This window comes from Aedes aegypti, chromosome 2 (genome assembly GCF_002204515.2).
Source record: "Aedes aegypti strain LVP_AGWG chromosome 2, AaegL5.0 Primary Assembly, whole genome shotgun sequence".
NCBI classification, from domain to species: domain Eukaryota; kingdom Metazoa; phylum Arthropoda; class Insecta; order Diptera; family Culicidae; genus Aedes; species Aedes aegypti.
In genome coordinates this window covers 444,395,771-444,539,949 of record NC_035108.1, presented here as the reverse complement: position 1 = coordinate 444,539,949, position 144,179 = coordinate 444,395,771, and the positions used below count along the sequence as shown (strand labels likewise).

The following is a 144,179-nucleotide window of genomic DNA, read 5'->3' as shown; positions in this document are numbered from 1 at the left end:
TGTATTGTGCAATAATGGGTGAAAAATCTCAGAAATCTCTTGCCTAACGTAATTTTCTCAATGGCCTCTAAGGTTTACACATGAGTTTGAAACGTTAATTCACATATTCAGTTAAATATACCGTAAAACGGGGTAACTTTGATAGTTTTTTCGAAGAAAACTTGAATATTTTGCATGCTGTTTCAAAGATTTACAATTTATTTTTTTAAAACAAGTACTGGCATCCTAGCTATCGATTACAGTCGATAAAGTGCCAAAAGATTTATTTTGAATGGATATATAATTTTTTATATAATCGAAAGTTGGTTTTCTGTTATGGGGTAACTTTGATAATGGAGTATGATTCGAACAAAATTGAATGAATAACGAACATTTGTAGGGCATTGCATACCTGTAGGCGTTTAACGTTATATGGAAATTTCTGACTTAGATTACAAAAATGGTCCCAGTTTGTGAACATGCTAAGAGATTTGAGACCGTATTCAAGTTCTATGATAACTAGGCTATCAAAGATAAGTGGCCAACTATTCAAAACTACATCAAATAGTGATCGTAGAACAGATTGTTTGTAAGCGTTTTGAAAATGCTGAAATTGTGTAAATTTTTTAAATTCGTATAAAAAGCCTAAAATGTTTTTGATTAAAATGAAAACCGCTCTTACATGAAGTGTCATACTAATATTCTTTAGTGTTGCATTCGTTTTGCTTAACTGATTAACAGAAATTATGATATTTCATTTAGTATGCGGTGGGTTACGCACTATCAAAGTTACCCGCATTATCAAAGTTACCCCGTTTTACGGTACCAATTATTTTCACTTACCCCATTTACCCACTTGCCCCGCGGTACCTCATCTTAAGTTATAATCATCTCATTGAGCCAACGTTGGCTTATGAGTAGTATGGTAGAAACAAGGTAATAGTGTGACTCTCAAAATAAAATCTCCCTCTGTTCATAGGCACGCATAGGAGAGTTTAATTAGGTATGTAAGAGAGACGAATGAGATGTAGAGTTGTAAAGGAGAGTGTGGGGTAGGGCTGTTCAAAATTAAAAAATCTTTGAAAATCCAATCTCCCATATCTTCCTTACTGTGAGGTGTGTATTGGGCTTAACGTTGTTGAAGTTATATCCCTCTCGCAGTATGAAATTGGTAGCACTATCATTAGCAGTTAGCATCATGGTCGAGCGACATTGTTTGAGCGTCACACCGGACGTGTCCATCAGCTCAGTCAAGCTTCGTCTCAAGTGCACCAGCAACGCTCGGGAAAGGTAAGACATCTTGAACCTCTCTCAATTTCGTGTGATTTCCTAACTGTGAATATTGTGCTCTGCAAGATAAATCCACGTAATGCGATTATCTGAAAATGTCGATATACCGTCGCAGGGATAATGAAAATCACCAAATGTTGCAGATTGGGCAAATTTGAAACATTTGTGTCCTTGAAGGACGAAAAAATCCAAGCCTACTTGAATTTTGACGTTGCGTTTGAATTGCGCGCATATCTTCTGCGCGTTACCGCCGCCGCTGGATGTGGATTTAATATAAGCGCCGCAATAAATAATGGCGAATCTCCGCAAAGCAATTTTGGCTATCTAGATATTTACACTTACCATTCTTACCATAAAAATAGAATTCTGTGAAATTTTCAACTTTCTAGGTGGTGATTTAAAGGTGGCCCAAAGACGATGTAGGTTTATATGGAAATTACTATGGAGAAATTTTGAAAACTAGTCCAAGCCCGTTAGTACTGGAATGTAAGTACAAATTTATCATCCAGTAGTAAAAACTCATTCTTCCATTCATAATAAAGAAATTTGCTAAAGAGAGCAATTCAATCCGACGAATAGGAGAAGAGATATTCATGAGTTTGTTTGGCGCCGTCCACAAATTACGTAATGCTCTAGGGGGAGGGGGGGAATAAGCTCAAGCGTTGTGGGAAGGATTGACCACGCAGACCCACCAGGTACACAGTGGTACCGACAAAACCACCGGGGGAATTTCGGTACGCGAACGGGAAAGAACACGGAACACACAGAGTACGTTTGCTCGTCGTGGCGGTCGGTTTATTACTAATAATCAAAATATAACATAAACAACATACAATTCACAAATTCCAACAAGCGTTACGTTACGGCTCATACAAAAATTTAAAATTGTTCATACAAAAAGTGTAACGGAGGAGGGAGGGGGTCAAAAAATTCAATTTTAGTGTTACGTAATAAATGGATGCAAAGGTGCTATCATTTAGCTTCACATGGGTTTATAGTCCTGCAAACATCTACAAAAATCTTAAACAATATTAGCTCAAAAGGGATTTGTTTCTTTAGCAACATCCTTCATTAAGACTTGAGGAATAAGTTTTCACTATGGGATGATAAGTTTGTACTTACATTGCGGTTCTAACGTGTTTGAAACATTTTACAAAATTTCTCCATATTAATTTCCGTATAAACCACCTAGAAAGCTGAAAATTTCACAGAACACTATTTTTTATGGTAAAGATGGTAAGGAAAATATGGAAGATTGAATTTTCAAACATTTTCAAATTTTGAATCACCCGAATGTGGGGTCATGACGGACTTTGGTTTAAGGCTAAGTAGCCCGTCATTCGTTTTGGCAACAATGATGACTTTTCAGCATGCATTTCAAAGTGATAAAACTCAGTCTTGATAGTTTATATTGACTTGAAAAAGAATCACTGTACGCGCTAACATGCATAAAGTATGCTGATACTTTTTTAGCTATGTCAGTGCAAAACCAACTGATTTTCTTTGATTCGAAATCGTGAGATGAATTAGCAACAATCATTAACGACGCGTACAAATTTCAATGACGGCCTACTTCGCCTTAAGGTTGGCCGACGAAGCTGCAGAATCGTTACCCGTTCTGTGGCGTAGTTGATTAACGCGCCCAGTCTAGCGTATTTGGAATCGTGGGAACGAAGCCCACCAGAACGATTCCATTATTTTTCACAATTTCACTTCGCAATTCGTCCAAATTGACTTTTGTGTCTACGAACTTCAGGTTTTTTTTTTTCAAAACAACATCGGCTGGTTTAAGCCGTAATGGACAAGACAAACCTAGTTGCGTAAAATCTGGAATGTTTAAGTCAACTTATTTAAATTGATTCTTTGTTATGACATGGGCAATAGTCCCATTGTTTGGAGAAAACCTCTTCAACAGTTCATCTAAAGGGTGTCCAAGATGAAATTGCCACACACAAATTTGATTTGCAAAATTCGAGTTTTCATCCGATTGCCATCAAATTTTCAGGGATTGAAAAATAACTATTAAACTTCATTTTACCATTTTCCTCGTATTTTATTTACAGTCCACACGCAAATGCCCGCACCTTGGCCTTAACCCCGGCCATAAGATTCTGCACAAACTGTGAATCAACCGTTTTTTGCATGTAGACCCATACTTTCTTCAGTTCCTCGACTGTCTTCACTACCTTAGGTCGTTTAAGAAGGTGCTGCTTCTTAATCGCCTAGTACTTCTCGATGGGGCGGAGCTTCGAAATGTTGGGAGGGTTGAACATTTTCGGCACGAAATTGACCTTAGGGGCCGTCCATTAATTACGTAAGGGTTTATGGGGGGAGGGGGGTTTGAGATTTCTTACGTGCCATACAATAGGGTCCTAAAGCCCTGTCTCAATTTTAGTACCAAACGCTTCAGTTTAGGGCAGAAACACAAGTTTACTCAATTTTTAAATGATTTTCATTGGTTTAAGTACAAAAAACATTTTTGTATGATTTTTGAGATTTTGTCACACCCTTTGGTTTAATCTCAAATGTTGGGTATATTTTGTTTTCCGTGTCCCTTCCGAAATGTCAGATAGGAACAACCCCAGTGTTAAAACTATATGCCCTGTGGCATGTTTGTCGAAAAAGTGAATGTCAAACAAGATCACAAGTGTCAAGGTTCATATTTGGAACCATTTTGAAAATTGAAATTTAAAAATGTTATAGCCGTTATTTGAGCTGGAAAACTTGCTTAAGTAGTTGCAATAACATGCTCTTTCGTATTATTAAATAAAAACAAGAATTCATTAAACATTTTAGGACCCAATTTATTATTTATTTTCATACAAAAAGTCTTACCATGAGGGGAGGGGGGGTTGAAAAATCCCAAAAATTGTCTTACGTAATAAATGGACCGCCCCTTAATGTTCGCAAACCACTTCAGCACGTCCTTGGAGTAGTGGCATGAGGCCAAATCCGGCCAGAAGATTGTTGGGACGTTGTGGGCCTTCAGGAGAGGAAGCAGCCGCTTCTGGAGGCACTCTTTCATGTACACCTGTCCGTTCATCGTGTCCTGGGTCACGAAAGGTGCACTCCGCTTCCCGCACGTGCAGATGGCTGCAGCATGTTGAGGTACAACTTCCTGACACGAGTTTTGGCGGACTTGTTCTGCTTCTCGTCGCGATTAGGGGCCATTTGTACCTTGAACTTTCGAAGCTCAGCCTTAATTTTGGCCTTCTGGACAAAACTTCGGCTTAGGTGCAGGTTCTTAGCCACATCCCGAACGGAGGTGTTCGGGTTTCGGTTGAAGGCCCCAACTACGCGGTTGGGATTTTTGGTGTTGTACGGAGTACTTTTTCCTTCACTTCTGGGCTTCCGATCGGTGGTCAATCATTCCTGGAATTCGCGATTCCCAACGTTTTAGCGATGGAACGATGCGAGAGATCCTTGTTCTCGTGATGAATGCGCATGATTTTATCATGCACGAGCTGTTCTTTCGACTCAATTTCCACGAGTTTCGATCACAGAACTTTAAAGCTTGCACGATGTAAATAATGCACTATGAACTAAATCCACCCAAATTTTCATTAAATTTTACCCAATGGTTAGAGCAATTTCATAGTGTGGCAATTTCATCGGGGACACCCTTTACATTTCCAAAAAATCTTTTATCCCATAGTAAAATTATTTTAAACGTCGAACCAAATTAAGAAAATTTGACGATAACTATCAGATGAACAATACAGAAATTTTGATAATTGAAATCGAATTAAAGCTCTCTTGGCGGACTAAACATGTAGGTTTGAGAATGATCAACTGCTCGCAACTGATTAACAACACTACGAAATACGATACTATGTACTTAATGGTTCTCCTCTTACAAACTTTTGCAAACCTTTCAAATATTGTATAATATTGTATTGCATCGTACAACGATATTAAAATAAAGTTCATATGATGGACATAAATGTGAGAATAAAGGGAAATCCACTTAAAAGTGAGATTTTCTATGAAACCTAAAGACATTAAAAAAAACTTATTTTCAAGCTTATTTTAATAATCTATTAAATAAAAACAAACAACTATACTTAAAAAAGGTGGCTTAGATATTTCAGATTATGCTTTGACCCACCACAGTAACAGTATAATATGCTGAGATTCAAAAAAGATGTTGTATTAGTGTATCAGTTGGAGTTGGACTTATGTATTTCGTCTTCCAAATGATTCAATTGTTTCCTCTAGTAGCAATGATTAATTTTCGCAAATTTCAATAATTATTTCGCACTGATCATTGTCTGAATCTGAGCTAGATCATGACCATTAGCTACTGGTATGCAGTTTAAAACAGAACCGCTACCGGTCATCATCTTTCCGCGGAACATTCTGTATAATAAGCATACCGAGCTCACTTTTCCCTCCCACGCCTCGTTTTGGGAACTGCGCTAAAACGAGGCGTGGGAGGGAAAAGTGAGCTCGATAATGATGTAGCTTTTTTTTCGCAAATACTTGCTATCTATAAATAGCTGCGGCACCAGCTGAACCTAAAAACTCAGTATGTTGAAGTTTGTTATGGACTTTCTTTGCTCTCTTTCAGACGGCTACAATCAACCTTGCAATATGCGAGCGGAATTCGCCTTAAAATTGCTAGAATGAACGGCTAATTGTATGGGGGGCGATTTCTGAGCTTCGTAGAGGTTTAATTCACAGATCGATGGATTTGATGGAGCTTCAATGATGAACGACATGTGATCTTGCCCTTCTGTACGCAACTTTAATGCGGTATCTCGCTTCAAGCGGAAAAGTCATTTTGCTTTTGTTTGCTCTTCATGTGGCGAAACGTTTTTGGCTTTCTTCTTTGCCATAATTGGGTATGTGAATGATATGCATGGATTTCCGTTATGTTTTTTGTGTTTATTTTTTATTATCTTTTTTTGCGGTTTGTTCTGGTCTGGACACCGCCTGGTATGGTTGATATAATGACTTTTGTGTCTTAGATATTTGTTTTTCAACTTTGCATTTTTACGTACTGGTCTCACTACAGGATTTGCGGAAAAATCAAACAGCCTATTCCCGAGTAATCGAGCATGAGCAACGGAGTATATTTCATAGATTGAACACTGGAAGCTATCATGGTTTTTACTTTAAAGCATTCCAATCGATGCATTAGACACATTTCACTAACAGCCTCTGTCCCAGGCTCTTCGATTCAAGTCAACTGCATCGAAATAAGATTATCGATTTTGTTCTCTTTTATCGATAGTATCGGAAATAATTCCACCAGTCGAACCATGTTTAGACCGTGTTCTTTACCGCGCCCTTCCTTGAGGTAGCACTACTGCCGTGCCTCCAAATGGGCGTTTTGCTCTCATTTCTCTGGATCGCATCCATATATGTACGAAAAGGTTCGATCGAACATCGCAGATAGCATGCCCCCCATATAAATTATTCTTTTAAACGGACGGAAACTGTACCATATGCAAACTGTTTCCTGCTTTCGATTCACTCCGCTCTGGCTCGGCCACTCTGGAATGACCCTTGCAATCGCTGCACGGTTGATCATCATCGCGCTTTCGTCGTCACGGTGCTCTCTAGACAGTTATTATCAGAAAAAAAAATCATGAAATCTGTGCTCACCAGTCGATTTTTTTGAGTAAATTGCATGCCTGGACATAAATTTAAAAAAAATACGCTCTTTTGATGGAATTAGCGAAATAAATCTAACCTGAAATTCAAACTAAATCATTGGCTTTTAGGCTTTTGGCTAGTACGAACTATGTTAATTTTGCTTCTACGGATCGTGGATTCCATGGGGCAATAGCAGATATTCTTTACTTCCTATAATAATCTTTCGGCTATTGCTGTTTCTATCCTCTTAAGTTTCCCTTATTCACACGCCACTTACCACAAATAACAATGCTAATAAAAATCAAATTTTATGTTAACCCCTCTACCGACAGCTTTATTTTTTACCGCTAAAAAATATTCAAATCGCGATAACTTTTTTGTTTCTTGATATTTTTGCACAAGTTTTTCACAAGTCCTCAAAAAACTCTTCTAGTTTAAGAATCCGTGTCGATATCAATCATTGGTGATCTAGTTTTGAAGATATTCCGTTGCTCCTTGGGGTACCGACGTATAAAATGTCTTTGGTGGCCATTTTGTTTATGGTCAATTTATCAAAAAATAAAATGTGTACTATACAATGCCAGGTAATAAGGAGCTACTCTAAAAAATATCATACAAATCGGTTCAGTATTCTTGGAGAAGTCTAAAAATTACGATATGACCAGAAACATAAATGCCCATTACTCAAAGACGGCTGCACCAAATTGCTTGAGTTTTTCACAATATACTCCCATTAATGTATCATTCCAAGGAGTGAATGTCCGTATACGATAAAAATGCTGTAGCCTGAGATATTTAGATGGGTTATGGCTACGCGTCGGTCCCCCAAGGAATTTTGGAATATCTTCCAATCCAGATGCCCAATTATCAATATCTACAAAGATTGTGAAAAAATGGTGCAAAAATATAGATAAACAAAAAAGTTATCGCGATTTAAATTCTTTTTTAGTGGTAAAAAATGAAGCTGCCGGTAGAGGGGTTAACCACGCTAAAACTCAATTGAGACAATCGAAATTTTGCTTTAAAAAAAAAGTCATATGAAAAGAACGGATTACAGCACAGAATTATAAGTTGAAGGTTCGATTTAGAGTGTCCATTTCCCGGCCATTTTGCTCGTCCCGGGATTCTGAACAAAAATCTAAACTTGTCCCTAGTATTATTGTTGAAATGGAAGTACAAATTCAACAATAGCACGTTTTTTCAATGAAATAAAAATATAATGTAACTTTTCAAGATATTCATATTTTTTACAAATCACATTTATATAATTCATTATACATACAAAAAAACAAGTCTCAGACGTTTGAAAAAATGATCAAACCTTAAGAACAAAAATAGGTCTTTGAAGGCATTGTATAATGCTAAAAGTTAATAACTGAAAATTATCGATTAAAGTTAAGATGTACTTTCATATTGGCTTTCTCGACCTAAGCTTGAAGAAACGGCAAATGTTGAAAAGAACAGCAATAAAGCTTTGCAATTATACAAAAAATATGTGTTTCTTACTTGGTAAATTAATCTTTTCATGAAAATAACTACTCGTTTATTTTCTTGTTCATGATGCTTTTCTATTTTATAAAAAAGTATCGATAGCGAGGAAAAATGTTTGTTTTTCATTTAAATTTAGTGACTTTCATCAAATTTTACGTACATTTAGGGAATCCCGGTATTTCTGGGATGTCAGAACTAATATCCCGGGAAACGAGAAATCCCGAAATTAGTCAGATCCCGGGATGGACACTCTAGTCCAAATGTATTATTTCCAGAAAAGAAAATTCATACGGAAGTGAGTGCAATGACATGATGCAACTGGTGAAAACTGTGATAAGAAGCGGCTGTCTAACAGCACAACGAACAATTTCGAAGAAATCTTAACAAGGTTCCCGGAGAAATGACTCACAGAAAGATTTACAAAAGATTTATTTACAAAATTTAAAAAAAAACATCGGAAAATCTCTTAACTAGGTACATTTCATGAAGAACTTCATTAGGAGAACTAACTTACGGAGAAATTATTAAGCAAACTCTAGAATGACATGACATATAGATAAAATGAGATAATTTCCTGAAGTCTAATATCTTTACTTTTGGGATTTCACTGATAACCATTGTCAACCATTGATCAGCGGGAAAGCTGTTCCGCAATGATGACACCAGATGCACCTAAAACAAATGGGAACAATATGCTGCTGCAATTTTCGGAAGTTAGATAACCATTGGAGCTGTTCAAAATTCCAAAAGTATGAAAATCTAATCTCTCATACCATCCATACCATCCTTGCGATAACATAGAGTTCTGTGAAATTTTCAGCATATTCGGTGAATTTAAATTATCAAAGATGATGTAGGTTTATACGGAAGTTACAATGCAGAAATTTAGAACTATATTCCAAACTCTTTAGTACTGAAATCTATGTGGAAACAAATGCCTTATCTTACAGTGAAAACTCATTCTTCAAACCAAATTTATAGATGTTGCTTCAATCCGACAAAACGAAGAAGAGATATTGCTATTATTATCTCTAGTTCCAATAGAGAAACTTTAAAGTAGATGGAGTACCGTGTACCTTTTAATTCCGCTCCTAAATGCTTATCTTTGACAGATACGCGTATTTCGACTACCACTTGCAGTCTTCTTCAGTGTCAGTTACTCGTATCCACTGAAGAAATCGTCGCATCTCTCTACCTTAAATACTAACACCGGATAAGTACCTACACAATCAAACTACCTAGGAAAAGTTTTCGACAGGAGTATACCTGTCATGTCTTGGTCAAAAATTGAAAAGGGGGATAATAATAATTATACAAATCCCTAACTATCTACCTATATATTCAAGCTCGTTTATATTTCTTAGGTACAAACTTAAACAGCCTTGATTGTCCGTTTCCTTGATCCCTATTAAGAAGTAGTGAAGGTTTTTGTTTGTAAATTTCTAAACTTTCAGCGACGTCTAGTTTCCAAGATGAAGATACGCTTCGTACGATGTCTATGTTATCGCTTGTCATTTGGTGTCCATCCTGGAAAACATGTTCAGCCACTTTTGATTTAAAATCATACGCTAATCCCTTTTCTAATTCCTTGTCCGCTTTTTTTACCTCAGCAATATGTTCTTTGAATCTTATTTCTAGAGTTCGTTTTGTTTGTCCTATATAAATTTTATTACAATGGGGGCATGAAATTTTATATACTCCTGCTCTATTCAGTTTATTAATTTTATCCTTTGTTGATCCTAATCTAGATTTAAGCTGACTACTCCTACTGCTGAAAACCAAATCTACTCCATATTTTCGAAATTTCTTAGCCAAAGGCTGTGTAATCTTGGTATCAAAATTCACCGCTACTCTTTTTAAATCCTCTTTTTCGGCAGTAAGTGTTGTCATACTTTTCCTATATATATCCCTTGCCCTCTTATCTACTACTGCTTGTATTGTACTATTCCTATATCCGTTAAGCCTCGCCGTCTCAAAAATATAATTCAGTTCTTTTGATTTTCCAGTTTCACTTAAAGGAAGGGTTTGCATTCTATGTATCATATGATGAAAAGCCGCCATTTTATGCTGATAAGTGTGGTTGGAAGTACTCGGAATAACTCGCATAGTATTAGTTGGTTTCCGGTAAATTTCAAATTCAAAGTGAGACGATTCCCTAATAATTAGCAAATCCAAAAAAGGTAGTTTATTATCCTTTTCCTCTTCATGAGTAAATTTAATATCTTTGTGGATACTATTAATTGCTTCTAAAATTTTTGGCAAATAATCCTTTTTGATAATGCTAAACACATCATCTACATATCTCCACCACCGCTGTGGTAACAAATCTTTCTTTTTCAAAATGCTTTCAAAATTGGCCATAAACAACTCGCTCAAAAACGGAGACAATGGATTACCCATAGGTGCACCTTTTGTCTGCTTATAAAAATTACCACGGAAGCTAAAATAGTTCTCTTCCATACAAAGTCGGGTTAATTTGATGTAATACCGAACTTTGTTTTTCCAATTTGACTCATTGTGTTGATTAAGTAGCCATTCTTCCAAAAGGTTTATGGCTTCTTTAACTGGCACACTAGGAAATAATGCTTTAACATCAAAAGAAACCATAATTTCATCATCTTGAATATACCCAGAAGCTTGAAGTTGGCTTGCAAACTCCTGAGTATTGTTAACTGAACGGCTTTCAAAAGGTTTGGGCATGGATTGGAATTCCTTAACCAGCCACTTTGCAAGTTTGTGTGTAGGAGACCCTTCTGCTGATATAATTTCTCTCATTTCATTGCCAGGTTTGTGAATTTTTGGCAATCCTTTAATTCTTTAGGAGCGGAATTAAAAGGTACACGGTACTCCATCTACTTTAAAGTTTCTCTATTTGAGATTCTGCTCAGAGGATTCGAACATTCATTAAAGAGTTGTAATGGCTTCCACGCTTTCCGAATCAAATACTTTTATCAAGCTGAAGAAGTCGATCGCAGGGTTAAAAAAGGACATAGCATTTTTAAGTGAGTGTCGTAAGCTTAATCTCACACCAAAGAGTCATAAAATTAAGGTTAGAGGTCAGGTCCCCCATGACATTATTAAGAAAATGGAATCAGAATATTTACGATCCAGTATCAAGAAGTTGCACTCAAAACTGAACTCACAAACATTGAAGTGCTATAGTTTACATTTGAAATTGGCCAAACAATACCCTTGGGAATTTCCACTTTTCCTTACCAAGGTGATACAAGCAGAGGAGTGCGAAGCACGTAGAAAGAAAGATATTCACTCAAAAAAATTAGCAAATTTAAAGAATGAGCAGCACACCAAAGTGGTAACAGCATTGCCGAAGGTCCATTCTATTGAAGGTTTTGTGGTCAATCGCTCGACGCAGCAGTTCTCAGAAGAACAATTGACACTTCTCAATAAGGGATTAGCATATGCGGTTGCCACAAAACCAGATATTGAACAGACAATAATCGATGTTGAAACCGCCATTACACACACAATACCAATAGAGTTTCAAGAATCTGCTAGAAATGACACTGAAGAGTCATTAAAAGGTAACAAATTTCAATTAAGAGGTCAAAATAGTGTTGAGGATAAAGTTTTGAGTGAACTTCGGGATAAGTCGGTATACTATGTAAAAGCGGACAAGGGCAATGCAGTGGTTATTTTGGATAAAGATGATTATGATAATCAAATGAACGAAAAAATAACCACTGGTCCCTATAGGCATTTTAGAGTCGATCCACTTCCCACAATGGTGAGACATGTAGAAAAAACTTTAAAAGAATGTAAGCCACTTCTTGGAGATAACACTAGCCGCCTCAAAGTGTCTAATCCAGTTCTACCAAGAATTAAAGGATTGCCAAAAATTCACAAACCTGGCAATGAAATGAGAGAAATTATATCAGCAGAAGGGTCTCCTACACACAAACTTGCAAAGTGGCTGGTTAAGGAATTCCAATCCATGCCCAAACCTTTTGAAAGACGTTCAGTTAACAATACTCAGGAGTTTGCAAGCCAACTTCAAGCTTCTGGGTATATTCAAGATGATGAAATTATGGTTTCTTTTGATGTTAAAGCATTATTTCCTAGTGTGCCAGTTAAAGAAGCCATAAACCTTTTGGAAGAATGGCTACTTAATCAACACAATGAGTCAAATTGGAAAAACAAAGTTCGGTATTACATCAAATTAACCCGACTTTGTATGGAAGAGAACTATTTTAGCTTCCGTGGTAATTTTTATAAGCAGACAAAAGGTGCACCTATGGGTAATCCATTGTCTCCGTTTTTGAGCGAGTTGTTTATGGCCAATTTTGAAAGCATTTTGAAAAAGAAAGATTTGTTACCACAGCGGTGGTGGAGATATGTAGATGATGTGTTTAGCATTATCAAAAAGGATTATTTGCCAAAAATTTTAGAAGCAATTAATAGTATCCACAAAGATATTAAATTTACTCATGAAGAGGAAAAGGATAATAAACTACCTTTTTTGGATTTGCTAATTATTAGGGAATCGTCTCACTTTGAATTTGAAATTTACCGGAAACCAACTAATACTATGCGAGTTATTCCGAGTACTTCCAACCACACTTATCAGCATAAAATGGCGGCTTTTCATCATATGATACATAGAATGCAAACCCTTCCTTTAAGTGAAACTGGAAAATCAAAAGAACTGAATTATATTTTTGAGACGGCGAGGCTTAACGGATATAGGAATAGTACAATACAAGCAGTAGTAGATAAGAGGGCAAGGGATATATATAGGAAAAGTATGACAACACTTACTGCCGAAAAAGAGGATTTAAAAAGAGTAGCGGTGAATTTTGATACCAAGATTACACAGCCTTTGGCTAAGAAATTTCGAAAATATGGAGTAGATTTGGTTTTCAGCAGTAGGAGTAGTCAGCTTAAATCTAGATTAGGATCAACAAAGGATAAAATTAATAAACTGAATAGAGCAGGAGTATATAAAATTTCATGCCCCCATTGTAATAAAATTTATATAGGACAAACAAAACGAACTCTAGAAATAAGATTCAAAGAACATATTGCTGAGGTAAAAAAAGCGGACAAGGAATTAGAAAAGGGATTAGCGTATGATTTTAAATCAAAAGTGGCTGAACATGTTTTCCAGGATGGACACCAAATGACAAGCGATAACATAGACATCGTACGAAGCGTATCTTCATCTTGGAAACTAGACGTCGCTGAAAGTTTAGAAATTTACAAACAAAAACCTTCACTACTTCTTAATAGGGATCAAGGAAACGGACAATCAAGGCTGTTTAAGTTTGTACCTAAGAAATATAAACGAGCTTGAATATATAGGTAGATAGTTAGGGATTTGTATAATTATTATTATCCCCCTTTTCAATTTTTGACCAAGACATGACAGGTATACTCCTGTCGAAAACTTTTCCTAGGTAGTTTGATTGTGTAGGTACTTATCCGGTGTTAGTATTTAAGGTAGAGAGATGCGACGATTTCTTCAGTGGATACGAGTAACTGACACTGAAGAAGACTGCAAGTGGTAGTCGAAATACGCGTATCTGTCAAAGATAAGCATTTAGGAGCGGAATTAAAAGGTACACGGTACTCCATCTACTTTAAAGTTTCTCTATTTGAGATTCTGCTCAGAGGATTCGAACATTCATTAAAGGGTCTAGTTCCAAGTTTTGCAAACTTCTGCGAAAATTTCAAACAAAATTGTTCAGAAAAGGATTACTTACTGTAGCAACTTTGAGTATGGGTTGGGGAATTAGAATTCCATTACAGTACTTACGTGGGTTCTATCCCGTTAGGCTGAAAAGGTGTTAGGCCGAAAGGGTCATTAAGGCCGAAAACGGTTAATACATAGTTCTGATGGGTTTTAAGGCAGAATGATTTTTTATGCCAAATGAGTTGTTAGGAATTTGGTCAAAGTTGTCTGTTTTACCTTGAAGCCCACAATATCTGCTGTGGATTATACTTAGAAAGAAAAGCCATTGTTTATGAGAAGGAAAAACACTGATCAATGCATGCCATTTGAAACAGTAGTTTGTATTTTTCACCTTAAATGGTCAAATGTTATTTCGGCCTATCGACCCTTTCGGCCTAATGAATGACCTGTTTGGCCTAATGAATGACCTGCTCCCGTTTGTATCAAGGACGTTTGTACCATTTTCCAATAATTTCCACAAACGCCTACACCTTCTTTGGGCCACTTTTAAATCACCACCGAAAAAGTTGAATAATAAGAAAGGCATGGAAGGTTTGATTTTCAAATTTCTTTGAATGTTGAATCCCCTCAATATCAATATTGCTGATATCTTATCGTAGCATCATCACATATATGAACTGAAAAGCAATGATAGCCTGTTGAATAGAATGGCTAAGAAATGTGTTATTGATGAGGTGTAAAAATCTTAGAGAGGCATTGAGAGATGATTTCTAGGAAATTTTAGAATAAATTCATCTTCTCGCAGTAAAATGCGTATGGGAACTCTAATAACTTGGAGGATTTGAGAGAGTATCGACGAGGATGGGATTCCTGAATACGATAGGCTGAGCTTTAGTGTGAACGACGAAAGCAAAACGTATTTACAATAGTATACAAATTTCAAGAGTATTCAAGAAAGTTACCAAAAATGAATCTATTTTGTTACCAAAATCGGCTGTTGCTAAAAGTGGAGCATGCCAAAAACGGAATCCAACTGTAATATTGTTGATCTATCATTTCAAAAATCCACTCAGACGTAAAGAATATTTACAGAAAATTACTGTACCCAATTTTGATGATAGGTATGTTTCTAATTATTATAACGTTAAATGCAAAATCTTCTTAAAAATAGGTGATCTACACTACGGAAAAGATGTAACTTCAAAACGGGCAAACAAAAAAAAGTTGATACCCACGCTAAGCAATTTCTACTTATCGTGTCTTGTAGTATGATACAGTATAATCCTTGTTTTTTTTCATAAAGTTACCGATAAATGTTATTTGAAGTATTGATCTTAGTTGATCTGCTTAAATAAAACATTTATTGAAGCCTCAAGGGTCTTGCGATTTGAACAAAGAAGTTCCATATATGATCGTTGAAATTTATCCGCGTGGATTTCAACCGTTCCCCGTTTGTCTGCTTTGTGCCATTATTTGAACCTAAGTTTGAACCGAAGTACACATGTACCGGGTTCGGTTTGAAACATTGGTACAGAGACGAAGCGCGTTTGCGGTGCAACACAAGTTGCAAGCTCCAAACCAAAGTTGCACATTGGTTCTGTTCATGGGAATACTGATTTTAGTCCATATCTCTGTGATTACACGTAGAATTGCAACTATCAATGGCTCATTCAAAAGCCAATGAGTTAACCCCATTTCGTAGGTATTTTGACAAAGCCGGTTTTTGAATTATATTTACTGAATTTCTACTAGAAATAATGACATTTCTGACAAATTTCAATAAAATTTTAAACCGCTACGGCATTAGAACCATAATTTCATAACTTTTGAAGAGCACTTGTAAAATTATGACGAAAATATCTGTAAACTATTCAAATCATCAAAACAGTTTTCCCTCAGTATGATGTGCAGAAGTTTGTAGTGCTGCTGAGAAAATTAACCATTTTTTTTCAACAAATCAATCAGATTCTATCTTTCTTATCTTATCTCAGCTGTTCAACTGATTGTTCATTTGTTTCAATGGTTTAGACCAAATAAATGAAAGAAATAATACTATTTTACAACTTGAAGATATGCAGAAGAATCATTCAGGTAGCAAATAAGCGTTAAAAAATCCTATTTGATAATTTGTTTTTAAAACTAGTTAAGCTGACGGGCTGGCTCTGTTCCAGTACGTGAGGAAAAAGAAGAACAAGAAGAAGAATAAGTGTAACGGTAGCATTGAAATTCAACATGTTGAGTGCTAACAAGGTGAAAACACATTCTACTACTTAAAACCAAGATGGCATCAAAATCCAAGATGGCCGCCAGATTTTTCACTCAAATTAATACTCCTATTCTTCATCTGTCTCAAATAATACACCAACGATTGAAAACTTGTTTCTTTGTTGTACAAAAAATTATGTTTGCATTGATTGCACTCGCCATATACCGTAAAACGGGGTAACTTTGATAATGCGGGTAACTTTGATAATGGGTAACCCACCGCATACTAAATGAAATATCATAATTTCTGTTAATCAGTTAAGCAAAACGAATGCAACACTAAAGAATAGTAGTATGACACTTCATGTAAGAGCGGTTTTCATTTTAATCAAAAACGTTTTAGGCTTTTTATACGAATTTAAAAAATTTACACAATTTCAGCATTTTCAAAACGCTTACAAACAATCTGTTCTACGATCACTATTTGATGTAGTTTTGAATAGTTGGCCACTTATCTTTGATAGTCTAGTTATCATAGAAGTTGAATACGATCTCAAATCTCTTAGCGAAAAGCATATTCACAAACTGGGACCATTTTTGTAATCTAAGTCAGAAATTTCCATATAACGTTAAACGCCTACAGGTATGCAATGCCCTACAAATGTTCGTTATTCATTCAATTTTGTTCGAATCATACTCCATTATCAAAGTTACCCCAAAACAGAAAACCAACTTTCGATTATATAAAAAATTATATATCCATTCAAAATAAATCTTTTGGCAATTTATCGACTGTAATCGATAGCTAGGATGCCAGTACTTGTTTAAAAAAATAAAATAAATTGTAAATCTTTGAAACAGCATGCAAAAATATTCAAGTTTTCTTCCAAAAAACTATCAAAGTTACCCCGTTTTACGGTACGTCAAAATAGTAGAACATGATTTAGAAAATCGTTCATATCATAGGGTAAATACCTTTGCTCACCTAGTTTCTGTAGCCTATCTTACGCAATTTTTCCTCAGCTTTCTGTTGGTGATCTCAGAATTCAAAACTAGCGGTGCGCTAATGGTGAAAAATCGATTTTTCTAACAAAATTCAAGATGGCGGCCAAATTCAAAATAGCCGCCAAAATTTTTTCAAGTTTAAATGAAAGCTATATCCTTTCTCTATACGATGCCACTAAGTTTGCTATGTGTTCCAAGTGAAATATGAGACATATTCCATGAAGAAATACCCAAGATTTATAAAAAAATGGGCGTTTTCGCAAACTGTTCAGCTAGCTGGCGTACGAGGGGTCCACCAATTTGAGAAAACAGAAAGGACCACCCTTAAGTTTTATCGAAAACTAGCGATCAGTGACATAAAACTGGAATTCTAACGATGGATGCCGATGGCGGCCTGGTTTCAGCGAGAATTGCTCAGTGAAATATTAGGAAAATGCCACAACTTCAACAACTAAAAAATTAGTGAACAATTTTTTTTTTTGTCAAAGCTCCTACAAAGTAAGAGAAACTCATTGCCTTCCGAATGAGCCATACAGATTTCAAATTAAACATGTAATCCCAGAGATAACAATGTTTGGGTAAGTTAAAGCCGGGGTCCGGAATTCTAAGCGTTCGGGGAATTAGATCAGCACTGTACATATGTACAAAAAACTTTTGTATCTTTTTAAGGGGTGACCCCTAACTTTTACAGTGTATGTTATATGGAAAATGATTTATATGAATATGATTTACTCGTGGTGTTCGGAATTTGAATTAAGGTGTTTGTAATATGAGCCAGCATTAATGTGTTAATTCGACGTTTAAAGCAAAATTTTGTTCCATACATTTTTGCGAAAATTAATAGTAAAAGATTATAAATCATTGTTTTTATAATTTATAGTTATAGGTTATAGGTTTATAGTTAAACTTTGCGAATAAATTTAATGTTTCAAAAATATCAACTGATTTATGCCTATCAGATATATTTGAAATGGTTGTAAACCTTGAGTCTTCAGAATGTGAGTCAAAACGGGTTATATCATTGTTTTTCTCATAAAATTGATGACCTACACCATCAATGAGGCGCAATTTAGAAACAGGCTCTACATGCATTTTTGTCATAGAAGTCGATTGGTGAGCGTACATTTGATGGACATTTTTTTCTTATAATAACAGTCTGGGGAGCACCGTGATCGTCTTTCAAATCGGCCGACCCGGACCCGTTCTCGCCGCCTCGCAGCCTCAACCGATCGCGAATATATCGCGTGGAAAAGTCTTTCTCCTGCCCATTCTCAACCCAGACCTTGACCGAGCAGCAGTAGCAGCAACAGAACGTCTTTGCAATAATCTCCGGCTTGAGAGCAAAATCCAGGAAAAACTTCGCGCCGACTTGACGAGCGTTCGTTCTGTGCAGCGCGAGTTCGTCGCTTACTTCGAGTGCGTTGAAGTCTCTCGTCAGTGAATCGCTTAGAGTGGAGGCACGTGGCTTTTCGACCGTTGCCGGTGCGAAATCGTGTACCATTTGTGACTGGTAGAACAAGGTACATTACCCGAGCTTAGAACAAAAGTAAATCAAGTGCAAAGTGAGCGTATCGGATCAAGTTGATGGCAAGTGAAAAGAATGTGCGGTGAAGAGAGCTACCTGTTTATTCCGCTTAATTTTGCGTGACTAGCATAAACTCTGCGGTGAAGACTCTATTTGGTGAGATCCAGTAAAGGAAGAACAGTACAGTAACTTTACCTAGGTGCAACAGTTGAGGCTACAAAAAAAAAGTAATCCATTCAGTGTTGAACTCAATCGCCGTAGCGGATTGACCGCATCGTAGAACTAGCAGAAGCAGAAGCAGCAGCACAAATCGAAGAAGGAAATTAGATTAGAGCTGGCTTATTGGCCTGTTGTGCGCGTGGGCAAACAGTTGAGTTGTAGAAGCAACAATAAGAGAGTTCGATCGTAAAAAAATAGCATCCCACATAAAAAAGAAGGTGTAATACATTATAGTTGCAGCAGTGCGGAAAACAGGATAAACACCTGCGATCAGATCAGTAAACGGCGTGCTGGAACTGGTGGACAGTTGTGCGGAACGAAGACAATTACGATTTGTGGTTTTTTTTTATCGAGGTATGTTTTAGACGTAGAGAAAACTGTGAATTAACTGTGCAAATATGCTGACAGCTTAATTGTTCAAATATTAACTGGCTATTTTGGGCATATACAATCTCAACTGAAACTAAGTACTAAGTACTGCCAAGTTTTGTAGTGATTGTAATTTTACAATTTTTGTGTTGTTTTGTGACTAACCGTGAGAAACCTTCATTGGTAATATTTATAATTTTCGATTGCTCAATGTTGATTATTTCAGAAAAATAATGTATGGGCAATGATTGTAGCAGATAACTTGAGCCAATCCGCAATTGAAGAAGTAGGTAATCGAATCACGAGATCTTCCTCACAATTTATGCTTCAACGCAAACTGAATAGCTTTTATGCATCAATATGTAAAGTAAATGAAGTTTTGGCTACATAAAAATACATGTTGCCTAACTTTATTTCAATTTAAACGACTAAAACGCGGATGTCCGGATATTTATTCAAAAGTGTCCGGCTTTTTTATACAGTCGTCCGGATTTAAGAACAAGACATGCCTTGTTAAATTTCACGGATCCGGGTATTGGTGCACCACGGTATTTGGAGCATCAAAATAAACTTAAATGTCAACGATTCCGATAGAGGTGCGCTTTGGGAAAGAGGACCACGTGATTATTGAGTTGAAATCGAATACAGGTTAACTTCTGCGTCCATGAGTTCTCTCGTGGTGGATGGGTAACGCACCCTATCTTGTAAACCGAGAGTCGTAAGTTCGATTCTCACTGAGAAGACGTGTAACTTTTTTTGCAAATTTCACATCAATTTGTCCATTTAATTCAATTGTAATGTTTAGTGTTTCGATAGTTTTTAAAACTTCCACTCGGCTGGTTAACGGTTAACGGCGAAAACCACGAATCATAATAAAAAATAAGGATCACTTAAGTGCTTTCCATAGCAAAACTTTCACTAGTTTTCAGTAAATATTTCAAGATATTCATACTCGTATTTTACGTTGAATTATCTTGAAATGTTTCAGTAATTCCTGCAAACAGTTTCAGTGAATGAAAGATTATTTAATTAATTGATACTCAAATTTATTTTGTGATTTTGATATCAATATCCAAATAAAGTTATATGGAGCTTTTTTCGGCTCTTCAGTGTGAAAGTTGAGAAATTATATTCCCTTAAATAATCAATTTTCATAAAGAGCAATTCTCGTTGAAACCAGGCCGCCATCGGCACCCATCGTTAGAATTCCGATTTGATGTCACTGATCGCTAGTTGTCGATAAAACTTAAGGGTCGTCCTTTCGGTTTTCTCAAATTGGTGGACCTCTCGTACGCCAGCTAGCTAAACAGTTTGTGAAAAAGCCCATTTTTTGATAAATCTTGGGTATTTCTTCACGTGATATGTCCCATATTTCCCTTGGAACACATAGCAAACTTAGTGGCATCGTATAGAGAAAGGATATAGCTTTAATTTGAAGTTAAAAAAAATTTGGCGGCCATTTTTAATTTGGCCGCCATCTTGGATTTTGTTAGAAAAATCGTTTTTTTCACCATTAGCGCACCGCTAGTTTTCAATTCTGAGATCACCATCAGAAAGCTGAGGAAAAATTACGTGAGATAGGCTACAGCAACTAGGTGAGCAATGGTATTTACACTATGAAATGAACGATTTTCTAAGTCATGTTCTACGATTTTGACGTATACGGCGAGTGAAATCAATGCAAACATAATTTTTTGTATAACAAAGAAACATTTTTTCTTCAATCGTTGGTTTTTTATTCGAGTCGAGAGAAGAATAAGAACATTATTTTGAGTGATAAAATCTGGCGGCCATCTTGGATTTTGACGCCATCTTGATTTTAAGTAGTAGAATGTATTTTTCACCTTGATAGCACTCAGCATGTCGAATGTAGAGGCTACCAAGGTTACGTAAACTCTTCTTCTTATTCTTCTTCTTATTATTCATATCCTGTCGTTACGTCCCTACCGGAACCGAGACTGATACTCAGCTTTGTTAGTTGTGTTATAAATACAGGTTATTGAATAGGAATTTTCTTATATAATGCGATTTTTCATACCAGAATAATTCTTCGACATATCTTTGAATTCAGGAATTATGTATAAATAAATTCAATGAATGAAAACTGTCAAAAACATTGATTGAAATAAATAAACATTTTTTTACCATATGCATTTTTGTCATTGAATGAAGTTCATAAATTGCGCGTTGGGACATTAGTAAGTCTTGTAGAAATATCTGTAGTTTTACCATAAAACATTGCCAAACGTGCATTTACTTATAATGGAAATCTTAAATTTTCAAGAAAAAAAATTCTTACCATAACCATAAAGTATCGTTTTTATTACCGCCCAACATGCATGTGAAAATAGCGAAATTGAAAAACGAGAAGCAGGCTTTGTTCTAATGTGGACGTAATGTCGAAACGCAGGTGTATCATTTTGAGATTGGAAAATCTCGCGGCCATCTGGGATTTCGACACTATCTTAGATTTTAACAGTTGAATGATTTTTTGCCATCTCAACGCTCATCATGCTGAATTTTGAGGCCTCCTTAAAAAAAACAATCAGATTCTTTCTTTCTTACCTTATCTCAGCTGTTTAACCGATTGTTAATTTCAATCAATGGTTTAGACCAAATAAGTGAAAGAAGTAATGCTATTTTTTTAATTCGAAGATATGCAGAACAATCATTCCGGTAACAAATAAGCGTTAAAAATCCTATTTGATCATTCGTTTTTGAAGCTAGTTAAGCTGAGGGGCTGGCTCTGTTCCAGTAGGGACGTAACGACAGGAAAAAGAAGAACATGAAGAAAAGTAAGTGTAATGGTAGCATATTCAACATGTTGAGTGCTATCAAGGTGAAAACTCATTCTACTACTTAAAACCAAGATGGCGTCAAAATCCAAGATGGCCGCCAATTTTTTCACTCAAAATAATACTCCTATCCTTCATCTCACTCGAGTAATAAACCAACTATTGAAAACTTGTTTCTTTGTTGTACAAAAAATGATGTTTGCGTTGATTGCAATCGCCATATACGTCAAAATCGTAGAACATGACTTAGAAAATCGTTCATTTCATAGGGTAAATACCATTGCTCACCTAGTTTATGTAGCCTATCTTACGTAATTTTTCCTCAGCTTTCTGATGGTGATCTCAGAATTGAAAACTAGCGGTGCGCTAATGGTAAAAAAACGATTTTTCTAATAAAATCCAAGATGGCGGCCAAATTTTTTTTAACTTCAAATGAAAGCTATATCCTTTCTCTATATGATTCCACTAAGTTTGCTATGTGTTCCAAGGGAAATATGAGGCATATCACGTGAAGAAATACCCAAGATTTATCAAAAAATGGGTTTTTTCGCAAACTGTTTAGCTAGCTGACGTGCGAGGGGTCCACCAATTTGAGAAAACCGAAAGGACCACCCTTAAGTTTTATCGAAAACTAGCGATCAGTGACATAAAATTGGAATTCTAACGATGGGTGCCGATGGCGGCCTGGTTTCAGCGAGTATTGCTCAATGTCTACATTGATAAAAAAACATTTTAGAGGCATTTTTTCAGCGCTTGTCTTAGAAATTTTCCAAGCAATGGGCTGCATACATCGTCTGATTCGCTACTCACCACATGAAGCTAGAACACACTAGGGGATCATCCATAAACCACGTGATCATTTATGGGGGGAGAGGAGATCTGGCTAAATATCACGGTCCATGTACAATTATACAAATTTTGAAATTTGTGTATGAACAGATGACCTCAAAGGGGAAGGGGATCTAAAATTCCGGAAAAAAAACACGTGATTTATGAACGGCCTCTAGCGTCTCTGCACAAAAAATCGTTACAACGTTAATTATAAAATATTAGTATGGCGATTAGATGAATGATGAGTTATATCTTAGTTTTAAACTTTTTTCATACAAATATTTGGCACTGGTACTCCTAACAGATATTTTTTTCGAAAAAAGGGTTCACTTTCGAGAAACTTTTTTCCATACAAAATAAATTTATTAAACTCTTGCTGATCATTTGTGAACATAATTGTAGCAGTCCTTTGCCCCGGAGATTCTTCCAAATTTTTGACATAGGAGCTTGCAAAGGGGCAAATTTTGCGTGAAACATTTTATGGCTAATCCACGATGGCTCTTCCCTATTTGGCATAATTCCGTTTGGTATAACGCAATTTTTCATAATTTAAACAGTCTTCTAAGAGCATCCTTCTGCTCCCAGATTTAAAAAAAGCATGCTTTGAAATAATCTCAAAGCGCGGGATAGTTTTGAATCCTGATTTTTCCAATCTCAGCGTGCGTGACTCATGCAAGGTTTCAATCTCATGATTGAATCTCATCATTACGCTCATAGGCAATCGAGTCAAGGTAAAATGCTCTTCATCTGGAATATTAGACGTTTCATTGGGAATTGGATCGTATGACGAATAGAACCTGTCTACCGAACATGAGAGGAAGTGATATGGAAGGCAATGAAGCTCAGCAAGTGAGGATAGAGGAGAAATGGTATCATATACCACACCAAAATGTCACTAGGTACTTTTGGTCATTTTCACTCAAGGAGAAATCAACCAAGACAAAGATTTAAAAGCAAATTCAAGCATTTAAAAGCAAGCATTTAAAAGCAAATAAAAGCAAAATTCAACGAAACTCTATTTCGTTGAATTTTGACATGTTTCAACGGAAACTCAATCTAAATTGTCCTGATTCATATTCTCTGTTAAGGAGCTCGAAGTCCCATCTACATGTGAATTCATTACGTCGGGCCATAATGTTACTAAAAATTGTCGCTAGTTTCCAGAAGCCGTTCACTGGAAACAGCTATGATAATAAATTCCTGTCAGACAAAAATTTTCAATTGATATGGAATAAAATATCAATGCTTACTCGATTCATTTACCCGGCTAACAATCGATTAATTATTATATTTATCGATATTTATCGATTAATAAATTAATCCTGGGATTCAATCCTCTCATACACGTGGCATAATTCATTGCATGTCTGGATTTGAGCAAAAGATGCGCGCGGCAAAAATCTTATTCTGATGGCTTTTGATCTCAGCAGCTCTTGAAGTGGGATTTTTAGAAGACTGAATTTAAAGAATGCATTTTCCAAGTCACACTTGTAGCTATGAGTTCTTATTCGTATGGTTGCATAAAGGATTGATATGAGGAGTTTATACTCCTATTATTATTATTATTATTATTATTATAGAGTTTTGGCACTTCTCAGCAAAAAATGCTGGAAACTTTCACCTACCCCGGGCAATCTGTATGCCAAAGGGGATTAGGCTCTGTGGATCTCATTGGTCGGTTTAACTTATCCTAATGAGTCTGCTGGATGAGCTTCTCAGTTGTGGTGGTTCAGGAACCGTCTAACTATGCTGCAGGTTCCAAGAATCACCGCCTTTTGGATGCTGTGTAGGTCCTTCTTCAATTCCAGCTCGTCTAGGGACCTTAGGAGAGATTTCGGGACAATTCCGGTCGCTGAGAGGACTACCGGAACTATACGGACGTCCTCTAGGTGCCACATCTGCTTCAACTCCTCCGCCAAGTCGTGGTACTTCGCTATCTTGTTAGAGAACGTTGATTGGACATTGTGGTCCAGCGGTACAGCGATGTCGATGAGTGTAACTCGTCTCATCCTTTTGTCGTAGACTACAATGTCGGGGCGGTTGGCACGGATGAGGACGTCCGTTATGATCTCGCGATCCCAGTACAGCTTTATGCAACTATTTTCCAGAACCGGGTCAGGCAGGTACTTGTAGTAGGGCACAAATCGATCCACCAAGTTGTGCTTAAGGGCAAGCTGTTGATGCACAATCTTGGCAACTTCGTTGTGACGATCGAGGTAGGCTGATCCAGCTAGTACTGAACAGCCGGCAACGACATGCTCGATAGTCTCCCCTACTGAATTGCACTTCCTACAGCGGTCCTCCACGTCTTCGTGCAATATGTAGTGCCGATAGTTCTTCGTCGCAATTACCCGGTCCTGGATGGCTACCATGAAACCTTCTGTTTCTGAGAAGAGGTCACCCCGCACCAGCCACGTGTTTGACGCCACCTTATCGATGTGCTCGAGCTCCAGTTGATGGGGGTGCGTTCCATGCAACTCCTTCTGCTTCCACATTGCGATCATCTCATCGACGGTTTTGATGTCGCAGTTCAGCTGGTAATCCTCCTGCGCCAGATGCAGGGCGCTGAAGCCGTGGTCAGCTTCGCATACAGTGCGGTAAATTTCGTGGCGGTTCTGGCTTTCTACGAAATATGCCCGCAGCTGCTGGATCTGGGAGACACATAGTGCCTGGATATCGGTGACGCCTCTTCCTCCTGCTGCACGTGGCAGGGTGACTCTCTCAATGGACGATTTTGGGTGGCGCATTCGGTGCTTGGTGAACGCCACTCGTACTGCTCGTTCTATCGCCTCCAAGTCAGTCTTGGTCCACTTTACCACCCCGAAACTATACGTCAACAGGGGCACAGCAAACGTGTTGATCGCCTTCACCTTGTTGCCGGCAGACAGAAAGCTTTTCAGAATACAGTTGACACGTGACAAAAACTTTTCCTGCAGCTCCTTCTTGATCATCGTGTGGCGAATACCTTTAAGTTGCAGGAATCCAAGGTATTTATACGTTTCGCCTTCAACCATATTCCGAATCTCCTCCTGCTCGTTGACGCGGAAACAGCTGGCATCCATAACTTGACCCCGACGTAGATGAATTGACATGCATTTGTCAATACCAAACTCCATCCGGATGTCGTTACTGAATGTCGTAACTAGCTGCAACACGATAGCATTCAACCGTACTACCTCTACAGTATATATAAGCCACACTTGACACAGCATCATCACTTGTAAATTTGTCTTGCTTGTACATTATCGTTCGTTCCCCACCGAGCGGGCACGCTGCCCCTCGGTGGTAATAAATTAGAAGTATTGAAAGTAGTGCGTTTGATTCGTTGTCCGTTCATCATCAAAAATAACACAACGTAGGGAAAGACATCCTGGCCGCAACATTGGTTATTATTATTATTATTATTATTATTATTATTATTATTATTATTATTATTATTATTATTATTATTATTATTATTATTATTATTAATATTATTATTTAGCGCCATAGAGTGAGCTCGCCTCAATCAATCTTATAAGGCTTTCCGAACGTCTGCCGTCATATTTTTTTCTATTTGAATGCCTTAGCTCGATTTTTTACCGTAACTTGGGTGTCACAATTTTGTCTTAGCTGCAAACGCAGTTTTGAAACTGTCCAGCCTAACCTCAAAATAGAATTGATTTTTTTATTTAGGGGGGCGCAAAAATTAAGTATAAAAAACCCCATTACCCCGAATGCTATTCCCCCCAATTTAATTTCCCCGAATGCCATTACCCCGAATTCCATCACCCCGAAAGCTATTTCCTTGAATGCTGTTCCCCCGAATGCACAGTTATCTTGACATCATAACATTGCACATTGGTCCCAGAGCCATGTCTAGGAAGAAAAAAGCAGGAACCGTCAATTTTAGATATATGGTGTCTTCGGCAAAGTTTCTCTTATTTTTCAGTCATTTCTACAGTTATGTGAAATTAGGGAGGCCCGCATGGTTTACGAGATCAGAATACAAACATTTTCGTTGACGCATTCAGGCCTGTACAATGTTCTACAATGTTTTAGAGCATTTGGATTTGGAGCAACTTTGCCGAAGAACTCAAATTCCTATCTCTTATCGTTCGCGAGTTATGGTTTTTTTAAACAAATAATTTAGGGTGGTCCTGAAAAATCATTTTTTTTCTTGTCAACTTTTTATACGATAATTTCTCGCAAAAACGTTGTTCCGAGACATTAAAAACTTTTGATTGCGCAACTTTTTGCCTGAGAAACTACTGTTCTATCTCTTCTGGTTGCAGGGTTATCAGAGATTTTCTTCGAAAAAATAATTGTTTTCAAATGGAGATATATCTGAAGGCGCAAACAGATCCTCAATCTTTTAAAAATTGTGAGGACGGTTTTTGTTTGCAATGAGACTAACAACATATGAAAATAATATATTTTTGAACGAAAATCATCTATAGCTTCTAATCGAGATAGGTCTTTGGTGATTTCAACAAAAATGTACAGAATTGAAAGTTCTGAAAGTGTTTGCTACAAAGTATTCATAAAAAAATCAACGCTTTGAGATATAAACTGAGGAAAGCCCCATGCTCAACCTCAGATGTAACAGTTAATGACATTGCGTTGCTGATGGTTTAATCTTCTAGGTTATGGCCTTCAATCTATTATGCTCAAAAACGGATTTTAAATGTTCATCCGACGTTTCGAACACATTTATATTGCCAGTATTTGTCATGCCAGTGAAATAAAGCACTACACCAACGGTAAATGAACGAGAAAAGTGAGTTTTATCATCATTCTCTCTTTGGGGTTTTATATCTGCAAATAGAGAATAAAACAATATGTTTTTACGTCAACAGTCCGGGAAGTCTTGAGAAAGGTAGACATAACATGGGGCTCTCGTTTTCAGTTGTTATTTATCAAGCTTGTATATTGTCGATCATAGACCGATACAGATGGGATGTTTTTCTTCGCTTGCTTTGGTCGTATGATTCGAACCCACGACTCTTGTATGCTGGACGAAAGCTTTACCAACTAAACTATTGAGCCACTTAAATCGTGGGTTCGAATCCCACATAAGCACGTGGATTTTTTTATAACTTTGATAATATATATCCGAGCTGTAAGTAAATGAAAACCGAATTTAATACTATCCAGCTTTTTACGCTAGCAATTTTTTAATCACCCCCTTCAGACATTTCTTGCAAACACTATAATAAGTTTTATAGCTTGATCAAAGCAAGCTTTGTGGTGGTAAAAAATATTTATGTTGACATAGAGAAGTCAAGTCTGGTGTTTTTGGAAATGAAAATCGATCATTTTTTAAATTCCCTCTTTTATTCTAATAGGTTTAGTATTTTAGATTGACAGGCAGGAAGCTTATGGTTATGATACTAATCTATTTTGAAGAAGATCTAAGGAGGAAGGATCTAACAACTTAAAATAAGCGGGTATCTACTGCGAGAACTTCAAATGGTTTGTAAAAATTGTTTTTAGTAGATAGTTCCGCTGACCAGTCCAGAGACCACTGGGTTGTGTTTTGTGATGACTCTATTACAAATTCGTTTCGTGGGACGAAACATTCCCATACCACTAGAGATCTTACAGGATCCACAACTTCGCCCAGTGTGTGGCCTGAGTATTTGGTAGGGATATAGCTAACAATTAATGATGTCCATAAACGATAGAGTTTTGCAATAGGGTAACGACTGTTTATTTTCTTAATCGCTAACAGTTGGCGCCAGTGGCAAAAAGTACAGACAACAACCCTTCGAACATTCAGTTTATCTGTGCTGGCCGCCTAGCGGCGACACTGATGTGTGTATTCCTTTCACTGATCGCGCTACGCTGGATTCTCAAATTTCTCAAATTTCAAACACAAGCGCATGGAAGAATGGTAGTCGATGAACTGTCAAAACGTATGGTAAATAATGAAAAACGTAAATTACTTGCAATTAGGAAACTGGATCGAAAAAGTAGTGATTAGAAATCAAGCGTAATATGAATACATAACTTTTGGTGTTTAGTTCATCTTCATTATGCTCTATTTGCTTCAGGATTTCGTTTTTACTACCACTGAAAAAGAGTCATCTATTGCCTTTTCAGTTTTGAATATCGCCCTATTCGATTCATGTCAGTATTGTCGTATTGGTTTCTGGTTCCTAAAAGAAATAAATTAAATTAATAAATTCGATTAATAACTATGAGGAACAGCTGTTCTAGCCAATATTAGCTGCAAGCAGACGTAGTGAAACTTTTTGACATTTCAATCAACAATCTTAAATTTCAGTCTACAAAAATTTAACTATAAAATCAGTCGGCAAGAAATGTCAAAATCAAAACACCCCTCATCGTTTTATGGTAAGCGTAAAAAGCTGGATAAAATTTAATTCAACTTAAGTTTGTATCCTTTGACCGTCATGCACTAGACTCGTCTTTCGTCCTACACTTGAGGTCAAAACACGCGTATATTTCAAAGAATACAAACAGCTGTGGAATTAAATGGTGTAGTAAAGATTTCGGTTTTTATTTACTAATCATTATTTTGTTGTTTGATGTTTTAGAACTTAGGTGTTTTCGAAAACTAGTTGTATTTTTCCTCATTGCATAACTTTGTCAAAGACAAGAAAGGTATAGAACGTGAAATAAAAAAGTTTGTATCGCAGCGCTTCTTGTGCGGCAAAATTTCCAATCAACTTATCAAACCAAATAAATCAATGAGAAGTCTCCGAAGACACCAACTTTAAAAAATGAACTCCTAAAGCGTTAGAGGTTTTATCGGGCTCAATTTTGATTTTGGCTCAGTGTGCAGTAAATATATAGAAAGCCTCAGAGCAGCATACATTCTTGATTTAGCGAAGCGTACCTATAATTTCAGCATTAAATTGATTAGGTGTAATTTCATATAAATTTAATCACTTTGACACCTCATAATGAGCACTTACGCTGAACGCAAGATTATAATGCGTTGCCCCATTCTAGCGAGCACCAAGATGGATCATTGAATCCATATTTTTGCTGGAGGCATGGCTTTCTGGGCGCGGATCCGACCTCTGTTCATTCATTAGTCTGCCGATCTTTCTTATCTGTAATAATAATGATATCATTGGAGTTAAGAGCAACTCTACTGGAACAGTTCTGGGATCATTAAGTTAGGGCAGGTTTAGCTCTAAGTGGGATGTGATACCATTAAGGAGAAGAGTCTGATGGAATGAAAGGGTAGATAGCATACTGTCGATAGCTCGAGGAGAGCTTAGGATCGCAGGGTCAATAAGATCAGCCACGACTTATGTTCCAGATGCAAAGTCACCTCCACAAAACGAGAAGAGCACACGGTTGGCATACCAACCAGCAGTGGTCTGAATACTGTGCACAGCAATTGAGCACGCGCCAGCGGCCTATTATTTGTTACGCCTCACCCAATATCCATTTTCGCCTCCAGGATGAGGCCCCGGTGGGAGGGTACATATATCGCATGGCATGGCAGTGCGCGCATAGAAATGATTGTGTTCTATATATTTATTATTGATTATCCATTGGAAGAGAGAGCGCAAATGGCGGTAGCCAAGAGTGACGGCAATATCGTTAGCAACGCTAACAATCCCCCAGCGCAAATATGGGCTATTTCGATGTTATGAGAAGAGAAGCGTAGGGGAGACTGGGTGGATTTGATCCCTGGGGATACTTGATCCCATCCTAATTTGTCGAAATCTATATAGTTTTAATCTAAGTAATTTTATGCAATACTACTTCCATGTGAAATACAGTATCAAAGCAGGTAACCCATCAGATGGTGTGAAAATAATCTTTTAGGATAAACTGGTTTGCATTGACTCCGATAAAATTCAACAAAGATCTCAAAACGTTTGTGTATATTTTAACAATTCATCTCAACTTTTCAGTATTTGGAGATTTAAAAAGTAAAATCAAACGCACATCTTAAAATTCTCGTGTTTAGATTCACAAGACATGTAATTGGAAACACGAAATTTTGTGTACTTTTAACAAAATTTCGCATCACTCTGTAATGTATAATCTGGCAAAACATGTTTACTTGTGAGCCTATGCAGAAATCTCGTCAGAATGATGATATCCCTGCAGAGTTACAACAGCCTTAAGAACGAAAAGACTCCCCAGTCTCCCCTAATGGTCATGCTTAGAAGCAAGCCAGGGTGCGCGAATCGCCCTTTGCCTACATGTAGGTATACTCCCTCTTTTGATTTTCATCCTCTATTTGTGCGACGACGACGGCCAATTCAATTTGGAACGAAACCAGCTCTGTTCTGCCTCTCGGAAAAGAGTTCATTGGATTGCCCGGGGGTTTGTTGACCTTCAGTTGCACCGAAGAAGAGCGCGACTTATAATGCAGGCAATTTTGTTGCAGACTTAAGAAGTCTAAGTTGGTTTTTTTATGCGGTTCGAGTTTTCACAAATAATTTTACATGTTTATGACTTATTGATCAAATTAATCACTAAACGTTGGCAGTACGTCGTCTGCTGAGACGGTATATTAGCATTTTTTTATCAGATTCTTTATAGAGATGGTCGGGTTTCAAATTTTTCAAACCCGAATCCGACCCGTACCCGACTTATTTTAATCCTTCAAACCCGGACCTGACCCGAACCCTAGACAAAAATTTAAAAGCGAACCTGGACCCGACCCTAACCCGAAAAATTTTCGCTGTTCAAACCCGAACGCGACCCAAAACCCGAAAAAGTTTTCTAAGAAAAACTCGAATAGAACCCGAATTCAAAAAGATGATAAATACATCGTTTCTGATTCATAGGGATGCTTTCCGGTTGTTACTTTGTGAACAACTATCTCCAAACCCGACCCAAACCCAGCTAAACCCGACTTTTTTCAAGCCCGAACCCGACCCGTACCCGATATTTTTTTTACCCAAACACGAATCCGAAAAAATAAAAATTTTCATACCCGAACCCGACCCGAACCCGACGGGTTGTTTGAAGAAAGCAGGATGGAAGGTATTTTGATCATGGATTTATTAATATACAATCAAAGTAAGGTAGGGCAAAAGTTCGACCTTAGTGGTATAATCAAAATTTTCATAAAAACAATAGCAGTTGAGAAGAAAAAAAAACCATACAGTCAACCTTCAACATATTTTCTATAATTTCGCTGATTGTCTTAAACGAACTGTTTGCTGGCCGAAACACAAAATACCGACACTTTAACGACAGACATACTTGATACCAGCCATAAACTTAACTTACAGATAAATACACACTAATTCTTCATTTAAAAAAATGTCCAAAGCCCAAAAAAGCAAAACTAAGTGAAATGTAAAAGGTTGGTGACTTTTTTCGCACGATCAGGCAAATTAACCTAAACATGAAGATAATATGTGAATTTGGGGTAATTTGTAAATTTATCTGCGAGCTTATATGGGTCGAACTTTTACCCCGCTGATTCGAACTTTTGCCACACTATCGGACAAAAAATGATTCCAAGCAATTATGTAGTAACTTATACACCTCAAAGCATCCTAATGATATCTAAAAACGTACATCATCAATATCTCGTCATTAATCTAGAAACAAGTTTTATCTATTTCTCTTACAAATAGCGCAACGTCTTCTAATTACAGAAATTTTACATGAATGCATATATATTTAATACGAAAAAACATCTTTGAACCAAATTGATACGGGGACGGACCTGGTGTAGCGGTTAGAACACACGCCGAGGACCTGGGATCCAATCTCATCTCGGAGATAATCACGTATAACATAAAAAGTTATAGTGGTGACTTCATTTGGAAGTGAAGTAAAGCTGTCGGTCTCGAGATAAACTAGCCCAGGGTTAAAAATCTCGTTAACACAGACAAAAAAAAAGAATTGATGTAATGTCCATATAACCTACGTGAGACGCCAAAAATGTTGCGTAAGAAAAATTAATAAAAAAAAAAAATCATATTACACTTATAAAAGAATTAAAAGCGTATCTAAAAACAATCTTCAGTATGAAAAATTTTTTACGTTTGATCTTCACAAACAAATAGAACAGGGTCTTATTTTCATTCTAAAAACTTCAGAAAATTTGTGCCAATATAACATTGCAAAAAATTGTTACGACATCTACGACTCTACACGGTTAGATGTTGTTTTTTGTCCGAATCTGGTACAAATCACTGAGCAGTGCAGTAAATGTGACCATGTACATAGTAGAATCAACTACAAAGCATTGTATTTCAATCCGTGACACCCACCGTTCAACACGGTGTGGTCAAAAGTACAATGCGAAACTTGTCAAATCACGAATGTTTCTAGTCAGAAATACTGCAACTGTAGTTAAATAAACCGAATATATTTTCTTGTGTAGTGATGTTGACTATGTTTTGGTAAAGTTGACAGGATAATGTAGTCGGTTGAAAATCGTTGGTGCAGTTCTTAATTTTACCATGGATTCAGTAATTTCAACAATAAAATTCATTTCAGTGTGCTCCCGACGTCTCAAGACAAATTTTTCGAACGACTCACAAATTTGAATATGAAACATTAAAAATTCCGGGAAAAATGTATACAAACTAAAGTTCACCTGCTGCACCATTGTTTATTTTGAGAAATATTTTTTTATAAAACTTTACCATAACTCTCATACACAAACATTTCCCAGTAACAACGATTCGTTCTAGAAAATTGATCACAAAATATCGCAGCTTGTTTTAAAATTTTAAAAGATTTTGGTTTTCTGATTAGTAACACCACTACAAATGGATCAAGCCAGTTCTGCTAATTCTAAAACATGTTTCAATGAATTTCAATATCGGAGAAGGGCAAAAAAGAAACAGTATGGCAGTATGTGACGTTTTAAAATTGCATATTGCTATTGCCTGTCAAACAATCACTATCCGGAAATTTATATTCAAAATTAATTTAACGCTTTTAGTATCATACTAAAAACTAGTTTTAACTATATTGTCATTTCTTCACCAATTTCTTTTCGGGGGGGGCAAACCCATTATTTGGGGGGCCAGGCCCCCCCCCCCTGGCCCCTCCCTATTAACGCCAATGTATTTTGTAGCATCATTCAAATATTTAGAGCAGATTGATGACGAATTTATAAACGATTTTTTTTTGCAGCATTGTTGAAAAAATTCCAGCGAAAAATTGAATGGAGTTTCAAGCATTATCAGTTTCTCCCGAATAGCTGGATACACAAATTCACAGAAATTTTGCTGCTAATGCATTTGTTATCTAGGAATACATGAGCAAATTAGAATCACCTCATTGGTTAAAAAGGCAAGTTTGGTCTATTTTTGTCAAATTTATTTAAGGTACAGTGGGGGAAGTGTAGCAGTGGGGTAAGTGGATCATTCGTCAATATTAAGCATAAATACTTGAATATGTTGAATGTTTTCGCACCATTGCTTTGTTTTAGGTTATATACTTACGCCCACACTGATACTATTGCAAAACTGGTACTACACGTACACCAACACAAGCAAACTTGTTTGCTGCAAAAATTAATTTATTTGAAAATTGTTTTCCATCAATCAAAAATCCACTGTATCTCTGTCTAAAGTCGAATACTATTAGTTTTTTCGACACGTGGTGAGCATTTCAGTTCTAATTGAATGAATCACAATGAAAAATATGTGATTTTTATAAATAAATACCGTTTTGATTCATATTACGGACACTTAAGGACTCAGTGAAGTATAACCCAGCATAGAGCATACAAAATAAATTATTCTGTATGATTCCTTAGCACTATCGAGCGTAGGAAGCCCTTATCTTTTGAATGGTGGGTAAAGAATACGCTTCCGCAACTTGAATAATTTTAAATAAATCAAAATGTGTGGCCTTTTCATGATTCTTATTCCGGATGCTTCCTCACTTTTGCCTCATATTCCGGACACTTTGAATCGAATTCCGGACAGCTCATGATAATCATTAATGGAACAGTCAAATCATCAATTGAAATCGTCAAACCACTAAAGAGACATCTAAGGTAGTTGGGCATTATAAATTTTCGAAGATATTTATGGAAAAAGCTTACTAAAACGAGCCTCGAAAATGAGAACTTTTGAACGACAAAAATTGAAACATTTCGTGTGAAATGTTTCCCATACAAAGTAGAGTGTCCGGAATTTGAAGCTGTCCGTAATATGAATCAAAACGGTACAAATATATTGGACATGGTACACTTACCCCTACTTTTAAATGGGGTGGGGTAAGTGGATCAAGTATTATTATTATTTATTAGCAGACTGCTTACGATAATTTTAACAAGTTTCTGTATCCGCAGATGTTGTTTTCCCTTAACTTTATTCATTCCTAGCTTAAATTTGTCAAATTGAACAAAGAAAATTTGAATTAATCCACCTAAAAGTTTATTTTAACCTTTCTGGTATAGAAGAGTAATAATTTTCAAATTGATACGAAATTTTTCGTGGTTTATCTAAGCTTAGTTGTAGAAGAGCAAAATATACAAATTTTCCACTTGATAGCATATAATCGTACCTTATTTGAGCATATAAATTGTTCTATACAGATGATACAAATATATTCATAAATAGAATAAAAGGATTTCAGTTTGTTATTGAAAAGTAAATGTAGCTAATATTTTTAAACTTAGAGTGTTTTTATAAAACATCGTTAGGAATAATCTTACAATACTTCTATATAACTTATGTGTATAAATGGATGAATTTTCTTCAAATTATTCTAGCTCCAATATTTTTTTTTGTACGAATTAGTGTTTAGTTCACACATAAAATATGTATGAATATTTTGGTTAAATAAAGATACTTTTTAATTTCAAAGTATTAAAATGCAAATTGCCAGCACTATTAACAAGAACGAGAGTAATAGCATTCATACTATACATAATTACATCACATTTGTTTTGAGAACAGATGTTTGTTATTGGTGATCCACTTACCCCACCATGATGGGGCAAGTGGATCATTTGGCGCAAATTTTCAAGTCCCTCATACTCAATACATAACAATCAGAAAAATCTAAATAAATGACGATTTGAAGAATATTAGTCCCTCATTTGTAATCCACAGAAAAAAGTTTGAATTACATTATTCACGTTAGCTGTACATAACAATGAAGTTGACTATTGATTTTTCTGTATCCACTTACCCCACGGTACCTTAATGTTTTTTTAAGAACGGTATCAATATAATGGATCTTCATGTTTGTTAATATGAATCATAACAAAAGTTGATCCCATGAATGATTATAAGGACAGGGCGGGTTGCTGGTTTATTTTTAGAGACTTGGTATGTATTTTAATGCTCTATAAAAAGTAGAAGGTCTCTAAAGTATTTTTCAATGGATGCTCAGAAGAATTTATCCAGAAAATACTTGAGAACTCCAAAGCTATTATCTCCAACAATTTCCTCTGGTATTACTAGAATTTCCTCTAGATTTTTTTCATCGATCCTTCAAACGAATTCTCCAGTTGTTATTCTAGAAGATCTTCCAAAGTTTTCTACAGAATTTCTTCCGAGGAAATCCACAAAGGTTTTTTCCAGAGTATTTGAAAAAATAGCTTGAGGTTTTTTTTTCAAGAAACCCTGCAAGAATTCTTCCGCTTATTCACGTGGATACCTTCAAGAATTCATCCCTGTTTCCCTTCAGTAATCCAAAATTCTTTGAGGGGTTCTTTGAACAGATCTTTTTTTTTCTAGGAATTATTCCACCATATCATCCAAGTATTTCTCCTGCAGTTTAACCATGCATTTCTTAAAAAGCTTCTCAAAAAATTCCCATGCAATATTTAAAAGTTTATTTGAGCTTTCACACCAGATTATACCAGTATTTTTTCCAATAACTCTTCCGATCATTCCTACAAAAATAGAGATTCTGTCCAATGTTTTTCGAGGAATTTCTTTTCAAAATCCTGCGGAATATTATCCCAAGATGCGATCTATTTTTTTATTATTATCTTAGCAAATTATCTAGAAAATCTTCATAAACTTCCTCAAGAGTCCAGGAGTTATATCAGAGATCCTTTTTCATTATGGGTGACTTCAAAACTTACATACCTCAAGGATTTTTTTTTGTCAGAAAAATTTGACCGGAGACATTCCTTGAAGAATCCCTGAAACTTTCAAGACTTACATGAGAAAATCTCAAAGTATTACTGGAGGAATTTCTGCAGAAATCTGAATGCTAAGGGATAATTTAGAAGGAAATCCCAAGAAATTTCTGGAGAAGTTATTGATTGAACTTTAGAATATGATTGGAGGATGTTTCAGGGAAATGATGGACGACTCACTGTTGAAATGCTAGTCTGCCAAGACCACGCAGATCCTAGCAAGACCACATCCGATTTCAAATCATAAAGATATAAAATACAGTAGATGTATCCATCAACTAAACCAGTGATGCATTTGAACGCGTTCAGTTCGCGTTCCAGTTCAATTTTTGGAACGGAGTGATCAAGTAGGCTTGCTCATTGTTCAGTTCAAAAATTTGAACCCTAATGAGCAAAAATTTTAACGCAGATTGTTCTGACAGATTTTACGACATCTTACCATGCCAAAGTTGTTTATTAGGTGATCAAAGCAAGACATAATATATTCATTTATGATTGAACTGATTTTATTATTCATTCAAGAAATATTTTCCGAGGGAATACCTAAATCTATGCTTTAATTATTATTGTAGTGCATTGCGATCTGAACGGGGCGTTAGAGAGCAGCGGCAGGCTCCGGCTCGCGAGTTCACTGTCTACTACGTTCTCGTGCAAAATTTGAACTTGCTCCGTTCAGTTTTGGCTCGCGTTCAGTTCAAAATTCATCACTGAACTAAACAGCTACTGACTGATCCCTCTATCAGCAGCTGCAACTCTCTTTATTCAAACCAGGTATATAGGTATTTACAATTCAATCACACTTATCCAAATAGCATACCTCTCGATAAATCTTCCACACGATTCTTCTACCTGATGTGCGACACTATCTCTATTCCAACAATCACTTCATAGAATCTTGGAGAAGTTTTCGTTTGAGCCCCTCAAATATAGTAACTTTCAATTTCCAGTACAGGGTTAATTTTTTTAGCTTCCCTGTATATAAAATATTGGCCAACGTTTGTCCTAAAGTGGGTACATTTCGGAATGTTTCCGTTGTTGATGAAACATAATTGAAATTATTTATATCCGCAATAGCATTAATGAAGAAATTATTTAGAGCTGACAAAATTCTGAAGTTTAATTTGTAACTTCTTCGTCAAGTCAAGTTCTCAGTAATTGCACGACTCCCACACTTAAAGCAACGGTACCTCAAAGCATCATAAATGGATAAATTAAAAATATAATGCAATCACGACCAGTCTGTACCAATTTGCATCTCAAACTTCACACGTTCTGCCCCAGTCAAGCACGCAACTCCGAAAGATCTTGTCACAACGGAACAAGTTTTGCAATCTGAAATTCGGTAACGGTTTTTCTTTCTTTTATCGTCTCGTTTCGGTGCCAGAACAAACCCCAACCAGCTGTCTGTCAGCCGAGAAGAGAGGTCACCGAATGCATAATCGCAGCCTGCACTAACCGTAATTAGGTCTCGATTTGGGGAAATTATGACGGTACCACGGAACGGAAGTGTATCTTTGAAGTCAAAAAGTGATGAAAATTAACAGTCGTTAGTCACGACACCTAGCGGTAGAAGGCACACATTTTACACAGTAAATTGATATGGAATTATACAACATATTATGTCAACCTAGTATGAACAAGAATGTATCAATCGAAAGGTGCAAAGAGTTATTTGAAGAAGTCGTTGGTTGCAATTTTACAAATTGTGTATTGCTTTAAAAATCTCTACTTGTTACACGTTACACGGACTACCAAAACAAAACATAAACTGGCATATAGCTCTCAGTAGGTAGTTTTTGCTTGGCAATGGACCAATGCACGAGCTCACTATTTGATGTTTGAGTGGTGGTGTGCTGTGGCTATGATAACAGGTGAAGTTAATAAACTCGTGCATTGGTCCATATCAAAAATGGCCAACGCAGTGTTTTCTACCCAACGTTAGCGTTTGAAGTCTCCGTAGTGTGTTAAAACAAATTAAAATTAGATAAACTTTTAAAACCAAAATGTGTCTTATTTGACGGACATTCATCGCTGAGTCGACGTGTCTCCGTTTTTTTGAGAACATTGAGGTTGAGAGAGAGGCAAAACAGCCCAACTGGGGGTAAAAACTAAACGCGTTGTACTCAAATTTAAATTTCAAGAACTTATTTTTGGGGTTTCATTATTTCCGTGATTATGATTATGTAAGAGGGGGAAAAGTGTGAGATTACTTACGTGCGTCATAATTTATTTCAGATTTTCACACAAAACATCTTACCATTGGAGAAGATGGTGGTTCAAAAATAATCAATAAAAGTGTGTTCAATGGACCTACTTAAAAGGAAATTCTGTTGAATTGAGTCAGCATTTTACTTCGGATATACTAGTGAGCCCAAATATTCAATGAGTAATGACGTCACGGGTCAACATATTATTATTTCTGAATACCGCACTATTTCGTCTCCTTGATGTTACTAGATGACTCGAAATTTTAATTTTTTGACATCAATATGTCAAAACATTATTCTCAATTAGATCTGCCAAATATCCACAAACAAAAAAAAGAATTGTGCTTTGATTTATGTTTTCAGCATTAAGCAAATAATCACAAACGGAATAGTATGTGCATAAACAAGTATCACAATATTTCATTAATTAAACATGACGTCATCAGCTCCTACTTGATAAAGGATCGAACGGTACACAACCATATATCGTGCGGATGCTTGTCCAAGGGGCAGGTGACCAACACAGCCTCTTCGCTTGTTGGCAATACTTACAAATCCGTTGTACAAGCGAGCCAAGCGATATATATTAAAATAAATCTCATATGTGAACGCAAATCTCATTCCAGAATAAGACGCTGCTTGAAGACAATCATGACGTCACCATCTCGTTCATAACAAGCTAACCTATTATTTCGTTTCATCCGTGGTTATTGTTGGATCAGATTCGGTTCGATTCCGTAGTGGTTTTTGCACTCGTGTAAATACACGTTACATGTCACGAATACTACTCAAAAGCTGTAATGGAAAACATAAACAAAGATCAGCTGTCCCCGGCAAATTCAAAAGGGGATATTTTCCACTATCAACTCTGCGTTTGTGTTCGTGACGCCACTCGGAGAGAGTTCAATTGTTGACGTTGTTGAGCTGGTATAAGTATACCAAAAACAGGGAACAGTTCGATTCCAATAATCCGTACCATTGAAATTAAAATGAAAGTTTGGGCTTCGGAGCCGAGGTTGAAGATCGTGTAAATATATTGTTCTTTGCATCTTCCTACTGCATTGGGAATGAAAGTTATAAAAGTATATATACCAAGCTATGTTTTAACAGAAATACCCAAAGTTTCAAAAACTTTGGTTTCAAATGACGAAAAAGTAGATGCTATGATTGCAAATTCACATGCTCCATCTAGTCTATCATAACGATATACAAAAATGTTTGGATCTCTTTTTTGTAATCAGGTTTCAAATAGGTTTTAGTAATAACTTCTCTATGTGTGTTATTAGCCGTTGGATAATTAAACAGCTCGTCATATTTACCATTTTATAACGAGCATTTTAATTCAAAATATTAAAAAAAAAATTGGATCCATTAGAAAAACGTAATCTAATAACAATGTTTTTAGTTAATTTGAACCAACTTGGACTTCTTCAGCCATTGTGGGGGTTTTGAACATTGCATCAATCATTTGATTCAATTGTTCAGTAAAAAAATCAAATTCAGAGGGAGACATTTTACTAGAAGTATTTGCATTTTCCAATATTTTTTTTCCATATGGTTTGAAACAATTAGGACGGTTACAGGTAGGAATACAATTTGAAGGAAAGGGGCTGAAACTGCCTGCTACAATTTTGGAATAGGCGTTTCTTGGGGTAAATCCATTCGAAATTAGAAGATTCTAACGGCTACCCAGAAGAAAATTAGTTTGTTAATGAGCATGATTATAATTTACTTGATTTGTATGATTCTCAAGTAAGTGATCGTTAACTGAAAAATAAGTATTGCTGGAGATTCTTCCTGGGGAATACCGGCTGCAAAAAATGTTGCCGTTCATCTGCCTGGAAAGAGCCTCAACGATTCGTTTGCACGACCTGCAATCTCAAAAGTTAGACTTATGGTTGCCCTCGCAATTGGCGAACAAACTTTTTGGTATCTTCATTCACAGGACAGACGTCTTTAGCGTGAGAATAACCTCCACAAATCATGCATTTAGCATCCATGCGGCAATGTTTTGTACCATGACCCCGCTGTTGGCATTGACGGCAATTAGTGGGGTTCTGAAAATTCCTCCAGGTTTTTGGAATTATTCCCATGTCACACGGACATCGAACATGAGTCTTGCTTTTTCTAAAGCTTTAATGTTATTTGGGTAGGCTCAAGTGTTACGGGTCATACACAAATTAACCATTAACCATTTCATCCTTGGAAGAAAGCACGCATTTCTGAGAAACGTCCTTTCTTCCCTGATTTTTGCCACGTTTAGTGCATGTTTAATATCCCGCTGTTCTTAAGATGTTTTTTTTTCCCAAGACAGTGTCCAAGAAGGATTGATACCGCTAGCTTTCACTAATGAGTCCAACGATAAATCGAAGGCACGGGTCCTAACAAGGATTCGTAAAGGTATCACTAGTAGAAAAATAGTACTGAAAAGTATACATCTAAGGTTTAAGAATAAATTTACCGTAAAAATTATTCAACATCCAGGTTGACAATTATTTTTGGAATACCCGAACACTATCGGACAAATTTGAAACAAAGTTCTATTTCAATTTCACATCGATTCAAGTTTTAAACAAACGTGTCGTACAATTTTAAATTTGTTTCAAACATGGGCTTTGAAAATTGAACTGCACCTGAGCATTGCCAATGCGTTGTTTTAGTCGAACTGGCCATATAATATAGAACAGCATTGCGATCAGCCTTAGTAACGCTTAAATGAAAAATATAGTCTGATGTAATAAACCGTAAGACACGGAATCTACTGTGACTATAATGGCGCAACATTTATACCAGATGATTTGACGTTTTATCACACGATTGAAATGAAATAGGTGAAAGCCAAAATAAAATTATTTGAATTTTCGAACACGAATGTCATCACATTTCATAAGGTTCATTTGCTCGAAGTTACCCTTCCGTTCTGTGACGGTACTCTAGCCGAATTGTGTACAGTTGATTGCCATAAAAAATTCACAAGAACCTCTCCAGTATGTCTAGCCTCTTAGATAGAACATCGTTGAATATATTAAAAGATGTGCTCATCTTGCGTGGAAAGCATTCTGCCACTAACAAAGTCATCAGGAAGCACCAAATTAAACGGTCATTACGAGTTGAACTGTAAGTGACCTTTGACTACCAAAATATGTTTCGAATTGGGATTGTTTCGGGTGGGCGGCATGACTTTGTCTTACGGTTACGGATTTTTACTTTTTCGTTGGAAAGCTATGCAATCACTTCAAAAACCTTTCTCTCTATTTAAAACACAAAACCAAACAATCATTCCCAAGAATGCTGGCATTATCTCTAGGTGAATTATTCAAGGTTTTCGTTCTTTCAATTATTTTTTATGAGTCTCCCAATCACGCAATTCCGGTCCAAAAGATAAAAACTTTAATGTTTTACTTCTTATTACTTCTAAGTTCAAACGATGGAGTTTTCGGTTCAATGTATGTACATACACTTTATTCGCTATTTTGGAGAGGATTTATTGTTCGCCCGAGCATTTAAGCAGAAAAACGCGAAGAAAAAAGGTGAACATTCCTGCTGATAATTACCCTTTTTAGGAGTAGCTAAAGTGAGGAAATTATCCACTCCAGGGGGAAAAAAGCACGTAAGCTGTTTCAAAGCGCGAGCAGCCGCGATGAACTGTGCGAATGCGCGGTCGGGAGAACTCTTTTTTTAATGCGATTTATATTGGGCTTTCTCGTTGGGCTATTCAGCCTTGATTTGGAAATTAATTTGACCTACTGTTCCTGGCATTCTTAGTTTGCCCATTTTGGTTTGCAAAATGGTTTGCTCCCGTTTGCGTCATAATCTTTTTAGTGCACTGACTTCGAAATGCCAGACCATTGACGTACCTGCGTCATGTGGTTTTGGTTTTGCTGGATAAAAAGGAGAATCGGAATTACCTTTCAACAATAACACATTTAAATCGAACGAATTTGCAATGGCAAAATTGTTATTGATTTTTCTCTGTGATATCTCTCACATGTTTTCGAAGAAAAGAAAAAAACTTGGACTTGAAAGGTCGGATTTTTTTTCATATGACATTTTGACCGACAAGTTAAGTTCTAAATCGTTTGCCTAACGAACAAAATGGTTTAATCTTGTAATATAAAAATATTACAAAATTTCCTCTACATTATAATTTAAACAACAATATAACTGATTGTTGTTCATAAAACAATGTGGTGCAATACTAAATTGTTACAAGTTATGTTACTTTTCATAACTATTTTATAACTTTTTTTTGTTTGTCTATGTATACAAATGGCTCCATCCCATTACCCCGAATGCCACTACCTACCTCGAATGGGTCACTACCCCGAACGCCATATCCCGAATGAGCCATTACCTCGAATAGTACGAGATACAGTGCAGTATCTTGTTTTGCGGGCAAATATGCGTTTCTAATGAAAACTGGTAATTAATGGCGCGTAAAATTCGTCGGTAAAATGTTCATTATTTATTTTCCCTTCTTTTATATGTCTGCGATTCTTTCGAAATGAGAAATATCTACTTCTCATTATTTATGAGATAGCTGCGTGATCACCGATATTTGTACTTCTTGATGGTGTCCATATTTCAATTTTGTTTTTAAACACATATTATCCTTTCTTATGAATTTAGGATGTGCCATAGCATCACGTTGTTACAGTGATCATTCACGTCATAGCTGCAAACATTTCACCAGAAATTTGCCCTTCTTTCTTATATAGGCTGTTCTTTCAAGTTTTAGTTGGATAAGCTAGTCATTACCATATAGAACACCTTTTGTAAGGAATATATCCTGAAGGCATTAACTCAAGTGAATCCAGCTATAATTCTAATAAGAAATTTTACCCTTCTTCTATCTTCTTGTATTAAAACCGACAGGTCTCATATGGATTTGCTCACCACTTTTCTGCCATCATCATTACATCATTGTCTTGAATAAAAAAAAACGTTATCTCATGGAAATTCAAATTTATGATCCCACAAACCAACGAAAGATTTTACTGTAGCGGCAATCAGAGACCGCCGTTTTTCTAACATGTAAAAGTGTAATAATGTTTACTTGCTAAAGCTGAACGGTTGTCTATCAGGTTTGTTCTTCAAGCGGGTTCCATAGAACAACACTTGCAGCGACTATCTCAGGGTGATGTTCCATTACCATCGTTTACGAAACAAATTCTTAAACAAGGTCTTTATGCTAGTAGCCCGACACTCACAAAAATATAAAGGAAGTGGGTACCGACTTCGAATAAGAGACTTTACTACATCCTAATTTTATGCATATTATAGCTATCCTATTCATAATTAATTCACCCTTCATTTCAAAAATGGCTATTCTTCAGAGCATTGCAATGTAGCTGTGTGAATCTCACCAAAATTAGAGGACAAATCCAAACAAAACTAAGTATGTAAAAAATATTTCCTGAAAAACTAGCTGCTTTTTTATCTACTAATATTTGAAAAAATACATTGTTGAGCTTAACTCGTTAAATATTCATAAGGAATCGTACAATTATTTCCCCACTCTCTAAGTAGAATAAGTCTCAAAATATTATGCATTCGGGGTAATGGCGTTCGGGGTAGTGGCGTTCGGGGTAGTGTCATAGAGTCACCCGGGAGTTGAAAAAAAAAAATGTTTGCTTAACTGATTCCATATGATATTCCGTAAAAAGTCTAGAGGTAAGGTATGTTATAGACAGCCTATAACGATCATCCGCTCAGTGTGAGTTTTCTTAACAAAGGCCTTTTCAACAATTTGAACAGCTTTTGTGATTATTATACATTGTGAAATTATGTCATGCTTCCGGGGTGCGTCCAGCAAAAGTGAAACAAAATTTGTTATCTATAATATTTTTTATGAACAATTGTAATCCATAGATCGAGCACATAGAGTGTCGATCCCTCTGCCTTTGAAGGGAACGTAACATTTACGGAATGACAAGATTAATGTCGAGTATGATTTGTTTGTACTAGAATTATAAAAAAAGTTGATTTTTAAAAAATCCCAATATGGTCGATGTACTAATAGCCGCACAGTTGAGAACAAATATTCGTATAAAATCGAATAATAAAGCCAGCGGCATCATTTTTACAACATCTGAAAGTTTTTAATTTAGTTTTGTGGAAAAAATATGAAAACTACGAAAACTCATATTTATGTATTTGATATCCCTTGTGCCACCTTAGGAACGCAATAATAAGTTTATGTAGGGCAGTTTTTCCTCAATGTTTTTTTAATCAAGGGGAGAGGAGAGAGAATCGTACAAATAGGCAGAGCATTAGTGTGACATCTTTGCCCATCCTTTACATTAGATTTATTTATTATTTTTTAATTCTTACTGTATATTCTTAATGTAAGAAATAGATATTTGGGATATAACATGATTGAGAATTTTTTTAATAAACTATTTCTTTTAAAAACTATTAATGGACTTCCTAAATTTTGTTTTTTTTTTTTTTTTTGTTAAAATAAATACGTTTTGATGATCAAATAAAAATCTTGAAATTATTCTGAAACATGATGAATATCATTATCGCTAATCGAGAACTAACTTTTTCAAGTTATTTAAATTTAATGCAAAAATCAATTAATTAAATATTTGCAATTCTCCTTCAAGAACAATAGGTTTTCGAGTTTTTTACGTTGGGTATAAAATAACAAGGGGTGATTCGATTTTGACGTTACTTGTCTACATATTTTATAGCAAGGTCTTAGTAGGCGGTGCTTTGGTTGCTGATCGAAATGTCAAGAATTTTCAATATGTCGTTAGCGGATTTCCATTTGCATTTTTTCACCGTATGGATTTTAGTAATTAAATTTCCTTTAACATATTTTAGCTTTCAAAATGATAGATAAATCTCCATTGCTGCATCGAACATTTCTGAATATCGAAGATTGTTGCATAAGTCGTGCTTGTTGATTTTTTTTTTATGGAACCATATGATTGTCATGAATCTTTCCAAGGCAGATAATACATACCCGACCAGTGGATTACAACAAAATTGTAGCACAATCATATCAAGATCTTTTACAAATAACAATTTTTGTTACAAATAACAATTTTTGTTTAGCACTTTGAGTTGATAGTGGAAATTATGACATAATTAAAACAAAATCAGTTATAATAACATAAGGACTGTTCATTTTATAAAGTGGACACTTTGGACATGCAATATCTTTTTAATTTATCAATGAAAACGAAATCGGTTTTTTGTACATCGTTCGACTAATATTGTACAATGCTGTGGTAATAAAAAAGTTACCAATATAACATGATTTCACACTATTAAGGCACAACGTTTAGAACGGTCGATTTTTGGAGGTTATCCAAATCAAGGATTATTAAAAATTGGCAGGAAAATTCGACAATTTATATTTTTTATTTTCAAAAAATGGTTGTACTTAGAAAGCATCATCAATTAGAAGCTTGCTAAAAAATATCAAGTTATTTTTGGAGAAGCAATTTTGCAGATATCATAAAATCATTTTTTATCATTTTTTTTTAAAGAAAAATATCTTAAATTTAAATGGAACTGATATGAGTAGAATTTTAAGGTTTAAAGTACGTCCAGACGGAAGTTATAATATAGTATTTATAATAAAAATAACTTACGCCTTCATAGAGTTGCTGATTTAGTCCCCACGTCATATTTTAAGCACAATAGAAAAACAAATAATTTATTTTCAGAAGACCACTCAAAGCACAATGACAATCATCAAGATTGGGAACACTGCTTGAATTAAATCAAATTTATTTTGCATGTATTATTTTCAGAATGTGTTATTCTGAGACTACCTATCAAAATATTTTGAGAAAAACGCTTACAGTTTGCTCAAGATCGATAAACATGCGTATATAATTTTAAAAGTATGGGATTTTTCAATAAAACGACCATAAAGAGTAAATTTGGTACACAAGAATGCGGTTAAAACTCAAGATTTTGCTTTTTTTATACTTATATAGTTTCTTTAGTAATCTAAACCAGTTTTGAACACGCTTATTACTTTACTTTTTTGCTGGTAGTAAAAAGATGGTGTATCAGCAAATTTGACCATAAGGAATAGATCACTAAAGTGACTCAGCGTCAGGAACTGATGGAATATTATTGATGTTTTTAAAAGCTCTACCTTAAGTTGAATAGTAAAGGATACCAACATACAATTTGTTCATTAAATTTAGGATTTTTTTCATGCGAAAAGTAATGCTTAAACTTGACGAACAGTTTTTCTTAGGAGTTTTTGCAAAAACTATTTAGTTCTTCAACCGAAAGCATTTTGTAAGTTTCTGTATTTTCATAACATTGTAGAATAATAGTTGAACGATACACAGAAAACCGTTTACGATTTCATCAATAAATAAAAAAGATATAGCATAAACAAGGTGTCCACTTTATAAAATGAACAGTCCTTAGGCTGTTTCAAATTTGCTTCAATTCAAAACATAACTATAACATAATTAGTTATAAAAAAATGAGAGAGCAATTATTTATAACAAATTTTGTTATAATTCAGTTATGGAACATAACAGAAAGAGTTTTATTTTTGTTTGATTTGAAACATAATGAGCTGCATTTTTGTTTAAATTTTATTCAGTGCAGAGGAAATTGTGTTATAATTTTTGTTGTTTTAACCACTGAACAGCCAAAATTATAAATATTTTGTTAGAAAAAAAAGCGCTAACTGGGTAACAAAATCTGTTACAACTCTGAATCCACTGGTCGGGTACGCTTTCCAATCTGTTTGTCACAGATCTTTTTCAATACATACACAGAACGAAATTTTTTTGTAAATTTCAGCGTAAAATCATGCACATGAGGGGAATGCCAGATTTGTCGCAAATTTACATGTCACATCGTGTAAAATTACAATAACATCATGTAAGTTTCCGCTACACATCGTGTAATCTAGCATGGACTCTAACCGATTACGCGACAATTCGCATAAATTTACATGACTTTGATGTAATTTTACACGATGTGTCATGTAAATTTGCGATAAATCTGGCATTCCCCTCATGTGCATGATTTTACGCTGAAATTTACATGGATTTTTCTTTCTGTGTAGATCTGACTATTGACCAGATCGTCAAACAAAATTTTAGTACGAATTTGCTATCGTATTCGCAAAACCAGATCTTGTACAGTTTCTTTCTACACTTCGCAACATTAGATTCCGTGGAATTAAAAGGACTTCAAAACAGGTTATGCCAGGAGCTATGGAAAATTCTACACATAAAGAAGTAGAATAAATCACAACAAAAATAACCTTTAATAAAATATTTTTCATACACTAACGCTCTCCGCCGTATTGAAGGTGAAGATAAATCGAAGCCAAAGTTCAAAGTTTCAAGAGCTCGGATCTGGAGAACCAAGCATCCGTTTGAGCTGAAAACCTAATCGGTTGGTCACCACCAACTAGTGACCAATCGATTAGGTTTTCAGCTTAAACGGATGCTTGGTTCTCCAGATCCGTGCTCCTGAAACTTTGAGCTTTGGCTTCGATTCATCTTCACCTTAAATATTCAAACGGTAATTCGTGGTGTATCTTCAAGTAAAAGAAACCGATTGATTACTAAGAAATTGCTTCAAAATAAATATAACTATATTTTTTCTCTGGCTGCAATCAGTTTCATCTTCTCGTGCATTCTCCTCAAATAGAAGAGCAAATATTATGAAAATGGGTATAATGAATAATGAAAATAATTTGAATTTCCTGAACACCAGAGTAAAATCTTTTGGCATTAAATCACCAACAATTGAAATTTTCATTACTACAAAGCTTGTTTCGACTAAGCTATAAAAATTATAGTGTAGGCAAGAAATGTCAAAAGGGGGCCATTCACAATTTATAGCATGCTAGTTTAAAAAGCTGAATAGACAATTTTCCCTTTAATGCAATAAGTCGATTCTTAATGGAAAATCGCGAATAACTGATTAAAATAAAAAAAATGAAAATCGACCATATGTTGTTCTTAGAAAAACATTTTTGTTGAAAATTTCTCCATCGCGAAGCTTTGTCCCAAACATTTGTTTCCTATCGTAACTCTATGGTCTAATCTGTATTTTTTTAAATCATAGCTTTTTTGTCCATAATTCTTCCATTTTGAAACATTGTGCAATAAATCACATAAGTTGTCCCCTAAACCATATCCAAAAATAAAAAAAAAATCAAAACTGCGTTTCTGGAGAAAATCGATTTTAAAATTTTGTTTTTGAAATAAAAAATAATCTGTAACTTTTTTTACCGTGCATATTTTTCTCCATATAGTCCCAAGCAATACCTACAACTTTGTAGAAGATCTCAAATCGATCGGACAAACCGTTTTCGAGTTACAGTTTTTTAAAGATTTGCCATGCATTTTCCGATACGCCCTTCTCAAAAATAAGGCGAGGTTCAAAATGGCGGTCTGAAGGTGCAAAATGGCAATGCTCTAAGTAGTTCAATTAGTTTTGTTCGAAATATATGTTTTTGTATTCAGATATACAGATATGTTCCGTTTTTATCAACACGATCGGCAATTTTCAGTTGTCAACAACGAAACCGTTACAAAAACGGAATAATTTTCTTATACAAATATTTTACAAATTCAAAAAGAATACTTCAGTTTTTATAGGATAAAACACATTTTCACCATATATATGCACAGTTTTGATGTTTACGACCTGTGACGAGTATTTTGATTGTTCATTTGTATGAATTAGTAATTAAAATTGATTGCAGTATAACTCTACGATAAATGATTACTAATTGTCGACGAATGCAATAAAGAATTTCAAAATGATAATCATATGAATGTACTTTGCATTATAAGATCAGAGCTTATATTTGTAAAAATAGCCACAATTATGTTGGTCAAGCTGATAATTGTTTTTTTTTTCAAGAAATATTATTTTCTTATGAAATTATATCCCAACTGAGAAAAAGCTTTCTTCTCATAATTATCATTTTTTGCATTTGTTGTCACACTTCTTTTTCTTCTTGGCATTACGTCCTGGGACAGAGCCTGCTTCTCAGGTTCTTAGGAGCACTTCCACAGTTAAGTAGATGAAAAAAACCGAATTTAGTACTATACCATTTAATTCCACTAGAGTTTGTATCTTTTGACAGATACGCGTATTTACGACACTGAAGACGGCCTTACAGTTGAGGTCGAAATACGCGTATCTGTCAAAGGATACAAACTCTAGTGGAATTAAATGGTATAGTACTAAATTCGGTTTTATCATCTACTTATAGGTACTCTACTAAACAGCTCGAAGATTTATTATCACTTCCACAGTTATTAACTGATAGCTTTCTTTGACAAAGATGCCATTTTCGCATTCATATATCGTGTGGCAGGTACGATTAGACTCTATGCCCAAGAAAATCTAGGAAATTTCTATTACGAAAAGTTCCTGGACCGACCGGGACTCTAACCTCTCGCCTAAGGAAGGCCCCGGTGGGCGATTAAATGGGAGGTTATCTTGCGAGGAGTTTCCTGTGGCTTGAAATGCCAAATTCTTATCTGTGGTGATTATAACCACCATCTTCGACTTGGATGCATCAATCATCAGTGAAAGAAAGTAGTGAACATGAACAAATTTTTTTTTTTTCTATCTTTATTAACGAGATTTTTAGCCTTGGGCTAGTTCATCTCGGGACCAACGGCTATACTTCCCTTCCGAAGGAAGTCATCACTGAATTTTTAGTGACTATCTCGGAGATGGGATTCGATCCCAGGTCCTCGGCGTGAGAAGCGTGTGTTCTATCCACTACACCAGGTCCGTCCCCAACATGAACAAAAACAAGACAAAATACTTGCGAGCATCAGAGTGCTGATTTAGTCGTATCTGTCGCACTCGCGAGTAAACAGAACTAAAGTGATTCGTGAACGTTTCCGGAGCTGTTCAGTCCAGAGTCAATTGCACTTTTGGGGAAAAAAGCTATTTCCCCACCGAGATTTTTGGTTTTCGAGGATTTTTGATTACAAACTGGCAATTTACTCTAGATTTAATGGATATACTATTGATTAATCTTTTGAATCTATAACAAATCATACCTTGTTCGGTTACTCGCGAGTAAACGTTCGCAAACTTTTTACTATTTCATTTGGTATGTTCTCCCGAGCAGGTGGGTGCGAACTTACTCACATCAAGCCTGTTCGTGACTGTGTCATGTTTGATTCGGTTTGGTTTACACTCGTGAGGTGCTTCGTGATGAGAACATTTCCACCTTTGCTATTCATCATTCCAGAATAACACTAAGGGGCTGTCCATTAATTACGTAAGACAATTTTAGCGGTTTTTTATTCTTGCTAATCTTTCTGCTGGATATTGTGAGGGTTTCTTTCAAAACTATTTAATAATCTCTTGCAGAATATTTTGAAGAATCTACCCCAAAAAAATATAGTCTGTGCGAATAATGCCCAGGATTTTATAAAAATCATACACCGGATTCTGACAGAATTCGTCGCGAAATGTGCTAAAACTCTGATCAAGCTTCCACGAAAAGAAAATCTTGGTCAGAATGTCCAGGATTTAACAAGAATCGTGCCTAGGATACCTTCGGAATCTAACTGAAAAATCATTTCGAAATATTTGAGAATGCTAAAAAGTATTTCAAAACATACTCAAAATAGTATTAAAAATTCGCTTAAGGTTCTAGCAAAATGTTATATAGTGATATATTGTAATCTTGCTTAGAGTCTCAGAAAATTATGTATTGAATTCGTTGAAAAGCCGGGCTAGAAGTCTATGGAATTCTGGTAAAAATTCTGTAAGAATCTTGCCAATGTTATCCGTGAAAGTCGTATACAGAATTCTAAAAAAATCCTGTTCAAGATTTTCTAACAATCCTGCCTTTTTATAATCCTGTCAAGGAATCTGCCTGAATAACGCCCAGGTGTTGTTAAAATTTATTTCCAGGATTCTGTGAGAACAGCCTCTTGTCCATGAGTTTTGTTCAGGCTGCATTTTTTAAAGTCATGGTAGACACATTGTTGTAACACACAAAATTTGAATCATTCATAAAATTAAGTACCTAAGTAAATTTGAAGGAAATAAAACATTTTAAATAAAAAATAGGTTGAAATTGAATTTAAAATTAAATAGTTTCTAACTTTGGATTGGTAGGATAATCAACGGGCCAAATATGAGAAGAATCTTGGAACCCTCCGCGGGCCGCACAAAATAAGGTCGCGGGCCGGATGCGGCCCGCGGGCCGTACGTTGGGCAGCCCTGCTCTAGAACAAGCATTCCCTAATTATAACTTTTTGGTTTGAAAAGTTTTTGTTAATCGTCTTATGACTAAGCGCATGGCATATTGGTCTCCATGTAGAGAAGGGGTGCGTGCCTACTCTAAGATCAAGATCCCAGCAAATTTGGAAGCATATACTTTACAGTTCAAACAATTTCTGAGTTCAAAAAAAGTTCACCAACATACACTATCATCACTTCGAAAAAGTTGCATTTCGTCTTGCCCCACCCGTTTTAATTTGCTTCGGTGTACCTGCTTAGAATGTTAGTGGAATGTTCATAGTCGTAATTCGACATTACATCATTTATTGGACATCGTATTTTTTTCCCAAATCGTTATTGAGTCATTCAAAATATAAGACTCGTTTCTGTTTTTTACTTTGAATTTATGTTATACAAATATCGCCAATAGATTCAACAATAGACAATAGTTCGTATATCGATTTTGGAATAATCTAGAATCTCAAATCTTTTGATGTGATTAAAAAACAAATGATACCACCATTGGCGTAAATAGGGAGGGGCCAGGGGGGGCCTGGCCCCCCCGAACCATGGGCTGGGTCCCCCCGAAAAAAAAATGGAGAATAAATGACAATACAGTTAAAACTAGTTTTTAGTATCAAACACTTATGATACTAGACGCATTAAATGCATTTTGAATATAAATTCATGGATGATCTTTGTTTGACAAGCAATAGCAATATGTAATTTTAAAACTGTTTCTTTTTTGCCTTTCCCGATATTGAAATTCATTGAAGCATGTTTTAGAATTATAAGAACTGGCTTGATCCATTTGTAGTGGTATTATTAATTATAAAACCAAAGTCTTTTCACATTTTAAAACAAGCTGCGATATTTTGTGATCAGTTATCTAGAACGAGTCGTTGTTACTGGGAAATATTTGTGTATGAGAGTTAAGGTAAAGTTTTACGAAAAAAATCTCGAAACAGATATAAACTGCTAGAAAGGAGACGACAGTGAAGCAGTTGCATTCAAATGTGACAGCTGTGAAAATTGAAATTCCTTTACATATAGTAAGATAGTGGCGGATTCGTACAAAAAAAACACATCGAAGCGTGTAAAATCGTAGATGTCGCAACATTTTTTTTTTCAATGTTATGTTGACACAAATTTTCTGAAGTTTTTAGATTGAAAAGATAATAAGACCATGTTACTATTTGTTTCTGTAGAATAAACGTATTACCTTATTCATACTGAAGATTGTTTTAAGACACGCGTTGAATTTTTTTATAAGTGTTTAAAATATGTATTTTAAATTTATATTTTATTTCATTTTTTATTTTTTTTTTCTTGTGACAATTTTTAGGCGTCTTACGTAGTTTATATGGACATTACATCAATTCTTTTTGTTTGTCTTTGTTAACGAGACCAACAGCATCACTTCCCTTCCAAATGAAGTCGCCACTATTACTTTTTGAGTCATAAAAGACTACCTTCAGAATAGGATGCGATTCCAGGTTGTCGACGTGTGTTCTACACCAGGTCCGTTACCACATCAATTCGGTTCAGAGATGTTTTTTTCGTTATAAATATATATGCATTCATGTAAAATTTCTGTAATTAGAAGACGTTGCGTTATGTGTAAGAAAAATAGATAAAACTTGTTTCTAGATTAATGATAAGATATCAAATGTTTAGGATTTCTTTCTCAAATCAAATCAAAGCTTATAAATGACATAGAGACTTTCACTTCAAATATCATAAGAATCGATTGAGATTTGGATAAATAATGGATATTTGTTGTTTTTTGACGTAAACATTATAGTTTTTGATCAAACTTTCATTGCAAGGATATAAATAAGGATAAAATTTTCTTTGATTTTTTATGTAAGGGTGTTTTTATGCATCATAAGGATGCTTTGAGGTGTATTAGTTAATGGAATAAATTTTTGGCCCATAGTGTGGCAAAATTTCAAATCAGCGGACCAAAAGTTGGACCCATATAATCTAGCAGATAAATTTACAAATTACCCCAAATTCACATATTATCTTCAAGTTTAGCAAAATTTGCCTGAACGTGCAAAAAAAGTCACCAACATTTCACATTTTCACCTAGTTTTGCGAAAAACGGTTTTTTGGGTTTTGGGCAACTTTTTGATGAAAAATTAGAGTGTATTTATCTGTGAACATACGTTTATATAAAGTATGTCTGTCGCAAAAGTGTCGAGCCCCACCGATGGGGCAAAAGTTTGTTTAAGATAATCAGCGAAATTATAGCAAATATGTTGAAGGTTCACTGTATGGTATTTATTTTCAACTGCTATTGTTTTTATAAAATTTTTGATTATACCACTAAGGTCGAAATTTTGCTCTGCCTTACTATGATTGGATATTAATAAATCCATGAGCAAAATACCTTCCATCTCAAACAACTGTTATCGTACGAATTTGCTGACGACAGCTTTATTTGAATACAAAAAAAACTTCAATCCTTCAATATGATGGTAGCCGAGCAGCTTAAGGATTTAAAGTTTCTAACAAAAAAGGTACTATTCAATCCTATGTACAAATTTTGGTTTCGAGATGTTTAGAGAAATGAATCGTTTGCTACAGAAATACTGAGCAACAATAATCCATATTTTCAAACTAGCAAGCATTTTTTTCTTCAAAGGCTTGGGTGAGACATTTATATCTTTATTTTGTTTTATAACTTTGCAAACATCTGGTTCAAATCGAATTGGAAAGGTAAATCCTGATTATAATCTGCTTATAAATCCTTGTATTCTATTCGAGATCTATAAGATTGGGTTGAATACGTCATCTTAGCAATATAAAACGAAAACATAGATTTTTAAATGATTTTTTACTATTTTTCCATAAAAGTGACATTTGGTATATAAGAAAATTGATCAGTCGTTTTTAGACGATTTTTAGGTTTTGATCTACCTCTGTATGGAAGTGCGCCACTATAATCGGTTCACAAATATTATCGAAACAAGCATTGTTAAGTTATCTAAATCCTTTACGACTTTTATCTCTCATGAGAAGGGGCCGTGGCCCCCCTCAAGTCTGATGGCTATTTACGCCCATGGATACCACTTCATCAATTTCCTAACTTATGAATATTTCAGTAATGGGTATTTATTGAAACTTTGCGCATGTATAATGGCATTTCCCAATAACATTTTTCTGATTTTCCTAGAACAGGGCCAATCAAACAAAAAGAGTTTTGTTTTGGATTTTTGAAAAAATTATAATAAAAAAAAACTATGCAATTTATTAAAATGATATACTTTAAAAATGTTTAGTAAATTGCAATGACTATCCGAAAAATAAAATACACAAAAAGAAGAAAAATCATAGAGCACCCACGTTAGATTTTATACATTCATTACTTTGAAATACTGGAGGCATAAATTCCATGCCTTTGAGAATTTGTAGTTGTATTTTTGAAATTCATTTTTTTTTTTTTTGTTGGGAAAAATCTTTTTTGTCCCAATGAACACCGACGCACTTATTTTCTTAAACTTTGTTGAAATTGATAATATAGTCGACTCTCCCGTATTTAGATATCGAGTTAAAGCTAAGTAGCCTGTCATTCGTTTTGGAAGCCTTGATGACTTTACAGCTTGCTAAGTGATATAACTTAGTCCTGATAGTTTATAATGACTTGAAAAAGTATCACTCTACGCGCTAACATGCCTAAAATATATGCTGACACTTTTTCAGCTGTGTCAGTGCAAAACCAACTGATAATCTATGATTCGAAATCGTGAGATGAATTAGCAATAATCATCAACAACGCGTACAAACTTCAATAACGGCCTACTTCGCCTTAAAGAACCATGGTGAAAGTTGGTTTTCATGGCTACCTCGATGGTCCCCTGGATCGCATTTGCACTGGTTATTGTGTTCTATAACTCGACACCTTCTTAACTCGATGATCCCTTCAAAATCAAGTTGACTGTATCATCAAATCGGCAAAACTATAAAAAATTATCAATTTCAACCTAACTTACGGTATATTTATATTTCTTTAGAGATGGATTGGGATAGGTTTGAAAATTGCGTCCTTTGTTTATCTATGAAAAAGTGATAGAATGCATGACCCGTTCGATTCAGAAAAATAGCTGATTGTCATATTTGATCGTTCTCATGAGCGGGCACTGTAAGTGTTAACAAACGTGACGGGCTTCACAGCACGAATGGAAACAGCTGCATATTGAGCATTAAATACGGGCATGACGTGCGATGCTTTTCGCGGTGATATTGTAATGAATTTGAACCATGTCCATTCCCACGGAGTACATAACCATGTAACTCTCTTGTAAGCAACAAATTTAAATATGCATCAATATGAGTCGTCACCCCTACAATGGCGAATCATAGATTTGTACAATTTGTTCTCATTCCCGTAAATAGATTATTTCTATCAGGGCACAAATCTTGTTGCCTTTAGTTGCTGTTCTGGTCATTCTTTAATAATATAATAATATTATTAAAGAATGAATGATAATGCCATATCTTTGTACCATTCCTGTATCATTTGATTCTAATTCATTTGAATAATGGTTCAAAGTGTTTTATGGAGATTAAAGCTATTTGATGTCTCAATTTTTTTGTAAAATCACAAAAAAATAATAATACGACAGTTCCTCTCTTGTTCGAAGCTGAAAATAGGATCGCAAATTGATTAAATTTGGTTGAATTGTCGTTTTTGGAGGTAGCATGAAGATACTTATGATGATGAGATATATCAAAGCATGCTTTCTTCAATGTTACGCATCTCGTTTCATCATTCTTGCAGAACCCTCGCATTTCAATCTTAACCTTTCGCGCCTATGTTCAGATGTTTGTCATAGTGCTTCTTCCAACTTTCAATGTGATACAACTTTGCTATTGGAAATTAATCAAACTATAACATCATGTAGTCTGTTTTGCTATTTTTGTCCAATATTAAGCTATGAATCAGTCCATTATCACTCCTATTGTCATTATCCAAGTGGACTATGAATTTATGTATGCTACAGAAATCGTGTTGTGAAAAAACAATAACAGTTGAAAACAATTTTCAAAATATTAGTGTTGAAAAGTAAAATCGCACTAATCAAGCCATTCTTTCAAAAGTAGATGTTGGCATTTATATCCCTTTGCTTTTTTCCATAAATATCTATGGCTGTATGTTAAAATAACTGCAGAAATTTATTTTTCCAATAATTTCAAAATATGTTCCAGCGAAAATCCACTACAGAACATTGATGTCAGATCCATGTTTCGCAATTATGTAGCTCGGTAATTGAATAGCGGATTTCGTTGTTCACTTATCATATACGGTTGATTGAATTCACTGGGGAACAGAATTCCCTAGCAATTATTACAATTAGTAATCTTAATCAAGTAAGTGAAAGGCATACACCCAGAAGCAATCATTATTTCTCATTATTTCTATCCAGATCTGCAGAACACGGTAAAGTGTGATGGAACGATTGGATTCGAGCAGCAGAAGCGTAGGGAAAATGGTAATTTTCCTGGTGCCGACTTTAATCTTGGTGCTGCTGGATGCTGGGAGCATAGCGCAAGCCGCTTCGACGAAATTGAATAAATTGGACAAAAAAGATGCCGGCGGTGGTGGGAGGCCCTCTCTGACCACCTACGATCAGCGGCAAACCGGCAAGTACAACATCCATGTCAACATCAAAGATGTGAAAATCATCTCCGTCGATGGCGAGAAGTTCGAGGGAGAATTTGGGGTAAGTACCTAGCAAAGCTAACGATGAACGGTAACGAAGAGAAAGGCTGGGTTTTATTGGTTAGAAGGCAAGTTAAATCAATGTATGGTCAGAAAACTTTGAAAATTTTTTCGATGTTTTTTTTTCTAGTAACGAAGTGAAAAAAAAACTGCCAATAAATGTATGCTTTTCAAGTAGAAGTTTTTGTATGGAATACTTTATTCTTCCAAGTACTATATTTGTACTTATGAGTTTCATCAGACTCCAAAGGCGATCCAGCATTATGCTCATAAGATGCCATCAAAAAACGCTAAAACAAACGAGAGAAGCGTGTGTGGGACATGTGCACGCTAGGTGTCATTACTGTTGGTATTTATTAAAGATCTCTTCTTTCGTGTTCTCTCTCTCTCTCTACCATATACTTTTAGGATGACACAATTTACGACTACGGAGACTACGATTACGATCCAGCCCATTTGACCGTTAGCCCACTTCCGATTTTCGGCGGTCCCACGACCTCGAAACCTCCAAAGTCCACTACCAAAACGCCGGTCTCGATAACCTCCACGAGGCGAACGACAACTACTACTACAGGAGCCCCCGCGGAAGAGCCCCCGAAGAGACCGGTCAGCAGTAATGACCCAATTAAAATCGATGCCAGCCCCATTAAAGATGATAACCCCTCTCATATCATGTCGGCACCGGGAACCACCACGCCACCGTCCAGCAATATCTACATCTTCAAACCCACCCCCAATTACCACCCGAGCCCGGTCCATTACGATTACCAGGAAATTCCAGTCGAGGTCATCGTCGAACCAGTTCTCAAGCCGAAGTACCGAAATTCCAACTCCCGCATCATGGCCAATAGGCGCAATCGCAACCGTAAAAATCCCGTGGGAGGCGCCGGCATGGATATGGCTCGTCACGGCCACTCGGACATCGAGGCGCTTCCAAGCGAACCTGTGAGCAATGCGCAACCCCTTGCGGCTACGCCCTGCGCCAGGGGAGAATTCCGAGACAAGTCCGGTAAATGTCGCGTGCGGAGATCTGGAATGTAAGTATAGCACAAACCGAAATAACGAAATCCAATGCTTTATGATGCAGCTCATATCAGCGATACCTTCAATTAATCAATTACACTTCTCCTTCATTTCTTCCCGATTTCAAGACAGATACAGGCTACTTAGGCTTCTCGCAGCGTTCAAAGAGAAGAATGACTGATCGTGCTGACGACAATGGACTGCTATACCGTAATGGCGATTGTAGATTGATTGATTAATTGAATCTACATGAAAATCCCTGCCCCCTTTAATCATCGACTACTAGTAATAACGAATTGCATTTTCTTAAGGTTAGCTATACAGCGGATAAGTGTAAGGCGAACGAGAGAAACAGTTGATAATATTTATTAAAAGAGCTCATTAGCTGCGTCAATTGATTGATGAAAGAAATGCCATGCTGTACCTATTTGATTCATACTTTCTTCGATTTTTTTAATGTTCGGGAATGTTTTACAATTAGAGATAAGATTTGCTCATAAAAACCATGCTGCAAAAAAATCAATTTACAGCCTCAAAAATTACACTTTTTTATTAAACTTATGGAAGGGATTATTAGAGTATGTTTAAGAGAAAAAACTTACAATTAAACTTTAACACTTTACTTCACTTTTGCAAAAGAAAAAATAAAATACTAAAACCACTAGTAAGGCGAGCAAATACCTTTAAACTTTAATATGTTGCTAATGGGGATTTTTTTTTATTATCGTACAAATTGGGCCGAAGGGTCTCAGATTTTCATGAAACTTTTTCCACAGGCAGGGCTCATGGATATATGAATACAAAAAAATTGAGAAAAATTCAGGGTCGCCTATTTTTCCGGAAAACTCAGGTGGATTTTTTTTGTTTTCCCTTGACACTACTTACTTTGAAAAATCATAACTCAAGAACGAAGCAGAGTAGAAGCAAATTTTCTCAAAAATCCAAAAAAAAATGAACTGGAAAAAGTTTTCCACAAAATTTTCCACCGTTGGGAAAATTCGTAAAGAAAAGCCGGAAAAACTATGCCCGAACTTGTGGAAAATTTTCAAAAAAATATTTTCGAGAAGGTAATTTTATAAGCTTTAATCACTGAAATTTTTGGAATGCACTTTTTTTCGTTTTTGAGTTATGGCCAATTTTGTGAAAAATGTCCAGATGTGCCATATGAGACTTTTCTTTGAAAAATCATAACTCAAGAACGAAACATTGTAGAAACAAAGTTTTTATATGAAAATTTAAGCAAATTTTCTCAGAAATCCAAAAAAAAAATATGAACTGGAAAAAGTTTTCCACAAAATTTTCCACCGTTAGGGAAATTCATAAAGAAAAGCTGGAAAATCTATGCCCGAACTCGCGGAAAATTTTTATTAAAATATTTTTGAGAAGGAAACTTTATAAACTTCAATTCTAGTAACTTTTAGGATGTACTTTTTTTTGTTCCTGAGTTATGGTAAATTTTGTGAAAAATGACCATATTAGCCTTTTCTTTTAAAAACCCATATTTCAATCGAAGCATCAGAAAAACAAGGTTTTTTTTATCAAAGCAATTGAAAATTTTCTAAAAGATCTGAAAGAAACGATATGGGATTGGTTTTAATGAAGTATAAGTCGGATTGGATTATATTTTTCATGAAACATTACACCGTTAAGCAAAGCTGAAAAAACTGTTTCTTTTCCATTGCAAGGGATTCTTTCTTTTCTATGGAACAAATAAGATTCTTTTTATATTTTTCTTTAATTTTATTTATTCAATTATTCAGTACATAACTTACATTTTATCTTAAAACTATCTATTTTTTCAACCGGGAAGATTGCCTTTGGTTGCTACCACCAGAAGATTTTCGTTTCTTTGTAGTATTAAGAACAAAGCATGCTGTATTTTCTTGGTTTTCATGTGCATCTGAGAATTCACTCGCAAAAATGCTTCGTTCGTCTTTTGGAATAAATGAATGATATTTTTTTGTTCCAGGAATTGGAACAAGGTTAGAAAATCTCTCCTGAAGTAATTTTTCAGCCTCTGAATAGTCATTTTCAGTTGCATAGATGAATTCCCAATCTTTTTTAAATTGGTCTTTCACCTTTTGCGACACAGCCCAGTCAAAAAATTGTTTGGCGTTATCAATTTCCGCTGACTTTCTAATACTAGCATCTCTAGTCATTCGCTTAATATTGCCACCGATACCATCACATGGACCTTTTCCATGTGAGGTTGGGAAAAAGTGCCATTCTGCTCTAATTTTAAAATCATTTTCATGGTTGCATACATTTTTGAAATTTGATTTATTTTTGTACTGCTCTCCGCAACCATCAGAAAGATAAATGATTTTTTCAAGCTCAGGAAATTTATTTTTCAATCTTGAAATTAGTTTTGTTTGAAAAGCATAAACTGAAGATTTGTCTTTGTAATAAATTACAAATGGATGTATTGTTACTTGAGGTCGTACAAAGTAATGGCTTTGAATGGAATCTTGTATCACGCACGAATAATTTTCCGCGAAATACATCTGGCACATTATTTCTTTGTTGTCAACTAGTGATTCCTTTTTAGCTCTTATAAATTTATTTGTTTATCTACTTTGAATTGATACACAAGAAACTTCTCTGTGAGATTTTTCAAGTTTTCTATAAAATCATTTACATTTTCCTCTTTGTTGATAATTTCACAACGAGGAGAAATAATCCAAAAACAATACTTAACTTCTTCAACGTTGTTTTCATCTAAGCGATTGGCAACAAAATCTAATTTCTTTAATTTACAATCCTCACAGGACCTCAAGTAACAAACATCTGTACTATCTGGACATATTTGACTAGTCAAAAAGGTGTTAAGTTTTTTTTTCTGTATTATGAACTTCAAAGCAATTAGTTTTTTTCAATGCATCAACCATGAATTTCATATTCTCATGTATCATGCAAACACAAACATTCATGGCCGATGAATTTTTTGTATAAACACATTGTTTTGGTTTAAGTTTCCAGAACGATGTGAATGAGACAGATTCCTGTTCACTCTTGCAGGTTTCCAAATATTGTTTATATAAAGTATCCAAAGGGTCAAGCAAAAGGCGTTTTTGAACATTTTGGCGCACTCCATTGGGTAACTTAATAGATATGGTATCTTTCAAGCCAGGAAATGGCCGACTGATATCATCCCTTAGGTAAAAATTTGAAACTATGTCTTGGACATCTGATCCATGCGAGGGTCGTCCTATTTTTGAAAGTGGTTGAATCCCTAAATTGTATTTTTTTTTGATTCAGTTATAACGTGTTGAGACACGTCAAAATGAGCTTTAACTTTGGCATATGACCAATTCCTAGGAAGTAATTTTAGAAGTTCAATTTGCTTGTCAGGTTCGGCTTTTGTAACAACTGAGTTCAAATTTAATAAAACGGAATCAAAATCCTCTGTAACATCGACAATATTAGGCGGAAACCAAGTTTTAATTTTACTCAAAATTTGATTGAACATTTCGTCCATAGAAGCATTGCGATAGTTACTACTAGAAGCATCCAAACGTGAAGATTTTACTTGAAAAGAAATTTCCAAGAATTTAGCCAGCTCTTGTATTTTTTGTACATTATTTATAGAACCAACTGACACACCCGAGGAAGGAGTTTCCTTTGGCGACGCCAACGAAGATAGTGGTGAAACTTGTTCCTCAAACGCCATTGCTTCTGGAAGATCCGTTACGAGAGCCTTCTGGTCACCGGTAATGGAGCACTTCACGCAAATTTTCATCTTTTCCGTAATCCACCGAACTCCATTCGAATGAAGCTTACTGATGAGGCCTTGGCTGATCGATCGTAGATTTGTCCTTACTGATTTGTGGCCGTCCAGTCCGAAGGGGTTACAGCATAAAGAATTGTATTCGTAATATTGAACTTTGTCCATTTCAACAGCTTCGGGAAAACTTTTTTCACTTTACAAAAAATAATAACGAGGAATATACAGCTGATAGACAACACTTGCACTTTCTCACTGCTCTTTGTTAGTTTTTGGTAAACTTACACTGAAACGAATTTTATTGTTGAAATTACTGAATCCATGGTAAAATAAAGAACTGCACCAACGATTTTCAACCGACTACAAAAATCTGTTAAGTTTTTTATAATCTGGTACAAAGATTATACTATAAAATTTGTTTGCGTGTATGATTCTCAAGCCATTTCAACGCTTTAAACTTGAATTGGTAAATACCTATTTGTCATATTGTCTACCCATTTACTTAACTGTCAATTTTGTAGTTACCTAACAGGAAAAAATTGCCTACATTCTGATTGAAGAAAACTTTGTTTCTATGTAGTTTCGTTCTTAAGAAATTTTGTTTATGAACTTATAAATTTGTAAATATATGGTTCAAACAGCTCATCCTAGCAATATTTGATCATGTTTTAGGAACGAAAAATGAGCGTATTGAAAAATATTGTAGGATTGGATCTTATTGATCGCTTTTTTCAAATATACTTTGTTTGAAAGCTGGAATAGCTAATCGGGTTATCATTATTTGTTTTCATAAACAATGAAAAATGTCCTGGGGAACTGATTCCATTTTAAAAATTTCATATTTTTGAGATAATTTGAATCCGGTTCGAATAGTCATGATGAGTCTAGAGTCATGATTTTTAAACGAAAAGGCATGTATGGCAAATCTTTGCATTTTTTACAAAATTGACCATAGATCAGGAACTAAAGAAAAGTACATCCTAAAAGTTACCAGAATTGAAGTTTATAAATATTTTATTAAAAAATTTCCGCGAGTTCGGGCATAGATTTTCCAGCTTTTCTTTATGAATTTCCCTAACGGTGGAAAATTTTGTGGAAAACTTTTTCCAGTTCATATTTTTTGTTTGAATTTCTAAGAAAATTTGCTTAAATTTTCATATAAAAACTTTGTTTCTACAATGTTTCGTTCTTGAGTTATGATTTTTCAAAGAAAAGTCTTATATGGCACATCTGGACATTTTTCTCAAAATTGGCCATAACTCAAAAACGAAAAAAAAAGGGGATTCCAAAAATTTCAGTGATTAAAGCTTATAAAATTACCTTCTCGAAAATATTTTTTTGAAAATTTTCCACGAGTTCGAGCATAGTTTTTCCGGCTTTTCTTTACGAATTTTCCCAACGGTGGAAAATTTTGTGGAAAATTTTTTCCAGTTCATATTTTTTTTGGATTTTTGAGAAAATTTGCTTAAATTTTCATATAAAAACTTTGTTTCTACGATGCTTCGTTCTTAAGTTATGATTTTTCAAAGTAAGTAGTGTCAAGGGAAAACAAAAAATTTCCACCTGAGTTTTCCGGAAAAATAGGCGACCCTGAATTTTTCTCAATTTTTTTTTTATTCATATATCCATGAGCCCTGCCTGTGGAAAAATTTTCATGAAAATCTGAGACCCTTCGGCCCAAACCCGTACGGTAATAAAAAAAAATCCCCTTATATTGACAGATACGCCTATTTCGTCTGCGACTTACAGACTTCTCCAGTGTCTTCAAGTCGAGCACTCGACACTGAAGAAGTCTTTAAGTCGCAGACGAAATAGGCCTATCTGTCAATATAAGCAACATATTAGAGTTTAAAAGTATTTGCTCGCCTTACGAGTGATTTTATTTTTATTTTTATTTTTGCAAAAGTGAAGTGAAGTGTTAAAGTTCTATTAGTAGTTTTTAGCCCCAAACATGTCAATTCAAATCTCTAGAATCTACAGTAAAAACTTGAATGGAATACATAGTCTAAGAGGGGATTAACAAACATGAAGTTTATAGGAGACAAATATGAAAATGTATACACAAATGTAACACATGTATATACAAATGTACAAATTATACATATATGTCACAATTACCATGGTCGTTGAATTTCTGTTGTTAGGGACTTGCAAATTCTCTTATCAATAAAGGAAAGTCTGCAATGAACAAAACGTTTGAAACAACTTGTTCTGAAGAGTTACCCTGGGGAAACCAGCATTTTAGTTGCCCATTTTTGTTTCCTAATTAAAAAGAAAGAAATTCTTTTAATGCAGTGCTATTTGTGGCCAAAAATTGAAACAGTCTTTGGAATACAATCAACCGATTTTCTCCATACATACTTCGAGATTATTGAGACTTTCGGACAACCTTTCAATTTTGTTAATCTAAATGAACAATTTAGGGGGTGTACAGTATCGGACATATAAAATGCACCAAAGTCGTTTTCCCATACAAGATGGTCAACTTCAGAGAGCTATATCTCCGCCGTTTCTCAACCGATTTTTCTCATTTTTTCTGCGACGAACTACAAATTACCTCAGTTTTTTAAACTATTGAAAAAGTTGTGTGGAAACAATTGATTGAAAAGTTACAGATAGGTTGAATTTTGACATAAAAAATGCACCAAGTCACAAAGTCATGTAACATAACAACTACGCGTCGTAGCATCTTGGTGTCTTCAGCGCATTTGTTCGTTGCGTGATTAGGACCAAATGCGCTGAAGACACCGAAACGATACGACGCATAATTTGTCTGATACATTACTTTTCGTCTTGGTGCATTTTTTATGTCAAAATTCAACCTATCTGTAACTTTTAAACCAATAGTTTTCACACAACTTTTTCAATAGTTATCAAAAATTGAGGTAATTTGTAGTTCGTCACAGGAAAAATGAGAAAAATCGGTTGAGAAACGGCGGAGATATAGCTCTCTGAAGTTGACCATTTTGTATGGGGAAACGGCTTTGGTGCATTTTATATGTCCGATACTGTAACAACTAAGGATCTTAGATTTTTTTTTTCATTTAAAAATGTGACAGCTTACTATAGATATTCAATATATCTCGAAAACTTATTCAAATAGTCTCAAGTCAGGAAAGTAAACAATCTTACCGGGGGGACGGACCTGGTGTAGTGGTTAGAACACACGCCTCTCACGCCGAGGACCTGGGATAAAATACCATCCCCGAGATAATCACTAAAAATTTTCAGTGACGACTTCCTTCGGAAGGGAAGTGAAGCCGTTGGTCCCAAGATGAACTAGCCCGCTCCAACTCGATTTATCACTTTTAGAAAGTTTAATTTCCGAATTTACAAAACGACGTATAACTAAGATTTTCAACTTATGCAACCTAACCGCTACTTTCGCCGCTCCGTTGTATGGAGAGACAAAATTACCCAAGTAACCACTAGTCCGCTAATTCGCCTTTTTGGACTTATAGGGCTGTTGTTCAGCTAATATAAGGCTTTTCGGCTCTGTTGTAGCCCTATATTAGCACGGAGGGCGAATTAAAGTGCTATCTGGTTACTTGGGTACTTATCCACGAACCAAAATAAAACACTGTTTGAGTTGATTTTACACTGTTACAAAAACGTTGTAGGTAATTGAACAAAACGGCTTAACACTTTGTCACAAATTTTTTGTGGGAGATAATAGAAACTACCTAGTTTCTGAACGCGAGCTGATTGTATGCAAAATTTTAGCGGCACGGTAAAAATATGTTGAAATAGTTTGGTTCTAGAAGACAGGTTGTGATTCTTCTTAATTGATTTTCTCAAAACTGTATGAAAGTTACGACGATTTGAAAGAGAAATGAAAATTACAGATGGTTATTTTGAATTTAGATATCTCAAATATATCAAAATATACATTCGGTAAACATTGATAAGCTTTTGCAGAAACTTGCAACTTTTTGAGTAAAGTTATGTTACAAATCATGATATTTTTACAATTTTTTTTTTCGTACAGTACATGTATGCAGGGTTGGGAAAAAATCTGAAATTCACTCTACAGTAGTCAAACAAAGCCAATCACAGTCAGCGGCAAAACACCCGTTGCTAAGGGCAACCCAAAATTACTGTAGAAAAATGTTCTATTTCCCGCTGCATTTCCCGCATTTAGAGCCTTCGATGACACTACTGATTCAGAGAAATTCATGTACCCAATATAGGCTACTTGATGAGATTCACGATTTTAAACTACTGTAGTGAGAGAGCCACGTGATTTTCGCGAAATTCAAGCCTACTACTATTACCATTCCCAGCACTGCATGTATGTTTTCGAATTTAAGCGACGCATGTTGTTTAAAATGAAATATTCTACGATTTTGATGAAAAAAGTATAAAAAAACGTATCATTTAAGTGATTTACACATTTTTACTTTAATTTTTATCACAGACAAACAGACGTCACACTCTCATCATTCTCCATCGACCACCTTTTTAACTGTCGATCCAAAAATATGGTATGTGGCCAATCCGCCACCCGCAGCGCTCGCATCGTTTTTGTTCGTGTTTGACGTTTACACACTACCTCCATCTGTTGGCCCGTCGGCCAAACACACCCGTTTTAGCCTTGGGTGTATATGTCCTCGTGACTATGATTTTAATCAAGATTTGTTCTAAGTGTTACGTCTGTTTGTCTGTGTTTTTATTTTTTTATTTGAAGTCCTTGAAAACTTGTCGTATTTTTACACGTTCTAAAACTTTGCCAAAGACACGAAAGCTCTAGGACGTGAAATAAAAAAGTTTGCATCGTAGCGTCACCTATGCGGTGAAATTTTCAACTAACTTTTATCATCAAATTAAAGAACATACAAATCCAAAATAAGTCTCCTTTGACACCAACCTAAAAAAATGCTCTCCTAAAGCGCTAGAGGTTTTGTCTAGTTAAATTCTTCTCCTAGCCCAGTGCTAGCAATTTAGCAAAAGTGAAACTCCAGTGGAAATTTGTCGGCGAAGTGAACGTTAAACATAATCAAATAAACCTTGACACTGCTTCAAATTTGGACTATTTTTTCAATTCAAAGCCGTTATTTGAGCGGGAAAATTTGCAAAAGTTGTAACAAGGACATTTATTTGAATTTGAATTATATGATAAAAACAAGATTTTATCAAAAATTTTAGAACCCTATTACAATACCGTAATCTACACGCAAACAAATTTTGTTGTATAATCTACCGAATCCATGGTAGAATTAAGAACTGCACCAACGATTTTCAACCGACTACAAAAATCTGTTAAGTTTACTATAATCTGGTGAAAATCACTGAGCAGTGCAGTAAATTTGACTATGTCCATAGTAGCATCCACTACAAAGCATTGTATTTCAATCCGTGACACCCACCGTACAACACAGTGTGGCCAAAAGTATGATGCTAAACTTCTCAAATCAAGAATGTTTCTAGTCAAAAATACTACAACTCTGGTTAAATCAACAGAAAAAATTGTCTTGTGTAGTGATGTTGTCTATGTTTTGGTAGAGTTAACAGATTAATGTAGTTGGTTGAAAATCGTTGGTGCAGTTCTTAATTTTACCATGGATTCAGTAGTTTCTACAATAAAATTCATTTCAGTGTAGTACCATGGTAATGTTGATCAGTTTTTTCTCACATTATTCATTTGGCGAATACAAAAATTTCAAGTTTGTGTTTCATTATTTGAATGTCTTTAACAATTAAAATCAAATTCTATTGAGCGTGTCAAAAAAAAATTTTTTTCAAAACTTGAGCATAAAAATTATGCAACGGATGAAACTGCTCCAAATGGTAATAGTTTTAATAATTAAGGCTTCTGGAGCATAGTGATTTTTTTTTATATTCATTGGTAGAACAATTTTAACGCAGGATACAAATAGGGTAGTTGTACCAGATATGGACATAATGGTTCCCTATTTCGTCATACGTGAAAATTTGATTATATTTAAATTGTTGATAAATCTGTGTGTTGGAGCAGTTAGCATAGCATAGCATTAACGACTGTATCGACAAATCGTGGGTGGCTGTACAATGCTCTATTGGTTTTGAGAAATCTATTTGTAGTGTCGCAAAAAGACGTTTGGGATGAACGTCTTTTTCTACATAATAGAAATATCGCAAAACAAGCATCACATTGCACTCCTGGCCACGTCCTCACAATCGCAAGGGGAAAAGAAGGAATTTTATTTCAACGTCTACTTAAGAAGATACAGGGAACCCAAACTATCTATCTATAGCATTTTTGGTAATGGAAATAATAATATGTGTTGATTTTGGATTTACCTGATTTTTTATCTGATCACTCCTGAAAGAGAACTTGTTATTAGTACAATATAAATAAAACACTAAAATCAGTGATGCTCGTCTCTTCAAGACTAAGCTTGTCCAAACAAAGACGCGTAACGCGATTGATCCTGCTCCTTCTGCCCACCCCCGCAGGGGCAAGCGTCACTACCAAAGGATCATTCACTACTGATGCGATTTTCACTGCGCGAATAGGGACACGTAACACGATTGATCCTACTTCTTCTGCCCACCTCCGCAGGGGCAAGCGACACTATCGAAGGATCATTCACTACTCAAATCTGTGTGTTTAAGCAGTTTGACATCAAATATATCTTGATGCTGAAACATTCAAAAACGTTCAAAATGTGAAAATGGCCATAACTCGTATATTTGAAATGAAATCACTATGGCCATAACTCGTGCATTTTCCATAAACCAACAAACTTTTTTCGTTAAGGTGAAATATCTCTGAATCCAAAGATGGCCGGCAAAATGACCGACTTGTACTCCTACTCACGTTTTCAAGGGCACAAAACTGGAAAAATAAATGGCGAATGTTCCTGATCTTTTTATTTTAAGCTTTCTGCTAGTGCACAAAGCCAAAATAAAAAGTACATTGTTGGTGGGTGCTTTGTTCGCGATTTGTGCCTTAAATTGATGCTGAACTAAAAAATTCGAAAAATACAATTATTTTGAGCGTTCTTATCTGGAGCTTGAATTCATTTTGTGTAAATAAATTTCATTCAAATAGGTGAAAGTAAAATTGAGCATTTTAGTAAATTTCTGCATTGATTGATTTGATTTGCTTTATTACAAAGATTTTCAGATTTTCGTCTCGTAGGAAGTTGCCGACAAAGTAATTGTTACATAATATAAAAGATTAACAGAGTTAATATGAATAACAAAACATATAAAAATAAAGTCGTTCGAACGCCAGTTTCTATTCCAAGAGGTATTACCCTAGTAACATTGGTAGCTGAATAACAGGTTATTCAACTGAAATGCTGTTTATACAGCTCACTTCAACTGAATAATCTGCTATTCAGCTATCAATGTTACATGGGTCGTTGATTCTATATATGCCGTAACCTTAAAAAAATAAATCAAAAATGTAAAAAAGCAGCCAGTTTACAAAATGATCTGTTAGAATTAATAATTAAGTAATATTTTACATAAATTTGTAGTACAAAATAATTTTGTGAAACCGTCGCCAATATCGTCTCCGGCCAACCAGCCGCTGCAAATTTGACGTTTCACCAGTCGTACCAACACAACGGCAATAACCTCCTTTGATTTGTTTGCTGGCGACAATTTTGTTAGTCTGTTTGAAAGTTGGCGGCACGTTTTGTAGTCCGTGATACAGACAATAAAAATAAAATAATTCTCAACTGTTGAACTGATAAAAATAGAATAAAGATCTCAAAACTATTACGAACAAAATAACATGTTACAAATGAAAATATACTTCATAGACTGTACTTGAAATGGAAATTACTTTTTATTTACAAGATTTTATGTTCAGCAGACTGATCGCATATCGGTCAATTTGAACGGTACCCCATGCAAACCATCGGGGTTCATTTTTAATTTGAACTTCTAGTTACCCTAGAAACGTGTTTCTGGTTAACTCTTTCACTGTTTTGTTTTGATTCTGCGATCCGTTTCGACAGCATTCCATCTCACTTCACTACGTTCCATGAGCTAAATGACGTTTGAACCATTTTTAATCTGAACGATGTGCAAATTAGCGGGGTACAGATTAAAAAGTGTTCAAATATGGTCAAACAAACGGGGGTACCCGGTATATTGATATTTTCATTTTTTACTATAAGGGGTCATGCACAAATTACGTCACGCTCCAAGGGGGGGGGGTGGTCGATCCAAGCGTGACAAGTCTTACAAAATTTTTGGAGGACTCATACAAAAAACGTGACAAAGGGGGGGGGGGGGGGGGTAAGGGTGTCAAAAAAGTTGAAATTTAGTGTGACATAATTTGTGTACCATCCCTAAAAAGATGGGCCGCTTGATGGTAATAAAATTTCAACTCTATTTCTGCTGAGATGGAATATCTAATCAAATGGTGAAAGAATCGTAAAACAGATTATCAATTTTATCCGTTACCCTGTTGCAGCCCTTAAGACTGCAACGTGCGCTTGTATGTGAAATATTTACATCTTTCAAATTTTCTAATTTGAGTGCCGCAAAAGCGAGGATTCATCCTCACCGATTTGAGTCCCATAGGCCAGGAGAAGTGGATGAACTTGTCATTCATTTTTCTGTCAAATCTCATACAAAATCTACTTTTTCTTTGACAGAAATTCACTCTAGGTGAACCACTTCCCCTGGCCTATTGACAGTTGTTTTACTTGAAATGTCAGACAAATTTGAAATTCATTCAAAATCACATTAGTATAAGTTGGTTCATTTGGTACATGCGTGATATACATATACAAGTGCGGAGAGTGCCGAAGGAAGCATAAGTACCGCATGTGTTTGGCCTCTGCGCTGAAAAGGTAGTATTGTTGTACTGGTGGACGGTGTAGGGTGGTTGGTTGATATACAGCTGCAAACTATAACACGAAACTTTATTTTCTGCCAGTTTTGATAAAAACTTCACATATTCGAAGTGTCGCGACGACACAAACCTTAAGACAACCCGACTGAAGGAAAGCTTGGCTCCACCAGGATACCATATGTCTGAGCCGAATTCATAGTTGGGTTCCATTCATCACCGCAGCCAAGGCCTGCTTTTCGGAGGTGATTTGGTATCAAATTCCACTGCTCGCGATGAAAAGATAATAAATCAATAAGCATGCCACGTAATGTTCCCGACAGTGGGATACTGTGATTTGACGTGAACGCAATTGCTGGATAAGAATTTTGAGTTCGAAGGGAATCACAGCTTTAGGGCACCATCGCCAGGAACAAGCTCCTCGACGGGCGTAGGGATTTTAAGTCAGAAAAATCACTGCAAGCTGCAGGTAGGTCCCTTCCACTTATGAATGCATTATTTTTCGTGTGTTGAAAGTGTGGTGGTGCGCTTAGCATACGCTTAGCGGAATGAGAGAAATTTTGGACGGTAGTTAGTTACAGTAATGGGCAACATGTAGTATAGGACCAGAATGCGAAAATACTATTGATTTTCGTTTAGGCAACCAGAAAAATGTGTTTTTCTAATGCAAAGAATATGGAACGTGTGACACTTATCGCGTCGTCAACGGATGACAACAGTTTAGGCAACCTGTATGTGTATGCATTGGTATCGTAGCTTAAAGTTTATTAGCTTTTAATGAGCGACGGAAACCGGTTTATAAACCGGCATTATAGATGTTATCCCTGTCCAATAGTCATGCACAGGTGAAATGCACGCACCGGCTTACATTTCGTGTGCTATACATTGTATAATTACAATGGGGGATGTCCGCTAAGCAGAAAATCGGAACCTAATATTGCTTGTTCATGGTCAGAATTGGAACAAAATGTATAGTAATTGTGTCAATGAACTAATCTACGATGACGTCACACTGCAACTTCCAGCGAGAAGAAAACCTTTACTGCGGGCCGTGTTTACAAAAAATGAACGATTTCGTTGTACATTCATCCACTTCGTGTTCATTCGCTGAACATTCGTTGTCCGGATGTTGGTCTGGATGTCATTTAATGTAAACATTGCCCGCATTTAGAGCAGAAAAGAAAAAGAAAGTCGAGGATAAAAGAAGACCGTGGATAAGTCCATTGTGTATCTTAAATAGAAACAAACTGTCAGAGTTGATTAGAAATTGATTAATCCAATACATTGCCACTATACATCCGTGAATAGGAAGTCAGCACCATCTGTAAAAGTAGGCTTTGAGAAAATTATTTCATAATATTGGGTTTATTCGTTAAGTCTCTGCTTAAACGCTTAAAGAGTGTGATTAAGTCCCTCAAATAAAAAAAATAATACGGGATATTTTTGGTCATCTTACTTTTTTAAGCAGATGAATTTCATTGGGTTTGAATGATATTAAAAATTTCATACTACAGTAAAACCTCCATGCGTCGAGGTTCCATGTCTCGATATCGACTCATGAGACCACATTAGAAACAAAATTTCATGGTTACTTGTGATGATCAACTTCACAAAGCAATTCTGTTCCATGAGTCGATATTTCCATGAGTCGATGGTCCCTTCAGATATCAACTCATGTCACCAAACTTTCTAAATGCCCTTCGTAAGACATCGCATTTGATAATCAAACGTTTGAATACTTGAACAACATTTGTTAACCATCCCATGATGTATGATCATGCAAAACTTTTTTACTGGAAGCCTATGCAGAAATCTCGTAGAATTTCTTTCCAAAAAATATAATTGTGGAGTTTCCCACAATTCTACCGAAGGATCAACTGAACTACAGTCCAACCACCATGAGTCGATATTTGAATTGATCATCGACTTATGGAAATATCGAGTCCCCAGAATTACACTTGCAATTGTTTCTGATTTTTTCCAGGAAATATTTCGGATTTCTCATCCAGGTAGTGTAAAAGATTCCTAAATTCAACTTTTTTTGCTTTGGGAATACTAACAGAGTCTTTAGATATTACGCCAAAAAGGGGGCGACGTGTTTGTGTCGCAGGTTGGCTTGAGAACAGATCTACGGATTTGTATAATGCAGTCACTATCGTATTCGCCCAGGACTCCGACGTTTTCGTGCGGGAAAAAAGTTTAGTAAAGTTTCCGGAATAGTCGGAAAACTAATCTGCAAATTAGTAGAGGATTTCATGGTGGTTTTCAACAGCCTACTTGATGACAAGACAAAGTTTGCTAGTATATTAATAGTGTCAATCCTATTCTTACAGCAGTTCTTAACACATTTTGCCAACCAAAAATTGCACAAAAATCATATAAACATTAATAATCGTTCTACATTTATTCTACAAAAAACGACAATGAATATTGTAGAAGTGACCCTGATCAGCCGTACAACGTAACTTAGTCGTGGTGCTCTCACAAGAGCGCTGAATGCTCTTCTTCTTATTGGCATTACGTCCTCACTGGTACAGAGCCTGCTTCTCAGCTTAGTGTTCTTATGAGCACTTCCACAGTTATAACCTGAGAGCTTTCATTGCCAAAGTTGCCATTTTCGCATTCGTACACACTTAGAAAATATCACCGACTCCGGTAATTTTTTTACCGAAATATAAACCGCTGAGCGCTCGGTTATGCTTTCGGTAAAGTTAAGAATTACTGAACAATCTGTAATTTCAATCGACACACAGCTGACAAAAAATTACAGTATGTTCGTTAACTATTACCGAACAAAATGTTAAATAAATTACCGAACGCATTGTTCGTAACAGCAGGCATAATCGGATCACCGAAAAAATAAAAACAATGAAGTCCATATTGAAATCAAATGCAACAAATCGATTTATTTTACTAATTCTGCTGCTTTGTGTAAATGGAGGCAGGAAATTAAACATCACCAGCAGGCTCAGGTGGGACATTGAACGCCAATTTTGGCTGTTTACCAGGCATTGCATTTCATCCCATCTTTCGATCTTCTGAGCATGATATGGATCAAATTGTGACAGATCATCTTAGAGCTCTGTGATCGATTTTTTGTCAATATCTTTTGCTCAGATGAGTCATCTTGAACTCAGCAATCCACGAATTTGATTTACTTGACAAAAGTCCATACATTTGACAATCAATTGGTAGTGAATGACAAACCGGCAAATGTTCAACTAAAATGGAACTCATCAATCACAACTAAGGTTAGTGAACAATACTTTTCAAAATTCGTTCTCGTTCTTATTTTTATTAATCTTTTTAGGGTCTCTCTTTCACCTCCCACTCGGAAACAAAAATTAAATGATAATTATAGAAAGTGATACAATTGTTGGAATCAATAAAAATAGTTTCAGTTGATAATAAGAGACTTATGAGATTTATTCGATTAATCATGTACCTACATCTATCTCCATGTCGGTTTGGGCACTTCCTCAGCTTTTTGGTATAAGTTGTTCCGGGAAGGAAGGGTTTGAGGACAAGGACATTATGTGTATTTTGAACGCCACTTGAGCAATTCAGCAAGAATTGCTCACCTACAGTACATGGGCTGGTTTAGTTAGTCGTTGGTGGTGCGGCATCCCCCTCTGAGTTACCTTCTCAAGTGTCTGATTGCAGATTTCCCCTTTGTACAAAGAATTCATTGAATAAACGTGGTAAATGGGATTTCAGTCAATTATTTCGACCATGTTCGGCAACAATAATTATGCGTTCATTCCAAATATCAATGTAACGAAAATTATGATTAAAAGCCATTTAGCTCAAATGACGCGTCACTGTATGCCAAATTATTATGAGTTTTATTCTTGAAAATACACTGTACACATATTAGACTGATGCAAATTTTGAAGTTTTTGCTCCCCTATGCTTAAACGATGCCAATTATCATGAAAATGATCCTCCCAAAATTTGAAGTGATTCGGAAGAAATTTGGTTGTGCACATGCTATTTATAATTTATATGGAAATTACTATGGAAAAGGCAAACTTTTTGTGTTCAGTCCTCTAACTGCTCGTCATTATAATCTATGGAAAAGTGAACACCCTCATCTCATGTGAAAACTTCACAGCTACAACTTTGCCGAAGACCACATTTTGATTGGATGTCTGTATAATTTGTTATTCTTGATTCCAAAGTTCAAACCACGCTTAGATGATCATTCAATTACTTTCAGAGCAACACTGTTTTTTTGCTGTAGAACATAGTAGCCTGGATTACTTTGATCTATTCTTCCCGACAGGAGCACCACTGTTGCCTGCCGAGCAGTTGGTTAAGCATGTAAAATGCAAACCCACTTTATGATGATGAATAACAATTTATTCTGACGTCCAATCAAAAAGCGTTCTTCGGCAAAGTTGTAGCTAGGAGGATTTCACATTAGAAGAATTTGTTCACTTTTCCATAAAATATTATGACGAAGAGATAGAGGGCTGAACACAAAATATTGGCGTTTTCCATAGTAATCTCCATATAAACTTCAAATGGCGTGTGCACAGTCAATTTTTTTCCGAATCTCTTCAAACTTTTGGAGGATGCTATTTACCATAATTGAAATCGTTTAAGCATAGGGGAGCTAAAATTTCAAAATTTGCATCACTCTAATACATATACTATTATTTTGCTAGAAAAAAAAAAATGAACCATAGAAATTACAGATTTCATTGCTTGTAAATTCAAAGGCAGACCACATTCAGTATTTCATTTTTTTTTTTTTTGCCATTCTCGACTTCCGAGTTGCTCTTCAATTGTCGTTGTTAATTCTATAAAGGAAGGTAATATAAAAAATAAAATCTTATAGGGATAATTAGTAAAAAAGTTCACCCCTTATGAAGAAAACCACCACCGTTTCCGTCATGGGTGGTCATGCTCGTTAATGCGATGCTGCAATCCGGAACGTACATTTTCAGTTGTATACTACAAAGAAAACATGTTATACCATCTTAAAAATAAGTCTTACGGTAGAAACCCTCAGGTCATACTTACAGAAAAGACGTACTAGTAATTCATCCCGTTGCTGTAGTTTTTGGAAAAAAAGATGTAATATAATCTTGATGATTAGCACTTAGAAACAAATATGGCGGCCTCAGAAATTTCAGATTCGTTCGGTAAAGCATTGAGCACTATGAACTGAAGTACGATAAAAAATTACAGTCTTCGGCGAATCAAAACGATTTACAGTTTTTTCGGTGAAAAAACGACTGTATCGGTAAAAGCGGAGTAGTATTGTTTTGATTTTTTTTATTTCTTCAAGGTTGTTCGGTAAATCTCGTTGGTAATACCGAAACCTCAGTTAAATATTTATTTACAGTACGTTTCCGGTAAGAAAATTTACCAAACAACGAGAAAAAAATCTAAATATGTATACCGTGTGGCAGGTACGATTATACTCTATGCCCAGGGAAGTCAAGGAAATTTCCATTACAAAAAGATCGTGGACCAACCGGGAATCGAACCCAGACACCTTCAGCATGGCTGTGCTTTGTAGCCGCGGACTCTAACCACACGGCTAAGACAGGCCCTGCTTCGTATCCTTGGCCCACTAATTATTTGTGTACACTAGGGCACTTTCTTTCGGCACGTACGGTATATTTTTCTACTCAAGATACTCAAGTGTCTTCTTGGTGTAATTCGAAAACGCGTTCGACCAAAATAATAGAAATATTAGAAGTATTCTATTACGCTAGTGGTGCTGTTCTCACAAAATTGATTAATATTTCTATTATTTTGGTCGAACCCATAATATGGGTTTTCACTGTTTGTTCAATGCCATGTCGTAGAGGATGATCTATTTTTGTTTTCAAAATTTATTTGACACTTTTAGGCCCGGTACACTGAACAAAATCCCCCGCCTTGAATTGAATGATTTTTGCCTCATCCGAGCCCCATACCTATTTTCAGACACTTTTAGGATGATTTTCATCTTTGTTGAAATCATCTGTTTACAAATATCAATGGATGAAAATCATACAATCTTGGAAGGATTTTTAGCCCTTTAGAAGATACGTTAAATTGAATGATTATCATACGCGAATGTAAACAAACCCTTCTGTATGATTATTAATATTAAAGAACACAAATCTGAAATAAATAATTACTAATTGTGGTGGTTCCCTGTACGATTGTTTAGTTTTATTTATATTTTCAGATCCAGATCAAATCAGATACTTCAATAATTTTTTTTTAGTATTATGTAGTCAAATAGAACTTCCTGCTTGAACATATGCCACTCCCAAACTCCATAAAACCGATGATCCACATAAACATGTCTGGATAAATTCGATCCTTACGAAAGCTGGAAGCAAATAAGCAAATATAATTCTAGATAATTTTATCATAACAAGCAATTACCTGTAATATTCACGCAGAGGTGTCGAACCAGCCACGCTGATACCGCCATGTTTTTACTACGTTTGACAAGGATGATTTGCTATCATGCATCATTTGCTTACCGTATGATGTTTTGAACAATAATTGAATGATTTTCGAATTGGGACATACAAGAAAATAAAATCATCCATAAGTTGGATGTTATTCATTTCAGCTATAACAATTCATTAACCTACTTATTATCATAGGGATGTATACTGAAAGTCTTCAAAGAACAGGATGATTTTCGTTGAAAAGACGGTGGATGCATCATACACCATCAGAATCATTCAAAATGATGAATATGGAGATTTGCAACCAAGTGAATTATGAATCATTCAAAATAAGTCTGGAACTTTCGTTCAGTGTACTCAGGCTGTCAGCGCGTAGCAAACTAGATGTTGGTAACACGAACAGTAGCGACATTAGCATTCTTAGGTTAATGCTTCTACTGCCAAAATACGTACACGCAAAAAAAAATGTGCGGTAAAAACTACCATTTTAGGGGGTTAACTTATGCGCTCTCTCCGGCAATTTCCAGCAAACCAGAAATGCGATTGATTTTACCATGTCTGTAGTAGGAATCAGATTGTTGTAAATTATTTCTGTCAAATGTATCAGTTATGCGGTGGGGTGTACCGTAAACATAGTAAATTGGTCTGAATTTCCATGGTAGTTTTAAGAATGGGCGTAGTCAGCTAAAATAGTAATTTTTACCACAGAATTTTTTTCCGTGTACTTTCCATCCGACGTCACTCCAATGCGTTCCATCCTTGTTGTCGCACGGCTTGTTCAATGCTTTCTTCCCGAGATGAACTAGCCCAGGGCTAAAAATCTCGTTAATAAAGATAGAAAAAAAAATGCTTTCTTCTTCTTCTTCGTCATTTTCTTTGCCGGACGTCCGCTACCGGCCTTCTGCACTACGCTCATTGATGCCAGGATCCGGTAAACTGTACTCACGAGCACGTTTTCGTCTCGAAAGTGATTTACCGTAAACTTTTTTTCCACGATGACCATGCGTTTGTAAAACCGTGCAACACGCTCGCGGAGTGCTTGCTGTTTCGACGCCATCTTCGATTGAGCTGCCAGCACTCGAGCGAATAAAAAACATGCCACCCTTTCTTGGGAAGTCCAGAGAGCAATTCATTTGGAGAGAAAACAATTTACACTCTTTACTTTATCTACAGAAAGGTATTGAAATCATTCTCATTTTTTACTGAACACCTTTTATTTATATGTATTTTCAAATAAATAATTTCTTTCTATTAATATCCGTCTATTTCCATATTACAGGATCATATTCCAACATCACGGTAAAGGCCAAACCCCGTAAATCGTAGAACAGTCGAGAAGATGCCACTCCCATATCACCTGGTATCCCTGCTGCTGGGAATCGTCCTGCTCATCCAATCATTTACGAACGCCGTTCAACACAATGTAATCTACGCTATCAACGCGGGGGGCGAAGCACACGTTGACTCCAACGGAATCAAATACGCTCGAGATCCTCTGATGGGAAAGACTGGAACGGAATCGGACTACGGAAAGCAGTTGCTCATGATCAATCGCGTCAAGCCAAACGATGAGTTACTATATCAAACCGAGAGGTACCATCACGATTCGTTCGGGTATGAGTTACCAATTGCCGGAGATGGGGAGTATGTGTTGATACTGAAGTTCTGTGAAGTGTACTTCAACGCACCCAATATGAAGGTGTTCGACGTGCTACTCAACAGTCGACACATGGTCATCACAGATTTGGACATATTCTCGCTGGTTGGAAAGGGAACGGCCCACGATGAGTATGTGTATTTCACTGTTTCTCGTGGTCGGTTATACTTCAAAGAAGAAGACTCCGAAATCCGGGGAGGAAAAGTGAAATTGGAGTTCCTCAAAGGCTACAAGGACAACCCGAAGATCAACGCCATCGTCCTGATCAAGGGTTACGACGAGGCAACGTTGCCTCGTTTGGCTTCGTTGGTTAGTGAGCAACAAGCCTCACAAGAGCTCCATGCAGATACGATCCTGAACGAAGCAACCACCACAGGGGATGGGGATGTGCAAACAGAAGCTAAGGCCAAACAGCGGAAGACCAGCGGACCGAAACAACCCAATCCTTACTCACTTGACGAATCGTCCATGATGTTGCCGGTGTTTATAGCAATTGGCGCTTTTATTCCATTGCTGTTCTGTTTATGTCGACTGTGATTTTGTTGCAAGCAAGCTCATCTTGGTTTTATAAGTAGACGTTCAGGTATTCGGGGTTGTCGAATACTAGAACTGGTAGGTTTGTTGAAATATTTTTAATTAGCAAGCACAGAGGTTTTAAAATTCAGAACATAATGAGTGCTGACTCAGCTGTATTAGCTCAACAAGGAAAAGTAAGGACAGTGTGCTAACGTACAATATTACTGACTAAGAATGTTTTGAATGTCTTTTCGAGGCTTGAAAATTATTCAGGAAACATATTCAAACTCACGAAATGACACCGAACTATGTGTTTGTTCTAACTATAGATATATTGAATTGTACATAGCTCAGAGCGGAAAAGCGATTACCTATAAGTAACAACTATACAATTGTTTCGAAATTGTGTTCTGAACACAATTCAAACCCGTTTTGAATAAAGCCAAGCGCGGCTATTATTTTTCCGTTAGCTCAAAACCACTAGAGATTATAATAAAATCGTTTATGTAATCCGAGAGCTCAAAGTTGAGTATAGATGCTTGGCGAAACAAGCGCAAATAAATCCGGTACTCATGGTGCAGCTCCGTATCGTACTTATTTAATTTTAACCTTCTAGGGATTGAAGTTATCACGGGCATTGATACTACATGCAATGAAAAGACTTACAATAAATAGCACATGCACTTTACCAACCATAAGGGATATTAGTTTAGTTTCAGTCATTTGTTTGCGTTAAATGCAGGTTCCATTTTGTGTTAAACTCGAAATGGGTTTGTCAACGTACAGAAGCGATGTATCGATAAATGGATAAGAATAATAAAGTTTTGACGGTTGAAAATGTGAAAAGATGTCAACGTGGATACAGACGTGCTCAAAAATTATGTTTTGCTTCTCTAAGATGACTACTCCAATCCTTTCAACACGCTTTTGAGTGTTGATTAAGAATGGACCAATGCAAGACCGATGCCAAATTCATTTCAATGGTCACATAAATAACACAGCAGTGCCGTCAAATATCAAATAGTGAACGCGTGCATTGGTTTATACGAGCAGAAAATTCGATAAACATGAGATGATTGAAAGGTAGGAGCCGCACTACGATGCACATATGAATGGCATGGATCAGTGGACACGATATTCGCATCGCATCATTCTCAATCTCCTTCGCCACTCAAAAGCAATCGGTAGGTAGTTGCTTTTCGTTTAGTGCGATAGCATGCTGGGCAAGGTGGCCTCTTGATTTCTATCTTATTTTACTTAACTTTTGATGGCAATACGTTCTTCAAGAAATGATCTGCGCTACAATGTTAAACAAACCCCGTCCATGGCTGCTTGACTCCAGTTTCTTAATCGTCCTACACTTCCGAGATCCTGCTCCACTTGGCCAAACCACCTAGCTCGTTGCGCTCCTCTTCGTATTGTACCGGCCGGATTCGAGGTGAACATCATATTTGCGAGATTGTTGTCCGGCATTCTCACAACGTGCCCCGCCCATCGTATCCTTCCAGCATTGGTGACTTTCTGGATACGGGGTTCACCGTAGAGTAGCGCAAGCTCGTGGTTCATTCTTCTCCTCCATACGGCGTTCTAACATACTCCGCCTAAGATCGTCATAAGCACACGTTGTTCAAAACCTCTTAGCGCTTGCTTGCAAGTGCTCTCCGAGCATTTCTACCTGAAAATTCCCGATGTTTTTCCAGGTAAAATAATCTTTTATTTTCCTAGTATTTAGGGGTCTATTTTATAAGTCGAGTCGATCAAAATGACTCGACTGGAGTCACTGTCGACCGAAAAATTCGCTCGACTCAGCTCTTTCACTCGAGTTTTTCGACAGTTGTCACTCTATGTGACTGGATTACTATGGGAGTCGACGGGTGACATCTGAAATATGCATGCTTGCTTTGATCGACAATGAATACAGACGAGTCACATGAATCTGCTCGCTTTACAAAATAGGCCCCTTAATTAAGCTACTTTTCACAACCATTCTGATTCTATCATTACACGGAGATTTCATTAAATCTATACAGCGTCGCAATCATATTCTGTCCGCAGGTAATAAAATGTCAATCATATTCCTAGAAGCGTTGATTCATAATTGTGGGGCATTGAAAACCAAGTGCAATTCAAGCATTTCAGGAAAACGTATTTCAAGCATTCGGAATAGCAACATTTTTAACTTTATTTGTCGTTAGATTGGAACTTATATATTTGGTGAAACATCTGTATCAAAATTGCATAGGGTAGATCAGAATTGTTGGATTCCTTAACTAATCTATACAGGGTCAAAAAATCATCTAGTCCGGTGTGTCTGAACACCGATCAGTTATAAATCAAAGGAATTAAAGATTTGGCGTTTCATGCTTTTACTAACATACCGTTCGATAACCCCGTAGATTAACTGTTGTAATAGTGTTCTTACCGGTTAATAATTAAAATTACTTGAGGTAATTATGAACATGGAAATGTAGTTGGAACGACAAGAAACAAGTTGTAAGACAATTAACTTTACCAAGAATTTCAAAATGTTGCGATATTGCATAGATACTTTTTATCAAATATTCTTCGTCTTGGTATTACGTCCTCACTGGAACATAGCTTGCTTATCAGCTTAGTGTTCAATTAGCACTTCCACAGTTATTAACTGAGAGCTATCTCTACCAAAGTTGCCATACCCAAGTAACCATAAGCACTAATAATAAGCCCTTAATCAGCATCATAGATGCGTACATGCATTATAATAGCACCACAAATGCTTACACACCTTATAACAGCACTTCCGCTGCATAGAAACCCTATTACAGCATCATTAATGCTTCTAAGCCTGATGCATACAGGCATTAAATAAGCACTATATTGGCTTTATATTCGAATACAGGGCATGTTTAAATGCCATCCAGTGTTTTGACAGATATACCACGTGCTTTGTGTTTGCATATAGTGGTAAGAGGGAGTCAAACATAAATCTTCTCACTACTACAATTGCAGATTTTATGACGGGGAAAAGTGATGCTTTAAATTGGTCACTTTTCTTTTCAATACTATTCATCTTATGTGGCCGTAGGAGCAAAGGAGCAGGACAACAACTCAACAATACGGGTGTCGCAGGTTCGAGACGCAAAATGAGGAATTTCATCATCATAAAACGAGGATCAAAATGTGGCAATTGCAAGTCCTCAAAAGGATGAAAACTACCTAAACGAATATGTCTGATACTGAGAAGTACTATCTGTATCATTTTATTACATTTTTTGCATACTATTAGAGGTTTCCGTTTCCATTCATTCATTTATTTACCTCGTGTACCAGTTGCTTGGCCGCATACGCGAAAGCTCTCTGGCTGCGTACTGCGAAAGCACAAAATATTCGCCCTAAAAACCTGGCGAAAACAACTGACGTTTCTCACGTGGTCTTATATCAGCATTAGTGGTGCAGAGAAGCACGGTTATATCTTGGCACTATAATGGCACGCTATTTCGCCTTTTCTGGCATTATAATAGCATTATATGCGTATATAAAACTGACATGCATCAAATGATTACCCTATATGCGCATATAATGCTGTTACCGTGCCGCTTTATCGTGCTTACTGGTTACATGGGTAGTCAAGGATGTTACCACAAGGCTAAGGAATACCTCCTTAAAAATCATTTATAATGAACAAGTAGTATGTATTGAGAACATTGAAAATTGGATATCTTACATCAGAAAACACATCCACACGTACATTTTTCTTCCATTTGGAAAGACACTTGTTGATTCAAGTTTGGCTCGTTCATTGATGAACGCATGCTGCTGGCAGTTGAAATCAGAACCAGAGTAAAAATTAAAAATTTATAACTCATTTGCATGGAGAACAATTTCCTGCAACACGTTGTCTGCATTCGAAATGCTCTTATCAGTTTATCCTTACGTTCGGCGATGCACACATCTACCAGAGGATGGATGGTCAGGTTTTTCCTGATAAGCAGTTTCTTGTCAACGCTGGTTGAATCCAAACCAGCGACTAATCGTTCCAATTTTGACGACGATAATGACCTCGCCGATTTCGGGCACCTTTTGATCGATCTGGTTGCCAAGATGAAGGCTGGCCATTGCTATGCCTTCATCACGGATAATATCTACCAGGTTGTGTTAACGGGTCGTCTCTTCCGCGAGATTGAAACCTTTCCACGTTACGTAGTTCAAATTCCGGACTATGAAGACACGCTAGATCCCGGAACACGTGTCCGGTGCATGCTCGAGGAAGTTCGGAAAATCGGTTGCGGGGCCTATGTTATATTGCTGACCAATGGGATCCAGATGGAGCGGTTGTTACGCTTTGGGGATAGGTGAGAGTAAATAGGTTCAAAAATTTCTTGAACTAGGTCCTATTTATTCCTTCTCGTTGAATTTAGGACAAGGATAATCAATACTCGCGCAAAGTTCATCATTCTCCACGACTATCGCCTGTTCGTGCCTGACCTGCATTTTCTGTGGAAACGGATAGTAAATGTTGTTTTCGTCAGACAGCTGGTGATTGACAAAGCCAAGAAAAGGCATGAAAGCCACCACTACGAACTAAGCACCGTTCCGTTTCCGTTCCCCTTGAGAGGAGTGTTTATTTCGCGAAGGCTCGATTTTTGGTTCAACGGAAAATTTCGAAAAGGCCGAAAACTGTTCTCGGATAAGACCACTAACTTGGACGGACAATCGATGAAGGTCGTAGTGCTGGAGCATACACCGGCGATATTCAGAACCACCCACAATGAGACGGACGAGCATTTGAAGTACTACGGGTTGGAAGTGGAGCTGCTCAAAGCGATTTCCGAAGCAATGAAATTTGAAATGGATTTCTACGAAAGCGATGATGCAGCCGTTGCCATGTGGGGTACCGTAACAGACGGCGAAAATGCTACAGGATTACTCGGAGAAATGGTATGGATTGAATTGAATCACTACCATTGAAATGAGTAGAATCTACCGAATCATAACTTTTCAAAGCTTATGGGCAGAAAATTGCATTTTAGAATATTTACTTATATAATTAACATCTAAACAGATAACACTGAATTTCGCGCCACAAAGCTCGATTTGTGGCCATATTTATTTATTTAGTTCGTAAATCAAAAGTAGACTACATTTTAACACTTGAATATATATACTACTATATCTCACAGAGTTAAAGTATAATCTTAAGTTACTACGCGTCATTTTTCATATTCATAACATAACTCGTTTGAATTGCATACTGATTGTCAATTACAACTTGTGCTGTATAAAAATCCATTCTGCATCTTGTCGCGCGAAACAATTTTTTATACAAAGATGAGCCACAAATTTCTTCATTGTTTTAACTATGTTTTCCAGAATGAAGGCCACGCTGACTTTGCGTTGGCTGATCTCCACCACACGCAATACCACTTGGAAATCATGGACCTGAGCATCCCGTACAACACCGAGTGTCTGACGTTCCTGACTCCGGAAGCGCTGACCGACAATTCTTGGACGACGCTAATACTGCCTTTCACCGGAGGAATGTGGGCTGGCGTCCTGGCATCGCTGTTTTCGATCGGAACCGTATTCTATGCCCTGTCGAGGCTTCTCATGTTCGTACGCCACGAACAATCCTATCGCAGCGACTTGGATATGATTGCAAAAAGAAGTAGAAAACGCAATCGGAAAGTTCATTTCAAGATAGTTTGTGGTATGGTGAATAGCTATAAGAGAGCACTGGGTAACCGGAAATGGTTGAAGTTCAAGAAGAAATCGACGGATACCTCAAATATGAACAAACTGAAAATGCTCAAAATGATTCCATTCAAAAGACAAGCTCTTCCTTGGAAAGATCCCCTGCCTCCCCGGGACATATTTGATACTTTCTCTGGATGTATCATCTATACGTATAGTATGCTTTTGCTAGTTTCTCTGCCACGACTCCCAAAAGGTTGGCCTTTGCGCCTCCTGACTGGATGGTATTGGATCTATTGCATACTTCTGGTGGTTGCCTATCGGGCTTCATTAACCGCAATTTTGGCCAATCCTGTGGCTAGGGTTACCATCGACAAGCTGAAAGATCTCGCCGATAGCCCCATCCGCTGTGGAGCTTGGGGAGAACAGAACAAATTATTCTTTCAAAGTGCTTCGGATCAAGTGTCCATGCAGATAGGGCAGAAGCTCGAGCATACCCCCAAAGCGGAAGCCGCGGTCGAACGAGTCGTTGAAGGACATTTTGCGTATTATGACAACGTGTACATGTTGAAACATCTTCGGGCAACGCGAAAGTCTGCTAAAGCTCGCGAAACGTTACACATCATGGAAGAATGTGCCGTCCACATGCCGATATCGATTGGACTGGAGAAAAACTCACCGCTGAAACCAAAGGTGGACAAGTATGTTCGGGCCCTGGTGGAAGCTGGGCTCACGAAGAAATGGCTTGCCGACGCCATTGAAGAGTTCCAGTCCAACGTCGAAATTCCCCCACAAGAAGCTACGATGGACTTGCAAAAGCTAACGGCTGCCTTCATAGCACTGGCCATTGGTTACGGCGTTTCACTGCTAGCCTTCAGCGCAGAGAAGCTGTACTGGCGGTTTGTGGTTGAGAAGCATCCTGCCTATGATAAGTATATCGTTGGATCGTACCGCGGAAAGGTTGTGAGATTTTGAAGGAATGATCTTTAAGGAATAAAGTAATGAAGTTATTACCTACACAAATGTTGTGTTTGTTTTTGGCAGTATATTTTATCCGAAATTTGCATTGAGTGGCCATGCAACCATGTACATTTTGCGTTGCGTAGTAATGGAGTAATTCGTAGATTGCATACTGAAAGCTTTCAAGTTTTTGCTTTCTCGATCTTATTCCAATTGCTTATGGAGGGCTATTTTGGAATGAATAGCCATCCAATTAGAGTTCAGAGTTGAGAAGACATGAGAACTTCCATTGCCGGCCACGCCCATCTTCTCCGTTACTGGGATAGGAAAGGATAATGATGATATGATATCTACTTAGCGAGAGGCCAGCGACTCATCGACGCCCTCATAGATGTCAAGGATGTAGATGGGTGGGTGGGTAAGTGAATGATGGTCTAGGATTCACCATAAGCGAGTGATTCGACCGGGTTATGATCGTTGGGAGTGGTATTGCTAAGAAAGGTTATTTGCACTCCATAGTTATCCGATGGTCCAGGGGTTGGAACACCGGAATTTCCTCCTAGTGTTCTGGCTCTTATCATAGCCTAGACTTAAGCGCCATTACTCGCTCTCTACATTTTTGAGAGTCACTGCAACCATGTACATTTAGTACATTTAGTACTATTTAGGTATTTAGTAGGCCGCTATTCGAACCCAGTGATATGGAGCTACATGCTCTCTTTTCGCTAGAATCCCATCTTATTCCATCTTGCTATCATATCAGACAAGGTTATGAAACAGACTCTATATAGGGTTTAGAAGAACCGATTTTGGCCATAACGCCTTAGTGGATTATACACCGTTTTACATAGCCAATCAGCATGAAACATTTCGTGTTCAGTAAACCACATTCACATGACAGAGCCACATTCATTCAATCGTCAAATTGATCAGAAAATAAACAGCATGTGGGCTTCGTGGCCGTGCGATTAGTGTTACCAAGCATTTAGTCGCATCGAGTCAAGGAGTGTGGGTTCGATTCCTGCTTCAGTCCGGAAAACTTTTTGTTAGGAACGTATGTCGACTGTGCCACTGGGCGTTGCATGCTAGTCCGTTGTCTAGTGTGGTGCTTCCTCCAAAGTGCAAATAGTGCACTGAAAGCATTAACGTGACGGTGTCTTTAAAAAAATAAGAAAAATAATTTATTCCTCTTATAATTTAAACTCCCATATACCATAATCTGGCCACTCTCATAAGAATGTATATCTCTAAATGAAACTAATTCCAGTGGCCTTTATTGACCATCAAGATTTTTAAAGTGAAAAAATAGTTTCAGCTCAATTATGTTAATTATAGTAGATATTTTGAAGAAATTTTTACTTCAAAATATCTACTATAATTCCTCCAGGAATTTGCTACAGTTTCCTATAAGGATTAATCTACAGAATCCTTCGGAAATAATTCCAGGGGAACTTTTAGCAATTCTTTGTTTTCTTCAGAATTTCCCCAAAAGATTCTCTCTCGGTATCCAGCGATTCCAGATTTGTCAAGCGATTCATCTTTCTAAGTTTCCTTGCAAGATTTGGGAGAACGTCATTTGATATAAAACCATTTGCATAAAGCCGCTTGGCATAAAATAAATTGGCATAAAGGTCATGTGCACGGGTGCTGAGGTAATCACATCGAAAGAAGTGGTTAACATAATTAAAGATAAAAACGAGCAAGACAAGATCAAACAGTTGCCGAAAATCAAACGTGAAGAGCAGAACGATACAATTCAAATGAAGGAAGAGAAAAACGTCGACCGTGCAGCAAAAGCGAAGTTACGAAACGAGCTAAACTTAAAGAAAAATTACCAATGAAGTCGACATCACTTCTCAAGAAGCTGCGTAGAAAGCCGATTCGTATTTCTTGAGCCGATGCGACAGATTTTTTTGTTCAGACTTAATGAACGATAATGATTTGTATTGAATTCACAAAATCAATGTACTTTTGAATTACAACATGAAACTTTTTTGAAAACAAATCATAGTTCACTCATCTCGTTTCCTAAATTTGTCACATAGTCCAAACCATCATTTTATTCCATTTGCAAGTTATGCAGATTCTGCAAATCATGCCGATTTCTTCGACTTCGAATGAAAAAACTTGGTTGCAATTGTTGATGATTGCTTATGATTGAATGAAGGATTCTTGAGTTTGAGGAATCAAAGTTTGTTAAACATGTTAAAAAAAAGACTTGAACATTTTTAAATTTCTTCTTTATTGTCTTTATTTAAATCCTTCTTTATTGTCATACTTTTTGGGAACTTTGAAAATGTGTACGTACAGTGAAACCTCCACGAGTCGATGTTCCATACTCGATATCGACTCATGTAACTATACTAGAAACACAAGTTCATGATAACTATGGTCCCTTCAAACAGCTTTCCAAAGTATTTCTGTTCCATGAGTCGATGGTCGCTTCAGATATGGACTCATGGAGGTTGGACTGTAACCTCCCTCAGAGCGTGACAAAATGTCTGCATGACTCTTTTGTTTAGAAAACATATAAATTCATGTAAAAAAATGAAACATATTTATTAAATTTAAGTATGGCTTCATGAGTCCCACTTGCCCCGTTTAACGGGGTAAGTGGGACCTATTGAACAATTTCAAACATTTATCCAACAAGCTAATTTCAATCATTTCTATACATTCAAAGGTACGCTAGTGACAAGAAAGGTATCATGAGGTTGTGTATGTGGTGTTATATTCTTAAAATTTTACTCTGCTGGAATTATATTGTACAATGTAGTGTAACTATCATTTTTTTTATAATAAATCTTCGAGCTGTTTACTGCCGTGAATCGCAAGTCAGTCCCATCTGCATTTTCGTCAAAATTGAGTTGAGTTCAGTTTTCACCATATCATCAAATGTTCTTTCAGCTAGCTGCACTAATGAGATAATATGATTTGTTCGGAAAAAATAGGAAATGAACAGCAAGACAAATTGTCCCATTATTAAAAGTAACCGCATGTCAGTCCCATTACATATTTCCGCACCGTGTAACACAAAAATGAACCGTGCTTTGATCATCTTTACATTTTTCTTGGAAAGATATCGTTGTGAAAACCAAATTGTGAAAGTTTCATTAAGGTTTGAACATGCTCCAATCCTCTGGAATTTTTTGAATATTTGTATGGAAAACGAGTTTGGAAACTTCAAAGCCATTTTCTCATTTTCTCAATGCCTAATTTTTACAGACTTGCGATTCACGGCAGTTTAGTAGAATACCTATAAGTAGATGAAAAAAAACGAATTTAGTACCATACCATTTAATTCCAATGGTCTAATCCACCGGTGTACTAAATTTACTCGGTCTGAGAATTGTGACACTTGAGCGGGGCACGCTCCCGTATGATCCCCACGTGATCTGGACCCGCTCTAGTGTCAAAATTCTTCGACCGAGCTGGCTTAGTACACCAGTGGATAAGACCATAGAGTTTGTATCCTTTGACAGATACGCGTATTTCGACCTCAACTGTTAAGGCCGTCTTCAGTGTCGTGTACTAGAATTAAATGGTATAGTACTAAATTCGGTTTTTTCATCTACTTATCATTTTTTTTATGTTCCACTTGCCCCGGGGTACCTTATCTTTTTTTAACGATTCATTTTTAGACTCAAAACAACCTCTGTTTGAGGTTCATTTGTTACTATCCTCTCAGTCAACTGTCCATAAAACAAATGGTAATAATATAATACATACCCACCTTGTACCTTGATAGCTACAGCGTAGCGTCATGCCATTGCCGGGCGTATTGTAGAGCTTAGAAATAAGAAAAAAGCTATACTTGGTGCATAGATACTACAACGTCTGTTGAATGGCTATGATCAGATACCGTCAGTTGCAACACCCGTCCGAGAAGTGTCGTTCTTCGTCGGTCTTGTGCGATACTTCTCCAGTGAGTATACCCCATTAGGCATAAAGACGTTAGGCATAAGGACGTTAGGCATAAATATGTTAGGCATAATGGACGTTAGGCATAAAGACATTAGGCATAATGGATGTTAGGCATAAAATACATTAGGCATAATGGACGTTTGGCATAAAATAACTTGCGAGTGTGCCATTCAATATTCTTCGCATATCGAAAACTGTTTGAGTCCATTTACAAATTCCATAACGTTGATGGGGGTGGGTGGGTGTCCTTGAGATGTAACAGCTCATAAAAAATGGAGAAAATTCATACAAAAAGCATTGAGAGGGGGTGGGTTAATTGGTTGGTTATTAATTACTATTTCCGGTGTTAAGAAAATTGACAATGAATCTATTATCACAAGATATGGAAGAAGATTGTTTTCATGGTCATTGTTATCATTCTGAAGTCCAGTTCAATCCATTTTTGTAAGAACCCATTCATATGTGCAAGTGTTATTTATTTCTAGAGGTTTTTAGTTTGGTGAGTATATTACATTTTTTTTTGGTATATTTCTCTTACATAATTGCGTTAATTCTAAAGAAGGGAAAACTTCCCTATAATAATTAGTACTTATAATGCAAATGATTACCTTGAAGACAAATATCTTAGGTCAATTAACAAATTTATGTTATGATAGGTGACATCATTTTTAACAATAATATTCTGGTAGACGCCAAGAAAAGCGTTATATTCCCACTCTAAGTCTGCTCATCAATTTAATGTGGTGAAAGCAGCCAACAATTTTCGATGATTTCTCGCATAACTTCTGATCTCGCCTTAAAAGCCATTGGTAACCATGTGTGTAGCTCGTAGTTTCTGAGCATTTGAATGGATTTTCATGCTATTTAACAACGCTATGGGGAAGAAAGGATCATTATCTACCTGCCCGTGATGTTGGTTTGAATGCTTATTCTTTCTTTTACTCAGAAACAACGAGCTACACACGTAGCTACCAATGGCTTTTAGGGCGTTATCTCAGAGTATGCGAGATTTGTAAATAGTTTTGATCAGTCACATATGAAGGCAATGCCGAGAGCACCTTGAAATCTACAATTCCGATAACTATTAGAACAGCAAGAATCCACAAAACAGCATATTATTGGAAGAAGGTCCCTTTCTAACAGTCTTTAAATTGACCGTATAAGTATAAAGAATAGCCTATGATTCAGAGAAAGGAAAATGTATGATTGAAGTGTTAGGAGCAATAGTGACATTAATTTTTGAATAAGCATATCTCGAAAGAACAGTTTAATTATGAAAGAAGAAAAATTTTCTGATTAAAGCATAAGCAGCAACTCCAACAATTTTGTCAACAATATAACTATGAAGAACAGCCTTCAATATAAAGAAGGGATAATCTCTGATGAAAAATTTGTCAACCTCAAAAATGAGCAGCAGTTACAACGTCGTTCATATTCTTGACATTACGCCACAACTCAAGCTCTTTGCTTAGTGTTCTAGAAGCTCTTTCATAGTTTTTAACCAAATGTTTGTTTTGCCAAAGTGGCCATTTTGCATTCTTATTTTTACACGATACATGAGCACGTTTATACTTCATGGCCAAGGATCCTGGATCGACTTGGAACCGAATTAAAGTACCTTCAGCATGGCTTTAACCTATGGTCACAAAAGTTACCACAAATCCAATGAAGGCAATTTACAACATTTTCATTCTAAACATTTAATCAAGTTTTGTCCTAGAAATTGACCTCAATGGATTCACAACTATGGGACGACTTCAAGGCAATCGTTATTCAAAAGACACACTTTTGATCATCGAAACCCTTCACAATTACCAAAAAAGTCAGTTCACTTTTCACACAAACAATTTCATATTTTTATTCTGTGAATTATGCCTATCGTCCGTTATGCCTAATGTCCATTATGCCAAACATCCATTATGCCAAACGTCTATTATGCCTATCGTATTTATGCCTATCGTACTTATGCCTAACGTCCTTATGCCTAACGTATTTATGCCTAACGTCGTGCACCCTTCTCCAGTTGCCCCGAACATCTGGGATTACCAGGTCCTCTTCCACTGCGTACAGCTGTGGACGTATTCGTGATCTCCGGTAGAGGTCGACCTTGTTCCCTGCTCAATATTATTTTCGACTTTCCGGTCTGCCTCTTTGAACATCCACGCTTTGTACCCGTAGAGAGCCGACGGAAAAATCAAAATCAATGTATTTATTTATTATTTTTTTTTCGTTTGCGAGTTGTGGTACCTAAGTTGGTTACATAGTCCATTCGCAGCCGCAACACGTCTTATCACTTCGCGGAATCACTCTGCACGCCAGATCTCCTAATAGCACCATGTTGAACAATTAATTTGAAAGTGCGTCTCCCTGCTTTTAACCGTCTAACGTCACAAACGAGTTTGGTACCTCGTCTGCAATCCAAACACTTGATTTCAAACCATCCCGCGTCACACGTATCAGCCTAAATAGTTTCCCCGGAAAACCATGATCAGACATTATCCGCCAAGGCTCATTTCTTCTCACTGAATCGTACGCTGTCTTGAAATCAATAAACAGGTTGTGAATCTGCAGCTTATACTTCCGGAATATATCTAGGATCACTCGTATGGCAAACGTCGAGCGGCCCTCACGAAAACCAGCTTGGCATTCGTCGACGATGGACTCCTCGAGCGATCTCAGTCTGTTCAACAGGATGCGCGACCGTATTTTGAAAGCCGGATGCTGCAGGGTAATTCTTCTGTAATTGGCACACTCTAGTCTATGCCCTTTCTTGTAGATTGGGTATATGAGGCCATCCAACCAGCCGGTGGACATTTCTTCGTCCTCCCATACTTTCAGAAATACTTGGCGGATCGACTGGTGAAGCTGCTCACTTCCGTGCTTGAGAAGCTCGACCGGGATCTCGTCCTTCCCGGTCCTATGCCTTTCTAACCTGTCCTATGGTCGGTGGGTCCACAGCTTGATCGACACCGTCAATGTTCATCCTGTTTCTCGCTATATTTCCATTTTCACCGTTCAACAACTGCTGAAAGTGTTCATTCCACCTGTCAGTCACCGCCGTTTTATCGATCTGCAAATTCCCTTCTCGATCTCGATCTATGGTATTGTGACCATTGAATAAAATATCCGCACATCGTTCCGGTTTATGCTATCTTGAGCTTCAGCTACCATACTCTCTTCGTGCTATCATTTCTTTCTGCGATGGATTCGCTTTTCTACGGCTCTCGCTGCCCCGTACCGCTCTCTGTTCTGTCGGGTACCGGCCACAAGCATAAGGCTTCTGCCGACATTCTTCTGGTCTGTCATTCTTCAATCGTTTCGTCTTCGTCGTTGACCAATGCCAATCACTTTCCGCGCCGTTCTTGTCACAGATTTGTAGATAGCGTCATGCTGACATGTCCATAAACGTTGATTCTTCCCAACTGCTCGTCTAGCTGCTGGCGGTACTGTGCAGCTACCCTATCAATCGACAAGCGTTGGATATTGAAGCGCTGTGTTCTGTTAGTCTGGAAATGGTGACGCTGGATAACCGCGCCTGAATTTTGGCTACAACGAGTTAATGATCCGAGTCGATATTTAGGCCTTGGAAGGTTCTGACATCCATGACATCTGAGAAATGTTTCTTATCAACCAGCAGCACATGGTTTATTTGGGAGCATTTTGGTATCGCCAGGTGAGTTTGCGTATATTCTTGCGTGGTACTGCTGATTGCCATTCCTCTAGCAGCAGCGAAGGTTACAAGCCACAGGCCATTATCATTGGTAACGGATTGGAGGTTCCAAAGATAGGTCGGAAGTATGAATCAGTGTTGCACTGCGTTGTAAGGCTTTCCCGAAGAAAAGCCCCCCCTGCGTTGTAAGGCTTTTCCCGTAACTCTTTTACAAGATTTTTAAAAATTTTCATGTCTTCTACAAAGTTGTTAAACATCTTAAAACGAGTGTTTTTGCTGAACATCGCACCTCTCTATTTCTTAAAGTAAAAGAATTGTCAGTCGAATTCGTTTTAATAAGGCTTATTGGTTTTATAGTAAAAACCCATGCAAAGACGCTTATAGAAAAAAACTTTTACCAAATGCCGAAAGGGGAGATATGGTACTTTCATGATTAGAAAAAAAGTTGTCAGCGCCATTTTGCGCCGTAGACAGTTATAGAGGCCTAAACTAACCCTTGAAAAAAGAGTAATTCATGAATAACTTTATTACTTCAAAAGATAGGGTGATGATATGTTCAGCAAAAAAACGGGTTTCGGGTTCGGCTTTGTAGAAAGCACAAAAAATATTAAAAATCTTGGAAAAATGTTATGATAAAAAGTATGATTTTTAGGGGCCATTCACATACAACGGCATATATCTCAAAAAGTATAAGAGACAGAAAAATCGTGTCTTTGACAAAGTTGTTTCAAATTACCAATTCTACAACTTTGCCGAAGACACCATATGTCTATCTAAATGTTTTGAAAAACTAGTTTTTCTATCTCACTGCTAGGTGGATTGAGCACAAAGATGTTTTCGTCAAAAGTTGCGCATTAATATACCAAGAAACTTCTCCGAACAAACTATATCGCTAAAATCAACGGTTTGGGTGCTATTCGAAAAGCGCATGAAATCGAGAAAATAAAACACAGTGCTCCAGGATCTTTTTACAAGGATTTTTCTATAAATTTTATAACAAAAGAGATATTCCACGAATTTTTAATGAATTCTTCTACAAATTCTCCAAAATTTCACGTAGCTGTTATTCATCTTATGATAAATTTCTCCTGCTGAGTTGGTTTTAGATCTTTTTATCTTTAAGACCAATTGCAGTCGAGTGTCGAAAGATATCAGGAATTGTATCGTATTTTCTGCTTTTTTCAACGAGCCGTATCCCATCTCTTTACGAAATCATTTAAATTGGTCGTATGCTATGAGTGATGTGAGTAATCTTAGTCTCGTTTCATAGTCCCTAACGTGGTGTCCCTCATTATGTTACAATTCAAACATTCCTTGACTTGAGAACCAAACAGCGCTCCGCGTTGAAAATTTATCCCATTGGTCACCACTAGTGATCCTTTATAGAGAGATAAGCGGAAGTAAAATGGAATGATTTGGCAACAGACCAGCAGTGCTGATGTTGCTCGGCGTCGAGAATAATATTGTAACACGGACATGACTTCCTCATTGCTATGAAGTGTATTTTGTTTCATTATAGATCTTTGAGCTACATATCAAAACTAATAAACAGCCGAAAAAATCAAAAACTAAAAATCGCATTGACAAAAATTCAAAAAGTAAAACATTTCATTTTTTTGCTTCATGCAAAATTACTTTTACCGAAATAATTTCAAGCGGATTACATTACTCTTCAAGAAAAGTTCAAAACAAACATAACGCATGTTCGTTTGGCTCACACTTTGACAGGTCTCGCTGCTCGATTGGCTCACACTTTGACAGAAATGTCAGCTTCCGCGAATCTCTCTTATAGGCCTTTTCATGTGACAGATCCGTCTATGCATTTGTTTACATCGGTGGAGTACCGGTGCTAACACGGGCCTGTCATTTTCATAGAAGAACTGTCAAAGTGCTTCCCGATCAGCTGATTTAAGACGTCATGTGAATAGGCCTATAAAGGATTTCTAGTCACCACCAGCAAGCAAGCAGTTTGATTGGTTTTCAACGTAAACTGTTGTCAGTTTCTCCAGTCTTGCGCACTTGAAAATTAAAGTTTGGCGTCGTTTTATAATCACCTTAATCTTTTTATGTGGTCTGTGATATCCTTAAACGGATTCCATAATTCGCGGTTCGGTACACATTTACTGCTTTTTATTATCCATATAGTTTAAATATTGTATTTTTCATCAATTTCGAGTGTCTCCACCTTTTCGACTCTAATCTCCTGTCTGGCTGAACTTAAAACAAATGAATTCAGTCATAGCTTTGAAAAGAAACGACACAATAAACCTCTCCTGTATGACGAGCTTGTGTTCCAGCAGCAAGTATTGTGAAATGACTGCAGTATATGATTGAGTGGGTAAACTGCACTAACCTCAAAGGTTCATAATTAGGCCAATGATTTTCCATCCGGTACGCATAGCTTTTGATGTGAAGAAGATTTACTTATCAATTCAGTTCTAATTGTTTCGTTCTGTCTGAGAATGTGCGTTTTTGCTCCACCGTTCAACTCGGCATAAAACCATGTTTGTCACAACTATATGCATTCTTTACTAATAGATACCTCCATCTTTTCGTCTGAGATCGTACATTGTTTATGACTTTAATAATCAGCTGCATCAGTCTTTTGATAAATTTCACATCATGATGCCATGAAGCGAAGATGAACAAAAACGCCATTCTTTATAACCACATCGACACGCTTTGAAACGACAGTATCGGACATGCATCTGAATTTACACACAATTACAGTCAACCCTCCTTGAGTCGATATTGAAGGGACCATCGACTTATGGAAATATCGAGTCATGAAACAGCAATGCTATGGAATGCTGTTCGAGGGGACCATCATAGTAATCATGAAATTTGATTTTTAGTATAGTTCCATGAGTCGATATCGAGTAATGGAACATTGACTCATGGAGGTTTAACTGCAATAATGCGCAGCAAGATTTATCACGTCAAAAAGCAATTGCTCTCAATAATTAAATCCTAGCGAATGAAATCATTCTATCTGATATTAAAAACATCATTGATAATCATATCGCGACATCAAAACAGTTATCTATACTGCTAATCATTCCACAATACCTACATATTTTACCGAAAAGAACACCCTAACTTCACACCTCATGTTACCAAAGATTGCAATCTCCTAAGGACGACGACATTATGTATTTCAATTGCAAAACCTAGCATTCAATTACTTCAATAGTGTTGATAGCTGTTTTTCATTCAATATCATCTGAGCGGACCAGCTAACATTTTGTTTTATTATTTGACGCCAGTATACCTCGATATAACGTCACTGGGGTACGAGACTTGAGTCTTTCTTCTGAAATTGATTCTGAATTAAATACCAAATTAGAAGGTGTCTATTGATGTTCTATCGAGGAACACCGACAAGTCGCCTGATAAGGGCACGTCGATCCACAACGGTAATCCTACTATACAGAAAAAAAGACAAACGAAATTAACTTTAAAGTGTAACATTGCGAGTTTTGTATGTTGCTCTAATCCGTGGAGAACGAGGTGAAACGAGGCTTGAGATGTTTTCGCAATCTGTGACACGAGAAGATTTGAGTCGTCGGAAAAAGCTCACAGCTCAGTTCACGAACAGACACGGCAGAAGGATACCAGTCTACGTCGAAACGGATCGTTTTGCAGTTGGATTCTCTTGTGTTTGAAATTTGGAATTTTGACTTTTGTTCTGTTGAGTTGTTGCTACTTTTATTACTCTTGTTTTCAATTTAGTTTATTAGTTGTAGTATGTTTCCTTCGTTATGGTTAGAATTATAAATATTACTGATTTTCACATAAAAAATATACAGAGCGTCAGATTTAGGAAATCACGTTGCATATCTGGAAGTAAAAGATAAGATGATAATTATAATAAGATGATAAAAATATAAGATGATAAGATATATAAGATGATAAGATAAGATGATAAAAATTGATAACAATCTATCAATTTTTAATCACATGGTTTTATAAAATTTGTTAACAGATATTATCATTTACAATGATTATCTAAACCACATCATCTGTGTTTTCTGAATGTATATTTATAAAAAAAGTAATGGCGGCACTTCCTTGAGCACAGGGCATTCCTACTCATAAGGCCAAGAACTCTATCCCCAGAAGATTTTTTTTTAATTTTCCTCCGCCAGAGAGAGAGAGCATGAGCATGAGCATAGATGACCGTACAATTCGTAGTTACTATTTCGTGATTGACCAGAACAATCAAAATGGCACAATGAATCAACAGACGGAGCTTGGAAGTAGCTTACCATCTTTAGCGTACAATTTCGAGAATTTTTAACATTAAACAGTCAAAAACGGTGCCTGCCACTTTTTTATGGTCATCGGAGAAGGGAAGGAATGTTAGTGTGACATCCATTATTGCTAAAGAAACCACTTGCTTCGGCTCCAGGGATTCCTTCGTCAAAACTACGAGGATAATTATACATGTCAAACTCAAACAAGGGCACTGAATTCCGCCAACTTTGTAAACATGTACGGGTACCTGGTAGAGATGGTCGGGTTTTACATTTTGCAAACCCGAACCCGACCCGTACCCGACTTATTTTATTTCTCCAAACCCAAACCCGAGACAACAATTAAAAAACAAACCCGGACCCGAAAAATGTTTGCTGTTCAAACCCAAACCGGAGCGGAAACCCGAAAAATTTGTCTAAGAAAAACCCGAGTTCTAAAAGATGATAACTAAAACCTAAACTATGCATCAGAAACGATGATCTGATGCATAGTTTAGGTTTTAGTTTGTCACTCTGTTCACATTTTTTTCCAACCCCAACTAAACCCGACTTTTTCAAGCCCGAACCCGACCCGTACCCGATAATTTTGTAGCCTTAAACCCGGGTTTGAAAACGCGAGACGCGACCATCTCTAGTACCTGGCTATCCTTTCATCGCTGGCATGTTGAGTTAGCCCACAATAAAGCGTCACAAGACGTCAATGGCCCTGAACTAGCCATGGCAATTTAAAGTAGCTTGATGAAGCAGTTTTTGCGCGGCAAACACTTTTAAAAATGAAACTGATTCCAGAAACCTGAATCTCCCGGATATTCTGTAATTCTCTCGTTGCACTCATGCGTTTTAGTGTATTTTTTAGGTCGTTATTCGAACCCAGTGATATGAAGCTACATGCTCTCTTTTCGCTAGAATCCCATCTCATTCCATCTTGCTACACTAACACTCAAAATAATCCAAACGTCATTGCTACGTGAAAAAACACGTAGATCATCGCGTTCATTCTCTGTTTTGACATCGCGTTCATTCCTAGTTCAAATTTGAAGATGGTGGCCGCTTGTTTTTACAGGAGTTGCTGGACTTTAAAACAACTTTTGGATTGATTTCAAGGTAAACATGTGTCAATCTTTCCGCGTGTGTAGTGATATGAGATGGATGGATATGGGTTATGAAAGGGATCCGCGTGGTCTGTAGGGATTTGAATTCTAAACTTGTAATCAACTCAGTTATTGGGTCACCAAGTGGCTCGGTAGCTTAGTTGGTAAAGCGCTCGTCTAGCATACAAGAGTCCTGGGTTCAAATCCCAGCCGAGCACGTGGATTTTTTTTTTTATAATTTCACCCATAATTTGTCCATCTTTATCACGCGTAGCGATTCGAAAGGTTAATCAAAAATCAGTATTGCATCAACAAAAAAGCTTTATGGGTGGATCGCTAGCAAATCTATTCTAGATTATGGGAAAAATATAAACTAGACTGTATTCATAATTTACATTCGTGATTTTTTTTGAAATATTTCACTCGTTGAAATTGCCTAATTCCGCGCATTTTTCAAACGCTTTTTCATATTCCGCGCAGATGAATGCCTAATTCCGGGCACTCATGAAACAATCAAATTAACATTAATTTCGATGAGGGGCTGTATCCATTCGTTACGTAACACTTAAAATTGAAAATTTTCAACCCCCTCCCCTCCCATAACACTTTTTGTATGAGAAAACAAGGAGTTTAGTATGAACCGTAACTTTTTAGTCTACGTTCAGTTTTTTTTATTAACTTTTTGTCTATCACATGAAAAAAAGATAACCAATACCGTGGCAATGGTACGTGTGAATTTCGTCTAGGGGAAAGTGGGGCAATTTAGCCATCTGAAGATAAGTCGTTAAAATTGCAATTTTTAGATCAATACACTATAGAAACGCACGATTTCCGTTTTCTTAAAAAAAAATCACGAATGAATTTTTCGTCGATTTTTTGTAGATGGGGTGATATGAGCACCCTATTTTATGTTGTGAAATTATCTCATAGAATCTAACAATTTAATTATTTTATTCACTGAACTGGAAAGTTTAAAAATGAAATACTCTTTCGAAATCTACTGAGCTCATATTTGACTTAAATATGCTTCTTATTGCATAGTTTATGAGCACTTCCACATTTATTAACTGAAGCTTTATTTGCCGAAGTTGCCTTTTGACGGGATTGGTGGTCTGATGGCTACCGCTTCTGCTTCATAAGCAGAAGGTCATGGGTTCAATCCCAGGCCCGTCCCTTTCCTCGTACTTTGTAGTTGTATATATCTCACTTGCTTCTATCTTCCATTCTAAATCTATCACACTCAAACTATTCGTTCATAGCAAACGCTAGAACCAGAGACGGACAAGAAACCATTTCCCTAACGCTTCCATTCTTCCACGCGCATGCCTTTTCTTACGCCTGATACATAGGCAGTCTGCAAAACAACAAAGGAAAACCACTCTGCCATGCCTATCCCCCAATCCATACACTCCCGCATGAACTGGCTTAGATGCAGTGGTATATACGGTCTACGTGGGAGCCAGTATAATGCATCATCAATTCCTCCCCCTTCCCCACATTGGTCTGCATTCTGACGTGGCAGGCACCATTGCCGCTAAAAATAGAAGATTACCAGTACTTTTTTTTTTTTTGTAAGGCAGTCCGTGCTCGTGGCCACTACTGTGCCGGACTCAGTTGATCTTGTAACTTCTTTACCGATACAGATCTATTTTCAACTTATCTATATTTACATCTAGTTTCACTCTCTCCTACTCTTTTACTCTCACAACGAGCAGGTAGGAGAGAGCTCTGCTGTTAGTGAGGCTAGCTGCCTGCGAAGAGGGTCAGTTTGTCTCAGTCACCATCTGATACTGACGGAGGATGGATGTGCTCCCCAAAGCACGGTCCTCCGTGAGGCGTCTTCTGGTGGCTGGACGGGTTTTTTTGTGGAGGGGCTGGGAATCGAACCCATGACCTTCCGCTTATGAAGCGAAAGCGTAACCTCAAGGCTACAGACCCCCCTATTACCAGCACTTATACACTGAGGATGCCTGTTAGTCCCAAACAGTCATTCGGTTGGTTCCTTGTGTAAGTGCAGCTGATCTGGCGATACTGGAGTAGCATCCACAGGCGGCCAATCAAGCTCAAGCTCAAGCTGAAGCTTTCTTTGCCGAAGTTGCCATTTTTGCATTCGTATATCGTGTGGTAGGCACGATGATACTCTATGTCCAGGGAAGTCAAGAAAATTTCCACTACAAAAAGATCCTGGACCTACCGGGAATCGAACCCAGACGTCTTCAGCATGGCTTTGCTTTGTAGCCGCGGACTCTAACCACTCTGCTAAGGAAGACCTCTGAAAAACCCCCATGCCAATGTGAATCATTCCACCCCATTGGCGAAACCCGACTACCCCTATTTGTACTCCGCACTGTACATGCAATACAAGGACCAGATCGCATTATTGCTTGGAATCAATAAGTTTTAAGCAAATCAATTAATGGTATCCACTAATGCCACGGGTATCTGAAACTTAATTTTTCAAGCAAAAAAGAAACCTCAGAAGAGCCTAAGGGTCAGCCATAAATTACGTCACACAAAATATGGCCATTTTCAATCCCTTTCCCCCGTATTATCATACTTTTTGTATGGAGGCTTCGTAAATTATGTAGGGATCGTAACGTTTCCGTGAATCATTTCCCGAGAGTGTGTCGTAATTTGTGGGGTCTTCTACAAATTATGATATATGTTGTTTTTCCAATAATTCTATATGGATTGTATAATACAAATAAGAATCATAAACAAGTGTACATTGGCAACGTTATGTGTGGTTCATTATGCTAAGTCAATTTTGTGCGCACAGATGTATAGACTTCTTTTTGGGGCTATGCATAAACCACGTGGTATTTTTCCCTGTAAGGGACCGTACATAAATGACGTAGCATTTCAGGGGGAGGAGGGAGTCTACGATTTTGCTACGAATCATGTATTAAAAGTATGGAAAAATAGGCTACGAAGCCTACGAGGGGGTGTTTAAATTGGTCAAAAAATGCTACGTCATTTATGGACGCTGCCTAAGTGGGCTTTCCCGATATTCCGCTTGTACATAAAACGTATGTACGCATGAAGTTACTTTTCAGAGAAATAGACAGATGTGAAGACGGATATAGCATGTTTTACTTGTCTGTTGTTATGCGAAGAACAGTTCGCGGAATTAGGGCATTATGAAAAAAAGACGTGGTCTAATTCCGCGTAATACTTTTTTGAATAAAACTCAATAATTATGCTAATATTTGATAAGATTTCATAGAAGTACCATGGAACATATCTTTAGCAAGTAGTTCTATGGAATACTGCATAAATTAGGGCATTATGAAAAAAAGACGTGGTCTAATTCCGCGTAATACTTTTTTGAATAAAACTCAATAATTATGCTAATATTTGATAAGATTTCATAGAAGTACCATGGAACATATCTTTAGCAAGTAGTTCTATGGAATACTGCATAAAAAATGAAACATTTTTAATGAAGAAATCGCGTTTGTTGTTGTCCTACAGTCTTAGCACGGACGCTAAGAAAATTAGAAAAATGACGTCTACTCCTACGAGCCTTCACTGATTATTTTTTTATGCCGCGAAAAAATGCCTTATATCCTTTTATTTGCGATTCAAACTTAATCTAAATCAGAGTAGCCTCGAATAGCATTAAAAGTTGCTGAAATATTAATGTGTATTTCCATATATAAATAATTTCGCATGAAATGCGCGGAATTAGGCACTGCGCTGAATTAGGGCACTTTACGGTACTTCTGATATAATACATTCAAAAATCCTAAAGGCTCCTCTACATAGAAATATACGTAGCCATGCTGTTGGGATCCATTTAGGAATTCATGGATAAATTTATCCAGAAATTCTTAAACGAAATGTCGGGAAGGAACTCTTGTGAAATCTCTGAAAATGCCAGGAGCAATACATGGAGGAATCCCAACAATAATTTCTGGCGGTACTGCTAGCAGAGGAATCCCTGAAGGTGGAGAATATTGATCACTTCATGATCCCTTCTGTATTTTTGACAAGCTATGCTTTTGTGAGATCCCTGGAATATTCCTGATGTGATGCTTGGATCGATTAATCGACAGATTCGAGGAAGATTTTGTTAAGACAAACTTTGCAGAAGAAATACCTAACATCAAAATCACATTCCAGGTCACCCCGGTAGTCAGCTTTTAGACCGACTTTTCGACGAGTTCCTTGCAGATTTGCTAAGGAAACTTGGAATAATCTGGCTAAAAGATCGTTTTTTCCTTTTTAAAATGGATTTCTCTAAGCTTTTCGAATTTTTCAAATAAAGGTATTGTAAAATATTTTTGACAGATGATATTTCCACATAAAAATAAAGAAACGCTCAAAAATTATTCAATTGTTTTCGATATATGAATCATTGCCCTTAAATTTCTTGTTCTTGTAGTTAGAAAAGCTAATAAAATCAGATTATTCGTTAAGCAATAAATCACGAATAAAATTTCTTGCAAAAAGCTCTTAGCCAACAAGTGGGATTGTTGTTCCCAATTGGAACGTAAGATCGGAAAGAAGGACTTAGACAAGCATTGTATAGGGGGAGATCCCCCAGTACCGGACAGCACCCAATACCGGACAAAGTCGAAACATTGAGAAATCATGGTCCAATCAAGATGGTGTATTAGTAGTAAAGAAAGCTATTCTGGAGACTAATGTTTGCGTAGATCTCCCCCTAATTCTGCTAATACATAGTCTATGTTTTGTTTTTAGCTCTTGTTACTCATCCTACATAAGGCCTTCCCTTAGCCTATCTTTCCGTAATGGAAATGTCCTCAACTTCTCTGGGCATGAAGTATCAACTTGGTAAAGATAGCTTTCAGTTGATAACTATGTAAGTTCTCTCAGAATACTAAGCTGGGAAGCAGGCTAAAGAACTCGGACAGAGTCTGCTTCTCTGCTTAGTGTGCTAAAAGCACTTTCACAGTTATCAACTGAGAGCTTTCTTTTCCAATTAATCATTTTTGCATTCGTACGCAGGTACGAAGATACTCTATGCCCTGGGAGGTCAAGAAACTTACCATTACGAAAAGATCCTTGACCGATGGGATAGCTGCAGCTATCTTGGCCCATCCAACAAGTATCGATCAGAACAAACTCACCTCTTAGTCCACAGGCGAGCAATCCGATCATGCTCTTCCCGATTCTGCAGATATTGTGTGGCAATACTTCCAACCAGTGGATCGGCTGTAAAATTGGAAACAATTACCTACGGTGCTTCATGGAACTTTTATCGAAATCTTACCTGGATTGCAGTCTGTTAATAGAGAACAAATGGAAAGCAGCACTTTCGAGATGGTGAGCGCCGGAGACCAATTGTCCTTGAGGATGTCGAGGCAGATCACACCTTGACTGTTGATATTGCAGTGATATATCCTCGTTCTAAATGTGACCTGTTTGCGGGATTCAGATTGTTGTTAATAAAGTTTTAACATAGCGCAAATCACTTGATTTACCTTTGGCGGTTTGAACGGATACTCTGGTGAGAAGTGAATATCCAGGAAGAACACACCTCCCTCGTAGACAGATCCGGGTGGACCGAGAATGGTGGACACCCATTCGTACAGATTATCGCCCTTCGGACCGGCACTGCAGTTCGGTGGCGGGTCAAGTGTGATTTCGGCCAGCTCCTTCTGGATACGCTTGGCCGACGTTCCCAGTGCCTTGGAAATCTTCGGATTCGACTTGGTTTCCTTCGTCTCGGGCTTGGGCACGGATGGTGCCTCGGGGGTGGAGTTTCCACTGCCGGTGCCGTTTCCATTGCCGTTACGACGTCCACCGCCGGACCCAGTACTGCTGCTTCCACCGCCAGCACCAGCTGCGCTGCTGCCTCCTGCGCTTCCTGCCGAAGAACCACCACTTCCTGCGGCCGTTGCTCCGGCAGTGCTACTCGATCCGGCACTGGTCGACATGTTTGCCCTCAAGCTGCACAATTGCACTCAACTTCCGAGCTAGAACGTAATAACAGAATGGTAATCATTTAAGTCTTGTTGGTATTTCTGTTATTATAATTTTTTCACATTTGAATCACTTCGGCAGTACGGTTTGTTGAAAGCTACAAAGCTCATCTTTGTCCTCAATATGCACCGTATTGGAAAACTTCTTATTGCAAAGTTTCAGACAATTTGGCCGAAAAAAAACCTCATGCCAAAGTGAATCATGGAAGTGCCCAAGTAGCTCTGCACCCTATCGGGTTTTCTACATATCTGATTCTACGTAGAAAATTGAGCCACAATCCATAATTTCGTTCGAAGTTAGTATGGAAATCACTTTCGAATCACCCCTCGACAAATTTTACTACGGGACGAGCTGTCCTTATGTAAATTAAAGTGTCATTGAATCTACAGACTGAAATCTTCATTAATAATTTATAATGTCAAAATTAAGATATTGAAGCGCAATAAAATTGTGTTATATTTAGAAAAATGATCTCTTTCGATGAAGCTACGAAAAATTGTAACTTTTTCATCGCTAAACAACCCAATTAGGATAGCGATGGCGAGCGTAGCGCATGATACGTGCCTCCCCGGGTGCACAACACCTAACGCACCTGCTAGCGCAGCACATTACGATTCTGGTGTGCTAAGAGACGATCAGCACATTGATATGCTCCTTGAGAAATATGTAACTCTACGTGTATCATTTTTAGACTCGGCCAGAGTCCAAGGATTTCAACTAGCTACAAGCAGGCTTGATAGAAACTCCTCTGCGATGCAAAGAGGAGGCGATTTTGCCGTTTTTCTGAGGAGAAAAAAATAAACTCAAAATTTTCAACACAGATCCTCAAGCGATTCGAGTGAGAGTGCAGAAAAATGCGAGGATTTTTTCAGACACTCTCTCTCTCTCGTTGCGATGCTCACCATCACTCACACTTCAAACGAACTCTCGAGTCTGCCGCCCGAACAGACAGTCCTCGGGGAGTTGTGAGAGCACCCTTTTTTGATGGAATTTAACTCGGTTTTTTTTTTGTGCTGCATCTTTCTCGCTCATTTTTCGTTGCCTCGCTGCTTAGCATTTTTTGGCTCCCTCGCAAAGAGGCACTGGCAGCACGCTGCTCTAGAGTATGTCACCGAACTCTGATGATGTTGAGGAGAATTATCAAGCCTGGCTACAAGACAATGCATAGGGGTTGATGTTTAATCCAGACTGTCACCGGCAAAAAGAACTAGACGTTGCAAACCCTTGAATAACCAGAACGAAAACCCTAGGATGAAAATCAATTACGCTAGAGTTCGGGTTGGTAGATCTTACCTCGTAGCGCACCGTGTAAAGGTTGCGTTACGAGACATGCATATTACAGTTGTAATTTAAGTCTTATGCGACTACATATCAAATTAATCGCAGGTAAGGATAATCCACAAACATGGATTAATGTTGGATCAAACTCAAGATTTATAATCAATTAAAATTACTGTTGAACGAAAAAGATTTTACCTAAATTATAGCTTGTAACCTACAAAGCTTCGCAATCTATTATGGGATTTTAATCATTATTCCTATCTCTGTGATAAAAAATGTCCACCATACTCCTAGAAGCGTTGATTCACAACTATGGATCATTGAAAACCATACCACAGTTATGAATCAAACATACGATACAAGACAAACGCCAAAATATATGATTTTACTCGTTCATTTACATCTTCTTTGTATCGTGTGGCAGGTACGACGATACTCCATGCCCAGCTAAGGTTTTTGATTTAGCAGGAAATGTTCTGATTTACAGCTGTTTGCGGCAAAAATTGTTTAACAAATCCGGTGAGTTTTAAAAGACACGGACACCGTCTTCAGCCATTTAGCTGCACAGACTGTAACTTAACACTAGACAAGGGACAAGCATGCTCCAGTGGCTCAGCCGAGAAACATTTCTGACGAAAAGTTTCAATGGCTGAAGTGGGAATCGAACCCACACCCCATGACACGATGCGCTTAAATGCCTGACGACTCTAACCGCACGGCCACGAGGCCCACATTGTACCGAAAATACATGGAATGTCCTGATTTTCCCAACTGATCAGATGGTATCCGTATGCCCAGCGAAGTCATTGACATTTCCAGTTACGAAAGGAACCGTCTGGGAATCTTACCCAAACACCTTCAGCATACTTCGCAGATAAATGGCAGCTCTAATGTTCTAATCCATAATATGGGTCGATTCATAATAAGGATCCTCCTGTTTCACTGCTTCAGTTCTGTGGGATGGACAACGTTTGAAATTTCTATCGAAATCGACACTTTTTCATAAGTATCTTGAATTATATAGTATATTCATGAAAACAACTATATTCTGCAGTATCAGGGTTATAGTTCGCTTTAAAAAATGTCACCATGATTATAGTTTCTTTAAGAAAGTGGTCCTTAGTTTGTTGATTTATAACTGTGGAAGGACTGTAGAGAAATTACACATAGGTCTAAATATTGTTTTTTTTTTTTTAAACAAATATCAAACAAAATCTTATATAACGGAAACTATCAGAACGCGATTCTATAAGAACTGCGGAGAAGAAGAACAGCGCTTCTGAGAATGATTGCTTCTTTCTTTGTTTCGGCTTTTCGCAGTTGCTTCCTCCACCATAGCCTCACAACTTTTTCAATTCAATCGATACAAAACCTATCAGCAAAGAATGCACTTTTCCAAGGACATTGTGGGCCCTTTCTCGATCAAATTGTAATCCTTTTGTTCCGAGAAAATCACCATAATTAACTGCACATTTAACTACTGATAATCAAACAAGAATATCAACTGAGATTGCAATGTAAATTGTTAGGTTCCTATTTTTCCAATAAATCAAAGCGGCCATTTTGAGACTAAATTTTCCAAACTTAATTTGCGATATTTATACGATTAACAACATTGTACACCGTCAATAAAAGAATTACCTAAATCCTGGATCCTAACCGAACAATTGGGCAATTGTTTCAATAGTTTCCACCAGGTAAAAGCACCGAAAAAATATTCCTCCAACAGGCAGGAAATTTATCGCCTGCCTTCTTTCTATCACAGACTTTACACTTTTTGGTTTTGTTGGTCTCCTCCTTTTGCTTCCACCTTCACACCGCGATGAACGATGGTCGCTCACGTCACTCACCATCCACCCGGTTCAAAGCGTTCTTCAGACGCATTCATTCGATACATCTAGCAGAACATCACAAACTGTCCCATCTTCTTTCGCAGCTGTCAGATAATATCAAGCATAATTCTTCAATCTGACGTATCTGCAAAAATAAACAAACCGAGATTTGCTTTGCATGGGCTTGACAAACGCATAATCTACAAATTGAGCCTACAAAACTATTCCTAAAACCTTTTTTCGATTTTTTTTAAATAAATTTCAATTCTGTCCTATGTGCACTTTACTCAGTGTTTTTAATTTGGCTACATACACCCTACGTTTGTAAAGCGACTCAACTGTCAACATTTTCATGCTAGCACATACACCGTAAATATGCTCATAGTAATGCGACCTATATGCAGAATCAAAACATAAAATTTGAATCAGCAGATACGTCATATCGTTTCGAATCATTAAACATGTTGGAAATCGAGAAATTCGGATTTCTACAATTGCAGCTAGCTGACGCGTAGTCAAACTGATGTGGAACATCATCAGTATTCGGTTCTAGACAATATTTCTTACCAAATTTCTCACAAGAATTGTTCTCCATCTGCTTTTGTTACTCACGGCTCCGTCCGGCGCTCCTGTTAGTCGAGTTGAAATTGGAAACATTCGGAAACCAATATTCTTTGTAGTTGAACGTAGAAACTGTCGAATTTACTAGCTTTATTAAGTTTTATGGGAATTTGCAAACCGGTGTATGTGCAACTTCAAAACAATACTGGTGTATATGACGTGACGCATGTGAAAAACGAACTGTCAAACCGACGCATCAAGCAAGGTGTATGTATCAATCAAGGTATGGTATCGACGAATCATCATGGTGTATGTGAGTAGCACAAAGCAAAAGGGTTTATTCGATAATTTCACCAGTTTTTCAATCTAATTCAAAACGAATCGGAATTGTTTAATAGTGGTTAGAAACAGTGTTCTTTTTTTCAACTTGTAGAAGACATAAAAATAGAAAAAATGCAAAACATTTTAAATAGGATTTAAAATGCTTTACAATATATTGCATCGCATTTTTCTCGAATCCATCCAAATGTTAGATACGCCGATTTGAAAAATTATGCTTGATATCGAAAGTATCGATTGTTCACGGAGAAACATTTTCACACGCGCATGATGGCATCATCACAGCAGAGTTCTCGCGTAACAGTTCTAAAGGGCCAATGATCAAACTGTAAACAAATCGGGTTTTGATACCATTCGATAGCATCTCCCAACACCCACAAACTATGCAAACATTGTCAACATAATCATAAAACTTACCGCTATAAACTCGGTTTTCAAAACAGCCAATAACCGCTTTTTTCCAAATCATTCATTGGCCCCCACTCGAAAAGGCCAATGATTGGTTCTCGCTCCATCAAGAGGGCCTACAATCGGAAAATTTCGCAAACTGTCATTGGCCTTAGCCATGCCAATGACTCTCTCTTGCTCATTCATTGAAAACCGAAAAGGCCTAGCCTTGGGCCAAGCACGCTAATAAAATTCTATTTTGGCCAATAAAAAAGGCCCATGCCTTGATGAAAATCGAAAATGGGCCAAGCATTTAAACTAGTATTTGGAAACTTGCAATCAGAAGACACAGTGTGTTTGTTTGACAAATTGAGACATGAATTTGCGAAAAAATACGCGTTCTAGTGAGACTCGAACTCACGACTCCGTGTACGCTAGACCGGAGTCGTGAGTTCGAGTCTCACTAGAACGCGTATTTTTTCGCAAATTCATGTCTCAATTTGTCAAACAAACACACTGTGTCTTCTGATTGCAAGTTTCCAAATACTATGTTTCAGACATACCAGCAAATCTGGTTTATGCCAGTAAAGGGCAAACATTCATTAATGCATTTAAACTAATGATTTTTTCCACATTTTTGTCAGTTTTCAGAATAAAATCAATTATCAGCGTGTAGTGATAGTGAATCGTCACTCAACTAGCAAGAAATCACATTGGTTGAATTGAACTGAAAAATAGGAATTGAAAATGTGGTGAATAATATTCAAAAATTTCTCAGAGTCAACGATCTGAGGATTAGCCCTTTTGAATTGTTACGCGAGAGTTATTTGCAAATAGTATGGCGAGTTAGGGCCCATTCACAAATTTCATAACGCTGGAGAGGGTGGGTGGGTTTCCAAACAATATTACGGCCCATACAAAAACTGAAGGGGGTGCGTGGGTGTCCAAAAGGGCCAATTTCAGCGTTATGAAATAAATGAATGAGCCCTTACATGAGGCCTTCCTTGGGATTATTTACAAATTTCATAACGCTAAAAATTGTTATTTTCAATATCCACCTACCCCCTAGTAACGCATTTTGTATTAATAATTAAAACAAATGTATGAGCTGTAACATTCTCAGGACACCCACCCATTCCCTTTAGCGTTATGAAATTTGTGAATGGGCCCTTAGCCGAGTGGTTAGACTCCGCGGCTACCAAGCAAAGCCATGCTGAAGGTGTCTAGGTTTGATTCCCGGTCGGCCCAGGATTTTTTCGTAACGGAAATTTCCTTGACCCTGGGCATAGAGTATCATCGTACCCTGCCACACGATATACGAATGCGAAAATGGCAACTTAGGCAGAGAAAGCTCTCAGTTAATAATTGTTGAAGTACTCATAAGAACACTAAGCTAAGTGGAGACGGTAATGCCTAGAAGATGGCGAGTTACATAAGTTTTGTAAAACGTTCGCTAGCTCTGCTGAAGCTAAACGGTCACCGAAAACAGCCAATAAATTTCAATAATTATAGATTAATGGACGACCCCATTAATTACGTAAGGGTTCATGGGGGGAGGGGGTTTGGGATTTCTTAAACGCCATACAATATTTTTTTATTTTCATACAAAAAATCTTATAATGGGGGGTGGGGGGTTGAAAAATGTTCTATGTGTCTAATCCTGTGTTCTCCCAACATCCTGGAAGAATTCGTAATTGTCTGCTGTTTGTACATATGTCAATTGAAGTTCATTCACAAATCTCACACACAAATAATCTGATTCTCTGACTGCGGCTCAAGCTGAAAACTTGATCCACCTTGATCGATTGGTCACCACTAGCGTTGGGCAAATTTGTCCAGAACATCAATGTAACTGAATCGATTCACATTTGAACTGCCGAATTCGAATCCTTTGCATCGATGTTTTCAAATCGATTCGAATCAGATGAAAATTGAAATGTTTTCTTCTTCCTGGCATTAACGTCCTCACTGGGACAGAGCCTGCTTCTCAGCTTAGTGTTCTTATGAGCACTTCCACAGTTATTAACTGAGAGCTTTCTTTGCCTAAGTTGCCATTTTTGCATTCGTATACCGTGTGGCAGGTACAATGATACTCTATGCCCAGGGAAGTGAAGACAATTTCCATTACGAAAAGATCCTGGACCGACCGGGATTCGAACCCAGACACCTTCAGCAAGGCTTTGCTTTGTAGCCGCGGACTCTAACCACTCGGCTAAGCAATTGAAATTTATGAAGTTTGAAATGAGACCAAATGCCTTTACATTCGATTTCAACATCTTTCATTCACATCAGTTTTTTTCCACAAACTTATTAAGAAATATTTCACGATTTCAACAAAATGAATCGAATGAAGATAATCGATACACCCGATTTTAGGGGCTCCTAACATCGATTAAAAAAATCGATTAATCCGAATGCAAACATCGATTTTTCACATGTGCGGAAATGGTAATAAAAGTGCGCGATTGCATCGAATCATTTCGATGTCTTCAAAGGGGTTGTTATTTGGACTTCGAGGAATAACCCCGCTGAAGACATCGACTCGCTTTGATCCAATCGCGCACTTTTATAAGCATTTCCGCACATCAAGTGTGTGCTAGAATAAGGGCGTAAGTCGCATGATCGATTTCTCTTCATCGATCCTCTCTTCTACGAGTAGAGGTGACAACGCAAGTTTGTCAGCATTTTTTCAGCTCGGGACGCAAGATTGCATCGTTGCAGAGAGGATCGATGAAAAGATCATGCGACTTACGCCCTTATTCTAGCACACGCTTGACATGTAAAAACTTCTGCCATAGTCCAGTGGTGAAAGAAATGCGCAATAAATGTGGAAGTGCTCATTGAACACTAAGCTGAGAAACAGGTTCTGTTCCAGTGAGGACGTTAATGCCAAGAAGAAAAAGAAAAAGTTGAAATCAAAACCCCGTGCACTGAAATAAATGGTATCGTAATTCGAACGACATCATAATAGTAAAATTTACAATGAGCAAACATGGGCAAAATTACTAAAAATTCAGTTAAATTGATTGACATTGCATTACTTTAAGAATGTACATGGTCATCCATGCATGGTAAATTTAAGAATACAATGTTATGAAAAAACTTACATATATTTTGACATTTTATAGTTTAATCTACCATCTTTGTTGTAAAAATAAGATAAAATTATTGTAATCAAAAATGAATTGTCACTTCTAAAACATTTAGAATGTATAATTTACTAACTCGCAGTATTTTTTTCCAATCATGTTTGTTTACTGTCCACCATCTTATCTTTCTATTTTTTGTATTTCTAAAGTTGACATGCAGGAAAAATTCAAGTTTCCACCCAAAACAGCATATTTTAAAGCATTTGGACTTGTAAAATAATAAGCACTAATTGGAAACTTGGAAAATCATTCATTATAAGTCAGTTATTTACAGAAGCTGCTTGTTTTTCTCATTTGTTTGATGCTGTTTCGTTTTTAGATCCAACTGGGAACAAATCGCGTGAAGTTGAACGATTGTTTCTTTGCATAACCCATTATTTCCTACTCCAATGGAGATCCGGTGGTAAGTTTACATCGATCATTAAATTTAGTTGTCTATTCACTCAATCCTTCAATTTTTGTATTACTTTCAGCGGCGAATATTTCGCTTTTACTGACGTTTCATGCGGTTCGAACGAAGTTCTTCTCCAATATACCTACATTCGGAAAACCTAAGACGGTTCCCAATACATTAATGTATTTTCTGGCAGCATACCGTATAATATGCATTTAATTAACGATACAATTAAAATAAAATGAAAAATACGTTGTTCTAATAAATAAATCAAGATTTTCAAATAACCACGTAGCAGTAATTTCAACACAGCCAAAATAATAAGTTTGTATCGTATATTTGACTACACAATAGTTTATTCGTTAGTGTAGACAACAACCTTGACTAAATTCTGTCATAATGGTAAAAACTACAATAGATCTTGTTATGATAATCATGAGATCCCTTCGGTTGAAAAACGTTGGTGCAAGTCTGTTAATTCTAACCCCTTTTGTAGTGATTTTCACTACAAAGCTGTTTTCAGTGTGTGATTCAGCTTTGCGTTAGTTAGCTAATTTTGTGTGACTTTATTTTACTGTAGACTTCTCAGAGAGCAGCCGAAGCCGAGGACCCAACATATGCAGTCACTCAGTAACTAGCGTTCATCTTCCTGCGGATGGATGAACAAACGACAGTGCTGTCAAATATGTTGAAACATCTTCATCTGGAACATATTTTATACAACTATTAAGATTAAACTGAAGAGACGGAATTCCAAGGAATATTTGAATTTAATTGTAATGTTCTCAATATAATCTGTATATTACAAAAAAATATACGAAAAGCATAGCAGTTTATAAATTTACTATGAAATATCAAACACTTTGTTCTACGTTCTGAGATTAGGAAACTGCTATCGTACGGCAACACTGCACAACACGAGCGAACCCCAACACAAGTATGCGGTGTCTGAACCTAAGTTCACTAACCACCATCCGGTATCTTCACCCCACTGCGAATCTTTCGCTAAGAACATCGTAATAAGCACTTTTCGAATGCAAAAATCTCACCTCGTCGCTAACATACGATAGTACCTCACACGGAATCCCAAAATATGTATCCGATCTCACCTTTATTCGCTAGTCGTACAAATATGCGCCCTGAATGATCATAGAAAATTTCCACTTCAAAAGCCGCTTTGCCACTAGAACTCGACTGCAAAGTATTCACTTCACCACGGACAACGAAACTGAAGTTTCTTCGAGCTGTAAAACAAAAATCAGCAGCCAGAACTCAACAGTCACTCAACACGCACACAAATGAATCAAGCCGAAACATCAAACTAGCGGAACAAACTGTTCAAAGTAAAGGTGCACCTCATGTGGAACACCCTTTTCGGCCGTTTTGGTGAAAAAAAAATCGAATGGGGTTGTTAACGGGTATTCAGTTGTGCAACGTTAAAATGTGAACCAGTTCTAAAATATTCTCAAGGATATATATATATATATATATATATATATATATATATATATATATATATATATATATATATATATATATATATATATATATATATATATATATATATATATATATATATATATATATATATATATATATATATATATATATATATATATATATATATATATATATATATATATATATATATATATATATATATATATATATATATATATTAGACAGTTTCACAAAAATCAAATTTTCTGGGATTCAACCAGTCACCCCCAAGTCCTAGTTGCAATACTAAAACAAACTACCAGACCAATCATCCAATTTGGAGAAGATTATGAGGTGCCTCAAGTCGAATTTGTGTTTTTTGGCTATTTTTTGCATTCAAAAAAATCTAACAAGAATTTGGAAAAATGAAAATCAGAATGAATACCACTAGAACGTATTATTAGTACTTTACAACTTTTGAGAACACTGTATGCCGATTAGAGATGGTTTTGACCTCATAAAATTGATTTCTGTTCATTAAAGTACCTGTAAAACATACATTTCTCTACAGTGTTTGTTCTACGAAATTCTAAAACTCATGCCTAATCATAAAAGTTCAATCGTAGTATCATTCCTTTGTCATTTCTGAACATTATTGTAGTACATCATTTTTGTATCCGAATTACAGATAAATTGTAAAGAATCGTCGGAAATACGACATTCCTCATTCCCCTGCATTTAGAGCTGCTGCCAAATGGCGCAATTGCTGACATGTTTAAAAATTGAACATAGTAGCTTTGCACACTTAAATTTTTTAGCTGAATCTCGGTTTAATTTTGCCGAGAATCGCACAGCCGAGTGCTCGGTTGCGATTTCGGCAGATTGTTAACAACTGACATTCTCGGTTTCAACAAAAATGACAGCTGCTGTATTTTACTGAGATTTTCGGTTTGACAAGAACTGGAATCTCAGCAAAAAATAAAAACAATCAGATAATAATAGCACAGGATTTTCAGCTGTAAAATGGAGCCAACTGTTGTTTAAATAAATATAAGCCAATGATGAATACAAATAAACAAATGAAACATAGTATAATCAATCAGGGCATTTATTTTATTTCTCTGGTAATCGTTTAGGTTTCCTTAGTTTTGTATACTTCGGAAAAGTTCAACATGTTGTTGTTCAGTTCAGTTTATCCACAAACTTGTTGCTCGTGGTACTCAGCGGTTCTACTTTGAAGCAAAATGTATGAAAAAAGGAATAAAATATTTTATCGGATGGGCTGCATTTCACATTAAAAACCACGAAAGCTTGACAAAGGAGCTTGAAGGCCGCCAAGACGTCATTTCCAACGGGAATCGTAATATCTTTCCAGGCCACACAACAGTCCCCGATCTCAAACAACTTTTCGGCGATGAAAATCATAGGAATTTCTGTTGAGGGCATTTCGAAATCCGGCTGAAATGTAAAAAAAATATATTCTCATTAGTTATGAATTTCGTCTGCTTTTACTCAGAAGGAAAGGTAGTCACAGAGTTACTAATTTATAGTATTTTTACTATTTTCTATTTGCCTCACTGCAGAGTGAAGTGCAGAGATTTTTAAGCTATTTGTCAGTTCCCTTGGGTTAAATCATTGCTAAGCTTGAAGTCAGTCAAAATGGCAGCTAGTGTAAAAATTAACAGCAGAATGAAAGAGATAGATAGAAAATAGTCATCAATGCATAAACTTTAGTGATTCTGTGACTTTTTTGTTTTAATGTGTAGTTTCAGACATATTTTTGAAATTTTCATTTGAATGACATAATCGATCTTGTGTACTACTTACATCAATCCACTCGATGACACCATGAAGTGGATTAAGTTTACGTGCTTGTGTTTCCTTTCGCGGACGTTTCGCTCCTCCTCTGAATTGTTGAGAAACTGAACTGGATGCTGCTGAATTATGTGCCTCTTAAGAGATTTGAAATGATCGTATCTGGATCTACATTTCGGAACCATACAGTCATAAAATACACCATCCGAAACAAAATGTTTGTTTCTGATGTGGCCATTTATATGCCGCTGAAACTCCTCGACATAACCCACAACTGCTTCACGGCAGAAGAAGCAGGTCAAACTTGACATTATTTACTACAATGAAATATTTTGTTTTACAACGATACTTACTAAAGATATCATACAATCTTACGTCTTCCTTTTCGATGATTTCCAACATTTGCTCCATGTTTAACACTTGTAATTTCACTTTAAAAATTAAACTTTCCTTCGTTCCCGGATGCCGGAGTTAACTCGCGTTCAATGACAACAATAATGGCGGATGACGTACGAAATACCGTGTTTCGGCAAAAAATCTTTGAAAACCGAGATTTCGGCAGGATTTTTAACTGACGTCGGAGAAAGTGATGTTTACGGTGGCGTTCGGCATTCAGTGTTGCCGTATTCAGGAAAAGTTTAAAACGTACCGAAATTTCAGTTGGAAGTTAAACCAAGAGTCGGTAAAAATTGTATTTTTTCTGAATTCTCAGTAAAATATCCAATTGCCGTGGTAGTTCAGTAATGAATTCTGCCGAGCTCGCGATTAGTTTTTAAGTGTGTGCTTTTTCAATGATGGATGATGATTGAAGAAAACATCTAGCAAATGTCATCAACGCAGTCGTGTGTCAAACAACATTCGCATTTGATGCCAAGCAATTACATATGTGATATAGCCCCGAGGTCAAGCTTCTCGACTACTGATCTTGAGAATCAGAGTTATACACGCAGAGAAAAATATTGTAAATGCAAACAAATTCTGTATAGATTCAACACATTTTATTTTTGACTCACGGCTTATCGGTATTATTTGTTGACTCAATGATTACTTCCATTTATTCCTACAAAATAAATAGTTGTTTCTAAAAATTTCTCAAAATAGCCAGCTGTCAAAAACAAAAAGAAATAAAATTGAAACAAAAATATAATTTGTTGATTCTAAAAACACCTCATATTGAAGTAACAAAAAATGTGCGTTGAAACGAAAACCAAAATATTGTTGTTTCTACAATAATGTTTATTGACATAAACGAAACCAAAACATTGAAAAAAAAATCATAAATTTTATTATTATTTCTAATAATTTAATGCAGAAAGAGCTTTCCAGATAATAATAATAATTGAATGTGTTTCGAACTATAACATGTAAGCCAAGATCTAGTCCGATACCATCGCCACAGCTGAACCACCGGCCGAAGCTAATTTGAGATATTCTGAAGTGAAAAAATAAATAAAAAATATTACCTTGTCTTGCAGTTTGATCAAATATTTACCTATAGCTTTCATTCCTTCTATATTTACACCACTTTATACTGTCATCACCATCAAGCGTAGTAGAATTCTTTTTGTCATATGATTACTGAAATGATGATGTCATTAAATTGAATTATGACATGCCACCAAATATCGCACGGACACTTCGTTTTTAAATTTCAGCACATTTTAATTTTCGCATCAAAATTTTCTGTTTATCTTCTCAATACAAAATGGCGACAGTTATAAATAAAATTGATTAATTCAACAAAATGGTATTGTTGAAACAACAATTGCAATTTGTTGAAATTAAAATCGAGCATAAATTTTACCTTCGACGCAGAATTTTGTTGTTTCAAAAAAAGACCAACTTAGAAACGAACCACCAGATGGGTTGGTTCAATTCAAATCAGAATTGTTAGTTCTAATAAGTGAGTTTTTAGATTCAACCCTACAGTATTATTCTGCGTGTATATGCTTTGAAACTATTTTTTACAATTTCTCATCGTAATAGGTTGTTTTTCATCACGTAAATCTGTAATGAAACAGCCTACTTTCCCGCACTAAATTAGTAAAATTTCCATAACTAAACCAAATACAAAAGGGAAATTTAATTAAGTCTTATCCATATGCGACATTTACTGCCCATACTCACATAATAGGCCCATATTATATAGGTTTTCCTATATAAATGGGACTGTTATGCGAGTATGGGCAGTATAAGTAATGGCGAAAAATTGAGTCTATAAAATATGTACATATGCTGTTTCTTACAAAAAATATTAGAACTTTTCTTGTCCGAATGGGTCAAGAAATTTTCTTCAGAGAGCTTCATTTGAAATAACAATTCTTTTCAATTGCGTAGTGCGATAAAAAAAAACTGCATTTCTGGCAAGCATCGAGATAGGCGATTACTTCTCTTTTCAACAACGACCGGCCGTAAAACAGCTGTGTTCTTACTTTTTTTTCGATTATTTTCGAGAAAACTGCATTTTCAGTTTTGCAATTTGTTCCAATTTTACACTTGGGTGAATTTGCATGAACGAATTGCTGACCCCACTTTTTTACAACAATGGTCTTTTTGTGATACTCTTTACGAAAATAATTAGAAAACTCTTATGTATTATATCTTTTTGTTTTGTTTTCTCATTTTTTATATCTATATCAACATCATTATTGCTATTTTGCACAAAAGAAGCTAGTCCCTCGTCTCTCATGTAAAAGACCATATAGAATTCTTGACCCGGCATGTTCCGTCCCTGACGCGAAAGACTAATACAAAAGCTTATTAGATGCTTGGCTTTGAAGGTTGAACAGTTCTTGCAAATAAAAGCTACTATAGAGACACATTACTATGTGTACGCTTCCTAATTGCACTTTTTAACAGAATAATATACATTACTTGCTCGACGAATGACCTTGAATGACGAACGTATTTTGATTAACCCTTACCTCGGATATATGATCTACTTACGTGTTCGGTTTAACTGTTATTATACTTCAAAATTATGTTTTATAACGAGGTCGCATTAACTTATGGTGAATGTTTGACAAAGCACGTCAGTCGCATTCCAGTAATATCGCGGAAAGGGAACATATTTGGATTTCGTTCAAGCTCTTCTAGTAGTTGTTCGATATCTCTGTTTGAACAATCAACAGATAATATTATATTTGTTCCACTGGGTCATAGTTTTCACTTTTAAGTAACTTAAATTTTAAATATAGATAACTAAATGGTTCTTTAGGTTATTATATTTCCGACTTTCCGTTCTCGCTTTAGTTTTCTATCATAATTAGTTTGTTGCGATTGATTGGTAGATTCGTTATAATTTCGCCTTTTGGTGGTCATTGATAATGTTCATTCACTTAGTACAGCTAATTATTGTCGCTCACTTTGCTCCGTTCCAGCACCATAAAGCAGCACTGGTAAGCATTTATTTGACGAGCTCTATTACAATCAGAAATTTGTGGTATCGTCTTAGGGAACCGAGAAAATTACACTACCTTAAATAAGTAACGATATATAGGTAAGAAATCTCTCAATGTTGTTTTAAGTACGATTTTTTTAGAACTAATTTCAGGGATTTCGATTACGATCTATTTTGTTGTCTTTCGGGTGGGGTCCACATTTTGGTTTGATTAATGTTCAAATATGTTCAGGTTTTTGATATGTTGTTGAAACGTAAGCATGTAAAAAGACACCCCCTTATTAGGTAGTTCTACTAGAACGAGTTGCAACTGAAAGAAGAGTATTTGATTGAATATCGATGTGGTATGAGTAGTAAAGTCTATTTCAATTGATTAGTCCACAATTTTGGCAAGAGATTCTCTAAAATTATCGTACGCTAGAGATAGAGAGAGAATGTTTAATGTAAATAGGCGTATATTCGATATACAATTGTCACCTTAACACTGGCAAATATATAAAACTTTTAATTCATCATTAACCGAATAAATTTGCAACAATGTTAACAACTAGTCAGCGAATAATTATTTAATTGCGCTTGTGTAAGGATCGATAAGTGAAATTTTGAAAAAATCCATGTGTTCAGGTGGGATTAGAACTCAAGACTTTCGTATGCTTGACAAGTGCATTATCAAATAGGCTCCATAGCTAAGAAAATGTTAACCTCGAAGCTTAAACGATGATAATGCTCTACACTTAAAAGGATACTTGTGAGATGAAAAGCGGTAAGTTAACACCTGCAGTCCTACAACTCTTGCAAATAAAGCAATAAGCTGCTGCGTTAAGTATCACATGATAGGACTGAACGCGAGAAATGTAATGTGTGTTCTTCAGCGTTTGTTACCAATAACAGGGGGTGCCACAATGCAAAGGTTTAACTGAATGTAATGTCACGTGGAACTTAAGATAAAGCATGATTCAGGGAAATATAGCATAACAATTAGAACAGGCAGTACTAGTAAAGTATTATAACTCTCAACCTAAAATATCACCCTGATAACAACCGATCGCGATTTATAGGTTTAAAGACTACTTAGTGACGTATATTAGTACTCGGTCTACCGAGATATTGCAAAATAATGGAAGTAAACTTAACTCGTCAACATAGAATAAATTACTAACAACTAGTACTCTTCTACACCGATATGCCTGAGCGAAGTAGAAGAGTGGCACAATGACAAAAGAGGAAACTGTGTGTTCTTATAATGAGCCTAAGACAGGAGATAACTTCTGGTGGCGCTACTGGTACAGTAGATAAGTGTAGCCGCGAGGACGACAGAAGCCTTGAGAAATTGAAACGAACTAGCTAAATCGCAATCGGCTTCACTAATACGACTTTTCAGGGCTTATGTGTTGTTCAGATTAGGTTACGACATTGGTAGATAACAGTTCTCATATATTTTGAATTCGCAAATGTTTGCCATATACTACAAGTGGAGTGAGATAAATCTGCTCGTTCTTTTCTAACAAGTGACAAAATTTGATTCAAATGAGGTGAGTACTCGTTTGATCTACATGGCCAGCTACGTCATTCAAGTTGAGTTTCGTTGCTTCGTTCAGCAAAATTGAGATTTCTCACCTCACTTCACTCGTAGAATAAGTACAATAGTGTTTCTAAACATAATATGCTGTTTGTTTAATCGGGCTGATATGAACGCTACAGATGAATTAATAAATAATAAAAATAAACTGGAATTAATAGACCACTCCTATCAAACTTTGCTTCCAATAGTTTTATCATTTTATATTCATTATTTGGCAGAGGCGTCGCGTGGCCTAATTATCAACCTGTGCACTTCTAAATTAGTGTCACTATATTTTTGCCATTATTATTCAATTTTTTTTTTTTTTAATTTATGAAAATGTGTAACCAGTGGTTACAAACCTTCTTGTTCAAATATAATTTTCTTCTAGTCTTTCAGTTGATTCAAAACATTTAAGTTTTCAGATGCTTATTGGGTTGTTTAGTTTGATTTATCAATTCAACCAACAGTTTTTCAATTTTCAGGATTTGTCATCATTATGGGCAAATTATAAATTATGTTCTAATTATGCGGGTCAGCATTGAATTTTAACTAATATTATAATGCAGGGCTGTGATCATAGCCCACATACCGTAACATAGGGCCAATAGAAAAATGTTTATTAAATATCAGTACTTTTTTCATTTTAAGTGCATTAAAAAAAATCAAATTGTGTTAACTGCCCATACTCGCATAACATAATAATTTTACGATCGATGAACGCGCGAATATCGTTTTAGTACAGAAAAAGTTTGTGAACTATGTTTTTATAAAAAGTTCCATTCTCTTCTAAAAGATAATTTGGATATTTGGGAACTCCACTGTTATAAATAAATTGGAAATATATATTTATCAGTGTTTTAAAAGACGATCCATGGTTTTAAGATCCGGACATCGTCTAGAAGACCAACGTACAACTAGTTTGAGTGAGTTTTCAGGAATTCAAGTAAGAGAAAACTTGAAAAATAACTAGGGGAAGCATAGTGAGTTATCAGAATTAAATTTAATGTGAAATAAATTGTGCACAACGTTCATGATAACTTTTTGAGTCAACTCGAGTGCAGTTCAAGCAACATGTACTTCGTTTCAGGTAATAAAACCACTTATATTACAAACGTGCCATTCTTTTTCAAATTGTAGGGCAAACGTGGACATCAAATTTACTAAACATTGATATTTCATTGTGTGTTGATAAGATTTTATTTGAATTGAACGAATATTACATACTATAATACCGATGTCCGGATATCGATTCAAAAGTGTCCGGATTTAAAGACATCGTTTCCATCAGGTGTCCAAATTTATAGACAAGACATGCTTTAATATTTGAATGATTTTCATATTAAAATCATGTTTTTTCTGGCTTGAAACAATTTATTAAACAACTAGTGGTCCCGGCAAACTTCGTCTTGCCATCAAGTTGGCTGTTGAAAAACGCCATGGAACGCTCCGTGCAAAATGGAAGTTCCGTTTTTTCAACTTTCTCGTTAAATATTCCTTGCTTTTTATATACACAAACACTTCGGAACACTTCAGGAACATAACTATGGAAGAATCATTCTAATCCGTCGAGCCGTTCTCAAGCCATTTCGTGACATACAAACACCACTCCATTTTTATTTATATAGATATTACATTAAGAATATCCTAAAACAATACACTCATATTAGAGTTCGAACATTTGTGTTGCCTTAAGCGTCCGGGTATTGATGCATCACGGTATATGCTATTGAACTAAAGAAACAAAAATATTTCAGTGGGTTTTTTAAAGATTATCATTACATACTAGTGGCATATCTAACTGTAGGTCGCTTTGTTTCTATTTGCCCTACTTTTTCTGTTCTCCTCGTTTTACGATACTTTTGCATAAAATAAGTACACGATCGGTTTCATCGGGTACTTAGTGCACGTATCATGAAAAATGCTCGATTTTAAAACACACCACAAGCGTGAAGATGCTGGCGATGAAGGAGGGCGCGACCGCACCTGAGATAATTTTCTGGTTGTCTACTGATTGACCATCGTAAGTATACCATCGCGCTAATGCTTTATGTTAAAAGCGAGATTTTTAATAAGTAGGGTGCCGGTACCAATGGTTGTAATGTACCAGTAGATTGGACTATGGAATAAAACGTACATTTTTTGATAAAAACGACATGTGCTATTTTTGGTGGAGAGATCGTCTCTAGTTTAGTCGATTTGCCAAATTTCAGCTTTTTATTTCATCAAAAAGTCATATAAATAATTCAGTTTACGCAAAAAAATTGCTCCCTTGCACCAATAGTTGCCGTCGTGTTCCAGTTGTGGATCAACGGCTGGAAGCAGTTTTTAAAATGGATGTATAAAAATGAAGAAAAGTCCCAGAGATGTTCTTAATGCTTCATTCGAAAGATATTAGTTGCTGTTCGAAGGGAAAAATGTTAAACCTGTGTAAAAATTTGCCTTTTTGTTTAAAATTCCTTGTATAATTCCCAAACGTCTACTACTGGAGCACTAGCGCAACTACTGGAACACGTGTACCAATAGTGGCTCAAGCGATTATATGTTAAAAAATTAGTTTTATCACTCTTTTTATATTTTTCCCATATAGTAGAGGTTGAAATCTTTCTGTTGACGCCAAAAGATCTCTGCTAAGGCTTTTCGTTATTTTGTTATGATTTTTTATAGCTTAGGTAGTCCACTAATGGCACCGGCACCCTAAATAACAAAAAACAACAGCGTTATTACCGAGTGCCAACTTAAAAAAAACTCCCTACTGTCAGCCGCCTGAAACATCACGCCTTCACTTCACACCACAAGCTTTTGATGCTGAAAGCGGGAAGACCAAAAGAGAGCAAGAAAATGGATCTCTCTCGTGGACTGATTTCTCTCCTGTCTCCCCATCCGCACGCTCACGCTGATCGAATTGGTTGATGTAGCGAAACTGTGCACCGGCCAAAGTTGGCGCTTTGGCTACTTACACACTGGCATTTGTAGTTCAAAAATCTTTCAACCACATACACAGGATTGCGTGTACGATGCAAGGCAACACGTTTCTCGAGGAGAGTGCACGCGTTGGTTTTCATCGTCACAGCAGCAAAGTTTAGCGTGGAATAAAGTGTTGCGCAGCATGCATCACGCTGAGCGCGTAGGGAAAATTAAGTCTGATTCGCGCTTCGCACGAAACAGCTTTTGCATTGCAAAAATTTAACAATTGATTGGTAAAAATTGCGTTGCAAGCTATCAGCAATAAGGATATGGGCTAAAATAATGGGCTAAATTATGTTAAAAGAAATATTAAATTGAACTTCAAAAGCAGTACATATTGTAGGTGGTTAGGATGAACGAATTGTCACCTGTGCAGTGCACATGTTGCACATGTGGACGCGACGCCTCTGTTATTTGGATTTTTATCTCTTATTAGTTCTTGAAAACTCGTTCAAATGTCACTTTGTCGTAAAATTTGTCGCTATGTCATAAAATTTGGGGTCTCATCCTTTAAATGGGAGCTAATAATGTTACAAACTTTTGTATGGGGTAACTTGAAGAAAGGACGTTTAAACGTGGAAACCTGTTCACAGTGTAGGAGTACTATGTTTAAATATGCCCATCTTTTCATAGGCTACACACTAAGCTCATACGGTGAATTTCACCGTAATCTCAACAGCTGAACAGTTTGGTGAAATAAAACACCGTAATTCCGTCGAAATTTTACGGATTCCGGTGATAATACTGTAAAAATTTACCGTACTCCGTTAACTTATTTCACCGATCTGTTCAGCTGTTGAGATTTTACAGGAATCCGTCAAATAATTTAAGTGTGTAAGAATTATACCACAGTTAAATTATACTAGCGTTAAGTTTGAACCCCACTAAATGATTTAAAATAAAAATGTGCTGAAAGAGTCACAGTTTTTGAACTTTTAAAACACCAGTTTGTAAAATTTTGGTGAGAAACATACGGTGAATGTTTTTTTTTTTTCAATACAGTTCGAAGCCCGAGAGATAGACAAACATAGAAAGATAATGAGAATCACGAAATTTTGCATATTAGAATTATTGTTTTGATGTTACTTTCAAAAACGACTTTTTTTAATCTCAGCTTGGCAGCTGTAAACGTCATTTTCTCAAATTTTCCTTACACAAAAGTTTATTTATTATATTCCTGGCTACTATTTCATAGTTAAGCCCTCATTTTTTCGACAAAGTGAAATTTTGGGACACATTAGACAATTATAGAAACAAACTTTACGTCTCAAAATTTAATTCTTAGGGATGTTTTTCTCGTCTGATGTTCGTAAATATGCGAGTTACAATTAAATGTAAGCTTCTTCTTTCTTCTTTCTGGCGTTACGTCCCCACTGGGACAGAGCCTGCTTCTCAGCTTAGTGTTCTTATGAGCACTTCCACAGTTATTCACTGAGAGCTTACTATGCCAATGACCATTTTTGCATGTGTATATCGTGTGGCAGGTACGAAGATACTCTATGCCCTGGGAAGTCGAGAAAATTTCCAACCCGAAAAGATCCTCGACCGGTGGGATTCGAACCCACGACCCTCAGCTTGGTCATGCTGAATAGCTGCGCGTTTACCGCTACGGCTATCTGGGCCCCTGTAAGCTAAAAATGTCCAATGAATAATATGCTCAAAAAATGCATGAAATTCGAAGAAAAAAAACATGGAAGGTAAATCAGATAAGAATGATCTATTTTAGGATAATAAATATTTATAAAAAGTTCTGTTAAAGTCTGTTGGCACTCTACTGTGATTCGCGTGAAATTGAAAATAATCTGAAAAACATTACCGCTAAAATTAGGTTCCAACTAGAATGTTACGAATAATTCAATCCAAGTTTTACTCATTTGTGCAAGTTATTGCAAGAGCTGTTTTTTCTGATTCGAATAGGTTACGTCGTAAATACGTATATTTTAAATGTAATGCCTTTACACCGTTGATTAGGGTGGTTCAAATTACAAAAAGTTTGTAAATTCATTATTATCCTTTCGATAAAAATAAAGTTCTGCGAAATTGTCAGCTTTTTCTGATATGATTGAAAGATGACAAGGAAATTACTATGGAGAAATTTAAAAAAATGCCCTAAGCACGATGTAAGTAAAAGTTTATTATCTCAAAATACAAACTCTTGCATCAAAGATTGATGTTAAAATCATACTAATGAAGGTTGATGAAAACAGCAATTCAATCCGGCAGATGAGTGAATCTATTCATTTGTTTGCTGTTATTTATATGGGTCTTGTAAACTTCTGCACAACCCCTAACAACATTAGCTCAAAATAAACTTGTTAATTCTGCAAAACCCCTAAAAAATAGCTCCAAATGAACTTTTTACTTTTTCAACTTTCTGCATTAAAACTTTGAATGAATAGGTTTTAATATTTATACAAACACCAACTTGATGATGACAGTTCTACTGATGTTAGAAGTATTATTTTAGTTTTTTTCATTAAAATTTGCACATATACCTTCATCGTTTTTGGGCCACCTTTAAAACTTCATCAAAGTAAATTTGATGGAACTCCATTTTTTATCATAAAGATTATAACGAAGATATGAGAGTTAGAATGTTATAACTTTTTGCACTTTGAACTGCCCTAGTAGGTATGTCTTAATAAGTCAAACTAGGACTAAAATATTCAAAACCTAGTCGAACTTTAAAATACAGAAAAAATATATGTATTTTTTTAGAAAATTACAGTAATACACAATTGAACGAAAATATTCACGTAGTCATAAAACACCGTGGTAAAATTGATGTTTTCCGATGAACAAACAGTTAGCGGAAGATTTCACCAAACGACACAAACCCTCATCCAGATAGTAAAAATAGGTCCTCGTCTCCGATCAGCATCCGAGATCTTTCATGGATTGTAACCTACTCGATTTCTTCCTTTGCTAGAGCCCTATTTGAAACCCATACCAACGCCGTCTTACTTTCTGGTGATGAACGGTAACTGCGCGGCACAGAAGCATGCCACCACGTACAGGATCCCGAAGAACAGATTCAGTTTGGCCGTTTGCCTCGGCACTCCGTGCAGCGTTGCTTCGTTGCGGAACTGCTTCTCGATTTTGAACGCCTGCGGCAGGGTCACCATCGGCAGAAGGAACGCCCCGGAATATTTCACCCCTAGGACGACGAACATGACGTACGGCGTGAAGAGCAGTAGGGCGTACAGAATGTAGGACGAGGTCTTTCCTATCAGAATGGCTAGCGTGACGATTCCCACCTTCTTGTCGGACTCCGCATCCCGGGTATTGTTACTGTGCAGGATGGCTTCCGTATTCAAAGCCAACGGTATCGCGTAATAGATGGTCATCCATTCCACGTGCCCCGTCTGGGCCATATAGGCAAACAGAACCGAAATTGGACCGAAGATGATCAAAATTAGGACATCTCCTAGAGCGATGTACTTCAGCCCGATACCACCGGTGTACAGAAAACTGGACGATAATCCACCGAAATAGACCAATGCCAGATGTTCCAGTTTAGCCGGGGAAAGATAAACCAAGAAGATGAATCCGAAGCATCCCGCGCAATACAGCAGAGCTCCTAAAGTGACAACCTGAAATATATTGCAACAGTATTAATCACCCAGAACCCACATACCTGGAATCAAGATATTAGCGAACTTGAATGAACCTAAAATTTCCCTTCGCAGCTCGCAGGGCTTTAGTTTATGATCTACTAACATTTCATGAAATCTTTGGATCAAAACATTCTATCACTAAATAATTTATTTATGTCATAAAATTCCATATGAAAAAGTCAAAGGTATACGAGAATACTTAAGAATTCCTTCAAAATTCTTTGAACAAAATTCTTTGAATGTACAGCGTCACAAAAATAATATGTTTGCGTATCTCAAGGAACAAATTATATGTGTCTAGTAAATTTGGAGTTTCTGAATCTATTGTTGTTCTCAGAAATGTTCTAGCACATCGCAATCACGAGCTGCCAAAGTTATATAAAACTCTGGATTTATTGTTGTTTACATAGTATTTAAAGTGTCTTTTATAGAAAATTTTTTCGATCTTATCCACCAAGCGTGCAAAATAGGACTTCAATTTTCATTTAGGATATATTTTGGTGTAAATTGTATGATGAAGTTTCAATTAAATCGACTTTTTCAACATGTTTGCAGTTTCCATACAAAATCAATCGTTTCTCTTATATGGCAAAATACAATACTTTTCTTATTGATCAAAAAATAACTCTTGCGCATCGAAATGATTTTGAAATGTGATGATAAGTATCGTTTAAGACCCAAGTAAAAATGGAGCAAATTTCAAGACTGATAAGGAAGTTTTCCGCTTAAAAATCGAGAAATCGGTACAAATAAACTGTTGCCACAGGAGCGGACGAATTTTCGGACCTCTTTTTAGTCATACTCTTACTTTGTTTCGGAGTTAGCTTTGAGATTTAGTAGTCCTGCATGAGATAATCGTCCGTCTTAAGTGTAACAATCGTGTATTCCAGTTTCTGTTTCTGTGATGTTATTTAAATCACTTAGGCTAAGTAGAAACAAATTATTGGAAGTTTAGGAAATATGGAAATGAATTCAGATTTTATCGTGACTTTGCACCTTTGTATAAATCAATAATGACAAATTAGTTTGCTTCTGAGATTTCTCTCTGTCGCTTTGGCAGTTTGACAGTCGCTGTCCTATCAGCATTCGCCGCGGGTGGTACTGAACGGCTGGTACCGAACTCGCTGATAAGGGTTGCCAACACGCCCCCGCACGTATTGCTTTAGGTTTCCTCAAGCTGTACCTTCTCTCTGGCAACATCCAGGACAGCTATCTTCGTTGCCGGTCGACGCATCACTCCTGCTGCTGTCTGAATATCTGCACGACGAACTTGTCCGTCTCGTCCAGGGTACACCTGAATAATCCTTCCTCTAGTCCAACTATTTCTAGTTCCTTCGTTCACCACGATGACCAGATCTCCAACGTTTATCGGTGTGACCTTCTTGAACGCAAGGAGCTTGGTTTCGTAAGGTACGCATTCGGCTTATTTGATGCGTGATCCCATTCTCATGACTTTGCTGGAATCTAAGAACGGTGATAGTGTGTACAATGGACTGCACTTGCTTACTGCTTCCTGTTCTTCTGGCTGTTTCTGTTGATTTTGACGGAGAATTCGTATTTCTTCTGGATACCGGCTCATCTGAACCAGCTTTATTACAGCCGACTCTGCTTGCTTCTTTTCCTCACTGCTTGGAACTGCTCCTCTGCATTGCTTCTGTTTGCTGACGAACCGCAGAACAAACGCCATCGTTCCAATGAACTTCTCCCACTTTGAAAAGCGTGAAAAGTCTATGATTGTAGTCGTTGATGGGAGACGATGCACGCTAACGATCTTCAACTCTTCTGCTGTGACTTGTCCAATCGACTCTTCCGGCCATTCGCACTCTGGGCCATACAGAAATTCCGGTGCTTTGTACCATCTGCTTCCTTCCTCGAAACAAGGACTACGACCCCACTTAGTGACCTCGTCAGCTACGTTCATTTTTGACGACACTTTTCTCCAGTCTCCAACCTCAGTTTCTTCCAGGATCTCAGTGACCCGGAACGCAACGAACTGCCGGAACTTTCGAGGATCAGACCGTATCCAGTTGAGTACCGTTGCCGAGTCACTCCACAAGACTTTGCGCGTGATAGGCAACGTGTGGTTGGACATTATGGTCTTCATTAAACGCATTCCAATAACAGCCGCCTGGAGCTCTAATCTTGGGATGGATAACAGCTTCATCGGTGCCACCTTCGTTTTTGCGGAGACAAGGCTGCAGCGCACTACTCCTCGATCTTCGATTCGGAAGTAGGCTACAGCGGCGTACGCCGCACTGCTTGCATCCATGAACACATGTAGCTCTGTCGAATTGTAGGATTCTTGGCTGTATCCCGGGAAGTAACATCTGGGTATTCTCACTTTATCCAATGTTCCCAGAATAGTGGTATACTGCTCCCACCTTGGAACTAAATCGATCGGAATTTGTTCATCCCAACCAATCCCCGATCTACACACATCTTGGACTAACGATTTTCCATGCACTACAAATGGAACGACTAACCCCAGCGGATCAAATACGCTCATCACTAGGCTCAGAAGTTGGCGTTTAGTTGGAACGGCATGCCTATCAACTAGGCATTGTAAGTCATCGCGTAGCGTCAGCGTGAACACAAAGACATCTTCTTGCGGTCGCCAAACCATTCCCAGGACGCGTTCCATATTGCTGCCTTTGTCCATGGTGAAACTTTTTACTGCCATTGTATTCTGTTCTCCAATTCGCTGTAGGACCTCTGAAGAACTAGACATCCAGTGCCGGATCAGAAATCCTGCCTTTTAGTGCAGCTTTTTGACATCTAGTGCCAGTTGAACAGCTTCATCAACAGTATCGACGCTGTCGAGAAAGTCGTCAACATAATGGTTCTCTTTGATGGCAACTGGGGCATTTGGGAACTCGGTGGCGTACTGCTCCGCGTTGAGGTTCTTTACGAACTGTGTTGAACTCGGTGAGCAGGTTGCCCCGAATATAGCAACGTCCATTACGTACACCTGTATTGCGTCCGAGGGCTGATCTCTCCATAGGAACATTTGAGCTGAACGATCCGGGCGAGTTATAAGGACCTGATGGAACATTTCCATTATATCTCCACTGATGGCGATCTCCCTCTGTCGGTATCAGTTCAAAACTGTTTGAAGTGGCGTCAACAGATCCGGTCCCTTCAGAAGAACGGAGTTTAACGACACTCCTTGCACCGACGCAGCTGCATCCCACACAACTCTCACTTTATCGGGTTTTTTGGGGTTCACCACAATACCGAGCGGAAGAAACCACGTTCGTTTCGATTCCATCTCATTCAGTTCGTTTACAGTTGCCTTATGGGCGTACCCTTTGGATACGTACTCCGTTATTTGCTGCCTGACGGTATCGTGGAGTTTGGATGACTTGAGGAGACGATTTTCCAAACACTTCAATCTCCGCTCGGCCATGGGCCTGCTGTTGGGAAACTCGATGTTATCAAACTTCCATAACAGTCCGGTCTCAAATCTTCCAGTTGCGGTTCTGGTTGTAGTTGCTTGAAGAATCTCCATCGCCCTTTGATCTTCAGACGATTCCTTCACTTGGCTAACGGATACTCCCACACTTTCAATGGAGAAAAAACTCTTCACTAGTTCGTGCAGTTCATCGTCTCTAGTTCGAGTACCGATGTGTAGAATGTGCTGCGACGACGAGCTTGACTTATGTCCTGAATGTCCATACAGCAGCCAGCCAAGCCTGGTTTTGGCTGCCACAGGTTCATACTCCCTACCTTCTCGCAACTTCAACGTAGTCTTCAATCTCGTATTATCCAAGCCAATCAATATGCCTGGCATGGCATCCCTGTAGCTTTCGATCGGTAGGCCATTTAGGTATAGATATTTTGACCTCAGCTCTTCAAAATCGATCGATTGTTGTGGCAGTTCCAGCCCACCGACTGTTTGCACATTCCGCAACGTGAATTGCTTTCCTGTGGACGAACCCGATATATTCAGCTCAACTTGCTGGGATTCCTCTTCCACGCGCTTGACACCGTTGGTCCACTGCATGCACAGAGGAGATGGCGGACCTTGGACGCCTAACTGCTCTGCTAAAGATCTATCCATCAACGTCGAATCGGAGCCACCGTCCAGAAAGGCGAAGGTTTTGAGAGAGCGTCCATTAGCGTGAAGAACCACTGGTAAGATCCGGAATAGCACACGATGATGGTGTTGATGTACCGAAATCACGCCCGAAACCGGAACCGAACTTTTTGTGTGTTCGGCTTGTGGTTCACCTGGGTGTAGCAATCGGTGATACCGTTGTTCACAGCCTTCGACACCGCAGGTTGACGCTTTAGAGTAACATAGTCAAATGTCAATATGAGAGTAACACTTACTCACTTCGTTTAATCTGAAATTTGCGAAAGTGAGTAGATGTCACTCACTTCAGGAAATAATAATTTTGGAAATAAATGTATTATGTTATTTATAAAATCAGAAGAAATATACAAAGAGCATAACATTTATTCATTATTTCATACATAATATATAATAATAATACATGATAACAAGTAAAAAAATTGTGATATTTGTGTTGAAATTTTCGCTGCTCTGGAATGGATTCCCGGATGTTATAAATATCTGGGGCATTGATGAAAGTCATGGAGGATGTAGTTTGACCGATCCAGTAGCCTTCCCGGTTAGACTGTAAAGAGTTGATAATTAGTCCAATAAAAAGAACGACGGTAAAACTTACAGTTTATATTTTTTGCAGTTATTTGATTAAAACCTTGGTCATTTTCAATCCGACCTCGCTTCACTTGATATCAGGATTATTGACTTCGCAGCACTAATCTGGAGTTCGCCGGTTGGACTTCCGAAGCGCTCTGCCGGCTCGGCTTTTATCTCGACTGTTTTTGAATACAGTTCCGGTGACGGAAGAAATTTCACCACAACATAGGATTTGTCAGTTCGAGCGCGCGAAATTTTCACAAGTCTTTGACGTTTACAAAGTGAGTCAAATATGTTTGTGTTTACTCAAAAGTGAGTAAGGTCGTTTTCTTTCATGGTTGAGTAAAAAGTTACTCACTTTGATAAAATAAAGTTACTCACTTTTGACAGCTAACTTGAAACTTCAAAAGTGAGTCAAAGTTACTCTTTTTTGAGTAGATTTGAACGAGCGTGTATGGGTACAGACCGCAGTATACTTTTCACGTCATAAGGCTATAATTGAGCTCTCGCCGAGCGGTGTCACGAACACATGCGCAATTTTGCTGGTGGAAAATACTGCCGTTTGATTTTGCTGGGAACAGCTGATCTTTGTTTATATTTTCCACCAGCACTCTTTAAGTAGTGTTGGTGACATGTAACGTGCAGAAACTAGAGTGCCTGTAAACAAGAGTGACGTCATGTTCCAGTTTTGACAGGTCTCCTGCTCGATTGGAACGCGGATTTGTATGGAAATGACAGTTCACCGCTGTTCCAATTTTGACATTGACGCCACTCTTATCTATATCCACTCTGGCAGAAACCACTATGAGGCCGTTCCACGATAGGACTGACAGCTGAAAGTGTGCATGCAACCGAAACGGAAGAGTAAACAAAACATGCGAGTGTTGTCATAGCTTAACATTTTCCTTTGTAATCGAACGGTCACTCCGATCGCGAAACGTCAGAAGCTCATGGTAAACAAAAAAAAAACAGCTGATCGCAGCTGTCTCATGGATTGCCTTATTCTAGATTTTGCTCTATTACATATTTCATAACATTTTGGGCAACTACAAGGAACATGTAGATTGTAATTTCGTCTTTGGTCAATATCTCAAAAACATGACGTGCTGAGCACGTTTGTGGATTTTTGACGACAAAGACCTCTGATTTGCATATGGTTTTGCACAATACGCGCTAGTATTACCCATACAAGTCTGGATCCTATATAAGAGTATCATTATATGTTTATTTAACACTTAATGTATTCAGAGCAGCTGAGCACGAAACAGAGCGCTTCGTAAATTCCAAGCAGAACGGTTCGTTTTTGTGTCACCTGACAAGTTTTCGTTTTCGCGCGTTTTTGCGTTGCATAAGTTTTTTTTCCCGTTTTTTGCACGTTTCGCTGGGCAGTGCTTGTGAAGCCCAAGCAAGCTTACTCGATATTCATTTAGCCCGTATGCTGTAGATGTGCTGCTGACGAAATTAAAGTAATTTGGAGCTCTCCAGTCATCGATGGATCATCAATTGGTGAGCTCGTTTCATGCTTCTACATTACATTTTTATGGTAAAAACGTTATGAAAGTTGCATTTATGTATTTGTTCACAAAATAATGATTGGATCGACACTTCAAGTGTCGACGTATACTATAATTCGTTTTTTACATAATACATATTTAAGAACACATATTTTGACTTCTGTTTGTATTTAATCATAAAAAATGGGGTGGGTAATGTCTGTTACATTACCGCGAGGTTGACGTAAGATCACTATGTACACAACTTCGATCAATTCTGGGTCAGACTCTAACAACAGTGCGGTAGCTTTTTGCAGATGATAGGAAGTTTGAAGATAGATGATAGGTGCTGTGATTGTGCCGTGGTCAATATTTTTCTGAAAACATGATAAAAGCTTATGAACAACGCAACGCTAGTGCACATTTGATCAAATTATTTATTTATACGATGAGCCAGTTGAATAACTTATGTCCTTGTTGAATCTGATTTAGTCGACATTGATCAAAACTATGACATGTCAATCAAATCGGTGTTGCCGTTTTGCCATTCTTGCCGTAATGCCGTTGCATTGTGTTTGACCCTTTACTAGCTCGAAAGTTTAAATGAAATGAATCAAATCAGTCGAAAGTAGTATGTTTTACACAATTAGCAGCTCCTCGGATCAGCCATTCAGGGAGCTCTGATATTGGTGTCAAGCGGGTTTGTTTCTTGACTGCACCACCGATGCTGATTTTATCACGAGCAGGGATTGAATCCTGATAAAAATGAGAGAATCTCTCACGTATCGCGCTCTGTAACTATCATAACATGCAACACTTTTTGAGAGACTGTTTATCGTATAGTGCTACAACTTTGATCAGATCGGGGGGATAGCAGTGCATGATAAAACTCCTCTAAACAAGCTCCAAACTTGTGGGACACTATTTCTATCGGACGTTCGGGGATTGTTTATGGTGCCAGTAAAGTAAAACACTTATCCCCAACGTAAAACAAACGAGAAAAAATGATTTTATCATCGCTCTCTCTTTAGGGCTCTTGTTCGCTGCTCCTATTTATCAGACTTGTTACAACTTGCGATACATATGTGCTTATTCTTCGCGGCGTGTGAGGTGAGACGAGTCAAATGAGGTGACAATTATCGACTCGCTCTCATTTGATTAACATTAGTCGTTTCACGTCACTCGAGGTGAGAGCGACTCGTCTCGACTCACACGCCGCGCAGAATAAGCACAATATGTCGATCGTAGACCGCAACAGATGGGATTTTTTTTTCGCTTGCTTTGATCGTGCTTCAAAATCAAATGATAGCGAATTCTGCAATGACTAATCACGAGACGAAATCTGGAAGCGCGGGTCGGTCAACCTAGAAATCTTGAGCCAGACGCTGTATTGGCAGCTTGAACATTAACAGCTCAGCAGGTTTCTAGCAGCGATGTACTCTCGCTGCGCAGGTTCGGAGGAGCTCTTACCAGCTCGAAAGCGGAAATGAAATGAAACTGAATCCGACGAAGGAAGCATGTTTTATAACCTTAGAATAACAGATCATGCTCCTGCATTTTGTGCTCTTCTCTTTCTGATCGATCAATCTGGGAAATGGGTATGTGCCAATAATGTGTTGGGCTTAGATTTACTTGAAAATTGCCAAAATTATGAAAATTGTTCAATGAGAATTTCTTTTGAAAAGCATTCTAAAACTGTCGCAATTTTGTAATATGTGATAATTTTCCTAATCAAAGTGTTCCCATAAAATAAGGAAAATCAAAGACGCTGTTAGAAATGCCACTCTATTTTACAATCGTTGTGAAATGTTGAGCTCTCATCCCGACGACACTGCAGCAGCGTCTGCGAATACTGTCTTAAATTGTCGTGCCATCAATTATTCGTGACAAATGAAATTTTGTATGGAGCTGTGAGCTCGATTGAGCAATATAAGATGTAATAAAGTCGGAAATATTATTCTTTGAACTCTTTTCTACACATTTGATGGCCCTGAAAAGGGCCGATGGCTTTCTTAGCTTCGATGCTGTCACAGATAAATAGCACTGCGGGATGATATCAGTTGATTGCCATGGCCAAACGGAAAATCCTCAACGCAAATGTATAAACTTGAGCAAGTTTTCTGCTTTTACGACGAACCAGCTGAATGTTTCATAGCGTGGATGGTGCACAACAGCAACGGGTAGTGGATCATAGGGATTAAATCGAAATCTGGAAGCGTATCTCACACTTGAAATCTTGAAGGATTTCACTAGTCCGATGCTCGATTAGCAGCTCCTCGGATCAGCAACTCAGGAGGCTTCTGGTATTTGTTCCTAACTGGATTGCTTCTCTCGGTCGGTCGACGATCAGTTTGATTTACGCGAAGACAAACGAGGGGGGATGTCCTTTGCTATCGATGTCTGTGCCTGAGAAGCACGCCCGGTCAGAGCAAGCCGATCTGCTCAGTGATGCCACATACACAGATTTATCTGTAATTACACAGATTTTTTCATGTTCTGGCCTACAGATATCTGTGATCACAGATCACAGATTTTTTTAGATAAAAAAGATTTTTAAGATTTTTGAACTCAACATGAGTTTTGGGCACGATTTTTAAACAAGTACAACATGAAATCCATTCTGCTACTCTTATTTTTCAAATATTCATAAAAGTATTTCAAAATTCGAGAAACAAGCACTCATCATCTCATTTTATGGTTGCGTTGCGTGGTATGCAATTTACTTGTTAAAAAATCTTTCATGAATAATTGTTAACATTCCTAAAACAGACAGGGTATGTTCTCAAAAGCTCTTTTTAACATAATTTATCGAAACTTGATATTTTCATGTAACACAGATTTTTACCAAGATTTTTGGTGGTTGACTAAAGATAAAAAAGATTTTTTCACTCAAAAACACAGATGGAAATCGAAAAAAATGTGGCAACACTGGATCTGCTGCCTGCTGAGATGCGATCCAAGCGGAGAGTCAAAAGCAAATGACGTCAACTTTTCTCTAGCACCCCTATTTATAGATTTGCTTGAAATCAACGTTCTCTTTCAAAACCAGTTATTAAACTATTTGGACAGGTATGTGGCATTCAGTAAGTAAATGACATGAACCTTTGATGTCTTGTCTTTCGATTGAGGTGCTAATTAAGGAATTTCGTTAAGCCAGCAAAAAGTTATAAACGTTTAAAATATTTCATGCCAACGTAACGCTCTTGGTTTTGAAATTTCAATTTCACTTCTGTATAGAAAAGAAAGACGTAGGACTAGTCAACATTCTGCTGTTTCAAGCTTTTTTACGTATTTAAAAAAAATAAGATAAGATGCAACATAGGATGTTTTTCTCGGTCGAATCCTCTGATACGTTGCAATAAGAAGCGTTTATATACGACGCCTATTGAGACCAAATATCAGCTTTGTAGCTTTCAAAAAACCCCACTGCCGAAGTGAATCAAAAGTGCCATGAAATGGACCCGGCTCCCTAATGGGTAGAAGATAGATTTGCTTTATTTGGCTCGCATACAATTTGTATGGAATGAAATTATCCAAGCATTGATTTTTGTCCAAGACATTATATTTTTTCACAGTGATATTGAACAGAAAATTTTCTGAAGTCAATGTAGTGGACACGCAAAATAAGGTTTAATATGCGCATTTTAATTGTTTCAGGCATTCAGAAATTTTGTCATAAGTTCAGATTATTAAGCAACATAATTGATAAATAAAACTGTAAATCAAATCGATTGTAACGCGCACTCATAAATTTCAGTCATTTCCGTTAGAATAGTTAACACAACCGAATGACAAATAAACTCATAAAATCTCAATTGTATCAACAGTGAATCAATCCCTTTCCACATCAAAGATCAATAAACATTTCCACGAATCCGCGATACATCTAACTATGCGTAACAAGGTCAAGCATAGATTGAGAAATGCTAAGCAAGCAATAAGATGAATGTAATAATTGTTATAGGCTGTCCCTGACTGTCCATCCCAGTTACGATAAACATAAGCGACGCGCGTGAAACATGGAGGAAACTGTAAACTGAAGAGAAATTAATTGCAAATAATGAAAGTTTAAGTGTGCGCGAATCTTCGAAGTTTCATTGAATCCAAAAAGTTAATCTCATAAATACTTTTTACACGATTACTGCTACTTTTCCCACCACGAAAGTAGAACCCTGAAGAGCCAAGAACCTCGGAGCGTTTACGAAGAAGCAATTTGTGGAACATGTCCCTATGCATCTGAATGAATTATTACTACCTGTGGCTGTGGCATAGCTTGAAAACAATAAAGTGATTATGATAAGTTAGGCCTGTGGTTCCCAACCTTTCTGAAGCTGCGATACTCTTTGAATGTCTTCAAACATTTCACGGACTCCTAAAAAAATGTTCTCGAAGTGAAAGTTTATAAAAGTTTTCCTAATAAATCAAAAAGACAATGCCAAGATTATGTGGATCCAATAAATTCTCTAAGATATTTGTCAGGAGTCTTAAACACTTTCCCACAGAGAACTTTTAAAATGAATCTTACTATCACAATCTACCCGAATCAGTTTAGACTAGCGTCGATTTGCCAAGGTATTCGGAGGAGTACAATGAAGATTTCTTCGTGAACCACGCCAAAAGATTTGTTCACCAGGGATTACACCACAATTCGTAATGCTCTTACCATTTTTTTATCAAAGGTGGGTTAGGTATCTAATACAAACCAAGCATCACATCTGTTAGTCATTTCATAAATTTTAAGAAACTTAGTTATGGGCTTCTTATGAATCAACTAAAGACGTTTTAAAGAACTTTTTATTAAATCATCAAAAACTTTGTCATATATTCTGTCAAGCGGACGTGCGTTATTGGATTTCGCTGTATATTTGCAGCAAAATTATTAGTTGATGGAGGATGGTGGAATTCGCCAAATTAGAAAATTTGGCAAATTCAGAAAAGAGTGGTTACGACAATGGCGTAGTGGACGCTCCCGTCCGGTAAGTATTAATTTCTCCGGAGTCTTTAAGTATTTATTTCTCCGGATTGACAAGCAATTTGGAAGAAGAAAAAAAAACGTTAAGGATGGAACGCATAATTTGGGAGGAACGAAGAACTTAAAAAAAAATGGCGGCGCGATGGCTAGCCACGTGGACTGATGAAAGGAGAGTGTGGAAAAAAAGGAGGCGCATCGGAAAAATTCAGTGAAAAGCGAAGATGAAAAAACATGGATTCTGGTCTTCAAAGAAAAAAAAAAAGAGCGAGAGGTCTCTGAGAAACAAAAGAAACTTAAATATCGGAGCGAGAGGTCTCTGAAGTGTAAAAAAAAAATCGGAGCGAAAGGTCTTTGAGGCTAAAATAAAAAAAAAAAAAAAAAGAAAAATATAAGAGACTGGAGCGAGAGGACTCCAAAATGAATGTTTCTTCTGAGGGTTTGATCTTCCTTTGGATTGGATTTGGATTTGATTGATTCGGGATTGCAATTAGATAGCATTTGGATTGGATTTGGACTTGAATTAAAATTAATATTTTGATTCAATTTGGTTGGATATGTATTAAATCTTAAATGGTTTTGATTGGATTCGTAATAGTTCTGAAATGGAATGTGATCGGATTTGGAATAGATTTGGATTCGGATTGGATTTAATGTAATTTACATTGGATTGAATCGAGAATAAATTTGAATTGGATTTGGATAGCATTCGGATTAGATTGGAGTTCTATTTGTAATTGATTAAGATTGGATTAGATATGGATTGAAGTTGTATTTGGAATTGATTATGATTGGATTTGAATTAGTTTTTCATTGAAGTTGGATGGAATTGGAGTTCTATTAGTAATAGACTAGATTTGGATTTGGATTGGATTTAGGTTTTTTATTAGATTTGGATTGGATTTAGAATTGGATTCGGTTTTGATTCAATTTGGATTAGATTTGGATTTGGTTTGGATTTGATTTAATTTGGATTGCATTTAGATAGCATTTGGATTGGATTTGGACTTGAATTAAATTAAGATTTGGACTCAATTTGGTTGGATTTGGATTAAATCTGGAAAAGATTTTGATTGGATTTGGTTTTGATTGGATTTGATTTAATTTGCATTGGATTTGGATTGGAATTAGATTAAATTTGAATTAGATTTGGATGGCATTCGGATTAGATATGGATTGGAGTTGTATTTGTAATCGAATAGGAATGGATTAGAATTAGATTTTTATTGAAGTTGGATGGGTTTGGAGTTGTATTTGTAATGGACTCGGTTTGGATTTGGGTTGGATTTTGAATTGGATTGGGTTTTGATTCTGTTGGATAAAGTTTGCACGATCGGACGTGCGTTATTGGATTTCGCTGTATATTTGCAGCAAAATTATTAGTTGATGGAGGATGGTGGAATTCGCCAAATTAGAAAATTTGGCGGATTCAGAAAAGAGTGGTTACGACAAATCCAAATGCAATCCAAAACCAATTCAAATTCAATCCAAATCCAATTCACATCTAAACCAAATCTAATCTAAATCCACTTCAAATCAAAACGACATTAATTCTGAACACAATTCAAAACCAGTCCATATCAAATCTAACCACAATCTAATCTGAATCCAATCAAAATTCATTCAAAATCCAAATCAATTATATCCAAATCCAGTTTAAATCCAATTCAAATCAAGTTCAACACAATTTCAATCCAAATCAAATCCAGATACAATTTAAATACAATCTTAATACAATCCAAATCCAATCCAAGTACAAATCCTATCCGAATACAATTCAAATCCAATACGAATCCAAATCCAAACCAATCTAAATCCAAATCCAAATCAAATTTAAATCCAATCCAATTTAAATCCAATCCAATTTAAATCCAATCCAAACCCAATACAAACCAATCCAAATCCAATTCAATATATATTCAATCCAATCCAAATCCGATTCAAATCAAATTTAAATCGAATTCAAATCCAATCCAATCCAACTCAAATCCAAATTCAATCCAAATCCAATCCATGATAAATATGAGTAAAAAAAAATGAAGCCAGTATCTACTACACACACTAAACTCTTACGGTGAATTTCACCGTAATCTCAACAGCTGAACAGTTCGGTGAAATATAACACCGTAATTCCGTCGAAATTTTACGGATTCCGGTGATTTTTCACGGAATACTGTAAAAATTTACCGTACTCCGTTAATTTATTTCACCGAACTGTTCAGCTGTTGAGATTTTACAGGAATCCGTAAAATAATTTAAGTGTGCATATTCGTAAATAATTTTCGCAGAAACTTTCAAGATAAAAAAAAGTTTGATATCAACGTTTCAGTCGAAACAATCAAGAATTTCGAATTTCTGCGTTCCCGTTAGAAGTAACTCTCCTGAAAGAGACAACCCATTAAAGTTTTGCTTCGCGAATATCACGCTTTAGATTATTTACAATGACTCTGCGGAGCCCCTGAGAAGATGTCACCGTCCCCTGTCACCGGGGGTCCGCGGACCACCCACCGGTGCTTTACTGGGAGTAATTGGTAGAATAGTATCTGAACAAAATTTTCAAAATCTTTGTGAAAATTACTACAGGTAGTAGCGTTGGATTTCCTGGAGCAAATTCTGAAGAAATAGTTTCAAACAGCCAATTAAAATTTCTGAACGAATTATAGGAAATTTTTGGAGGAATTTAGAGAGGGATGCCTAGAGGAGTTCCTGAAAGTATCCAGAAGAAATCTCTGGAGAAAATACTATTAACAAGAATTCCTCAAGCTTTTCCTCAAGGAATCTAAGAAGGAATTCCTTGAGAATAAGAGTATCACTGCAAGCAGAAAAAATATGAGATTGACTTCTCTAAAGACCATTTTGGTTAAAAAAAAAACACTTCATTAAAATAGAGAGAGAGTCCTTCAATAAAATAGTGACTAAATCTCTAAAAAGAGACCTGCTACCAACCCTGTACATTCTCAAAGAAATTTGAAGGGAAAGAGTACTGAAAGTATTCTCTTAATTTATCTGATTGATTTTCCACCTAGTTTTTCTAATAAAATATTAGAACTTAAATTGTTCATCAATATGATATTTTGAACCAAGCATTTTCCAAAAGGTTAGACCATAAACTAAAATCCTGGAAAGCAAAAGGTCCAGCTTCATTCAAGTTCGCTAATAGTGCAGTTCCCAGTATGCGTGATACGGTAAAACATTTGACCTCACCTCATCTTTACTGAGAATATGATCCACCAGCGTCCGGTCGTCTGATTTGCGGTTGTCGATGCCCTTGACGAAGTCAAAGTACGTGTTCACGACATTGCCGGCGCAGTGCACCGTGACAACGGTGAAGATCGTGAACAGAAACGTTAGGAAGTTGAACTCGTGGAAACCGTTGGTCCGGTAGGCGATCGCTGCCCCCAGCAAGGTCGGTACCAAACTGGCCGACAGGGACCATGGCCTCAGCGCCGAGAGGTAGGTCTTGATCTTCATCAGTGGCGCTGAAATGGGGGGCAGAAAAATAGGTTGGTGAATGTTGGTCAGCCATGAATAAAGTAAATATCGAACGATCTCACCTTTCCTTTTGCACTTGTCTGACTGATGGTTATCGTTTGTCTTACTAGCTTCTGCAGTGCTGTTGCAGCCACCATCCAATAAATTGTTCTCCATTTCGTTCCTTCAATTGGAATTTTCTTTTGAGACTCGAGAAATCTAACGTTCCGAGTGTTGATCTTCACCGCAAAAACTCCTAATGTCTAATTTAAAGAATTCATCAATTGAATTCCAACTCTTTGTCACTCATACCACCCTCAACCTTTTCGCTCTTGACACCGTATCACTTCTAAGAAATCTGCCAGGCCGTGATTGATGCTTATTTCGGTCCAAGCCAAAACTGGTCCTGCAGCTTCTTTCTCCCCCACAATATCAAATTAGCATCGGAGCTTATCGCCGTATGTTTCACCGTTTCCACACTTCTTGGCCCAAAATTCCACCCGGCACTGTTAGCGCTTTTCGAAACTATCTTCAAACCGTCCGCGGAGCACTTCGGTTCCGGCGAATTTCGAATATTTACGGCAGACCGACGACGAGTTCCCTATCGGATCTTCTGAATTCGCTGATGGATGATGGTTTCTTGCGCTTGTCACGTCATCCAAAACCATCGCGAGAAAGCATCTCGATTTTTTTTTGTTTGACAGATCGCACTTCTTCGCCGAGGGAGTCCACACTGGCAGAAAATTGTGACGAAGTAAGCGCAGTACTAGATCTAGTAAACGAAAGACAGTCAACTCCCTCTAATTCTTGATTCTTATGGGAGAATTAGGCATTACACGGTGAAATTCCCTCTCTTTCGCTCTTCAAAAAAATTTGAATACAATGGGGGTTCATTCACATATTTCATAACACCGAAAATGGCAATTTTTGACACCCTTGTAACGCTTTTTCTATATGAATGTTCTTCAGGCAAACTTATTTTGTTGTATAATCTAGCGAATCCATGGTAGAT

The 144,179-nt window shown here is 36.9% G+C and overlaps 5 protein-coding genes across 11 annotated transcripts; 3 read left to right on the top strand and 2 right to left on the bottom strand.

Annotated features, from left to right (window-relative positions):
* Positions 1-18,475: 18,475 nt before the first annotated feature.
* Positions 18,476-59,560, top strand: LOC5565831. Of its 2 annotated transcripts, none has more exons than XM_021847923.1 (4): positions 18,476-19,319; positions 57,868-58,164; positions 58,572-59,200; positions 59,319-59,560. In XM_021847923.1, exons 2-4 carry the CDS (start codon positions 57,892-57,894, stop codon positions 59,365-59,367), a joined length of 951 nt encoding a protein of 316 aa, XP_021703615.1. In that variant the 5' UTR covers positions 18,476-19,319; positions 57,868-57,891; the 3' UTR covers positions 59,368-59,560. The 2 variants fall into 2 exon arrangements, with proteins under 2 accessions (XP_021703615.1, XP_021703616.1); XM_021847924.1 differs by having other exon boundaries at positions 59,315-59,560.
* A 12,130-nt stretch (positions 59,561-71,690) lies between these two features.
* On the top strand, positions 71,691-81,180 carry LOC5565830 (malectin-A). 4 transcript variants are annotated; one of them, XM_001650159.2, is made up of 2 exons: positions 71,691-72,173; positions 79,409-81,180. In XM_001650159.2, the coding sequence occupies exon 2, from the start codon at positions 79,469-79,471 to the stop codon at positions 80,321-80,323; it is 855 nt and encodes a 284-aa protein (XP_001650209.1). In that variant the 5' UTR covers positions 71,691-72,173; positions 79,409-79,468; the 3' UTR covers positions 80,324-81,180. The 4 variants fall into 4 exon arrangements, with proteins under 4 accessions (XP_001650209.1, XP_021703613.1, XP_021703612.1 ...); XM_021847921.1 differs by lacking the exon at positions 71,691-72,173 and adding an exon at positions 72,301-72,435; XM_021847920.1 differs by lacking the exon at positions 71,691-72,173 and adding an exon at positions 72,787-73,034.
* Positions 81,181-84,223: 3,043 nt separating this feature from the next.
* LOC5565849 lies at positions 84,224-86,973 on the top strand. The gene is made up of 3 exons (XM_021839690.1): positions 84,224-84,633; positions 84,700-85,219; positions 85,652-86,973. Exons 1-3 carry the CDS (start codon positions 84,224-84,226, stop codon positions 86,945-86,947), a joined length of 2,226 nt encoding a protein of 741 aa, XP_021695382.1. The 3' UTR covers positions 86,948-86,973.
* Positions 86,974-96,634: 9,661 nt separating this feature from the next.
* On the bottom strand, positions 96,635-115,028 carry LOC5565848 (ubiquitin-conjugating enzyme E2 E1). Of its 3 annotated transcripts, none has more exons than XM_021847918.1 (5): positions 114,878-115,028; positions 105,324-105,818; positions 105,113-105,260; positions 104,970-105,054; positions 96,635-98,366 (listed from the first exon to the last, which is right to left on the bottom strand). In XM_021847918.1, exons 2-5 carry the CDS (start codon positions 105,777-105,779, stop codon positions 98,354-98,356), a joined length of 702 nt encoding a protein of 233 aa, XP_021703610.1. In that variant the 5' UTR covers positions 105,780-105,818; positions 114,878-115,028; the 3' UTR covers positions 96,635-98,353. The 3 variants fall into 3 exon arrangements, with proteins under 3 accessions (XP_021703610.1, XP_001650207.1, XP_021703611.1); XM_001650157.2 differs by lacking the exon at positions 114,878-115,028 and adding an exon at positions 108,748-108,921; XM_021847919.1 differs by lacking the exons at positions 96,635-98,366; positions 114,878-115,028 and adding an exon at positions 108,748-108,924 and having other exon boundaries at positions 104,966-105,054.
* Positions 115,029-127,631: 12,603 nt separating this feature from the next.
* LOC5565846 (ubiA prenyltransferase domain-containing protein 1 homolog) lies at positions 127,632-143,930 on the bottom strand. The gene is made up of 3 exons (XM_001650156.2): positions 143,251-143,930; positions 142,901-143,175; positions 127,632-128,544 (listed from the first exon to the last, which is right to left on the bottom strand). The coding sequence occupies exons 1-3, from the start codon at positions 143,342-143,344 to the stop codon at positions 127,912-127,914; spliced, it is 1,002 nt and encodes a 333-aa protein (XP_001650206.1). The 5' UTR covers positions 143,345-143,930; the 3' UTR covers positions 127,632-127,911.
* Between the last annotated feature and the right edge of the window lie 249 nt (positions 143,931-144,179).

Bases quoted from the DNA above. Each gene is read 5' to 3' on its own strand.
- LOC5565846 (XM_001650156.2), bottom strand. From the start codon at position 143,344: ATGGAGAACAATTTATTGGATGGTGGCTGCAACAGCACTGCAGAAGCT. The intron at 143,176-143,250 runs GTGAGATCGTTC...CCCCCATTTCAG, and splicing joins AGACAAGTGCAAAAGGAAAG to CGCCACTGATGAAGATCAAG. The intron at 128,545-142,900 runs GTGAGGTCAAAT...AATATATTTCAG, and splicing joins ATATTCTCAGTAAAGATGAG to GTTGTCACTTTAGGAGCTCT.
- LOC5565831 (XM_021847923.1), top strand. From the start codon at position 57,892: ATGGAACGATTGGATTCGAGCAGCAGAAGCGTAGGGAAAATGGTAATT. The intron at 58,165-58,571 runs GTAAGTACCTAG...ATATACTTTTAG, and splicing joins AGTTCGAGGGAGAATTTGGG to GATGACACAATTTACGACTA. The intron at 59,201-59,318 runs GTAAGTATAGCA...ATTTCAAGACAG, and splicing joins CGCGTGCGGAGATCTGGAAT to ATACAGGCTACTTAGGCTTC.
- LOC5565849 (XM_021839690.1), top strand. From the start codon at position 84,224: ATGCACACATCTACCAGAGGATGGATGGTCAGGTTTTTCCTGATAAGC. The intron at 84,634-84,699 runs GTGAGAGTAAAT...CGTTGAATTTAG, and splicing joins TTGTTACGCTTTGGGGATAG to GACAAGGATAATCAATACTC. The intron at 85,220-85,651 runs GTATGGATTGAA...TATGTTTTCCAG, and splicing joins CAGGATTACTCGGAGAAATG to AATGAAGGCCACGCTGACTT.
- LOC5565848 (XM_021847918.1), bottom strand. From the start codon at position 105,779: ATGTCGACCAGTGCCGGATCGAGTAGCACTGCCGGAGCAACGGCCGCA. The intron at 105,261-105,323 runs GTAAATCAAGTG...TCCCGCAAACAG, and splicing joins ATCCGTTCAAACCGCCAAAG to GTCACATTTAGAACGAGGAT. The intron at 105,055-105,112 runs GTAAGATTTCGA...CCAATTTTACAG, and splicing joins ATTAACAGACTGCAATCCAG to CCGATCCACTGGTTGGAAGT.
- LOC5565830 (XM_001650159.2), top strand. From the start codon at position 79,469: ATGCCACTCCCATATCACCTGGTATCCCTGCTGCTGGGAATCGTCCTG.